A 120,112-nucleotide genomic window follows, 5' to 3' on the forward strand; every position below is an offset into this window, starting at 1 on the left:
GAATAATAAGATATTTCATAAGATATTTAGTGGATCACATTAGGGTTATGGGTACACTTCTTAATTCTATAACTTTAATTGTACATATAAACAGTAATATTGTGAAAGTATATTTTAAAATAATTGTTTTCTATTTTTTTTATATTTTTATATATATTTTTTTTAAATATAATGTATTTAAAACAGTTGTGTTGCTTATTATTTTTGTGGAAACCATTATTCATGATCACCCTTTTTTGGGGGGGATGAATGGAAATTAAAAAAAAAAAAAGAAAAAAAAAAGTAAGATCAAGAATTTATGATGTTGACAACATCTTAAAAATCACTATAGTATACTAGTAGTATACTACCATATATGGCCCTTCCCTATACCTAAACCTACTTATTGCGGGAACCTATCCCTAAACCTACCCGTCACAGGAACCTATCCCTAAACCTACCCATCACGGGAACCGAACCTGTCCCTAAACCTACCCGTCACAAGAACCTATACTAAACCTACCCGTCACAGGAACTTATCCCTAAACCTGCCCATCACAGGAATCTATCCATCACAAGAACCTATACTAAACCTACCCGTCACAAGAACCTATCCCTAAACCCATCACAGGAACCTATCCCTAAACCTGCCCGTCACAGGAACCTATCCATAAACCTACCTGTCACAACAACCTATAACTAAACCTGCCCATCACAGAAACCTATCCCTAAACCTACCCATCACAGGAACCTATCCATAAACCTACCCGTCACAGCAACCTATAACTAAACCTACCTGTCACAGAAGCCTATCCCTAAACCTACCCATCACAGAAACCTATAACTAAACCTGCCCATCACAGGAACCTATCCCTAAACCTACCCATCACAGGAACCTATCCATAAACCTACCCGTCACAGCAACCTATAACTAAACCTACCTGTCACAGAAACCTATCCCTAAACCTACCCATCAAAGGAACCTATCACTAAACCTACCCATCACAGAAACCTATAACTAAACCTGCCCATCACAGGAACCTATCCATAAACCTACCCGTCACAGCAACCTATAACTAAACCTACCTGTCACAGAAACCTATCCCTAAACCTACCCGTCACAGCAACCTATAACTAAACCTACCTGTCACAGAAACCTATCCCTAAACCTACCCGTCACAGCAACCTATAACTAAACCTACCTGTCACAGAAACCTATCCCTAAACCTACCCATCACAGGAACCTATCACTAAACCTACCTGTCACAGAAACCTATCCCTAAACCTACCCATCACAGGAACCTATCACTAAACCTACCCATCACAGAAACCTATACCTTAACCTATACCCATCACAAGAACCTATAACTACCCAGCACAGGAACCTAACGTAATTCAGTGTATGTATGAGCATATGTATAAGTTACAGCACTAGCCTCGAGTACCTTATTGTTTCTATAAAACAGTTACTACAAATATTAAAGCCAAAAAAATGTATCAATGCAACTTTCATGAAGTAATCTTTCACTAAAGCCTTCCTTCCGCTGGAAAAAAATAGTTCCTGACTGTGAACAGCAACAGAAGTTACATTATTACACCATTAGATGGTGGCAAAGTCTTTATGAGTGTGTCAGTCAGTAGCGAAGACTTTTACTTTAAGTCTTTTACTTAAACCCCTTAACTGTTAAAAGGACAGGATAATACATCGGACATTTTTTTTATTATGAACATAGGCCTGACCTGAAGGAAAATGCTAAATCTGAATGCAGGTAATAAACTCACTCATTCAATCTTTTTTCTCACAATACTCTTCTACATAATACAGTAAGCTTCAATGAACAATATCAATTGAGAACATACAGTTTATGTTGTTAATAGTGATTGCTAAAGGTGTTGTGTAGCGGTCATAGCTGTGTTTTATCGTGAATATCAACTATCAGAATCAAGGACAGGAACTATATATATATATATATATATATATATATATATATATATATATATATATATATATATATATATATATGGTAACACTTTACTTGAAGGGGTGTGCATAAGACTGACATGACACCTTCATAATCATGACATGACACATGTCATGAATATGAAGGAGGTTTTATGAATGTTTATGACAACTGTCATTAACACTCTGAGGTCTGAAGGTATCGCCGGCGATACCACCGTGGTTTTTTCTTATCAGTGTGAAAGAGACTCAAAATACTCCGTCAATGTTGCACATACAATTAAGAGTTATACACCATTTTAATCTGTGGAATATCTTCTTTCATTTGTGTACACTCAGAGTAAAAACAAAATGTTGTGCTCTTTGTAAAATAAAGAAAACTAACATGATGCGTGATCTCTCCTCTCCCTCTGAACGAAGTCCAATCTGAAACTTCTCCAGGGCCCCAAAAATCCTCAGACCCCTGAGGGTTAAGTGTCATTCGCTTTGTTATGTCATTTTTAATGCAAAGATGACATTGTTTGAGATGTCCGAGTTATGACAACTTGACATAAACTAATACATCATAACCTGTCAGTGTCTTTGTCATGACAACTTGACATTATTTAGCTTTATGGGTTAACATTACATTAAACTGTCATGTGGTTGGTTTTGACATTGGCTGTCATGAGGCCATTATAATAGTGTCATGAATATGTATCTTGAGCTCAAGTACAGTGGTACAAATTGAACTTGTCATTAAAATGTCATTAAGTGACAATACTCTGACAAATAATTTTATAACAGCGTCATGACTATTTTTCATTTTATTTTTTTTTTTTTTTTTTTTTTTTAAGTTTCCACCAACAGAAGGTCAGATAATAGACAATTTCAAATTTCTTAAAAAAGATGACACTCTTATAAAATAATGGTAACACTTTATTTTAGGGTCTTTTAACTAGTTGCTTATTGCTATTAGCATTCATATGGCTAAAATATTGGCTATTTATTAGTACTTATAAAGCACATATTAATGCCTTATTCTGCATGACCTTATTCTACATTCTTAATCCTACCCAATACCTAAACCTAACAATTAACTATAATAAGCAGTAAATTAAGAGTTTATTGAGGGAAAAGTCATAGTTAATCGTTTATATATGTGTTCCCTATACTATATATATATAAATATAAATATATATATATATATATATATATGGCATTTTTCTTTGTGAATTTGTTTTGCAATTATCTCTGTATACACACATTATATATATATATCGTATAAAAGCTCATAACTCCTTATATAATGTGACTTTTTGACACTGACAGTTGACATTTTCCCTAACCTTATATATTTGACCAAATGACATCACATTCAGAAAATATGCAAATTAAACAAGAAACCCCATCAATGGAGGTCACGACAGCATCATTTGTCTGTCATTAATCCTATCTGCACACTCCTGTTAACAAATGTCACTGATTCAAATATGCAAAATATTGTGCCCTGGAGGAAGACATTTTATTAAACACTGGAAATGTACTCAGTTTGATACAGTTGGGGAAACAAATGGAAGGAAACATATTGGCTGCTGTTCCTCTTTTGCTTATATAAAATAATTAATTAATGATAATGGCAGATAGAACCTGAACATGTATTTATTTATAGAGTTAGTTGGTTAGTTATGATAATTAAAATACATGGATATATGCAATGAAAATATAAAACCAATGGATATGCATTGAAAATAGCAAACCGTGACATTGCATATTTTGTGATGCAATGGAATACACACATCTTTAAGTGTGATTTTTGGACTAATTTTAAATTGCATGAGAATATATGCATGAGCAACTGCCCTACAAAACAACATTTTTTCCCTCTATAAACTGGACAAATATTAAACAGTCAGGAGTCGCTGCAGGGGGTCAGGAAATGCCAGAGCGATGTCACAATCTACCAAACAATGGCACCTCACAGAATATTTGTTTTGTTGAAAATGTGGCGGTCAAGAACATACAACAATAATAACTAAAGCAAATGTTTAAGTCTCTTATCATAGACAGATGATCAAAAGTTCTGATCATCAGTTTTGAATATTATGACCCATCTTTTATCATTGCATATTGCTATTTTCCCAATAAAGTGTATTTCATACATGTGAGATTTATGAACTAAGAGATTGAAGTCATAAGAATAAGATCAATTGTGCTGTATAGCATTTATAAAACAATTTATCCTTAGATTATTGTGCTTGATAAGTTAATGATTGCTCAGTACACTCATACACCTCGGATTTTCATTCTCTATTTTTCTGTCTCAGTATCAACAGTCACAATCTAACAATGTCGCCTTATCCATTTCCTCTTCCACTTAACATGGTGGCTCGTTGAAGGAATGTGGTGCTGTGCTCTGACAAACACAAAACAACTGAAAGCGCCTGTGGAATTCCTTCAGAAGCTCTCAGGAATGTACTGCTCTACTGCACTTTGACACCTTATATGCTCCATTAGACTTTCCTGACCAAAACTGGTCACTGGGAACAGAGAGAGAAAACAACAATGATGACATGCAAAATGTGTTAAACAACGCTACAGGATTAATGATGTCATTGTTGAAACTTAGCTTTGGGATTGTGAATCGTGATATTCCACATAGACCCATTTTAAGACATGCAACACAGTGTCAGTAACATATTAAAGGGATAGCTCACCTTTATATGAAAATCCGGTTATCGTTTTCTTCTATGGAACACTAAAGAAGATACTTTTTCTGTTCCCACCTAAAGTTAAACTAAAGTTAATGGACCCCGCTGACTTAAAAAAAAAAAAAAAAAAGACAAAATGTCTTCTTTTGTGCTCCACAAAAGAAAGGTTTGGAATGACCTGAAGGAGTAAATGATGACAGAATATTAATTTATGGGTGAACTATCCCTTGTGAAAAAGAAGTGTTCTATTGATTGTGCACTTGTAGTATACTTCAAATCTTAAAAGAATAAAAAATAAAAAAATAAAAAAATAAACTGCTCTTGCAGATAAAACTTAAGTACACTTTTAAAAAGTGCACTTTCAGGATGAGCAAAGTTATATTGCTTATGGTCACATCACTAACTCTCTGTGTATGAGTAATAGTTTATCTAATGATTATGCATCAATACCGTCAGCCATGACATTAGTTCAAGGTGTTTTGGAACACATGAGAAGGTGGGCACACCCTCAAAATTGCAAAATTCATCCTTATCACAGGTATAATCACTTTGATTTTTATGCCCCTAGTAACAGAGGTGTTTAAGGAATTCCAAACAATGAAAGGGATTCACTTTCATGGAATGTTGGATGAGATTATTCATTATCTTTGACAATATCTATGAAAGGCAATGACGGACACACACACGTCTATTTCCGTTTCCTGTACATTCCTCTGGTGTGAGCTATGACCTGCATCACAATCAAGAACGTAAACATTTCATGATCTGCGTCTGGGAATCAAGCACTATATGGGCTTGACTGAAAAACCCTCATTGTCTTATTGAAGCACCTACATATTCTAAATAAACATCAATAAACATATGCCAATGCCTACCCAAAACTCGTAACCAGTGGTTGCTATCTATCTATCTATCTATCTATCTATCTATCTATCTATCTATCTATCTATCTATCTATCTATCTATCTATCTATCTATCTATCTATCTATCTATCTATCTATCTATCGTGTGTGTGTGTGTGTGTGTGTGTTTGTGATTTATGAAGACATGAATTTGTATGATGACATGGGTATTACACTGGTATTATGACGCAAACAAGAAATATGAGGACACTTAGTGAGTCCTCATATTTAAAATAGCTTTAAAAACATACTAAACAATGTTTTATTAAAAATGTAAAAATGCAGAATGTTTTCTGTGATGGGTAGGTTTAGGGGTAGGGGTTGTGTAGGGGAATATAATGTACAGTTTGTACAGTATAAAAACCATTATGTCTATGGAATGTCCTCACTAAGATAGCAAAACAAACCTGTGTCTGTGGTTGGGGGTTGTTCTGTGTATGTAATATAATTTATATAGCATTATTTTTTAATTAATAATGGATAAGATTAGTTCGTTTATCTGGACTGTACTACGGTATGCATGTAGAGTCTAAACTAAAGTATCTTTTAGCCATTGACAACATTTGACGTTGACTTCCAGCATGATAACATGTCATTTAAGTTATCTATTTCAGCGCGTTTACAGCGCCATCTAGTGACGAACTGAGAGTAGACACTCCATTTATTACATCAGCATTCTCAGTTCTTCCAAAAATAAAAATTATAAATGTGTGTGAAAAAGGTAAAGACGTGTTATTAATAAAGTAGCCTGATGTTCTAATATAAATACAGAGAGGCTGGGGTAATGGTGAGGCATGATGTCACACTTTATGAGGTTAGTTGTCACTATGAAACCCTTTTCAGCATTTTTAAATACATATTTTTAAATAATATATAAATTCTATAAAACATATGTGACAATACAATTTGACTCCAACTTACCCCAACAAGACATTGATGAAAATATTTTATTCCTGCAAACAGTTCAGTCATTTCAGTGTGGTTTTAATTGTGTTCACTTGTTTTTCAACAGCTAGTAGTAACTATAAATATGATGATATTGTAATATAAGTTTGTTTGATTTATGATGAGAAAATACTGAACATCATTCTCTTCAATCAACTACAGAGCCATGAATCAAAGGATATTATTTAGAACTATGATCACGTGCCAGTAGGGGGCGATATCACCAAAGATCTATGGTCTCCTCTGAGCACATTCCTAAGGGCACACACTAATATGGCCTTCAAGTGGAGTCAAAAATATCGTTATTAAAGGATTAGTTCACTTTCAAATTAAAATTTCCTGATAATTTACTCACCCCCATGTCATCCAATATGTTCATGTCTTTTTTCTTCAGTCAAAAAGAAATTAAGGTTTTGGATGAAAACATTCCAGGATTTTTCTCCATATAGTGGACTTCAATGGAGCCCAAACGGTTGAAGGTAAAAATTACAGTTTCATTGCAGCTTCAAAACGTTCTACACAATCCCAGACGAGGAATAAGGGTCTTAGAGAAACCATCACTCATTTTAAAAAAAAAATAAAAAAAAAATGTTATACTTTTTAACCATAAATGCTCATCTTGAACTAGCTCTCTTCTTCTTCTCTATTTGAATTCCGGCAGTGTAGACACTTCTAAGTATATTACTGCCCTCCACAGGTCAAAGTTTGAACTAATTGTTATATACTTGCACTAGCATATTGTATATGACAATTTAGTTCAAAATTTGACCTGTGGAGGGCAGTAATACACCTAGCAGTGTCTACACTGCCAGAATTCAAATAGAGAAAAAGAAGAGAGCTAGTTCAAGATGAGCATTTATGGTTAAAATGTATAAATTTTTTACTTTTTTTTTTTAGAAAAAGAGCGTTGGTTTCTCTAGATAAGACCTGTCTTATTTCTTGTCTGGGATCGCTGTTAACTGTAATTTTGACCTTCAACCATTTGGGCTCCATTGAAGTCCACTATATGGAGAAAAATCCTGGAATGCATTCATCGAAAATCTTAATTTCTTTTCGACTGAAGAAAGAAAGATATGAACATCTTGGATGACATGGGGGTGAGTAAATTATCAGGAAATTTTAATTTGAAAGTGAACCAATCCTTTAAGGTTAAGCGCACATTAAGGTTTTGCTGGTTAGCCTGAAGCCTCTGCTGAAAAATGCTGGTGTTATATAATAACCTATGAACTTACCTTGAACACCAAGCCATGAAACTAGTCATGAAAGTGTTCTCTCTTTAAGTAACTTTTAACATTTGAAGTACACTACAAGTGTACATTCAATACAATTAAGTGCACTTCTTTTTCACAATGTGAAGTATTAAAGGTGCCCTAGAATCAAAAATTGAATTTACCTTGGCATAGTTGAATAAGAAGAGTTCAGCACATGGAAAAGACATACATTGAATTTCAAACTCCATTGCTTCCTCCTTATGTAAATCTCATTTGTTTAAAAGACCTCTGAAAAACAGGCGAATCTCAACATAACACCGACTGTTACGTAACAGTCGGGATCATTAATATGTATGACCCCAATATTTGCATATGCCAGCCCATGTTCAAGGCATTACACAAGGGCAGCCAGTATTAACGTCTGGAGCAGCACAGCCAAATCATCAGACTAGGTAAGCAAGCAAGAACAATAGCGAAAAATGGCAGATGGAGCAATAATAACTGACATGATCCATGATAACATGATATTTTTAGTGATATTTGTAAATTGTCTTTCTAAATGTTTCGTTAGCATGTTGCTAATGTACTGTTAAATGTGGTTAAAGTTACCATCGTTTATTACTGTATTCACGGAGACAAGAGCCGTTGCTATTTTCATTTTTAAACACTTGCAGTCTGTATAATTCATAAACACAACTTCATTCTTTATAAATCTCTCCAACAGTGTGTAATGTTAGCCTTAGCCACGGAGTACCATCAAACTCATTCAGAATCAAATGTAAACATCCAAATAAATACTATACTCACATGACCCGACGCATGCATGCAGTATGCATGACGAACATTTTGTAAAGATCCATTTGAGGGTTATATTAGCTGTGGGAACTTTGTTTATGCACTGTATTATAGTCGAGAGCTCGGGGGACAGGGAGCGCGTGATTTAAAGGGGCCGCAGCCTGAATCGGTGCATACTTAATGATGCCCCGAAATAGGCAGTTAAAAAAAATGAATTAAAAAAAATCTATGGGGTATTTTAAGCTGAAACTTCACAGACACATTCAGGGGACACCTTAGACTTATATTACATCTTGTGAAAGAACGTTCTAGGGCACCTTTAATCAAATATATAATTATTGTATATGAAAGGATATCAGATTATCCATCAGATTTAATATTTGCACAAACATTTAAACTTAAATGTAAAAATACTATTAATAGCATTAATTATTAGAATCCATACATTAACAATATCTTTGCATAGTTTAAAATACAATTATGACAGAACACAAAATCATTTTGTGCATAGTTTATCGAATAAATAACCATAGCCAAAGCAACAGCAGACTCTCGTAACATCTTTTAATTTAAATTCATGTTACTCTTATATTTCTGATAATACTTTGTCCTGTCTGTAAGATTACACAAGCGATCTCTGTCTATCTGGATACATCACAACGGGAGGAACACCATACTGACATCTTCCCACATCTAATCAACACCACAAGAACAACTGAACCATCAACCAGAGCTGTTCATCTTCAGGGTTTGACCACATTCTAGACTATTTACTGGAAATGCATAAGTGTGTAAATCACTGGCCAAAAAATATTCTACCGACCATCACATACAACAAAGAAAAACACATATACACTGCAATGCCATAGAATATAGTATAAATGCATATAAAAACATACATTTGTACAGTAGGATTTCTATTAAGATTTACAGTAGGATATAGATATATTTTAACGTAGTATTCATGATGAGAGGAAAAATGTTTCATTAAATGGTTTCATGCTGTAACACAATAAAACGTGAAAATGGGAGAAATTTTATTGGCAACTTATATAATTTTATTAAATATATGTAATAAAATTTTATCACACATACACACACATATGTGTGTGTGTTTGTTGTGTGTAAAATGTAGACTGCAGACAAGAAAATATACATAGATCAGGAACATATTGTATCTACATAACTAGGTTAAACAAAGCAAAAATTACTCCGGTTATTCAGCAAATCTTTAGTCCCAGTGACTTGAATCTGAGACATTTTCTGTGGTACACAGAAACTGACAGACCCTTAAAAAGACAGTTCACCCAAAAATTAAAGTTCTGTCATCATTTACTCACCCTCATATCCAAATGTGCATGTTAAGCAAAATGATCAAGCTACAAAAAAAACAAAAAAGCATCAATACCCTAAAGTGATTCATACAAAGCATGCCTGTCTATCCCTATAATACCCTATAAGTATTCTGAAACCATGCCATTGTCATGAACTGCATTTTTGAATTTTTACATCTAAAACTGTTAGAATTTAGAAATATAAGGCCATTTTCTACTCTGTTTTTAGCTATATAATTGGAACGCTCTGTTTAAAGGGCATGTCTCCCTTAAAACTTCAATGGAAACGGCCACTGCTGTGATTGGGTAATAACGTGAAATAACAAATAACAGTATCACTTTACAATAAGGTTCCATTTGTTCACTACATTAAATTGAACTAACAATGCAAAAAAAATACTTCTAAAGCATTTCTTAATCTTTTTTTATGTTAATTAAATTAAACGGGGTAATGAATTGAGAAATCATCTTTTCCTTGACCTTTTGATAATTAAGAGATCATCATACTATAAGAATATCCTGTAAGTTTCAGAACAGAAAACTTCCTTGTTAGTCCAATAAAAGCTTTAATTGACACCAGGCCCACTGAACGACTGATCCTGGAACGTGCCTATCTATGTCATAGATAGCTGAAATGCCGCCTCCGCAGAAGAAATCAACGGCTACTTCATCATTGCAACATTAAGGAAAGGAGAGAAGAGCAGTACAGGACAAAAATAACATGACCTTTCAAAGGATCCTAATGCTGGGAATATGGTTATTTATTTTCAACAATGTGAATGTCTCAGTTCAGCTTTATTTATTGTATTCACAATTTCACTGTGGATTCTTTGGTAAATCAATCGCATTTCGGCGCAGGCTTTGCAAACAGACTTTTACGATATGGACTCGACAGTAGACTGTTTGGGCTGCACAATTTGGGGGAAAATATAATTGCAATTTTTCTAATAAAATCAAAGTCCCTTTAAAGGCAGGAACACACCAAGCCAACGCCAACAAACTAGTGGCGATGAAAGCAGACTGCCGGGTTGGCTTACGTCGGCAGCGTCTGAGTCCAATTTGGCCTGACACATCAAACCGACGCTCGACAGCCGACAGCTAAGTAGCATGTCCATTCTGCGCAAAATGATATGCCTTTCCATACCAGCAGGTGGCAGTAGCTGAACTGCCAATCAGAATGATCAGATGGCCCGACGGACCTACGAGCTCCGACGCCGATTCAACATGCCAAATCGGCCGGAAAAAAGCCAACGAAGACCAACTTCAGTCGACGGTGTGGAACACACTGAGAAACAAACGAACAAAAACTGCCCGACGGCCGACCATCGGCTTGGTGACCATCTTTGAAACGCCTCTCGGGCATACAAGTGCAGCTCCTATCTCTTTGAATGGGGAAACATCAAATTCACCAAAGCTGTTTGCCAAGCTTTCAATTAAATTTCATATTTGAAACCACCAATGAAATCTGACAACAACTCTATCATAAATTTTGTTTCTCGAATCATGACAAAAAACTGTATTTTTCAGGTTGGATCAAGCTAATGCGCATGCGCAGTCTTAAATGTGTCTCTTGTGCCTCATTTCGGAGGCGAGCGTCTGACTGTTTCTATAAGAACCGGAGCTTCTAACGGCTGCAGTGACGTGATGACTTTACCAATCGGCGATTGGCTCTTATTTAGAAGGCGGGACTTATTCCGCCATATTGCGCATTGCACTTTCTCCCTTTCATAATAATATGAGTGACACGTCTTGTGTTATTTTATCGTCTTTGATAAAATGCATTTGAAATTTAAAATGCGATTTAAAAAAAAAATGTTTGTAGGGCTGCACAATTTGGCAAAAATGTTGTGATTATATAAATACTATACTATTATTATTACTCTTACTATTATTATTATTATCACTTTGAAACACGCAATGCATATATTTATTTAATTAAATCACAAAATTTGCAATTTGATAATCACACTGAGCCAAATCTTGATTTTTAGTTTAATTTTGATTAACTGTGCAGCCTTAACTGCCCTCATTATCTAACTGTGAAAAGTGTAAATTACAGCATTATATTTTTATCTACTCCAATTGCATAAAAGGTTGCAAGGCTGAGCATTGTAGACTATCACAGGCATGCTTGCTGAGCAAATAATCCTGTTTTATTATTTCTCCTGCCTGCATATCAAACACTCCAGAAGGTGGTGATAAAGATATAGGTGTTGATTTGTGCCTATGCAGGCAGTCTTGTGTATTTTGGTGGCACTTTTGCCCCATGCCCCTGTTAATTTCCGACACTTCTGGACAATACCAAATGCAAAACTGAACATTCTGTCTAACATGCAGGTTTGGAATGACATATGTTACGTATACCTAAATGATGACAGAATTTTCATTTTTGGCTGAACTTTTTCTTTAACACTTATTGTCCATGGATGTTCTTGAGCTGTCTACTGGCTGAGCTTTCTTGGGACTTCGAGAATGCTTTCTGTTATTTTTTTGAGAGATACTCTTCCAGGTTGTCATGGGAACACTGGGAACCTCCCTCTTTTTTGATGCAAGCTCTGACTGAATCACTCCCCGGATTTGCTCCTTGTCTTCATCGGAGGAAGTGTTACTTTTAGAGCTCATCTCCACCGTAGGCTCAGTGAACACTATCAGCTGATTTTTACGATGAGGAATTTCAACTGTAGGACTCCTATCAGCCCCTTTCTCCTTTGTCAGCACAGTGACAGTCATCTGGGCCACACTGTGGTTCAGAGATGCACTTCGGAAGAGCATATTGGAGCGTGGCTGCACCATCTGGATCCCGCCTATAGGAATTGTGAGGGTGAGATTGGGAATCATCACCTGGGGCTGGGAGTGCAGGGGCAGGTGACTTAACACACGCTGGCCTTCCCTCGGCTGCGTGTTCCTGGAGAGACGCCCATGTGGCAGAGGCCAAGACTGTGTCATGTTGGTCCTTCTCTGAGGACTGTGTGTTTTCTCCTTGAGGGGAGCCAGAAAGACATTTTTAGTGAAATCACCAAGTGGTCTGTTGGATATTGTAGAGTGACCACTAATTCAGTCATCTTTATTCTAGGCAAAGGACGTTATTTCTAAACAGTGTGGTTAAATAATTTTTTTGCGGCTACAGTCTTGACAGCTAAAGATAGTAGATGGTAAACAGATGAGTATATATATTCATCATTTCATGGGGTAGTATCTAAGGTTTTGGCTTTAATTGTATGTAAATAACAGTGGCCTGACTTCTATTTGTAATAAAGGTGCGACACTAAAATAACACATGGTGCGCTTTTAGAATCGGGATATTTGTTTTTGGATGTTTATGTTGGATATATTTGGGTGTCTTGTTTTCAGACGAATTGCTTTTTTGTGCACTAATAAAAAAATCTTTCTATAAGTGGAGTAAAACAAACTTAGACAAAGAAAGAAGCATCTACATATTTAGCTATCAAGACTAGAAACCCACAATTTACTCACTACTGAAACAAGGATGAATGGTTGTTAAAAGAAAGCATGGCTCATTCTAAAAAACTATGCATTTTCTGAGAAAATGTAAGAATAAAATCTAATTCAAAATAGTAGTAAATACAATAATAAATTATATGTTAAATATTATAAATGGTTATATATAAATAAATAACACTCAATGAAAAAAAAAGAAACTTTGGACCAACTTAGTCCACTTTCAAATAAAATTTTCCTGATAATTTACTCACCTCCCATGTCATCCAAGATGTTCATGTCTTTCTTTCTTCGGTCGAAAAGAAATTAAGGTTTTTAATGAAAACATTCCAGGATTATTCTCCTTATAGTGGACTTCAATGGCCTCCAAACAGTTTCAGTACAATTCAGTACAGTTTCAGTGCAGCTTCAAAGGGCTTTAAATGATACCAGACAAGGAATAAGAGTTTTATCTAGCGAAACGATCGGTCATTTTAGGGAAGGGTAGGACATACAGCGTAAGCTTTTTGACGAATACGCAAACCGGAAGCACGTGCAAGGCGATCATTTGTGTTTATAAAGCATATACAATTACATTTTTTTAGAAAATGGCCGATCGTTTTGCTAGATAAGACCCTTATTCCTTGTCTGGTATCGTTTAAAGCCCTTTGAAGCTGCACTGAAACTGTAATTTTGACCTTCAACCGTTTGGAGGCAATTGAAGTCCACTATAAGGAGAATAATCCTGGAATGTTTTCATCAAAAACCTTCATTTCTTTTCGACCGAAGAAAGAAAGACATGAACATCTTGGATGACATGGGGGTGAGTAAATTATCAGGAAAAATTTATTTGAAAGTGGACTAATCCTTTAAATACTCAACTTTACATTTTGATTTAATATTAATCAAAAATATTTCCTTTACCAAACATTATTATTATTATAAAGGCCATACAGTATATCAACATATTTTCTGTAGATAAAATGTTACTTAATGTAGGTCATTTTTTTATTCATTTATTTATATTTATTTATTTGACATTTTACAAATTTCACCATAAAAGCTAAATTAGCTATGATACGAAAGTAGAATTTTCACTTAAGATAAAGCAAAATCATTTTGTTAGCCAACGTGTAATTTAGTTTACTTACTTTAAATAAAGACAGCTTTGAAAGACCTGAATGTTTATTTTGATGTCTTTTAAAATATGGAAAATTAATAAAACCCACAATATATTCTGCAGTCAGTAAAGCTAACCAGTTCTGCACATCAACACGAAAATACTATTTTTTATCTTTTTTTTTAAATTTTTTTCTGGGGACTGATATTTGCTTTTAGACAAACTGAACAAAACAGGTTTAAATGGGAAACCTTTATTTTCAATCAGACCAATATAAAAATGCACTTTAAATAAATGGCATAAATGGCAAAATAAATGGTTGTTTCACTTTTTTAATGCTGGTTTAATCCAGTAAATTTCTCTTTCAGTCTTTTATCGGTATTATGGTTACATTCTGTAAGAAAGTGCTACATAAAGACACTCACCGGTTTGGTCTTGAGGTGTAATCTGTTGGGTGAGACTTCTGTAGAATCTCTGGGTCTATCAGCTTGGTACTGAACAGTCACACTGGCCCCAACAGTCAATGCAATTGGACAACTGTGAGGCGAAGGTTGTATGGGGGACAGGGCTCTAATGGGGGACATGCGTCTCTCTGGGAAGGATGAGGCTGGGCAGTTAGAAGGAGACAAAGAGGACAGGCAGGACGATGGAGAGAGACTATGTCTCGGAGAGGGACAGCGTAGAGGGGACATGTCTCGTTGAGGAGACTGCGGTAAAGCAGGGGACATTTGCAGGCCAGGAGACAGGCTGCGGATGGGGGACGAGCATTTCCCTGTGGTGGGTTTGAGGTGTGGAAGGGTTACTATAGACTTTGTGGTCTTTGGAGAGGCAGCTTCTCCATAGTGGCTTGGTTTTCGGGGGCTCATACTGACAGGTGGTTTGGGATTTTGTTCCCAGCCAGGGTTTGAAAGGCCTGAGATGTCACAGGAGCCAGAATTATCTCTAGAGAGAGACGTACTCTTAGACGATGAAGAGGAGCATGAAGCTTGCTCGTCACCCTCATCATTATCATCAGCCTCGTCCACATCTGTCTCCTCTGCATCTGAGAACTGGTGCTCCTCCACCAGATCCATCTCAAGGAAACGTTTATCATTGTCACCTACAGCACAAGAGAGTCGCTGTATCAGCTTTCATTTGGTACGATTAATTATACAAAAATAATAACATTTAAAAAAATAACAAAAAAATTTAACCAATGAAGTAATCATACTTAACCCCATGCCACACTAATCCATGGTATATGCAATTATTTTGAAATTATCAGATTAATCCATGTATCATTTAATTTGCTTTGATCTTATTTTAAAGCTGCAGTCCGTAGGTTTTGCCTCTTTGTCGCCATCTCTGTCTGAAACCTGCAATTGCAGGTATTTGCGGAATTATTATCTTTACGTTTGTTGTGTATCGGCACGGCTCCTCAGTGTGGATGAATTTGTTTGCTGTCAGTCACCACATCGGTGTGGATACTGTACTTCGAATCACAATGACCACAATGATAAGAATTTTCACCAGAAAATGTTATCTGAACAAATAAGTGTCTACCACTTTTGTTCTGACCAACTGAATAAATCGCGCTGCCAATGCTGATTAAATCTAATGATCCCTTAGCTCGGATCAAGTCAAACCGTGCAAGTTATTATCGTAATACTTCAATACTTCAATACATTCTCAAATTGTTAATGTTAACAACATCAGCATTGCGTGACTACGTGTATTCAATGTGTATTAGCATTACATGTAGATTTCAATTTCTGTAGCCACTCCGCAGTACGAAGTCTTTTGCTTTTGACTAGGGGTGAATCTCCAGTTGTCTCTGATGATTGTCATTTGGACCTTTCTGGATTTAGAACCCGCCATCAAAATGTTAAGTTTAATTATTGCAGCTGCTGTGAGAAAAGGCTATAAATGATGCAGCATCCTCCACATGCCATATAGCCTACTAGCTGGGACTCCTTCTTTATGTAAACAGACGTGATGTAATGACGCAAAGATGAACGGCTGCATGCTCACATTTCCCGCGGAAACCCACCAGAACCATTTGAATTAGAAAACATTATTACAAGCTTAGGCCGTGTGTCCACCAAAGCGTTTTTTTCAGCTGGTAGCGTACTTTTTCAATTGTTTTCAATGGGAATGCCGCGTTTTTTAAACGCCAGGAGCGTAACGAGGCACTGAGCGTCTTTTTCACGCTTAAGCGCTGAGAGCTGGGCATTTTTTACTGGTCGCCTCGAGTTGAAGAATGTTCAACTTTGAGTAAAACGCTGCACTCATCACTGTCACTTTTTAGCCAGCCATCCAATCAGAGTGGAGGAGGGGCGGGACAAATACAACACCGACCAACTGTCACAACATTCTTGCTGTACAGCGACATCAACAAACAGAGAACGAAACAAAATGGATGAGAAATTAATATTGCTGCTCTCCGAACATACATAGCAAGTAATTCCACATTGTGTCAACATTTTTAGTCTGAAACAAATTACCTGTAAAATCAGTTATAAGTAACAGTGCCGCGGATATTCCGTATCATAGCAACAAAGCGTCTCAACGAAAAAAAACAATGCGCTGCAGAAGCGCTCTCAAGCACTCACAGATAGGCGTTTTAAGCAGAGCGCCTAGCGTTTTCAGTTGGCTAAAAACACTTTGGTGGACACACGGCCTTACCGTTGTGAATCGGGCTAAGGTAAGGAGATAGTTTTGAACACTGACTGGTTATGTACTATTTACTCAAAAATTGAATTTAAATAATTTTTAACCAAAAAACATTACGGACTGCAGCTTTAAAGGGATAGTTCACCCAAAAATGAAAATTTGATGTTTATCTGGTTACCCCCAGATGTAGGTGACTTTGTTTCTTCAGTAGAAGATAGATTTTTAGTAGTAGATTTTTAACTCCAACCGTTGCGATCTGTCATGCGTCTAAATGGGAACTCCATCTATAAGAGTCAAAAAAAAAACATGACAGACAAATCCAAATTAAACCCTGCGGCTCGTTACGACACATTGATGTACTACGACACGAAACGATCAGTTTGTGCGAGAAACTGAACAGTATTTATATCATTTTTTACCTCTAAAACACCACTATGTCCAACTGCGTTCAGCATCTGGTTAGTGAGGTCAAAAAATGCGCTCTGCTGACGGAACTGATGTCTTACGCTTTGCTTCAATGAGTGCGAGACATCACTTCCGTTGTCAGAGCGCGTTCAGACCTCACTAACCGGATGTGGAGGGCAGTTGGACATAGAAGTGTTTTAGAGGTTAAAAAATGATATAAATACTGTTCGGTTTCTCACACAAACTGATCGTTTCGTGTCTTAGGACATCAATGTGTCGTCACAAGCCGCAGGGTTTAATCTGCATTTGTCTGTCGTGTTTTTTTGACTCTATAGATGGAGTTCCCATTTACACGCATTATTCGGCTGACAGACCGTGATGGTTGTAGTTAAAAATCATCATTTGTGTTCTACTGAAGAAACAAAGTCACCTACATCTTGGATGCCCTGGGGGTAAGCAGATAAACATCAAATTTTCATTTTTGGGTGAACTATCCCTTTAAGTCAAATTGACAGTCAAAGTTTTAATGTTTTCAGCAAACAGAACTATAAAAAGAAGTTAATGAGTAACTGATATTTCAGACAGAACATGTCTGAAATTAAATAAAGTATACATATGTACACGGCTGCTGAAAATTCAGCTTTGCCATAACAGAAATAAATTACATTTTAATACATATAAAAATAGAAAAGTTATTTTATATTGTATGAAATTTACTGTTTTACTGTAATTGTGATAAAATAGGCTAAACGTAGCCTTGTTTTGTTTCTCACCTCCCTCATCTGTCTCAAGCTCACAATGAACTGGTCCTGGAGCAGTTCCCTCTGGACACCTCTTCCCATGAGCCTTTGACTTCATATGTTTGGTTAAATTCCCTGAGGAAAGCAGTATTAGAGCTTCAACATGGGAACGAAAAAGAAAAGAAACTTATTTATATCAAGTGTGTCCTGTGAGAGTACAGGTGTAGACTTAGTTAACCATGTCCAAATAAACAACCTCTGATGTCATCAAACTAGTGATATAATAACATCTATTGTAAACCTCTATTTTTGTTGTGTTGACAATATTTCTAAGACAGGACAGGGCACATAATGATGTTCTTGTCCTTATAGTAAATTTGTTTAAATTTGCTTCTTGCTACTGCCAGTCAGGGGCAGGTGGAGTTAGGGAGAGTGACAATCTTATTCTACAGTACATTTTATTTGACCAAACATTTGCATTTGCCCTTGAGCAGGAAATGATGCCATCTATATTTTTGATAAATTTTCCTGAAAGTGAAAGACTCCATACAGATCATCCATTGTGAAGGCCTCATCGACACGACAGCCAGTAGCACAGTTCCTCAACAAACCATCCATACCGGTGTGATTAATGGATGGAACTGAAATAAATACTTTGATTGTTGCGATCCTATCAGACTTATGATAGCAACCTGATTCGTAACAAAGCACTGTTCGCCAGAGGAGAACTGGCCCCCCGACTAAGCCTGGTTTCTCCTAAGGTTTTTTTCTCCATTTTAACACCTATTTGCCCTTGTTTGCCACCTGATGTCACCTGTTGGAGTTTGGGTTCCTTGCCGCTGTCGCCTTTGGCTTACTTAGTTGGGGACACTTGACATTTGACTTGACATTTGATATTCAACAGTATTCTTGACATTTATTCAACAGTGCTTTGATCTGCCTGCATTGACACTATTCTTGAAGAGCTGCTGTGCAGCAAAAATTATGTACCAGTTATCAATGTAAAGCTGCTTTGACACAATCTGCACTGTAAAAAGCGCTATATAAATAAAGGTGACTTGACTCGACTGTAAATTTGAAATGTGTACATCTACTTAAAGTTAATTATGTCTTTTAGGTGTACACTAGCATATACAGTAAATGGGCTCAAAGTTAACATTAATATTATTATTAAATGTATTTTTAATTTTATTAATAATATTAATAAAATATAATATGGACAGACATGAACTTAAAGCCACAATTCTCGATTCATCAGTTGTGGAGCATACCTTTGGTTTTGAAGGCAAAGTTACAGTGCTGGCAGACATAAGGTCGAGCATCCGTGTGTAGTCGTATGTGTTTGCGTAGCATGCTGGGTTTCTTGCAGCGTATTCCACACTCTTCACATACATATCGTCCCCTCCCCCGGCCACGTACATACACGTATTCCTCACTTGACCTGTAGCTGGAAAACACAACATAAAAGCTGAAAGAATATATTGTGTGATCCTTCACTGGGCTTTTCCCATGATCAGGAGTCAACAAATTGACACTTATAAGATGAACTACTAAAGGGAAAGACTATAGATAACCCAAAAAGGTCTTTCTTTCTTTTCTTTTCCCCCCCTTTTTTTTTTTTTTTTGTGGAACAGATGAAAAATATTGGAAAGAAATACTGCAGAATGTCGAGAGTGCTCTTTACCATAATGGGGACTGTGACTTTCAAACTAAAGGCTCTCTGTCTGAAACAGAGTGTTTTTTCATTCATAGTGAAGTTGAAAGTGCTCGCTCTTCTCCGAGTGCTCCGCGCCAGTTTTTTGACCCGAGGGAGGGGTTCTAGCAGACCAATCACAGCGCTTGCGGTCCGTGTAGAATTGACGCGTTGTTACATTTTTGAAGAGGTGCACGTCAGGCTACGTCGTAGGCTACGCGTGCTACGCACAGCCTACGCCGTTGCTACGGCGTACACTCGACGCAGAAGTATAAATCAGCCTTAAAGGTAACAAAACAAGCACCAGAGAAATATCATTAAAAAAGTAGTTATGAGCCAAAAGTAAAACACATATTTTGAATTACATGCATGTTTAGAATAACTGAAGTTAAAAAAATTAAATAAAATCAAAAAAAAGTTTTTGCATCACATAACCTGTATGGACTAATTTTGACATTTCTTGGAGCTTGATAGTTCTCATTACCAAAAAAAAAAAAAACTCTCTGGAACCCTTCTGAACCCTTGTGAAAAAGTACTTCAAATTTATTATGGAAATAAAATATTGTAAAATACTATACATAAGTATGAACTGAATGTAATGTTTTCTGGCACTTAATTGCATGTTAATTGTAATTAAATGGAAATGTATTATAATTTAAACTTATATGTAGTTAGCCAGATTCTAGAGAGCTTTTAAGTAGGACTTAAGTACATGTTTATTTGCAATTTCATAACTAATTCTATTGTTTTTGAAATATGGTTAAAAGGTTGTGCTGACTGTATTGTAATAATGAAGACGCAATTTTGTACAATATATATAAAGTAATATATACAATATAACAACTTTAAGTTTAATATTGAATAATATGGTACAGTTAAAATTACAATCAAGTAATGTACAGGTGCTTTAGTATTTTAGTCAACACATCAAAATAAGTGTACTTCTTTAAAGCACGACAAAAGATTAACAAAATGATTGAAAATGCCCTTTAAAGTGAAACATTTAAATTTACATGATTAAAAAGCACACTTTTAAGTGTGTTAAATACATAAGTGGGTTAAGAAACTTGTGTTAAGTCATGAAAGAGCACTTAAGTAGTCATGAAAGAGCACTTATGTAATTATATATATGAAGACTTCAGATGCAAAAGCCTCTAAGTGCCATATGAAATTTTCTTATATAAGCTTGTATGTTTATGTTCAGTTATTTCACTTTAATGGCAATGAAAAGGAATTATTAATTGCCATAAAAAAAAAAAAAAAAAAAAAAAAAATATATATATATATATATATATATATATATATATATATATATAGTTGCACATTATTTTACTAAGTGCATTTCTTTTTCACAAGGGAATACATCTCATTTGGGTTTGGAGAAACATGTGGATGATTAAATAAAGACAAAATTATCAGTGTATGCCTGAACAAACCCTTTAGCTGGCTGAAATGCATCTAACGAAAAGGTGTATCATATCAGACTAGCAATATTTTTAATAAGTTAAACAAACAGAATGGAACAAAAAAGCAGCACATGTAGGTTGACATTGACACTGCAAGATCTCAACATCACCTTTAGGTAAATTAAAGCAAAGCCTCTGGGCTGGAATAAGCACATAAAGAGGCCTATACATTGATCTCACAGGTCTGTGTGGGAGATCTGATTTTCAATCTATAGCACCTGCATGGTATGCTTTTAAAGGTGCTCTTAAACAACTTGGTATGCTTGGCACAGACCCTCTTTCAGACACCACGCGTGCATATATATCCATACACACCCACTCCGCCTACCCACAGACACACACACGCGGGTAGTCTGGGTGGGTATCCACCCTGTTTGTGTCCAGAAAGTCCCAAAACGGGGCCTCCACTTGACCTCAAACAGAGCACCATTTATAATGTCAAGAACTAGGGCCCCCCTCCCTTCCGACCCCCTTCACCACCACCCCCGGCTCAAACATGGGGATCTTGCAATGCCGCTCTGTGCCCAGAGCCCGGGCTTCTGTGCCAATGCAAACAGCTGAGAGGGGGGGAACCCTGGACCCAACCAGCAGCTCATAACCAATAACATGAGTACAAATCGAGAACTGTGTGCCAGCTTTCTTAAAAATAACAGCCATAACAGAGTTCAATTTTGGGGAGAATAGTTTTTTTAGATTTAGGCCGTGCACCTATTTAATTTGTGGATGTGATGCGATACGTTTCCAAAGTAACACACTACTGTTCACCACACAGTAAAGACGGAATTAATATGATCCAATAACAAATGTCATATTACCAGAATCCCAAAATTTAAAATTAGAGTCCAAAAGGCACATTATACAATTAGGATTTCAATTTTCTGAAGAAAATATGTGACCCTGGACCACAAAACCAGTCATAATATATTTGTAGCAATAGCCAACAAAACATTGTATGGGTCAAAATTATCGATTTTTCTTTTATGCCAAAAAAAATTAGGATATTAAGTAAATGTATCAAAAACGTATTTTTGTGAGTGGATATGCATTGCTAAGGACTTCATTTGGACAACTTTAAAGGTGATTTTCTGAATATTTTGATTTTTTTTTGCACCCTCAGATTCCAGATATTCAAATATTTATATTTATATACCTATCCTAACAAACCACACACCAATGGAAAGCTTATTTATTCAGCTTTCAGATGATGTATAAATCTCAATTTAAAAAAAAATTGACTATGATTGGTTTTGTGGTCCAGGGTCACATATGAGTGATGCTTGGGCATGCAAAAATTGCATTTCTGAGCGGTTTTTAACATGTTGCTACATAAGCTATGTTTCAAATCAACTATTTTTGGGATATTTTAACTGCTGGATGGAAATGCCAAGCTGAGCATAAATTCTAAAAATGCGCATAAAAAACGTATGTGCTCGTTTGAGTCAGATAAGTTTTTTATCCGATAAGAAAACATGAGCATAAACTAAGATGGAAACACATTTGCCTAATAAATTCCTCGATGCTCTGAATAATTACCTCCCAAAACTTACATGACTATGATCCCAAACAGCAGGCATTCACCTCTGAAAGCAAGTGCGTTTATTGCTTTTGGTCTACACGCTCTATGACACAAGTAATTCATTATATATTAACATTATTATATACAATACAGTGGCTTCTCCTACTTTTCTTAGTGATATTTAGTGCCAGTTTATCAGAAATAGACGATTTTGTTGTCTTCGACTCACTGGATGGAAATGCTGCTTTAATTGCAAATGTTTTAAGCAATTCCAATTTTGAGCATAAATTCACAACTTTAGAGGGAAACACTCTGGTTGGTTCCTAAAACATTGCAAGGAGGTTGCTCAAGCAGCCAACCCTCAAGTCTTAGGCCATTTTTACACTTAAGATGCCTTTTCAATGATCCACAAGTGGTCAGTTGAGACGTTTACACATGGTCTTAAAGGTGCTAAAGAGAATGTTTTGTTTTATACATTTTTGCAATATTACTTGAAACTGTCTTTACTAACTGATAAAAGACTATTTATTAGGTGCACTGAAAGTAATAATATTAATATACATAATCTGTGCACGAGGTAGGGCCTTAAAAACATCAGCTAACCGCGTAAACGATTGGCCCTCTGGCTTGTCAATCACTGCCGTAACGTTCCTTGTGAGAGACGAGCGCGGCTGTGCTCTCCAGTAACTTTCCACACTCCACAGGCACCGCATGCAATGTTTTTTGTCAGGAGACAGGAATAACAACTGCAGATTATGAGTTACCTGCAGTGAGTCCGACATAATGAATCCAAAAAACACGACACAGCGAATGCCGGTGGTAAACACTCGTGTTCCAATACTCGTGCACGAGTTTTGGGAGGAGTTCCTTTGAAAACTCAGTAACAGTCTTTGGATTCTCAGTCGACGAAAAAATCCTCTCTATCACCTTTAACATGCGTTTCTAAATCTTTTGTGACCACTTGTGTTCAGACTTTGTCTAGACCCTCCCTTCTTATTCCCTTCTACATCACTTTTGTGGGAGCGCAGTATAAAGCCATTACGCTGCCATTTAAGCAGTGTAAATGAAGCCATTATGCTGCTTGCAAGCAAGCGGAAAGGAAGCAAATGGAAAGCATGGAATCAATTGTTTTGGTGCACTTTCTCAAAACATGTCCTATAACGGTCACATGTTAGGTCAGTGGGCAGTGAGTAGGCAGTTGTTTTGTGGCTGTTCAAACGCATTTAACCACACAAGCATCTACACTCCTAAAACAATCCGGTCTAATACGTTTTTTACTACCTCTATCTCTGGAAGTGGTACTAAACATGCACTAAACATTTTAGACCCTGTTTATATCTGTATTTAACTTTCAAATATATGTTTTTTTTTTTGCTGCCAGATCTAAGAAAATTCATGGTTTTATTTATAAATTAGATTTTTCAGTCTCATGTATGTCTGTTGCATGGTGTGGGATGAGTTATGCACTAAAGTTTAACAACTAAACCTAAGTATGAGCAATAGTAATAGTGACAACTAATTATTGAGAGGTTAGAAATGGCATCAATCATGTCACATAAACTCATATGTGAAAATTCATGACATATGCATTAAGCAAGGACGAATTGTGCAGAAACCACATAATTACCCTCACCTGAAATGCTGACTCAATCCATTTTTCAAACTTTCACGCAAAATCACTCCCCTCATACATCAACTAAAACCTCAGAGCTTCCATTTTAAGATGCACAAACCACCTTAACCACCCTTCAGTCTTTTCATTCTGAAGAGACAGAAATTTCTCCTAAACTCTGTTTCAGAGCTCCCCAAAGACCATACTTGAATGGTGAAACTGCACAGCCAAATTATGAGTCAATTTCATGGCTGCTGTGAAGAGTATGCTGTGTGTTAAAAGTGCTATCATTCTTCAGAAGCGCCACAGATGGTTGTTTCTAGGAAGACTTGTGTCTGTAAACTGAAGTCACGACAGACTAAGTTACAGACTACATGACCTTGAAGAATTACATTTTCTCCTTGTAGTAGTGTGTCTGACTTCATTTGTAGTTAACATAGGGCTTGAAGACTGATTCATAGTTTTAATTCATAACTCAAGATTTTTCAAATTACTATATAAACCTCCCTCTTTCATTAAAAATAACCACTCACTCTAATGAATGTCTCTTAGATCCCAATAGATGGCCGAGTTGGCAAGTGTTTGTGTGAGGGGGTTAAGAGACACATGCAACTCTAGTTTAAATGGGTACAAAGACATGTTTAATGGTCATAACCAGACACTAGACATGCGTTCGCCTCTATGCATACGTTAAAGGGTTAGTTCACCCAAAAATGAAAATTCTGTCATTTATGACTCGCTCTCATGTCGTTCCACACCCGTAAGACTTTTGTTCATCTTCAGAACACAAATTAAGATATTTTTGATAAAATTCGATGGCTCAGTGAGGCCTGCATTGACAGCAAGTTAATTTACACTTTCAATGCCCAGAAAGCTACTAAAGACATATTTAAAACAGTTCATGTGAGTACAGTGGTTCAACGTTAATGTTATGAAGTGACGAGAATATGTTTTGTGCACCAAAAAAACCAAAATAACGACTTTATTCAACAATATCTAGTGATGGGCGATTTCAAAACACTGCTTCATGAAGCTTCGAAGCTTTACAAATCTTATGTTACGAATCAGTGGTTCGGAGCGTGTGTCGAACTGTCAAAGTCACGTGAACCACTGAAATTCTGAAACCCTTATGACGTAACAAAGCCTCATTTACTGAAATCACATGACTTTCACACTCCAAACCACTGATTCGAAACAAAAGATTCGTAAAGCTTCGAAGCTTCATGAAGCAGTGTTTTGAAATCGCCCATCACTAGATATTGTTGGTTAAAGTTGTTGTTTTGTCTTTTTGGCACACAAAAAGTATTCTTATCACTTCATAACATTAAGGTTGAATCACTGTAGTCACATGAACTGTTTTAAATACAGGGTGCGATTTGTAGGGGGGGATGGGGGGGATTTCCCCCCTTCTGGTCTATGTATCCCTGCCTCTGCTGAATTATTTTTATTGTGATGCTACACCACAAACCACAAACAGAGCATTTTTTTTTAAAACATCGCCAAGTAAAAAGCTGCGTTTATATAGAACTGTCTCTTTATGACCACAACAAACGGGACACTTTTCAGACGCTCATTCCGACTTCGCCTCAGCACCAGGCGCAAGTCAAATGAGCGCGGAAAAGGTGCACGACGAGGGAGCTTCAGTTGAACAACAGTGAACTACGGTCAGATGAGATGTTGTCAGGCTATGTCGGTAAAACTAACATGACTGTCCAATCAGCCGTAATACTGTGCTCATGGCACACACTCAAGAATTGCATGTGCAAATGCGCCGGCGCGCACTTCATAATTACTTTATTATAGCTTGAATAAAGCGCGAGCAATGACCGTCGTTGTTCTGTTGTAAGTTGAAAAGTCATGAAATTACCAAACATGCGATTAAAGCTGCCTCAAAACTGTGCATGCATGTATTTGTTGACATGGTTTTAAAGCTATTGTTGGCCTTAAAACATATTAAAAATGCACATATGTACACTAAGGAAATCAAAATTTTCTTGGGGGAGCATGCCCCTGTACCCCCCTAGCAAACAACATTTTCTAACTCGGTAATTATGAAACCCTGCGTACGGCCCGACTTCTATTCTATCAATAGTATGTATTTCTACAAAAGATTTCTATTAAAAGTTTGTATGTGTATGCACTGTCATCAAAATATAAATGGGACTAAACACGATTGAATGTAGAGGGTTGTGTCTCATTATTCTATTAATAACTACCAATGATTTTGTATTTCTATCAGAAATTAAGAATTATTAGTGTCATTTGTAGTGTTGCAAATATCTAAACTATCTAATACTTAAAATCTTAAGGTTAAATCAGATTTTTTTTTGGTTTTGTTTTTGTAAAAGTGTTTTTACTGTAACAGCTGCCAAAAATAGTATATAGCTCCACTGTGGTTTTTAACAAATTTTAAAAACAAAAACAAAAAAACTTTTCAAAACATCCCCCCCTCTGTTTTTTTCCACAAATCGCACCCTCTTTAGTAACTTTCTGGGCGTTTGGAAGTGTAAATTAACTTGCTGTCAATGGAGGCCTCACTGAGCCACCGGATTTTATCAAAAATATCTTAATTTGTGTTCCGAAGACGAACAAAGGTCTTACAGGTGTGGAACGACATGAGGATGAGTAATTAATGACAGAATTTTCATTTTTGAGTGAACTAACCCTTTAAGCGCTCGAATTAAAATGGGCTTTGGGCTTTATACTAGTGGTTTTCAACTGGTTGGTCGATACCCAAAAATTGGTCACAGGTCTGTTTTGACAGGATTGAGAAATGCAAAATGCAAATAATAAAAAATAACTACTATATAATTACTATGCGCATAGTAAAAGAGAAAATAAATAGGCTTATTAATTGGTTGGAAAAAAAAAAAAAAAACACTATACATATCTTTTGTTGAATCCAATCAAACTGTGCCCAAATTATACATTAAATATGGGTTCAATTGCAACAAGGCTTAAAATGATTAAAGTGCCAGCCATACTTTACCTTCCCTTGTCTTTCATTCATAAGTATGCTAACATGGGAGACTCTATACACAACCTAATGCATTTTGGGTGAACTCTGACCTGCAAATGCATATGATATGACCAAAATTTATGACATAAATTACCTCTTCAGCTGTTCATGTTAACAATTGTGCATTTTCTTGGGCCTATGCAGTTTTCAATAAATATATTTTTTACTTATATACATCAAACAATTTTGGTACTGTGTTTGGTTGCCACTTATAATTTGGATAATTTGGGTATTAAAGCAAATCCAGCTGAAAACCACTTCCTTAAATCTCCTAGATGTTGGTTTTTCATTCATCTGAAAACACCTCAAAATGTGAGTCTACTGCCTCTTGGCCATCTCCATATGCCTTCAGCTCAATGACCAAAATCATTGATGCAGTATGGTGTAAATGGGACTCTGTGGGGTTCCACAGGAAGTGACCGCCAGGCTAGGTAGTTTCCTGGCTCGGGCTGTGTAACAGACGGTCCGTGTTGGCTCTGACAGCCAACCGATCTCCTGCAGCGGGGCAAGAACAACACTGCTCAAAATACTGACAAACTAGTGACAGAAAGCCACCACACATAGAGTATGAGCCGGGTGCACAGTGCAGGAACTACAAAGATTCTAGCTTTCAGATGGGAGTGGAGAAGAGGACATTCATAGCTGTTGTATCTATGTCAGTATTAAAAACTGTATTTGCATTTTAAAAAAGAAAACAGAGCTTGCAAGGCAGCAAAATAAATGTTATATGTTATTTTTGGTTCTAAATGAAATGGTATACCAGAGCCGCCCTTGATGTTTTCACGATGCTCACACACATCTGGTTTTCTTACAGCCGTGTACAAGAATCAACACCTAACATGACAACATCTTTGGAGTGTAAAGACAGATATAGATGGCAAAATAAATGCAAGACAGAAAATGCCAAACAGAAATGTAAGAAAAAAAGACAGATTACATTCAGTATGCAAATAAATGCAAAATAGAAGATGAATCACAAATAAGTGTGCAAATATTACCATGACATTATCACTCTGGGTTTAATTTTGAATAGCCAAATGCTAATGAGGTAAATCATTTTTTATTAACTTTTTACATTTTACAAGTATAATGCTTACAAAAGTAAAATATACAGCACATAGACAGTACACCTAAGAATAAAAGTATCTGCATAACAAAGTTAAATGAAGGTTTAAGCTGAATTGCTTGCAGAAAATTACGAAGCAACCAAAAATCTATTTCTATACAGCGCTGCCTTGCAAACAATGTAACAAAGATATACTGCAAATATACATTCATTACACTTTTGCACTTTCTTTTTGTTGCATTTGTACAAGAGTTATGTATAATAATGACTTACCCTCCCTCACAAATCTGTACCCGTGAGCTGTACTTGGAGGTAGATAGTTGATCCTCCTTCTCCTCCTCTGTTTTCTTTTCTACCTCTGTCAACTCAGCTTGCTGGGCTTCTTTCTGTTCTGTGGGATGAGTGGCATGTACCTACACTCGAGAGAGACACGGGCAAGTTCACCAACCCTATTCCGGGTGCCCAGGGAGACAGAGATGGGGGGGAAGTCTCGTTCAACATTTTAAGTTTATTTTTTATAAATAAAATTTACAAGTTTACTTTAATGTTGTCTTGTGAAGATTAAGTTTAATTACTTAAAAAAAGTGTGGGGACTGTGAAGCTAATTGTGAGATTTGTAAGTCACTTACCTTTTGTATTACTTAAACCTTCATATGCCTTTTAAAATATTGAGCAAAAAACATAATCCCCCATTTTAATAATATCAATGTCAGCTAGCATATCAGTTATTATCCCTACTGAAAAATTCAGCTTAAAGTGGTCAAGCTGTTTTAGGAACATGGTAGCTGGTTAACCAACTAATGACCAGCTTGGAGCAGCTAGAAACCAGCTACTATGTTCCAAAACACAGCTACAAGCTTACAGTTTTTTTCAACTGCTTACACACAAAATCCTTACTTGTCACACAATTTCTGAAACCTGACACTCAAACACCAGAACCACATCATACCAAATCTGCAAAACCATACACTAATTCTTGGCCTTCGACTCAGTTTTCAATTTCATAAAACACCTTTTGCAAAACACAACACACAATTGTCTATATAACACATAAAATCTAACATGAAGTATCTAAAAGGAAGTATATTGATTTCCTTTTTTAAACACAATATTTGTTTCTGTCCAACTACACATGGTTGATGTATTTCTTTTCTTTCGTACTGTGTAATACTGTATTCACAACCACAAATGCTTACAGTAAAAATAAATAGTATGGTTTCAATCTTGCTTTCGTGTTTACTGTGAATTTTTCAGCATCTCTCTGCCAATTACTTTCAATCTTGTACAGAAATGTACATAGAAGCTCATGAAAGATGAGCTTTAGGTTTTGAATAACTATCCAAAAATAGAATATTATGGCAAAGGTGTTTGCAACATAAGACAAATGTTTGCTTTTCAGATGTGTTTGTGATATTTTGAATGCAGTGCTTCATTTTGCAAGAGATGTGAGACATTTTGCATTTTGTGTGTGTTCTTTCTTGGATTTGTGTGGCAATTTAAAAAAAAAAAAAAAAGTGTGTAAGCAGTTGAAAAAACAAACAAACGGTAAGCTAAATTTCCAAACAGGGCAGAGATAATTGACTTGCAAATGCAAAAGTTGATACATTTACCTCAGTCACGTTAGGCTTTTGGGATTCAGGCGTCTCTTGTATCCTGTCCAGAGAGGGTGAAATGGCTGCCATGGTGTAGATGAGTGGTGTTTGTCTCTGCCTGCAGTGCAACAGGGCTAGCATTTCCTTGCTTGTCAGGCCAGGAGGATATGGATTGCGGGTACTTGTACACCATGAAGAATAGACTGAGTTTTGTTGTTCACTCTGTATGGATGGATTGGGCTTTGTGTAGTTTAGATAGCACCAGCTAAAAGTAAGGTTAGTGTTAAGAGTCAGAAATGGTGGTTCTTTGTGTTCTGTTGGGAAGATGACACTTTGCTCACCCAGTCTTTCATCCTTCTTGCATTTAATCAAAACTTCATCATTTCCCCTTTCATTTTCCTGGTTATCCTCCTCTTTTACCCGTTTTTGCTGTTGCTCACTTTCTGGGCTGAGCTCTTCACTGCTTGTGGGGGATAGCACGCGTTTAGTTGCTCCAGCACTTACTGATTTGGATCCATCAGATATTGGTTTTTGGTCCATAATTTCAAACTTTGAGGCAACTGCAACTGAACTGACTCCAGAGCAGCAAGGTTCCTGATGCCTTGAGGCAAATGTTTGTGAAACTGTAGTATAAATAGGGCCTGCATGGTGTGGAGGGTGTGAATTAAGACGGACTGGAATTCTCTGGGCTGGTAAAGGTCTCAGTAGTTCTGTGTTTGAAGTAACGTCAAAACCGAGATTCTGATGGTGGTGATAATTAGTGAGGTATGGTTGGTTCACCCTTGTATCAGAATTCAATAAGTCATTCTCCATTGGAATTTCAAGTTTGAGTCCTGTTGACACTGAAGAATAATGAGCTCTGGCAGCACCTGATGGACAAACCAGACTTCCCATTGTTGTAGGCTGTTCAGTATGAATCAATGTGGTCAACTGCAATGCATTCTGCTGGGTATTCTCTGATAAAACGTCCTGTGATTGCATGATCTGCTTCTCACTAAATGAGTGTACGGTATTGCTTAAAGACAGAGGATGGGTGGTGGTTGTACTGTAGGAGGTTGTACTGTAGGTTGTACTGTAGGTTGTACTGTAGCCTGGGCTATGGCTAGGTGATGTGCTAGTCCTTTGAGTTGGAGAATTGGTCTTGAAGACTTTACAAGATTGATCTTCCTCCTCAGGTTCCCTCACTGCACTATGCCTCATTAGAAGGCATTTCCGCCTTTCCCTCCATCCTGCAGGGGTCCGATCTGGAGACAAACTGCTGAAGTCAAATGACTTACTGCGAGTTTCCTTAATAAGGTTAACATGTTGAGGAACATGAGGTGCCTGCTCAGATGCAGAGCGCCTCATTTCTCTGTGAGAATTTGTGGGAATTGTCAAAGTATGAGTTGCTCTTGATCTCCTAGTTGGCATCATATCTGCATCAGCTTTGCAAGCCTCTTCAAATGAAGTTGATCGACTGGAGGTGTGAGACACACAACTGTCTTGACTTGGACTGTGAGGCAGGGACATTGATTCAAAGCTTGAGTCCCCTGATGACTGGGCAGCTTCTGCAAGGCGGAGACGTTTCTTTTTAGGTGGTAACTTTTCAATTGGAAGTTGGGCCAAAGTTGGACTTCTTTGGGGCCACTGGAACTCACTGACCTTTTCAGCATCCTTGATTTTAGGGACAGTTGGAGGGGGTGATACTGCCATGGTGTTGGTGTTTGAATCTTCAGTGACCAGAATCTCTGGCACTTGGACATTGTGTTGCCGTACAAGTTTACGGAAGTATGGTTTACTTGTCTGCTCCTTTGACTGAGAGCAAGGAGAACAATGGGATACATCATGAGAGTGAGAGACCTCATCTGGTCCAGGGGTTTTTAAAGTACTATCATGTTTCTCAAATGAACTAGTATGCTGTATGACAGATATTCCTTTCAAAGCACATTCTGAGCCATGTTCTTGACCTAATTCAATTGTCCCTTTAATAGGCTGTTCACAAGACGGTGTATATCCTTTGAGTGATATATAAGAAACCGAGGGTAAAGAAGGATCATCAAGTTCGATACTCTCTTCTTTTCTTCTTTTTCTAAATGCATAAGCACCAGAACGAGTTGTGAATGTTCTTGTGTGTTCTTCCACTTGATAGGCTGGAATTTCAGTTTGTTGAGAAATATGAACCGTGCAGTAGTTTTGTTTGTGTGTTTGATATCTCTCCCAGTCATTAAAAGCTATACCACATGCATCACACTCAAGTGACTTTTGTTTCTGGCTGGGATCAGGCACTGTAGGAACTGAGGGATGAGAGGATGAGCTGGAATAGGGTTGTTCGTCTATGGTAATTTCAGCACCGATGGGCAATTCAATGGCAGGCTGTCGTCTTAGCATACCATGACGCCGATTCTGAACTGGTTGCTGGTCATCAAAGGATTGGCTAAGGCGAAGGCTACGAGAAGTTTCAGACACATCACTAACGCTTGGATCTGAGGGCATGGAGTGACTTCTCAGAAGAGGAGCAGTTGATGTTGGGTCAGCTTGTTGCATACTGAGAGAATGGTGCTGAAATTTCTCACAAGGTACACCAAGAGTAATGGATCCACTACTCTTTGTATTCACATCTATTTCTTTTGGACTGTGAATAAAAGGCTCTTTAGAAGAGGCTGACTTCAGTTCTGTGCTGCTTCTCCTAGAGAGTGAGAACCTTCTTGGTTTGACACTGTCAATCTTACTGGTGTCTACCACAGCCTCATTGATAGTGATGAGTTTAGTTATGTGGTCAATTACTTGCTTTTTAGGCACAGAGAATGGAATTCTTTTACTTTCTTGCCCGGAAGGATGGGCATGTTGCTGATGAGCAGTCCTTTGTAATTGACCAAGGCGACCAAACTTTCCAAGGATGACCTCTGCATAGCTTTTGGCACTTGTGTTTGGTGGACTATCTTGAGAGACTTCTGTGCTCTCAGATCGAGAGAAATATCCTGACTCTGTGCTACCTTTGCTACTTAGACCAAATGAAGAGGATGTTTCATCAGATGATCCAATGGGTGTACGTCTTCCTCTGCTAAGTCTCATTGCAAGTCTCTTTTTAACTGCATGGGAATCCTCTGTACCTTGTAACTGTCCCTCAGAGCACTTGTCTGTGGTATTTTGCTTTTGAATGGATATACTTTGTTTTTCTAAAAAGGAAGATGGTTGGCTTTCTTCATCTGATTCTGTAAGTGGCTCCTCTGAACAACTTATACTTGGTCCCTCCCTGTCTGCAGTCAGACCAGCTTTCACCTTGTGAGTATGTGACTTTCTGTGTTTGTACAGGTTACTTTTAGTCTTGAAGGAGAACCCACAAGGTGCACACGGGTAAGGTCTCTCTCCAGTGTGGGAACGAATGTGTTTCTGAAGCACACTGGGCTTGGCACAAGCACGACCACAGTATGAGCACACATACTTTCCAGGCTTTTGAGGTTTACGCTCACGTTTTTGTCGAGGTGTACCTTCCAGGGCCTCATCCATGGAACAAGATGGTATAGCTGATACTGCTGAGGATGAAGCTCCAGATGGCATTTCACTAGGCTGCCTCATGTTATCATCAAGATATTCAGAACTACCAGATGCCCTCGGTGGCTTTCCCTCTTCAACAGTGTCTGTCTCCTGAGCAGTTTTCTTCTGTAATCTGAGACGCTTTCTCTCAATATTAATACGTTTTTGCTGTTGTGCATGATGCTGCTGGGTGACAACCTTGTTCTGTTCATGATACTGTGGGACTGAATGTGGCTGGGGGCTGTCCACTGGAGTCTCATTCTGATTTTCTAAACCTCCAGATTGCTCCCCTGTGGTCAACTGGCTATGCAAGGCCTCCATAAAATGGGATGAAAGCCTGAAGTACTGTTTATTTCAGACTATGAATGACCAATTAATTGAATTAATTCAGAGCATCACTTAATACTTTGTTTCATTCAACATATGCATGGATTGTGCATATTTGTCACAACTGGAACATTCTGTATACATTATTGCTTGATGTGAGAAGAGCTTCTCCAAATGAATTTTATGAAATACCACTACAACTTCTTTCAGTTACAGATAATTCTGCCTCCTCTTTTTCTTGTCCTTTCTTGTCCTTGGAAATCCATGTCAGCTATGTTTTTTCCATGAGTGCTCTGTCTGGTTCTCAAGTCTCTGTGTTCTGCAGATGCTTTATGTTCTGTCTTGTTCAGATGATGATCCACTTCAGAGATTGAAATTCTGCGAAAAACCAGAAGGCAACAGAATTAGTCAGACTGTCAATTCTACATTATAATTGCTGATAAAATATCATGCACAACACGCCCTGTATTCATGTATGTGGCAATGCTCAAATCCTCTGGTCTGTGGTCCACACAGAGCATGCACACAAAATAAATATGTGAGCATTTGAAAGCAGTTGCCTGTCAGTCAGATAGATTGAAGATCTGATATCTAGATATCGAAGTTTGTACTTGGTATTTCCAATACTGCAGAAAGACTTACATTTTTTTAGTCGGCTTGGTACCAAAGTACCAAAACTTCAGACATCACTAAATCACTTAATGAACTACATCTAATGGGATCATAGCTAAGCTTGTTCCTGCTTTTAACATACAGATGTTCACATTGACTGTTACACGTAAATTGGTTAAAAACAAAAAACAAAAAAAAAACTGTCTAACTGGACTAAAAGTAACACTAAAGTGTACATGAATGTGCATATAAAAAATAGAAAAAGAAATGTCTAAGTAGTATGCAACAAAGAGTGAAGACTACAGGTTTTTTGGTATTCTTAACAAAAGCACAATTTAAGACTGAACTCACTGACTCTGACACTGCTTTCACTAGAACACAATAAGGAATTAGGCATCCCACTCACTGACCAGCTGGTATTGGCACCCACGCTTTGCTTTAGGGGGCGGTTAGGTGTGGAATCACAGGAGATCCTGCTGGTATATCAAAATCCCTGCCAACTATACATTCCTGCACAATGCTTGTGTGAATCCAACTCTTAGTGATCACAGACTTCTAGTTACAGTAAAAACAGAACATATTGATGAGTGTATGATTTAAGAATGCTGTATTGTGCATACATATTGGGAGTAGAGGATCTGACAGGTGACAATCATATTCAGTTATCCAAAATAATTGATTAAAGGAAAATGAACTGATAGAATTTAGATACTTAATGAATCTTTGTTTTAACAAAAGGGCTCAGTGATTTGAAGACTTTAAAAATATGAAACAATAAGATCTGAACCTCATGTTTAAACAAAGTAAGATAAAACTGACTGGGTTGTATTCACATGTCATTCTGCGGCTCATGGTTTGTTAGGTTTGATGAGTATATGTAGGTCGGACGGATAGTGTAGGAGGCCTAAAACATGGTGGTTGTCTGGACTTGGATGTGAGTCAAGCAAGCATTCATCTCTCTAGAACCACCTGTTCTGTCCTCCCACTCAAAAAACACTGGCGACCTTGAATCACAGACTGCAGTGGCATATCATAATGACTCATTTTAGCTCAAACACAGTTCTATAACTGTTCCACAATTCTGTATTCAAACTACACATATTGCTTCTACAGAGAGACTGATCTGTCTTCTCTGAGCTGTTTTTCCAAACATGTTTTTGATTAAGAGACAAAATTAGAATTTAACTGGAAACACACAAGGAAGTCTTTTGGGGTGAAATCATAAAATCTCTGCAGGTAATCAATTCAAAACATAATGTTCTCCTAGACCACAGACAAAACGTATATGTAAAAGGACTGTGCCAGCAAAAGGGATGACCATGGGCAATGATTTTACTGAAATCATGAGAACATGAAAACATTCGATATGTGACAAAGAGAATCATCCAGCTGCACTATGTATGGTCACTGGGCACCTGTCAGCATTTTAAAATATTTTATAACAAGGTCAGTGACGAGTCTTACCAAACTACAGTGTAACCCTGCCAGACTCAAGATGGTTAGAAACTGGGAATAAAGCTTCGTCCACTCTGTTAAAATCACAAACACACAAAACAGAAGCTTTACACTGTACTTAACCAAATCTAAAATATGTTGTTTAATACGTTTAAGAAACCTTGCCAATTTTCCCTTTCGCTCACTAATGGGCACCCATGGTGGTTCCTATAGCAACGGCCCTAAACCATGCAATGGCAGATGGAAGCAAAGCTGGAGGGCTAAATTTATCTCCCAGCATCCTCCCTGACTACAGAGTGAGCGCCTGACAAGCCAAGGTGCCCCCCTTCCCTCCAAAAATCCTCATCTCTCTAGACAGGAGGTGATGGACAAGGAAAAACAACTTCAGAATCAAGTACTTACTTTCATTGTTTTCTTTAAAAAAATTAACAAAACAAATTTGCGATTCAATTTTAAAAGGTGAATGCAAATAAATAAATAAAAATAATTAGGTTTTTTAAAATTAAATACAAATTATCAGCCCAGGATTACCAAAGCACTATTACCTGCACTATTGTGGCTCATAATAAATAAATCATTAAAAAACACTCACATACATAGTCACTATAAATTAAGATCAAGACATATTTTAAGCATATTTTAACCATACTGGAGAAATTCTGAGACATCCGATTAACAATTGTTCTGTCCACAGTTATTGAAAGCTCATTACGAAACCTCTCTGTATAACTTCACATTACATAAACATTACTCATGCAGACAGAGATAAACTACACAAAGAATCTATACTCTGCAGTCATTCTGCATCTGTTGATGCACTAAACACCTGTGTCAAGCATTCTAGATAAGCAATCTTTTGCCTTTCCTATGCATCTATTTTTCCCAGTCTCTTCCTTACGCCTTACGCTTATCACATTAGCAAACCATCAACCCAATCCCAGTGACTTCATCTAAACTGTTCAACGTCCATCTCCCAGGATTTAAATTTCCCCTCCCTCCAGTGAAAAAGCCCTGGGCCACCCCCGGCATCCATCCGCCCCGAGTCTCATTCATACAGCAGCAGCGTAGAGGAGGACACATACGCAGTACAGTCAGTCCATTCATTCTCTCTTTGCTTGCCTTCTGTACTGGCAGCCATTTGAAACACACACACACGCACAGTACACTACAGACAGCACACAGCCTCCCAGACTCAACGTCAGTTGGTACATACTGTACGACCAGACATATATAACTCTCACAATTCAGCATAACACATAATACGAACCATACAGATAGCCGAGAGCCCTTTAAGATAAGCAGCATCAAGATTCTGTAAATGTGAGCTCTGCAGAAATGGATGTGTGTGTAATCTAGTAATCAAGCAGATTAGACTAGTAATCATCATTGTTTTTTTCTTTTTTTTGTTTTTATTACCTGGAAGCTGCAGGTCTCCTCTTCAGCCCTGCTAATATGTGAGAGCAGTCAGGCTTTGAGTGAAGTCTGCAAGGCTGAGAGCGAGTGAGTCATAGCAAGAGAGACAGTGAGAGAGAGAGGCTGAATGTATGAATGAGCTGCCGTAGTCTAGCGCGGTAACCGTAAGGCAAAGGGGAGGTGAGATTATGCTTCGTGTACGGTGGATAGACAGTAAAGATATTTTTATGAGTGGGGAGGCACAGATGCTGCTTAGCAATGCCAAAATGTGTCATATATTTTCAGGGACGGAGGGGCTGGGGGGGGGGTCAAAATTGACCATGTTTACTTTTTTTTTAAGACATCACCTGGTCTCGCAATCAGAACTGGCTTCATCCAAGAATGTACTTTCCCACTTTTCGCAATCCAGTCAATACCCAACAGAACATGCACGAAATCAAGTCTCAATCTACATTATTTTATCACTGAACATTTTGTTTTCACTCAGAAATACATTGCATCACACAAGTAAAAAGGATGGCAATTCAGTGTAATGAGCTGAATAGGCATAAAATGGAATGGATTAGCAAAAAGACTTTGACTAATCGCACACACTGACTTAATAATTGTGTTGTTAAATTTTAAAGGCTTTCATTACACAAAAATACAAAGATTAAAAGGTAAGACTTTCCAATAAACAATCAGATATTTGTTATCAATTGTTCTCATAGTCTCCCAGTGAAGCATGACATCCAGTTGGGACCCATAATGATGCTTCATCAAGAACATCAAGAAATAATTTCTTAATCAATATGTTAATCTTGTGTAGTAAAATATCTAAATGTTTACCTTGATTACCTTGTCTCTGTTTTCATGGACTCTTATTTTGATATTCTTTTGTCTTGTTGTGTCTATTTTTAGTTCCTGTGTTTTTAGTTAGTCCTGGGGCACTTTCAAGCTCAAACCGTTGTGCAACATTTTGCTACGTTTTCCGAGTTGATCGACATGTTTCCTGGAAACAGTGTGCAACGGTGTGAAATACATTTGCTCTTGTTTGGTGGGTGTGTCAAAAATGTCAGCCCAATCAGCAGCATGTATATAAACCACGCGGTATTAAAGGGTCATGAATCCCCCCTGTTTTACCCTGGTCGTTCACACCTCAAAGCTCAGAAAAGTCTGTTAAAATGGGCATGTAAAGCTCTGGAAAAGTGGGAGTGTAGAGGGGGAGAAAAGGGGAGAGAACAACCAATGAAGCACAGACATAGAACACACTCATTATACAGAATAAATAATATTAATATATGAGCACGGAGAAAATGACAACAAACTCTCAAGCACAAGGGAGAAATGCGAAAGAATATTTAATAGGGCTAATAATAGGCTACTTTAATTACGTTTACGAGCACTGCAGTCTCAAAATCAGTCTTTTGTCTATTAGAATAATCGTGTCGTCGCGTTCAGATAGGCTACACCACTGTATCAGTGTCCAGTTTGCACATATAATTCATTTGAAGAAGACTTGATGAAATATGTGTGCATAACTACACCATGCTGGTTAATGTATGGTGCAGGAGAATGTGTGAAATAAAAACTTTAAACACGGATACTTTATTCTGTATGAGCTATGTGCCACGTGTCTAGTGTTATTGAACTCATCGCGGAGCTCCGCGCTGAAACCGATCATGCGCGCTCCGTGTGTATATCATAATAACAATCGTATTTTTCATGTGTTCGTATTCAAACTCCAGCTCTGACCGCATCGCGAGCAAAATACAAACAACACGTGCTGCTGTGCTGAAGGAAACATGCACACGGCTCGCGTGTTTGAACGCAGCTAGAGCAGGCAGAGGAGAATGTACACGATGACATCAGATTTTGTGACATTGCTCCGACTCAGCTTTTCAAACCGGAAGACAGAAATCGCTCTGAAAAATGCAAAAATAACTATTTTTTGAATAACATTAATGAGTACCTTTAGTGTTTTCAATGATGTGCAGCCTATACATATCTGTTCACATCTCAAAAAAAGTGTTTTGGGGTTTCATGACCCTTTAAAGAGACAGCTAGCACAATGGGTCCAAGTAAAGTCGTTTACAAATGTGTCCGCTGCAGCTTGGTATACGCATCAATTGAAGATATTAGAAGACATGTTTGTCGTAAGAGTTTTATAGTAAAAATATAGCATATCAACATGATGATGTAGTTGTTTATATTTTTAGCTTAATTGCAAGGCAAGTTTATTTATATACCAAATTTCATACACAATGGTATTAAACACGTATTTATACCGATTTCATGAGGCTCAGAAAATTCTTCAAAAAGAACACAAAGTCACAATAATGAAGGAGAAGTATCCAGCCCCCAAGTATGCACAGGTTATGTGACTTGTGGGAGGGAACTTTCAGAGTATAAGTAACCATGGCAACTTACTCTCTGAACATAACCTGCTCAGGGGAGGATATGTTCCAGGGTTAGTTTGTTTCAGAGGCCTATGAATATATAGTTATATATTATAAGAATGTCTTTATGTGGTCACCATTAATTTTGAGTTACGTACTCCAGGTTAACTTAACTTACTCCAGACCGTAGTTTTGGAACCTGCATACCTCGAGTAAGCAAGGTTTAAATTAAACAACCGACCCCTGGTTTCACAGATAGGGCTTAAGGTAGTCCTAGATTAAAATGCATGTTTGAGATGTTTTAATTGAAAGTAACTTGCACTCTCATATCTTAAAATGTGTCAGTGCCGTCTGTGCAATCTGCGTACGTCTCTCACAAGGAATGTCACTGCAGTGATTGACAAGCCAGAGGGCCAATCGTTTACGCGATGATCGCGTAAGCGATTGGCTGATGTTTTTAAAGCCCTACCTCGTGCACAGATGATGTATATTAATATTATTCCTTTCAGTGCACCTGATAAATAGTCTTTTATCAGTTAGTAAAGACAGTTGGAAGTAATATTGCAAAAATGTATAAAACAAAACATCCTCTTTAGCACCTTTAAGTACACTTTTAAAAAGTGCACTTTGTTATAATATTAAATTAAACATTTTACTTTAAAGTACATTTCAAATCATTATGATAATCTTTTGTCATGCTTTAAAGAAGTACACTTATTTGATGTGTTGGCTAACATACTAAAGCCCATATAATTTCAACTGTAGTTTGTTACTCAATATTACAATATTACAATATTAGGTAATTAGGGCTGTAACGATATGCGATATGAAACCGAAATCGCGATACGCAGGTCCACGAACCTGTATCGCGATGTGAGAAGGCAGAATCGCGACACACCCCTTCCAACTCCCAGAGTTATCCTTCCTGTCCAGATCCAATGCTACCACATTTTTAAATTACTATAAGTATTAGGGGTGTAACGATTTATCGTAGATGGTGTGTCTCAATCAGCTCTCTAGTTCAGTAAGTGTTTCGGGCACACATTGAATCTTGCAAGCAGGTTTAAACGTTTCTCATGTCAGTCTCTTGCATGGTCGCGTGAGAAAAGTCGTGGCTTTCTTTCACCGCAGTGCACAGCAACAGCTGTGCTCACAGAAAAGCAAAAGACGCTTGCGATGCTTTGCTTTAAGTTAGGGGCCGTTCACATATTGCGTCTTTTCCGCGTGCAAGTCAGTTATTATTTTCAAATGTAGCCGGGCGGCAGGCGCGCTCATAATGGGATCAACGCGGTCGCGACGCGCATGCAATTCTCAACTTCTCAGAATGCCGCAAGCTCACCGCAGGTCGTGTGACAAGAATCAACCGATCAGCTATAGCCTTTCCGTAACAAAACATCAAAAGCTCAGCCGAACAGCTGATCATAGCTGATCATAGCTGTTCATGGTGGTTTTTATATCTTATCTCCATCAATATATCTCGTAGTAAAACTAATGCAAGGGCTAGAAATCATTTATCCTTTGCAGAAACATCCTGATCCTCTTGGAGAGCTCAGTTCATGGTTGCATAGCAACGACCGACGCCACAGGAGCGCAAGCGCTTTGGAAAGAAGGAGAAGCGGTGCGGCCGCGCCTTCCACGTGTTTTTAGACGCGATATGTGAACGGCCCCTATTCATAATTCTAAGTTCATGTTAAATTTAAATTTTTTTTCAGTGACAGACAGCCCTATTCAACTGTTAATTTGAATACAGAAGGTTTTTATTAAAATTTTATATTTATTTATTTTATTGAAATGTGATCTTGTATGTAGAACAAGGAAAATTATTGAAATTTGTTCATGTTTTTTTAATAAATCTTGTTTGAATTTCAGTTTCATTTTGTTCAAAATATCGTGATACGTATCGTATCGTGAACTCTGTATCGAGATACGTACCGTATCGTGACCTGAGCGTATCGTTACACCCCTATAGGTAATACAATTTTACATATAACAAATTACACATAATAACTTGTATGACATTAATGTATAACATGTATTTAAATACATGACAACTTTCAATAGAAATAACATTAAAGAATATTTACCATACCAAGTTTACCATACTGTAAATACATTCTGTAATTCGTATTGGTGGCTGTAATAATAGCATGATGAAGGAGAATAACACAGAAAATGTTTTATTTACAATTAAACTAGGAAACACGCTTAAACAAAACTAGGAAACAAATTAGACTGAACACAGAACCAAGGGAACTAAGGGCTTAAATACACATGAATAGATAATTAACAGAACTAACATAACAGAGACATGTGCATAAATCAACAACCATGGAAACAAAAACTAAACAGATCAAAGAAACAGGAACCAATGGAAATAGAACAAAATATCTAAATAAGAGTCCACAAAACTGAACATGACCATGACATTAGTTCCCCCTCCCAAAAGGCACATCCTCAGGGGGTTCCAGTGGAGGATGTGGTGCTGGAGAGGGACATGACCTTCTAGGGGCTGGCAGAAGGAAATGCCATGGCGGAGATTATGGCGGCAGAAACCGGGGCGACAAAGATTACGGGAGGAGCCAGGAAGGAGACAAAGGTAGGAGGAACCAGGCGGGAACACAGAGCATATCCAGGACGGAGGCCCATGCTGGAGGAGCCAGGGTAGAGTCAGCAGTCCAAACATGCTAGAAACAGAAAACTGTGAGTCAGGAGAGTTGCAGGGTCCCAGGTGGATCAAGACAGGGAGAAGCCAAGGTGGAGCCAACTGGTCAACAGACTGAGGCAAAGTGATGGGCTCAGCGGCCCAAAGGCGGAGACAGGAGATTCACATGCCAAGGCGGAGATGACAACCAGAAGACTCAAGGCGGATCCATGAAGCAGACTGGAGTCAACAGAGGGGGAGACATGGAGCTGGACATGGAACACCACAAGGAGTATCTTCTTCCACTTCCCTCCATAATAATTATGAAGCCACATTGGCAGGAGTATGGGTGGGGTTCCACTCCATCCCTTTGTACTCCACAAGGACACCCACTGGCACAGACTCTCACACCTGGTCAGACTCTATCTTGTGAGTGGGGTCTGGGACGAAGAGGGCCTTTGGCATTTGTTCAGGCTCAGGGTCTGTGGTGGGCTCAGGCAGTATGTCCGTGCTGGGCAGTGTGGACCGCTGACTGGGCTCTCTATTCTGGACTGGGGCTGGTGATGTCCTCCTCAGTGGGACAGATATTGAACGCCAGAGATCTATTCTTCAGTCTTCTGTAACACGTGTTGCTGGCAGTAATTATAGCACGATGAATGAGAATACCACAGTAAACTTTTGTTCACAATTAAACTAGGAAAAATGCTGGAGATTGCAGAGTAATAATAATAACACAACCACACAAACATAAACGAAACTGAACACAAAACCAAGGGAAATAAGGGCTTAAATACACAGGACTAGATAACTAACAGAACTAGAGACAGGTGCATAATTAAATCAACAACCATGGGAACAGAAACTAAACAGATCATGGAGCCAAAGAAAACAGAACAAATAAAACTAAACGTAAAACTGAACATGACCATGAAACATTCAGTAGTATATTCTTTTAAAATATATTATTTCAAATGCTCCAGGAGTGGCAATTATTATACAGTAGATTATTTTTAGTCATTGCTGTATTTTTGATGAAATTATAAGAGAAGCTGTATTTCAGATGAAGTCTTCAACAGCACTGGCTCAAAGGTAACATAGTATAATGCAAATATAGAGTCTGTTGGCACATAGAATCTTTTATAAGGATTCCCTCATTCATTCCGGACAGAACTGGACATTTCTGGTTATTTTTGAAATGCTGCTTTGTGTTTTCTTTTTCTAGTGTGGAGAGAGTGAGGTGACACACTTCAAGCACACTTTCCCATTGAGCTTTCAGCTGCTCCCATCAGCCCTGAATCTGCACAAGATGGAAAGAATCAGGCCGCAGGTGGAAAAAAGGGGGTCCAGTTAGAGTGGCTCTGGAGAATGTCCTCTGCTCCAGCTGAAATAGGACCAGGAAATCTGACATCACCACCGTTTTCTGTTTCTTTCCATTCAAATGCTTTAAAGCAATCTGAAGCTCAGTGTGCAGTACTTTGTGCAGTACTGAAGGTAATAAACTGCTGGAAGAGAAAGGGCAAACTTGAAACATATCCCTGCTAAAAAAGACCAGTATATAAACCAGAATGAGTTTCCATGCTGGTTCAGGGTGTTTTGGTCCTTTTCTATATGTCTCTTATTATTATTTTTGTATCTCTGAATACTTTGCATACATTTTGATGTTGATTTGAGTAGGTAACAGCTACAATTTTTCATATTGAGAATTTCAATGACTAGGACAAGTGAAAAATTAAGTGATGTAAATGGACAACACACTTTCATGTGCTTTCACATTTTCATATGGTTAGAAATTATGACCTCACAAAAGGTAAAAATACCCCCTAATATCATCAGAAAAAGTAAATATCATATACAAATATTTAGCCTATGTACAGAATATGAACAAGGAACCAATCAGAAAATGATGATTACAATTAGTGTGATACATGTATGATGATGGATGATCTTCTAGAATCAAGTGTTTTCAAAGCCAAAGTGACAAACTCTTGATGGCCGCCCAGCCAGTGGTCTTTGGTGACACATAAATTGCCTCAAGATGATTTCTAGCATTGAAACACTTCCTTCCACACCTGAGGGGCTATCATGTGTTACTCTGCACAGACAACACATCTGTAGTCTCTTACATAAATCGCCAGGCCAGAGCAGATCCTGCTCTGAGGACAGAGAAGCTCCTGTCTTTGAAAGCAGTTTATATTCCAGGACATGCAAACTTGGGGGCAGATATCTTGTCAAGGCAGGGGTTGAGGCCCATGAAAAGGGTGACTCTATCCACAAGTAGTGGAGTTGATATGGCAGGTATTGTCGACCAGAAGTGGACCGTTTTGACTCAGAGGAAACGTTCCACTGTCCTTTCTGGTTCACCCTCACAACTCCAGCTCCTCTAGGGGCTGGATGCCACGGTACAGACGTGACTTTGGCTGCTCTTCTCCCAGGGGTACTAGCAAGGGTTCACCAGGACTGAGTCTACCTTCTCATAATGGTATGGTTCTCGGACCTGGTATCTCTCCTAGATGGCATTCCATGGGAGATCCCAGTTCAGAGAGATCTTCCATCTCAAGTGCAGGGGACAATTTACCACCCCAAGCTGGAGATCTGGAAACTTTGGGTCTGGCCCCTGAGGGGTACAAGCTCATAGAATTGTTGAGACAGTTCTGAGTTCTAGAGCCCCTTCCACCAGGAAGCTGTATGCCCTAAAATGGCGACTCATTGTATCATGGTGCGAGCAGCGCCATCTGAACACAGTCAAGTGCCCTGTTGGTTAAGTGCTGTAATTGCTTCAAGAATGACTTTCAATGGGTTTGACCCCTGCTACACTAAAGGTCTATGTGGCCACCATTTCAGCTAGCCACATACCTTTCGCGAGAACTTCTGTTGGGAGGCATCCTCTGCTGTCTTAGTATCTGCCAGTCGCGAGTTCTCTCCTGGGAGCCTTAGCAGAAGCCCCATTTGAGCCCTTGGAGTCGGTCTCTGAAAAAAATTCTGACACTTAAAGTGGCTCTGTTATTAACATTGACTTTACTTAAGAGAGTAGGAAACTTGCAGGCCCTGTCAGTAGCCTCTTCCTGCTTAGACTTTGCTCCAAGTAATGTCAAAGCTATTCCCCAGACCAGACTATATTCCAAAAGTTCCTTCAAAGTCTGTACCTGCTATGTATAGTCCGTGCTCTGAGGATCTATGGCCACCATTTAGGCCAGTGGTGTAAATCCTCTCAGCTTCTGGTCTGCTTTGGTGGCCGCAATAAAAGGAACGCAGTAACCAGGCAATGGATCACTGAGACGATCACCCTCTCCTCTGAGGTGCACAGAATGGCTTCACTTTCTATGGGTTCCTCTAGGAGTGTTGCATCTTCCAAAGCTCTCGCTAGTGGTGCATTCTTACAAGATGTTTGTTCTGTGGTAGGATGGTCCTTTGCACACAGATTCATCAGGTTTTATAGTCTGGATTCAGATTCAACCCCAGGGTCTCAAGTCCTTGGAAGGATGATTTGGGACTCAGCCTGCGCTCAACAACTGTCTGTGCAAATACACATGTTGGGCAGGCACGATCCCGAGGCACTATCACTGAGACATTTTGTTTGCCATTTGGGGCAACCACACCAGCAGCAGCACACTATTGGTGGAAATAAGACATGGGGTACCTCAGGAATCTGTCCTGGGTCCCTTTCTTTTCTGTCCTAGGTCCTAATGCTATTTCATGCATTCTGACTTATTTACACTGTTAACCCTTAAATGCATACCTCGGGTCTTTATCGACCCGGGATGTCATTCACTAACCTCCCCCTCATTCATTTTTTTAAATTAGAAAACAAACTTCTAAGTATTCCTCAATCAGTTCATTATAAACAATATAACAAGAAAAAAAATCATAAAATTATAAAAGAATGCCTGTTTTCCCATTAATTTTTTGCTAAAATTGTACAGGGTCGCTAACGACCTGAGGTGTGTATCAGTGTACGTATATTTTTTTGTGCACAACAATAATTGAACCAAAGACTGTTAGTGAGTTTTTTCAAGGGAACGCCTCCCAAAACTCGTGCACGAGTATTGGAACACGAGTGTTTACCACCAGCATTCGCTGTGTCGTGTTAGTGGATTCATTATGTCGGACTCACCGCAGGTAACTCATGATCTGCAGTTGTTACTCCTGTCTCCTGACAAAAACATTGCATGCAGCGCCTGTGGAGTGCGGAAAGTTACTGGAGCGCGCAACCGCGCTCGTCTCTCACAAGGAACGTCATGGCAGTGATTGACAAGCCAGAGGGCCAATCCGCACACATCTCTCACAAGGAACGTCACGGCAGTGATTGACAAGCCAGAGGGCCAATCATTTACGCGATGATCGCGTAAATGATTGGCTGATGTTTTTAAGGCCCTACCTCGTGCACAGATGATGTATATTAATATTATTCCTTCCAGTGCACCTAATAAATAGTCTTTTATCAGTTAGTAAAGACAGTTTCAAGTAATATTGCAAAAATGTATAAAACAAAATATCCTATTTAGCACCTTTAATGATGGAATAAGTGCAATTCACCTTTATTCCACAAGGTCTGATACACAATGATGAAGTGAAATTTCATTCAGTCAGAAAATGAAAGAATAGGAAGTATGATCAGCAAAACGTGAAATGGCTCAGCGATTTACTGCAGAGCAAGTACTGAACGCAATCAAATATGACTGTCACTGTCACTTGATGGATCTGGTGAAGCTGTCAGCGATATATTGAAAATGATATAGTTTTTTGAGATCGCGAATTGACTCATATTCGCAACTTCAAACATATTTTCATATAACATATATTCATTAGCTGAATGTACTGGGAAATGAGCTCTGACGAGGACAGTGATGATGGCATAAAACATCTGCTCAAACTGAGCCCTTCTAAGCTCCAAAAGGTAACAAAATATGCTTTATTTTATTCTTCTGTAATTGTTACTCTAATATCAGAGCAGTTTTATATTATCACAACAGGTAGAGATCCATCCGTGTTAGGTAGCGGGTCGCTAAAGACCCGAACATGTAAGAATGATTGGCGAAACATTCATGCATTTAAGAGTTAAAGAGTTGCATTCTCATGCTAAACATAGCCAAAGTTTCAAAACACGAGACGGACGTATGACGGAGTATTTCTGTGCCAAATACACTCCTTCCAGATTTAGATAAGTTTCGGAAAGTTTTTTTTCGAGTATGGCCCTGTATTACATAATAAAGGGTGGAATTCCTTGTATGGGCACTTCTCCCTGATAAGCGTGTGCACACATCACCCAGAGCGAAAGCAAGAGCAGGCCCATCAACATGCTTCTTTTGGGTTATGGAAGCTGAGAGATTTTTCAACAACGTCACCAAAGAAGTGTGTTTTTGGTTATGAGGGATGTGTATTTTAGTTTTCAGCTCCCCAAAGAACCCAGCATTATGGGAACAATGGATGTAGTTTGTTTTTCTGGGGCAGCAACGGAGTTGTGCATATATGTTTGTTTGTTCGCGGTATTTCGGTGATGAATGTTTTGTAAACAAGTTCCAGTTCGACGCTGGATTTGCAGATCGCAGGCGGTGAGTAAAACTGCATCAAATGTCAGTGTTTTGGCAATCGGCACGCAAGTGCATATAATGTAAACAACACAAACGTTTTTGTTCCCTTTTTATTTATAATGATGTTGCAGCTTGAAGACGATCGCTATGCAAAAGCTGCGCATGCTCGTGACTCTTTAGCTCTGCCCACGGCAGATATCTTGTCGAGGCAGGGGATTTGGTGGAAACTGTGTGTTATGTACCCTTTCAAATTTCCTGATTCCGGTAAATACACCATATGCACTGTTTACACAAGCATTGGCTGTGAAAATTCCATTCACAAATCAGCAGCAAAAAACAAAACAAAAAAAAACTGTAAACTTTGTTGTGTAGTTTCTGTCTAATCTGACAATATCGTTTATAACTTACAAGTAGCAGGGATAAGGAGCTGTTTGCACAGAACATAGCCTTTAAAAATACAAAATGCAGAGCAACTGTATCTTTATTAAAGCAGGATCTCAAGACGTGTAATTAAAAAATGTGTGCTAATCCACGGGAGGTTGTGCAACGGTCAAATTTACTAGTAATTTTCCAGAAACAACAGTATATTTGAAAAGCCATAATGTAAAACCATAGTCCCTGCACATTACTAAAAAAAATATGAGATGTGTACCAGCTCTCTCCAAAGCAATGATAACACCACAGCAGATAACTATAGACAGAATACATGTACCCTGAGTTACTCAATAGCCCCACACATCCCCTAGATGTCCTTGTCATAGATCACATTCAACCCATCCTCGCCTGTCACGTCACATTAGACTAGATCATCATACACTAGGTGAGTCTCTGTCTTACCAGTGTACTCTAGGTGGGTCTGTCTGAAAATCCTGTTCTTTGCACCAAAGGAGAAAACTCTGGGCTCAATGTCACCTGCAAAAATAGAAACAATTACTCACTCACATACAGTGTAAACCAGGGGTTTCCAATTTTTAGATGTCACAGACAATATGAATCCTTGTAGGACCCCCAATTTATAAAGGGTTTATACACTGAAAATTTAATAAATGTAATCTATTTTAATCTATATTTTGATTTATATTAATCAATTCTTATTTTAATCATATTTCATATATTAAATCTATTTAATAGATTAGTAACATAATATTTATTTAATCACATTTTTATTAATTAATTAATTAATTATTTAATTTATTTATAATCTATTTTTTATTTACTTATTTATTGTATTATTATTATTATTATTATTATTATTATTATTATATATTTATTTATTTTACATTTTTAAACAGTTTTTCTCTAGATTTCATGAAACTCCAGTCACTCCCTTGCGGCCTTCAAGGAATCCCAAGACTCCAGTTTGAAATCCCTGGTCTAAACGAAAGGCTAAATACACAATAAATATGATACAATGTCTATTGATGGAGAGTTTGATAAATTATGTACAGTATATCACAATATTTTAAATACATCCACACAGTTCAGGACTGCTTAAACTTTTTAACATATTAGAGCAAAAAGAAACATAAATGAATGAGAAAATGTTAAGAGTGGTTAAGTTTAATAACGACTGTCATCTAATAGAAGAACTGATATTAATATTGATGCATATTGATTTATCATCTATTCATCTCCTCATTGCTTACTCGGGAGGAGCAATTCCTCGAGGATCACACCAAAGAGTTTTTCAATTTAGCTTTTCATACTCACTACCCTGACAGTGCACTAATCTCATTCTATTGGACTGGACTCAATAAGAAGGTAAAAGCCAAAATCCCATGATTTCTAAGTGATGGTTGAAGCCAGATCAAACACCAGAGGCTATCTTCGTCCTGGAGCCCGAGCCCATCTTGGAGTCTGACCAGGTGTGAAAGCCGGCACAAGCGTCCATCATTGAGGGTGTGTTAGTGGAGTTTGGAGGCATGGAGTGGAGTTCCGCCCATCCTCCTGACACTGAAGTGAGTATACTGAGCTTGGTCCCTCGACATATTTGACAAAATTGGAAAATGTCTGCTCCCAGAGTCTCCAATCACTTCTGATCCCATCCAGTCTCCTGTCTCCTTTGTAGCTCCTTCCTTGGCCCCATCACCGCCTGCTCCTTTCAGCCCTTCAACTCCATCAGTGGCTCCGCCCAGCTGCTCAGATCCATCTGAGCTTCCAGGTCTCCAGTGCTGCCCTGCTGTTTTGATCCCCTGGCTTCACCTCAAGCCTTCAAGCCCTGGACTCCACCTCAGCCCTCCGACCCATCGGCTCCACCTTGGCTTCAAGCTCACACAGATACAGGTCCATCATCCTTTTTTGTACTTCGCCAGACTCCCTCGTTCTTATGGCATCACCTTGGTCCATTGTTGCGCTGGCTTCACCTTGGACTTCTGGTTCTCCGGCTACACCTCGTCTCTCCACCCCTCTGGCCCCACCAAGCTCCTCCTTCCCTCCACAATGGTTCTGCCATTGTCCTCACTACTCTTTGATCAGTTGATTATGTTCACCTATTCCGTATCTAGTTCCCTTTGTTTGTATACTGTATTTATTAGGGCTGGGACGATACACCTATCTCCCGATTCGATACTATCACGCTACTTGGGTGCCAATACGATATGTATTGCGATTCAATATTGCAACGTATTGTGATAACACTAGACCATAGGTAAAAGTTGATTCATACACGTATAAAGACTGTACATGATGTATTATGAGTCATATTTACAAAAACAATTCATCACATATTTCAGTTTTATATCAGAGTTTTATTTCAGAAGCATCATATGTGATGCGATCTGGGAAAACTTGTTGGATGTCGCGATGGAACGTTTTCAGTAAAGTCAAAATAATAGGCTGAATGTCATTTTTTTGTCAAAATTGGGTTTTCATTAAATTATCATTCTATAACATCTTGTGTATCATCTCTGAAAATATCTTGGTAAAATTTGCCTGTTAAGTGCATAAAAATAGCAATTTATTGTGGCAAAGCTGTCTTTCTCTAACGTTACTGTTGAAGAACACACCCAGCAGAGGTAAAAAAAAAAAAAAAAAAACGGTCATAGCTTTCCTTCTCTTAACACTACAAAGACAGTACACCTATCAAAATAAACCTTTAAAGCTTTAATGCACACAATTGTTCTAATTACGAGTTTATTAGAGGTTGAATTCAAATCAAATACTGCCAAACTGCCTATACTACTTCTGAATAGGATGTCTACTTCATAAAATGTATTTAAATATGGAAATATATGGTTCAGATCACTCAAATAAATGGAGGTGCCCTTAAATGGTCAGATATGGAGCTTGGGTGTCACCGTTATTTAAACCTGTTTTTCTCAGAATTCCGTTCCTGAAAATCAGAGCGATCAGCCAACTTCAGATAACCATAACTTTTTCTATAGACAAGCTATGAAAGAAATAAAAACAGATTTGTAAAGGGCTCGAATCCAGCTGATCACATCACAAATGATTCAACGACAAACACATTTTTAACAGCCATTTGTCGCCACCTAGTGGCAAACAATGTAAACAATACAGTTGTTATTTGAAGTGCCGTTTTCAAAAGGTAATAAATTGATCACTACCGTAGACATCAGTGATTATATTTGAAATATACACGTTTATCCCAGTATTTCAGTGCATTCATTACTATATAATATTCATGAAGTGAGACATTGCTATTAAAGGATACAGCTTTTCTCCCACACATCCCACCAGAACCGTTTTCGGAACAGTTTAAATCTATTTGTGGCAGTCAATGCATTTTGATGTTGATGTTGGAACAAAAGTGGCTAACTTCTGTCCACCTTGTCTATAAGCAAGGACTAAAATAAAGCAATTTAATTTGAATTAATATCGATTGTGGAATAAAAAAAAAACAATTTTAAATTCATAAACAAAAAAATGCGATAGTTAGGTGAATTGATTTTTTCTCCCAGCCCTAAAACTCCTGTGTTTTCGTCACTCCTTGTCAGTTCTCATTTATGTATAGTGCGGTGTATGCTCGTGTGATAATTGTAGTGTTGTTCTGAGTGTTTAAGTTTAATAAAGACTGTTATGTATATCTTTATCTTCTTTGTGCACTGCAACCACCGCACATCTAACATAAAGTAAAAGCAGCCTAATATACCTGCTGCTGTCTTTGTCATTAATGTTAATCGATCAGCAAAAGACAACTGCTCTTGACTGAATAACTTTTGTATATTTAATTCAGTGAAGACAATGCAGTGTTATTTTTACATTTGATTATTCAGTTTCTTACTTGAATACCTAAAAAACATAAAGCACTGTTTATTTCATTTGTAACTTTCTTATATTATATTTGTTCTGTTGTTTGTCATTTGCATCTTTGAGTTTTCATGTATGCTTTACACTTGTTGGCAAAAATTACATTCATTGTCTTGTCCAAGATCTTGAGAAACACATGTAAATATGTTAGACATCTTTACTGGTAGCATCATAGCAGCTGACAATTTTAAAGTATACGTGTGTTTGTTTAACAGAGAACGTGTATGTGAATGTGCCATGTATTCACAAAAAATGAGGGTCTTTCATTTCCTTGTAAGCATCTACAGGGGCACCTGTGAGGGGTAAAAAAAAGACCTCGTCTGGGGTGTGAGCCAGTCACACCCCTTGTCCATAAACCCACATATACACATATACTAATACATAAAATATGTACCAACACGCATAAAAACAGCCTTAAACCTGGGGCTATGATTGCTTTCCCAGCTAATGTAACAAGAAAACCAGACTGGACCACTCCTTTAAAAAAACTGTGATCTGGAAAAAGAAAAAGAAAAAAATACAGAAGTACACACAGGGACCCCTGCACTTCAAACATATATTTGTAGCCACAACGTATGGTGGGGCTTTTCGGGAAGATGTGTTATTAACTGTAAAAACAGCACTGTTTACACGGTATGTAACACTGCCAATATTTGTTCAATAGTAATACAGTCTGTCTTGGAAAAGGTGGGCTCAGCATATTATTGTCACTGCTGTCACAGCACAGGATCACACGTTTGGACCTTGGCGGATTAAACCAAGACGGATAAAACCACTGTGTCCAACCAGAAGCATAGGAGAGCTCAAAGAAAATTCATCACATATGAGTCACCTTACTTCCAGTAAAGAGTCTCTGAGCACCCTAACAGTCTCATTCCTGACTTACCACTCGCTATTACTGTTTTCTTGTGTTGCTTACTGGAAATGCCCTCATTATTTTACCAAAAGATGCTCAGTATCTTTACAGCATATAAAGGTAAAGTGCAGCGACTTGTAGGATGGAAATCATTAAAATGTTATTGGAACAAGTTGTAAAACATTTTAAAACAAGTTGTAAAACATTTCACTGACTGAGACTAAGAGGTTTTGAACGAAAAAAGGGCAATCACTTATATCATTAAAAAAAGTGGGTGAGGATTAGAATGGAGCTTTTCCAACTGATTATAAATATAAAAAAAAAAAAAAAAAAAAAAATATATATATATATATATATATATATATATATATATATATACTTACAAAATGTTTTGACAAAAATTTAAAGAAAATCCATCTTCCACCAACAGCATACACAGAACATACAAAACCATACAGATAAATACAGTATTCAGAGGGTCGTTCTCATTTCAACCCCATCAAAGTACATTTGGAAATTATACTGTATAATTAATATATAATATATAATAACTAAATATACTAATATATAACTAAATACTAATATATAACTAAATACATCTAAATGATAACAGAGTTAATTCTGACAATGTTACACAGTTTTGCGTTGCCGAATAAATAAATAAATACATCAAAACATTTCTCATATGTCTAGTATGTGCTTGTGTTCATACTAAAAATTCCAATACGAAAAAGTGCGCTTAACCCTTTATGGTATTGCATTATGTTCTAACCATGATTTTTTTTTTTTTTTTTTTTTTTTCAAATAAGTTTTTATTACATGAAATAGCTTCAATCATGCAAATCAAAACGGGGTGCTGTACCACAATGGAAAATGGTCAAAAAGTAGTTTTTCTTTAAAATTACGATTTTCTTTTCTATTTAAATGCACTATTTTTTTATTTTTTTATTTATTTTTTTTTTTAAAATTGATATATTTATATACTTAGAACTCATGCAAACCAAAAATAAGTAAATCCCTATCATTTAACCCCTAACATTCAGGTTCGGTCCGAAGACAAACTAATGTCTTAGTGAGTATTTAATGACAGACTAACCCTTTAACCGAAAATGCAAAGTGTGGAATGTTGAACACTAAACACACTCAACTGTTGCAGCTTTCCTTACAAAGGGGAGGTGCTATCAGACTCTGATGTTTAATGACAAAATAACCTTCATACACTACACGGTTAAGTAGTGCATACTGCATAGTATTAGTGCATAGTGTATAGTGTGTCATTTGGGACACATCACTTATGAAAAATGACTGAGCTTGACAAGGAAGTAAATATAAACATAATGAAATACTAATAAAGTACTTCTGATAAAATATTATTACTGAGAAATTTACTTGTGTTTGTACCTTGTGGTTAAATGTTGTCAACCCATTAAATACGGTAAATGGTCACAGTATAACAGAGTTGAACAGAAAGAAAATGAAAAGTAAGGGAAATTCTGCATTTTCTTATAAATGCATAAAACATCTTAGGTGTGTTCACACTTGTAGTTCGGTTCTCTTGGTTCTTTTGGTCCGGACCTAAAAAAGAACCCCTTTTCAGGGGTCTCGGTCCATTTGTTTGGCGCACACCAGGGTTCGGATGGCAGCGTTCACACTTATTCTAATGAACAGCACTAACAGAGCAATCACAAGCCTGCCAAGTGTGAACACACCCTTAGGAAATAAGCACACAGTGAACGCATGATGTTTTCATTTCAATCAAAACAACAAAGTTTAGGTAGAACTAGCATTGGCATCTCTGGCTCTTGGTTTCTAGTAAGGTAAAATCAAAAAGATGCCATACAAACATCCCTATTTTCATATCAAGCAAAAATGCACTGAAACCGTCCACACCAATTGGCCTTATTATCTGACAACTCAGGTGAACTAAAAGTATAACAAATCTATTGTGATTAATGTGATTTAAAAGTGCAACACATTTGCAATATAGTTTTCATCTTAAAATCACAAGCTTATTGCTTCACACATCATATCAGACCTGCACACACTTTTAGTACACATAGAGAAATGATGGACATGTGTAGAATACCTACATATAGTGTAGTAGAAGTGTTGTCTTTAGATCAGCTACTGAGTAACTGGTTGGGATGAAATGAAAGCATGATGCAATTCATAAATGTGAAAAAAGTAGGAAACTGTTAATGCACTAGTTAACCACCACAAGGTAGTCATTTAAAACTGTCTGAACTTGCTTAGTGTATGTTGCTTTAGATGAGCCGTTGAATGGATCAATGCTAATAGTGTCAGGCATGATGCATTAACACTCAGCTAATGTTCATATAGACCCCACCTGAAACTTGACGTTCACTGCTTAATGTCCAACCCAGGCACATTGGAAAAATGTGGCAACATTTCATCATTTCAAAATGATATTACGTAACTTCTTGTAGTTGCGTTGGATCTCTATGGAGAGACAGAAACCTCTCAGACTTCATCAAAAAGATCTTAATTTGTGTTCCAAAGATGAATGAAGGTCTTATGGATGTGGAACGATATGAGGGTGAGTAATAAATGACAGAATTTTCATTTTTGGGTGAACTAACCCTTTACGTTTTATCCAAAACAGATCAAAATTAACCTGACAGCGTTGTATTATGTTTGTTGTTGTACATGTTGCAGCAGTTCAGAAATGAAATGTCCGGAAAGTGGCAATGAAAGGTTATATGCACTATGTTAAAAGTATTTTGAGGTCATAACATAGTATTGTGCAAGGAATAATCGATAATCTGCCCATGTAATTATGATGTGTGTAAAAAGTTGTTGGGGTTTTACTGCCACTAGTGTTCATTTCAGCTGGAGTGAAATGTATGCATATGTACGATTTTGCAAAAACATTTTCCAATGAACCTAGGTTGTTAATGCCACAACTGGTGTTATCAGCAACAGTTTAAAATGAAACAAAGCAGCTTAAAATCGGGAAAAAAAACAATTGATTTTGACTATTCTGGTTTTTGACAGCAAAGAAAATAGTGAGGGAGGGCAGGGTTTTATTATGAAAGGGACCACGGCTCCACCCCATGAGAGCAGCGCAGACAAACAGATCAGTTCTGATAGCAAGGTGATGTCATGCGGAGAGGGACCAGACATATGTTCTCTCATTTCACCCACATTGAATCAAGAGACAGGCTATGGCACACTTCCAAATCCCTCCTGCCCTGAAATCTATAGCATTCATAGTACAAGCGATAGATAGATAGAGCGATTAGGGTGGGTGATGGAGGTTTGATAAGTAGTCATGAATACTGTAATTGTTTGTTTTAATACTGTAATCTTTTTGTTTTAGAAATAGCACACTACTGACAATCTAACAGGCATGAGCATTTGTTTTTGATTAACCTATTTTGAAGCAACCATAAGACAATGAAGAAAATTCATTTTGGTATTTATAAATCCAGTGTGCTTCTTTTCTTTTGCATTTCCTTCTGCCAGTGCCTACCGGTCTGTTCTGTCCAAAGCAGAGAGAAAGACAGAAGAAAAGGGAAGATAAATATGCTGTGAATGCTTGACGATTACATATTGTCAGGTCAAGCCCCCTGTATAATTGTCAGCATTGTTCCGGGTTTCAAACAGGATGTGCTTCAGCACCGTGGACAGGGGCAAAGCATGCGGGCCAAGGACACAACATGCACATTAAACCACTCATCTCTAATCACAACAGGAAGTCAATGAGCACCAGGCATCCCACTTGAGTTTGAATTAAGTTGAGGGCATTTTGAATGAGATCCTCAGACCCTTATGATTCATCTTGCTTTAATCTTATACACAAAACTTCACCTACCACAACAATGCAGCAATAAGACAGATGGAGGGAGGGATCCAGCAGCAGATTTCCATGTATCTGGCTCACAATCTGGATGAATAATCTGCATTAAATGCCTCTTAACTTAAGGCAAAAGCAAGAAGATAAAGAGATACGCTTAAGGGTAAAAAAAGTTTGAAATATCCGAGCAGAGGTATACTGTTCACAAACGTCCTGAATAATTAATTTCAATAAGAAGTACAACTTCAGTTTCTAATGTTCATGTTTTTACTCGCATCTGACCTCGAAAAGAACCAGGGAATATTTCCACATCAAAAAAAAAAAAAGCTAAACCGCAGAGCACACCTAAATATTACGTAATCACCATGAACCAATGGTAGTTTGAAAGTGTTTACCAGTCTTTTTCTTAGTCTTTTAAATAGATCTGTCACATATTAAGACTTAGTTATTGGGTACAATGTTTTAAGAATGATTACTTTTTCAATTACCTATCAGAACTACATTTTCCTTCTCCTATATACCGGATTCCAGCCCATCCATATTGAAACTCTCAAATCTCTGATTCCAGTTGAGGGGTTAAAGGATGACAATGCATCTGCTCAGGTGGGCTGGACTCCAGTCTAAGTCCCAGTTCGTCAAAGGGTGCACCTGACTGACAGCTACTCAAAGTGTCTACATGTGACTAAAACAAGAATATCAATATAAACTGGGATTTTCCATTGACTGTACACTAAAACCTTTGAAATCATAGACAGCCTGTAGTCTTTCCATAATTCAGTGGCTTAGAATTGCTTTGATTTGAGGAGTAATTGTGGGGAATTTTACTGTACAGAGAAATTAATGCAACTAGGAATGCAAGAGCCAGTACTTCAGTACCAAGATGATGCTAAAATCATTGGTAGCATCGGTAGTACTGACACAGCCAAACCTAAAAAACTAAAATCGTTTGATGTTTACTCTTTCTCATGTCCTTCTCATGCTTTCAATCTTTGTTCTGCTGTTTATATTAGATCCAATATAATCCAAGAATTATTTTGCTTAATAAAATAATGATTTAAAGGAAATGGTGTGCTTTATTGAATACGGTTATGAATACATAACCAAGTTTGGTAGTATTTGAAGGCTAGATTCAGCTGTTTTAATTTAATTTATTAATATTTACACTGCAGTTCAATAGTGTTTTTGTTTTGTTTGGTATCAAAATTAGTACCAAGAAGAGTGAAATTTCACTGGTATCAGTATTGACTGCTGACATTTTGGTATCATACTAACCCTAAATTCAACATATTTGGCCAACTTGGATTTACTGTAATCTCCTCAAGTTTTAAACTTTGGCAGAGTCAATAACAAAGCCAGAGCTTCAGCATGGTGCACACCACCAAATATGAGTCATGTTGTCATCCCTCTCATACACTTATCAAACAGCTCAAGCACTAAAGCAGATTTGGCCCTTGCTTGGCTCTTGTCTGGATAGTATGGGTTTAATTCCTTCTGAACTGCGCCTGTATCAGGTATCAAGAAATCAAACTCCGTATTGGCTCTGATGACACACCTTCAGAGTGCCATTTGGGCTCTGGGCCTATCAGTTTCACAATCGAGGCTTTATTCCTCTGGACTATAACGGCTGAGACTTTAAGTATGATTACAGAGGGATTGTCTTAAATAACCTCAAAGAGAAAAGGCACTGTGAGCTAAACCTTATGCTGGCAGAACACATTTAGCAAAGAGGAGAGCTGAGTTACGGGAGTTACGGGAAGGACAGTTAAGCATCAGGTTTGAGTTGAAGGGAATACTTGGGATTATTTGAGGTAGCCATTGAGCAATGTAAGAAGTATCTTTATATTTGGTTACATAACCAGATACCATTCACTTTACACAATATAAGGCTGTCATTACGAAACCAGTTTCCTTTCCACATCGTCCTCTATTACTTTAATGCTGGACATTTAAAGTTTACCAGTCATTTATACACTTCGGCCACGACTCGGCTGGCATATGGCATGTGGATTCGAGCTGAGAACTGCAGGCCAACTGCACAAAAAGGAGCAGCTCAGTGCCGTAGACAGAAAGTAAGCTGTGTGCGGCAAGTTCTCGATAGTTCTTGAGCAACATTGCGCTTATGCCCTCTTGGGATATCTCTTAGAAAAAGAAGTGAGAGATATATATGGGTACAGGCTTTCCTGGGAGCCACTGGGGAGATTCCTTGAGAAGGTATGGCCGATGCAGTGCAACCTGAAAAATCCCCCTTTTCTTCATGAAAAGTCATTCAGACTGCCTTATCAGTATGTCAGCATGCCAGACCATCTGAAACACAAGGAAAGGTGCCTTTGTGGGCCCTGCAGGGAAGAACTGATTCCATCACACCACATTCCTGGCTAGTGGCTCATATTGGTGTACTGGGTTAATAACTGGGATTTATTGGATGGTCCATGAATGATTATTATTATTTACTTAAATAATTATTATATGCTATTCATTATTCATATATGAATTCCTAATTAATTGGGCAATTAAGCATTTATCTGTAGTGACAATAGCCAATGGCGTGTCTCATACACACAAATTTACTTTAAAGGAACAGTTCGAAAAAAAAAGAAAAGAAAATTTACTACTCACATCCATGTCACTCTGCACCTGTATGACATTAAGGGTGTACTCACACTAGGCACTCTGGACCGTGCCCGAGTGCCCAAAGCCCAGTTCGTTTGACTAGTGTGATCACTCCGTACCATGGCCGGGCACGGTTCGTTTAGCTGGCCCGCTTGGAAAAGGAGGGCCAGAGCACAGTTCAGTTGGGCTCGAGCGTGCAGTGTGATAGCCCTGGGTATACTTCGTTTTTTATACATACGCTAGTGGACGTGCACAGTAGAGTGCCTTGGAAAGTATGCTTCTTTTGACTCATACACATACACAGGTGTTCGTCGCATGCATAGTTTTGGGCACAGTTGCCACCTTGTGGATAAATTAATTACAGCCCAAAAAAATTAAATGTGCATGTGTGACCTGCACGTACAAGTAAGCACAGTTACAAAAATCTGGCGGTGCGCGTACAGTATGCGTGTACTCTTCTGATGATGAAATCTGCGCCACATGCACTGTACGCTGACCCTTGCGTATGCATAAAAAGTGAACTATACTTTGAGCTTAATCGTGCCGGAGTATGGAACAGCTACTACTTTTTTGTGCGCTACTGTCATCATTACAATGACAAACATCTTTATTACTTGGATGGTACACTTTTCAATTAATGTAATTAATTCAAGTGTATTTGGGTTTATAACGGGTCTGGTTCTCACCTTATTGATGAACAAGAATTGTAGTTTGCGAATAAAGCTAAAAATTCCTCAAATAACGTCAGCTGCCTTCATAATAATTCTCTGATATGTGCAAGTGAAAACTGCAGTGCAGCATAAATGATAAATCTATTAGGTAGTATCTTAGCGAAAGTGCTTCTCTCTTCCTGTTTTCTTCCATACAAAAAGTTGCATCGTATATGATGTACTGTAAGCATGCTCCGGCCTGGAATATTAAGTGTTCACACTGTCAGTCCTATTATTTGTGTATCCGATTGGAATCTGATCTAAAATTGTTGACGTCCACACTGTGTATCGCATCAGTTCAGATCCAATTTGTATGTCCATGCCGAGCTTTCGTTTTCCGGAATATCTGCATTGGTTTAAGCCACTAGTAAAAATATATCAAAAATGTCTGAATAATTTTTGATTTGACTGTATGAATGTAGCTCGAAACGGATTTGTAAAAATCGCATTTCATGTGATTTTTGGCCATTCACACTTACTAAATCTGATTTGATTTCAATCAGATATGCACAAAAATCGGATTTGGACTGACAATCTGAGTGTAGCCTTAGACCACAAAATATGGTATTAAATTTTGTTGTTGGTCCAATGTTGTTTTGAACCCCACTTAATTTAATTGTATATGCAGAAACAGTTCTAAAATTCTTTTATGTTGGGTGAGTAAATGAAGACAGAATTTTTACTTTTGGGTGAACCATTCTTTCAAGTCCTTATGGAAAAGAAGTACACCTACTGGCAAAACAGTGACAAAGCAAATCATGACTGAAACTAAACAAGAAAATGAAATTAAACATGACTGTGACAACTTGAGTAGAACTTAAAGGGTTAGTTCACCCAAAAATAAAAATAACGTAATTTATTACTCACCGCCATGTCGTTCTAGACCTTCGTTCATCTTCGGAACACAAATTAAGATATTGTTGATAAAATCCGATGGATCAGTGAGGCCTCCATTGCCAGCAATGTTACTGCACCCCTCAAGATCCAAAAAGGTACTAAAAACATATTTGAAACAGTCCAAGTGAGTTCTTTGGTTCTATCTTAATATTATAAAGCGACAAGAATATGTTTTGTGCACAAAAAAAACTAAATAACGACTTTTCAACAATATATAGTGATGGGCGATTTCAAAACACTGCTTCAGAGCTTTACGAATCGAATCAGTGAATCAGAGCGCCAAAGTCACGTGATTTCAGCAGTTTAGCTGTTTGATAGGTGATCCGAATCACTAATTCAAAACAAACGATTCATTAAGCTCAGAAGCTTCATGAAGCAGTGTTTTGAAATCGGCCCATATAGATATTGTTGAAAAGTCGTTATATATAATATATATATTGTTGTTTTTTTGGCGCACAAAAAGTATTCTTATATGTTTTTAGTACGGAGAGGTGCAGTAACATTGCTGGCAATAGAGGCCTCACTGAGCCATTGGATTTCATCAACAATATCTTAATTTGTGTTCCGAAGATGAACGAAGGTTTTACGGGTGTAGAACGACATGAGGGTGAGTAAGAAATCACATTATTTTCATTTTTGGGTGAACTAACCCTTTAAGTACGTATTTATATGTAATTGTATAATTAATTCTATTGTCCTTGAAAAATGGTTAAAGTGTACTGCTGGTAAAATAAAATAATACTTTGATGTAATTTCTATTGAAACTTGTATATCATGTATTTAAATATATTTATAATTACACATTCGTAATGATGAAGTTGATATTTAGTACATTTAAAATATATTAACTTTAAATGTAATATTGAATAAAACAGTAAAAATTATAATCAAGTGGCTTACATTTGATTTAGTATGTTAGTCAACACATATAACTGTACTTCTTTAAAGCACAATACAAGATTATTCAAACAAATATTTAAAATGTACTTAAAGTAAAACTTTTAATTTGACATTATTTGGACTTTTAAAAAGTGCACTTTATTGTGTTAAGAAACATTAAATATAAACTAAGTATAAACTAAACTTTATATATTAAGTATAAACTCTTTTTAAACAAAGTAAATAAACTCTTTTGAAGTACGCAAGTGGCATTTTTCGTTAATATTATCTACAAGTAATATAATATTAAGTTTTATATAGTATTTTATAATAGGAAGTTTTAAATATTTACTTTTAAGATTTGAAGTGAACTACAAATGCACATTCAATACAATTAAGCACACTTCTTTTTTTCACAAGAGACTAATCCATCTGTGAAGAGTATGCTAAATTTGTTCTAATAAAGGCTACAAAAATGTAACAACAATCCACGATTATGTGGCATGGTACATCATATTACTTATGTTTAGTTTGTTGCATGCTTTGGTCACATTTTAAATTACAGAAATATTTGTCTGTGTAACAATAGTAAACTGGTCCCACTTTATATTAAGTGGCCTTAACTACTATGTACTTACATTTAAATTAATAATTTGATACAATGCACTTATTGTGTACATACAAGTTTTTACGTTGTACTTATATTTTAAAAACACCTGCATGTAATTACTGTAATTTGTATCTGTAATTAATTTCTGTAATTACACTTATAATTACACTGTTAACCAATCCCTTACACCTTACCCCTACCCTTAAACCTACCCATACCACCAAAGCTTTCCCTAACCTTTCCTCCCACCTCAATAGCAGCAAAAGTGTTTTGCAATTCAATATGAAGCCAATAAGTACATTGTACTTATTTTTTGATGTAAGTACATAGTAGTTAAGGCCACTTAAAGGGTTAGTTCACCCAAAAATGAAAATTCTGTCATTTATTACTTACCCTCATGCCGTTCCACACCCGTAAGACCTTTGTTAATCTTCAGAACACAAATTAAGATATTTTAGTTGAAATCCGATAGCTCCGTGAGGCCTGCATAGGGAGCAATGGACACTTCCTCTTTCAAGATCCATAAAGGTACTAAAAACATATTTAAATCGGTTTATGTGAGTACAGTGGTTCATTATTAATATTATAAAGCGACGAGAATATTTTTGGAGCACCAAAAAAAAACAAAATAACGACTTATTTAATGATGGCCGATTTCAAAACACTGCTTCATGAAGCATCGGAGCATAAATGAATCAGTGTGTCGAATCATGATTCAGATCACGTGTCAAACTGCCAACGGCTGAAATCATGTGACTTTGGCGCTCCGAACAGCAGATTCGACACACTGATTCATCTGTGCTCCGATGCTTCCTGAAGCAGTGTTTTGAAATTGGCCATTACTAAATAAGTCGTTGTTTATTTATTTTTTGTCGCTCCAAAAATATTCTCGTCGCTTTATAATATTAATATTGAACCACTGTACTCACATGAACCGATTTAAATATGTTTTTAGTACCTTTATGGATCTTGAGAGAGGAAGTGTCCATTGCTCCCTATGGAGGCCTCACGGAGCTATCGGATTTCAACTAAAATATCTTAATTTGTGTTCTGAAGATTAACGAAGGTCTTACGGGTGTGGAACGGCATGAGGGTAAGTAATAAATGACAGAATTTTCATGTTTGTGTGAACTAACCCTTTAATATAAAGTGGGACCAGTAAACTCATAAACATTATATTATAATGTGTAAGTGAAGTTGTAAAATGTATCCAATTCCCTGTCAATTACTTACTAGTGAATGATTTGAGACTACATGTGTTCTTGTGGTATCATCAGCCAATCAGTGCTTTCATGACATCATTTTTCTAGACTCTAGACTTATTACTCACATGACACTTTATTAAAGCACAACATTTTTTAAATCTGATTTGTGTCTCTGAATATTTAAACATCTCTCAAACACAAAAATACTCCTGTACACTGTAGAGCATGGAAATGTCAACTAAGAGCCCATATTTAACAATTAGGTCAAAACCTCTAGATACAATATGGAGAAATACAGTGTATTTGTCCTGAAATGCTCTCTGTCTGACAGCCCAGACGTCTAGGTTTCTGGGTGATGTGTGTAATATCAGTTTTACAATAGGTAAACTCCAAACCCTTGGTTTCATTTTTCAATAATCTCCCATTTGCTCATATTGTATTTTATAACGCGCCTTTGGCTTATTCAGGCAGAATATGGCTGGAAATGACAAAAGGTGTACTATAATTAGGCCACATTAACATAAATCACATGAGCTACAGGCTAGGCGTCATCCCATCCACAGCGCGAGCGACGCGACAAAACGACAACGCTCCCTTAAAAGCAGCAACGCGTAGGCTATACTATTAGAGAGCTTTCACACAGAACGTTCCATTCAGAACAACTCGACAGAGCGCTGGGTTTTAAAATCTGAAATGTTAACAATACACCTCGTCTAAAACGTCACAAAACGCGACGCAACGGTGAAGGATATCCATGCGCCTGAGTACAGAGACCACTAGCGATGTGTGAACACTCCTTTGGCATTGAAGCTTTTGTCGCGTAGCGATTGTAGGCTACTGTTAGGGCGCTCGCCTCGAATTCTCGTGCAGTAAAGAAAAGCAGAAACACTCCAGGCTAATGTTGACTAATGTGTGCTGCACTACTGCGCGTATGTCGATGTAACAAAGGCGACGAACAAACGACGCGATGGACTGCTTGACTGATAGAATAATCGTCATTATGAGGTGACATTTCGCATCTTTCTTGGATCGACAGGCACGCAATGACCCCTGTTTAACCCAATCCCGCATTCTGCGATTATGTAACATTATTGATGATTTCATCGCGCTCTGGACAATGCCGGGAATTCTGTGTGTGCCTTCAATACTCCCAATAGTTCAGTCCGGCGTTGCGTTTTAACAACAAAACGACATGCGCTATATTAATTTTGTATATTACATTTGCTATAATCTGTATTTGCCCTTTATTATATATTTAATGCTTCTTAGTACTGGATTTCCCGATGACGCTATAAGCTGCACTTGAAATCATAAACGGTAAGAAAAGAGCGATGATGTCATTTTACTTCAGTTCCGCTATATTAACGTTTACTCCGGCTAACAAAGAGCTTGCATGTTAAAATGGCTATCAACAAGAGGGCAGCTGGGAAACACATGACTGTAGTCTTAGCGAAGCCACTGAACATGTTTAGTGACCCCCTTTACAACACTGACAATGCAACATATACCCACCCTGTGCCTTGGCACCTAGAGTGATGTACCCTACCTAATGAGCCCTACACGGCTCATGTGACTTCACTGCAAAGACGTTGGAATATAAATAATTGACGCACTGAACGTTTGCATTTGGCGTCGTTGTAAAATAAAGAATATTTACAGACCGCATGGGGCAGACTTTGGTTCTTCAGATGTAATGTTCTGTTACTGTACCCTGCAGGACAGATGTGTGTACACAATAAAGCAATGTCAGAAAAGACGTTTACCTGACAGCGTGGCCGTTCCTTCTCCATCTATTATTCCACGATGACTCGGTCAACCGATTTAGGTCCAGAGAGCCAGGTCTGTCAGATGCTGGCACATGTCTTTCCTCTCGTCCAGGCTGGCACAAGCAGAACTGCAATCTCGCGCAGAACACGCTGCTTCGATGAGCGCAAGCGCCGCGCGCCACACTATCCCGCACGAGACCATTGAGCGGCCCGCGCCACGCCCCCTTCAGTGAGCTGTCAGTGGCAGTGCAGCCGCACGCTTGTTTCGAATACAGTGAGTTTGTTTTCCATGCAGACCTACAGTTGCCCCAAAACGCGTTTGAATACTTAGAGCTCACTTAAAATGTCTGAATGTTAGGCTGTTTTCAATTCATTAGATGATAAAATATAATAGCAAGTGACATACAAACAAATGCTGCTAGAGCTTTAATCAGAACTAACTTCACTTTTCTGAGCCAAATTGACTTTTTGTTAGGGTTAGGTTTTAGTGTCCTATCAGAGCAACCATAGAATCACATTATTATAATTCAGACAAAAAAAAAAAAAAGTATAAAAGTATTTTTATGAGTCCAGGTTTAATTAAGTCCTACGGAAGATAACTTCTGGAGGTTCAAGGATTATTTTTATTTTCTCTAAAAATTAGAAAATGTGATTACCATCATTACTGACACACAATATCAAAGGTGTGTGTGTGTGTGTGTGTGTGTGTGTGTGAGTTTTGTGATTTATGAGGACACAAATTTGTATAATGATATGGGTATTACACTGGTATTATGATGTAAACATGAAATATGAGGACATTTCATGTGTCCTCATATTTAAAATAGCTTTAAAAACATACTAAACAATGTAAATTAAAATTTTAATTAAAACAAATTAAAAATGTCAATGCAGAATGTATGGGTAGGTTTAGGAGTAGGGGTAGTGTAGGGGGATAGAATGTACAGTTTGTGCAGTATAAACACCATTACGCCTATGGAATGTCCTTACTAAGATAGCAAAACAAACCTGTTTGTGTGTGTGTGTGTGTGTGTGTGTGTGTGTGTGTGTGTGTGTGTGTGTGTGTGTGTGTGTGTGTGTTTTTGTGACATATCAGGACACAATATTTGTATAATGACATGTGTATGTCATAGGTATTACAAGGAGAGGGTGACTTATAAGGATATTACCCCATGTCCCCATTTTTCAAAAGGCTTATAAATCATACAAAATGAGTTTTTGTGAGAAAGTAAAAATGTGCACAGTTTCCAGTGATGGGTAGGTTTAGGGGTAGGGGTAATGTAGGGCAATAGAAAATACGGTTTGTACAGTATAAAAACCATTATGCCTATGGAATGTCCCCACAATTCACAAAAACAAACGTGTGTGTGTGTCTCTCTCTCTCTCTCTCTCTCTCTCTCTCTCTCTCTCTCTTGCCCTCTATATATATGATATGTGGGCCAAATTAAAGGGTACTGGGTTGGCATCTCAGGTCTAGACCATCAAACATTATTCTGAAATTTCCTACCCGAAGTCTGTTTTGCAGAGATGGACTAAAAATGAACACTCAAAACTTACTGCCAGATTCTGGAAGATAGATTCTTCAAACAGCGGTACAAGAGAATGTGGTGTTGGTCCTTTAAGAGTCACTCTCAATCTGTCTGTCTACAAACCCTATAAAAAAACAGTCTTCAATCATGTATTTTACAACACTTCAGCTTGTGATTCTTATTAAGTCAGGGTCATTTTTTAGGATTCTAAATCTCTGAGATCCTGACACCTTGCACTTCAGGAGACTCCAGTTGGGTTGCAGTTTTGGAAAATGGTGGCACTGGAGACTAAAGGGTTCCTGATGGTTTCACACTCAATTCTTCACCTTAATTCTTATATTTTTTTTGCAGTTAACATGTGTCTTTTCTTCTCCATCTGTTTTTGTCTGACTCTGCTGACCCAATGAGCATTTTTCTGTCCATTGGTCATGCCTTAACTTTGCAATTTCTAGTATTGCATCTTTCGCATTTAATAATTTTTGACATTTCAGTCTGAATTAATTTTTTTTTTTTTTTTGGCTCATTTTGCCTGTAAAAGAAAACTTGCCTAATAATTATGTAAACCTCAATATAAAGCGTGTTTCATTCCCAGCCTTCAGGAACAATTATATATCGCTTATAAATTAAATACAAAATTAATAGTAGTTATTAAGATTGATGTGGTTTGGAATTGGTATAAAATGTGCCTGGAAAAAAAAATATGATCAGAAAATCGACTTGCATAATAATTATGCACGGAGTGTATATGTAACATCCTCATCCTGTAAAATGAATTTTATTGAACATTTTCTAAGATTATGTCATGTGTGTTTTCAGAGACTGGGGGCAGTTGTGGCCTAATGGATAGAGAGTCGGACTTGTAACCCAAAAGGTCATGGGTTCGAGTCTCAGGTCCGGCAGGGATTGTCGGTGAAGGGAGTGAATATCCAGCGTTCTCTCCACCCTCAATACCACGACTGACCACGACACTTCACTTCACTAATGAAAGACTAACAAAGTAATACATATAGCATCCTGTAAGCTCCACTGCACACTATTGTCTATATCTGGTGCCGCAAACTGCCCCATTATGTTTCTATTGTTCTCACTCGACAAACCTTCCACACCTCTGCCTAATCTTCATTATTCTTTTATCATTATTCTTTTTTATTCAGCCATTATTAGCCCTTAATCTATCATTACATGGCTTGCCCATCCACATCGCTTTGATCCCAATATACATTCATTCACATACAAAGTTTTTTCTAGAAAACAAAACAAAACACTTTCTTATGAACTTACGTGAATTCCGTTGACAAAATACGTCATGATGAAATATAACTGCACCTGTGCAGCAGGTGCATTAGAGCTACAATTACCATTAAGCTACATAATGTATACAATCAATACTACGCTTTTACTCAAAACTCACTTTAAACCACCACAGCAATAACTTCCAATTGCGATCTAATGTGGGTTTTGGTCATATGTTGTTGAAATATGTTATTTATATCCTTTTATAAGCAGCTAATCGCTGCACCTGCTTAGCATTTCACATGTACACGTTCTTCTGAAAATAACCAAAATCTTAATCGTGTGTTTATTAGCTTCATGTTTCATGAAACATTTCTCTTGTTGTGAAATGAAACACACAGCGGAAGTGTAACGAGTTCATCATCAAAAGAGCGTTTCATATAAAAGAGAGCCACTAAACGGCATTTCTAAAACATTTTTCATAATGGTTTTTTTTTTTTTTTTTTTTTGCCTTTTCCCTTGTGTAGTAACCACACTGTAGGTCCTAAAATGAGCTCCAATGGCCAACACAATGAACACCATTAGGAGCAATTACTGTTGTTATGGAGCAGGTGTAAACGGTTGCTGTTTTTCCAGCTACATAACCATGGCAGCCTCCCTACACACCACACTTGAGTCTCAGCGGCAGGGCAGCTGAACCTTTAATTACCCTGACAGCTAACACACAGATCAAGGGAGTGCAACAGGGTCCCTAGCCAGTGCATCATCCTCTATTTGAGTCAGTCCCTTAAGAGGGAGTTTGATATTGTGAAAAGCCTGTTTTGGGCCTTTAGCTTCCCATGCCGACATGATGGCAGCCACCTTACTCAAGCAGACAGACAGTCCCACTTTAGATTTTGTTGTGGTGTAGTTACTAGTTATATAACAGAATTAGATTTGCCTACTGCTCCCTGGAGTGTGTGTATGTGTGTGTGTGTGTGTGTGCACTGCTGTGCTGACATAAAACCATCAGGAATAATGACAAGATAGACAGGGAGATACCCGCAGTGGGACAGCCGGCGGGTGGAAAGTGAGAGAGAGCACAATTAGTGAGGTCACCACAAAGTGATGCGTAAAGGGAAACGGATTCCTTGGTGTAGCGCCCTCAGCCACGTCACACAATCCAGCGGTACACTTTAGGATCTCACTGTTACATCACTGGCAAATGACATTCTTCAAGGATAATGACGTATTGCAACTTTGAATAGATGCAAGTTAAAATTATGTTTGTTTGGTTGTCATTGATCCAACTTTTTTTTTTTTTTTCTTAATTTTAAATCTAAAATAATAATAATAAAAACACAAGTAACCATATGCCCATATTCAAAGAGGCAATAAATGTCATATAGTATATACAAATATGCATAACAATGACTGTCCAGTATAAATACTCAGTTCGTACAGCATATGTGACCATGGACCACAAAACCACTCATATGGGTCAAATTTTTGAAATTGAGATTTATACATCATCTGAAAGCTGAATAGATAGCTTTCCATTGATGTATGGTTTGTTAGGATAGGACAATATTTTTTTGAGATATAAGTATTTGAAAATCTGGAATCTGAGGGGGCAAAAAAATCGAAATATTGAGAAAATCGCTTTTAAAGTTGTCCAAATAATGTCCTTAGCAATGCATATCCACTCAAAAAAATATATTTACGATAGGAAATTTACAAAATATTTTCATGGAACATGATCTTTACTTAATATCCTAATGATTTTTGGCATAAAAGAAAAATCGATAATTTTGACCCATACAATGTTTTGTTGGTTATTGCTAGGAATATACCTGTGCAACTTATGATTGGTTTTGTGGTCCAGGGTCACATATATGCAGCAAGAGGTACATTCAGTGTCCAAATACTTTCGACCCGTATTGGTTGGGGTTCTGTTAATTGGTGCGATAATATTGCAGCGTTTTAACTTGTGGCAAATCAGTCTGTTATCTGTGCACTTGAAGATACACAACTTGGTTCTCATTAGCAGGGTCGTGTACCATATTCATAATTTCATTTTAGGTCACACTTTATTTTACAGTGTCCTTGTTACACATTACATGTGTTTACGATTGTATTAACAGTAATACATGCAACTAACCCTAATCCTAAACCCTACTGTGAGTACATTTTGTTAATTAATATTACTCAGTACTTGAACGTATAAATTACACTGTAACAAGGACACCTTACAGTAAAGTGTAACAGACTTTTATATTCTAATTTCTGAATGTGAATTGCAGTAGCAAAACAATACATAAATTAAAGCTGCAAACAGCGATGAAAGGGCCCTCGCACCGGTGGGCAATTTACATTTAAGTACATAATTATAGGAGGACTACATCAGTCATTTGTATTTTCCACACTTCCTGCTACCAGCTGGTGGCGCTATGACTATATCTACATTTTGGCATGTAGATGTCTTCACTTATCAAACATGTGAAATTTGAGGCAGATTGGACATTGTATGCTTGAGTTACAACAACTTCCTGTTTAGTGATGATAATAGCATGCTTTAGCACTCAGCTAAGTGTTGCTAGCATGTTTTAGAATGTTTCTAGCATGTTTAGCACTCAATTGCACATTTTAGTATGTTGCTAGTAGTGCATCAGTGTTAAAGGATTAGTCCACTTTTAAATACACTTTTCCTGATAAATTTGCTCACCCCCATGTCATCCAAGAAGTTCATGTCTTTCTCTCTTCAGTTGAAAAGAAATGAAGTTTTTTGAGGAAAACATTCCAGGATTATTCTCCTTACAGTAGATTTCAATGGCTAACAACAGGTTGAAGGTCAAAATTACAGTTTCAGTGCAGCTTCAAAGAGCTTTAAACGATACCAGATGAGTAATAAGGGTCTTATCTAGCGAATCGATTGGTCATTTTCAAAAAAAATATAACCGTTTATGCTTTATAAACAAAATATCGCCTATTTTGTTTATAAAGCATACACGGTTGTATTTTTTTTTAAATTACCTATTGATTCGCTAGATAAGACCCTTCTGACACCACTTCTGACACATGCAAAGTTTCATGGGTTTTCAAGCATGTTTAGGCCCTCAAAAATGCAATTCATTTCAGAGAAGAATAATTCACTGAGCAATTACAATAGGGTCCTCACACCATCGGTGCTCAGGCCCTAATAAACTGAAATTCAAATATATTTATGCAAGCATGATTTATAAACAAGCAAAAAATAGTCAAGATGAATTTTAGTTTTGAAAAAATGTTAAAATGCCTTTTAAGTCTGAAGGTTTTATAGGCCTTATGGACAGAGAGTACAATCTATCAGTACAATAGATGTAGTCTATAAAATTATTTTACTATTCACTATAAGAATTCACCCTTGAGTCTATATGATATTCTGATCAGGTTTTGTTCTTTTGATTTTGCCCATTTTATCATTTGCTAGATGAAAATTGCAAGTCTGATTGAAAAGTAATTGCAAAGCTCTCTTCATGATATGAAGCATCATTTATGGCTGTAGCACAAACAGTCTAGCTCTCTCCATAAGCTGAGTCTCATAGTCCTTATTATTATACAGGTTTGCCAAAATCCGTAACCCTTGACTGAGTACTAGTTAGTGACACTTGTTCAATAAAGAACCATTAAATAAACAAACACTTTCTTCAGATAAGGGAAGCATACTTTTATAAGAACAACACTTCCATCTAGAGGAAACAAGTTCCTGTATTACAGTAGCAGGCTAAGAATAACTGGATTGAAGAACCATAACTTCTTGTGTACATTTTTAATAATCAGTTTTATAAGAAAGAATAAAAGTACAAAACAGAACTAAGAACTTTTTGGTCAGGAGGAGTGTCATCATAAAGCTCATAAAATAAAGCTTTAAAACTGTAAATGGATTCAGTTCTTTAGAAAATGTATCATCAAAATGCTATGTATAAGGCAATCTTCATTTTCCACTGAATATTCATCTTTGATTTGATCAAACGTAGTGCAATTTGTAACAAAGTTGGACCCAAGACAGATATAAAGGACAATAAAATAAATGTGTGATGTCAGAATATGTGAAGAGATCTAGATCATTTCTAGATCATTTTTAAAACAGAAAGTGTTATACATAAAAGCACCCTATTTAACCATTACCTAGATCGAAAAATCATCTATGACAGGCTTTGAGGTGTATTGTGGGTACATTTGTAGAGGTTCAGTAAGGGTTTATGATTATGTAACAACAAAAATGTAAATGAAAAGTGTCTTGTGAAGGTTTACAAGTGTGCATAGTTCAAGAGCTTAGATCTTTTTTTTTTTTTTTTTTTTTTTACTGTAATTTACTGTATAAGTGATCTTAGCATATAGTATATTGCTTCTTTATAAGGCCACTTGTAGAATCTTATGGGCGTTTAGCTGAAGTCTCGGTCGGCCAGGATTAGAGGAGCCACAAGGGTCCAGAGGTACAGCGCCAGTCCCAGCCAACTCGAAGAAATCTTCACCCACACAGATGGCATAGTGGTTTTCATGGCTGCATAGTCTGTTTCAGGCCTGAGAAGGAAAAGTAAAAATGTAAAGGAATAATTATCGCTCAATCCCCTTTTTTTTTTTCATATTAACACTCAAGTCAAAAATACCATGGCAATTTAGAGTGGAACAGTTGGTTTTAAAAAGTAAAAACCCAATTTAATTTCTACAGAGAAACTTTTTATTGAGGATTGTTTTGAAATGCCTATGGACAATAATGAAAGGATAAGATACTGGGCAGTCACAGTTGTGCTGTTTTAGGATAATCTAGACACTCACTGATACCAGTTGGTCAAGGTCATCATGATGTAGAGTGAGGCAAGGAACAGAGAGAAATGGAAGAACGAGTAGCTGTATGTGACGCTGTCTTCTTCGTTATCCACAGCTCGTCTCACGCCATCCTCAGAGACGCCCTCGCTGGTATCAGTGCTCGCAAGCCTCTGAACCTCCTCTGTCTGCATTAGCTTATTTACCTGGGTGTTGTTTGAGGAACGAATGCTAGAAAAAGAGAAGAAAACGTGTAAAATGTGGCCTAGTTATACATTTTACCCAACAACAAAAAAAAAAAAAATCAAAATAAATCCAACTTAAATTTTAAATATGGCTGGCCGATATACTGAACATTTACAATATACTGAATATGATTTGATGCTGATATACACTGCCATTCAAAAGTTTGGGTCTGACATTTATTTTTATTTTTTTATTCAGCAAGGATGCATTAAATTGATCAAAAGTAGTAAAGATATTTATACCGTTACAAAAGATTTCTATTTCAAATAAATACTATTCTTTTGAACTTTCTATTCATTAAAGAATCCTGAAAAAAAGTTTCAGTTTCCACAGAAATATTAAGCAGCACATCAGTTTTCAACATTGGTAAAAAAAATAAAAATAAGAATGTTGCTTTTGTACCAACTCAGCTTATTTAAATGATTTCTGAAGGATCATGTGACATTTAAGACTGGAGTAATGGCTGCTGAAAATTCAGGCATAAACTACATTTTAAATTATATTAAAAATTAAAATAATATTTCAGAATATTACTGTAATTTTGGTCAAATAAATGCAGCCTTGGTAAGCATAAGCTTCTTTCAAATACATAAAAAAATCGTAACGATCCCCAACTTTAAGCGGTAATGTAAAATAAACAAACAGCACGAATATAGCAATGATTTTATTGTGCCTTTTATTTGGTCATTGTGTTTCCTACAAATCCTGTCAGTAGACATGTAATGACCATGAAGATGAAGGCATTAAGATGAAGATGTTTTCATTTCATGTTATAATTTATTTGTAATCATTTATAAGCCATTTAAAAGCAAATACATCAATACAGATATTTATTTGAATACAATCAAAAGATTAAAAATATTGAAATATTTTATATTAGATGTACTGCTCAGCATTACTGGTATTCATTTAACTAATTGTATTAAATAGTCCTTGTCTGTTGCTAGCAGTGGTAAGAAAGATGGTTATAAGCTCACCTGGCATACAGTGTGCACAGGAGGAAGATGACCAAACCCACAATGCTCTGAGCATCCCACCACTGTGTATGGATACCGGGGGCACTGGTCGGAGTGGGTGCTGTCGGCCCGCCATTGACTAGACTCAACAGACTGGGGTTGCACTTACGATCTGTGCACAGAGAGAAAAAGAGATGTGTCATACAGGATTATTTATGAGGAAACAATAGCATACAGTAATGCACTCAAAAATAGATACTGAGTCTGTTAGTAGTTTTACACATGCTAACTGGGCTACAACGCAATGATTCAGAGTTAATGATTGAGGGCCAAAATAAATGGACATTTATGGGAATTTTTATACTGTGCTCCACAGTAAAAATGCTCCTTTAAAGTTTAATTGCATTAAACCCTATTACATTTGGCCTGGAGGTTGCTGAGGCATGTCATTTTTTCCATTCAAGCAGCTCCATGTGTTTGTGTATGTCTTATTTCCCAGCATTCACTTATGTAAACAAACAACTGGTGTCTGGAATTTTCAGATGTCTTTCCGAGAATTCCTTTGTTCTGGTATAGCTTAATCAAGCATGCAAATTCTTTCTTTGGTAATGGAAACATGTAGCGTGAGACAATTTTCATTGCAAACCAGCCAACTTTTTTTTATTATTATTGCTTGAAATTATTGCTTTCATTTAGCAAGTAAGCATTTAGTTGATCAAAACCGTTATACTGATATAATAGATTACCATTTCAAATAAATGCAGTTCCCTTGAACTTTAAGAATCAAAGAATCCTGAAAAAAATAATGCATTACAGTTGCCACAAACATATTACGCAGAACAACTATTTTTAAGATTGATAATAAGTAATGTTTCTTGAGCAGCAAAGCAGCATATTAGAATGATTTCTGAAGGACCATGTGACACTGAAGACAGAAAATCTTTTTGAAATTGTAATAGTATTTCACAATATTAGTCTTTATTGCATTTCTGATCAAACAAATGCAGCTTTGCCAACTAAGAGACTTTTCAAAAAACAAAAAAAAAATTCTTACCAACCCCAACCTTTTGAATGGAAATGTCTATAAAATGAGTTTCTGCAAACCATCACTGAAATAGGTGTCTCTGAGATGGCCTACTAGACTCTCTCTCTTTGCTTGTCATTCATTTTGCACATTTTGGAGGGTGATGTTTTAAAGAGAGTGGTGGAAATTGACAAAACAGCAGAAATATATTACGAAAATATACAAAATATATAAGACAGGTCAGTTGGCTGCTTTTCTCTCCCCCACATTGCTTCCTGACGACTCTATCTGTTTAAAAGTCATGGACTGATTACAATTTCCAGGCCAAAGCCTCCACTAGTCATTCTGATTACACATTTGAAGGTAAGCTTTTATAAACTCATGGTGCACAATACAATCACTGGACACCAGTATTTTAACAATTTATAAAATATGGATCACTGTCTGGCCATCTTAGGAACATGACTTTTCAGTTCAGTTCAGTTCAGTTCATGTTTCACAGCACAGCATAAGTGTATATTAGTACGTTTTTTTTGTTTGGTTTAGGCATCTGATTAAGCGTTTGAAACCGGAAACATTGACAGGTGACATCAGGCTTAACAAGCGGATAAAACAAACAAACAAAAATTGATAGATGCTGAATGTCGAAACTAATTAAACATCATTTACTTTAACTTATGTAACCACCATAGATCATTGTTCTGTTAAACGTTTATACAAAACCTTATAAATCAAATCTAAATTTTACTCTGATTTCACTTTTTTTTATGTAAATCACATCAAATTTATCAGCTTTTTATTGTACATGTAAACACCTGAGTGTTTTCTTCTGATACTTTATTTAAAAAAAGAATGGTCAACATTCAGTAGGAACTAAGTTAATAATTCAGTCCAAACATCTATTAAAATCAACAAAAGTGAAAGAGAATTAAAGAGATTAATGTCAGTATGGACATTTGATCTGGTTGTGACACTTACTGGGGTTGTTGCTCATAGCAGACCATGTGAGATACATGGTGTAGAGAGAGATGAGAGACGGCTGGAGCAGACCAGAGCTCGGCTGAACTTCCTGTAACATACACAATGCAAAATGTTCACTTTTTGACAGACTAATCTAGTAACACATTTGGTCCCACTTTATATTAAGTGGCCTTAACCTCTATGTACTTACATCAAAAAATAAGTACTTATTGGGTTCATATTGAATTGCAAAACATTTGTGCTGCTATTGAGGTGGGATATGGGTAAGGTTAGGGAAAGCTTGGTGGTATGGGTAGGTTTAAGGGTGGGGGTAAAGTGTAAGGGATCGGTTAACAGTGTAATTATAAGTGTAATTACAGAAATTAATTACAGATGTAATTACATGCAGGTGTTTTTAAAATATAAGTACAATGTAAAAACATGTATGTACACAATAAGTGCATTGTATCAAATGATTAATTTAAATGTAAGTACATAGTAGTTAAGGCCACTTAATATAAAGTGGGACCACACATTTTACTTTGTTTAAAACACATTCAGACAATGTTTTGTTGCTTGCACATAAAAACATGTGTCCACTGACGTGGATAGAGTGCAGCAGAGTGGGCATTTTCAATTAATTCCTATAGAAGCCAAGCTTTATGTTTAATCACAGTGGATTGAGAAATTAACAGCGGACTGGAGAAAGTGTTGAGAATGGTTGAGAGAGGGCGAGAGCAGCGAAAAGTTGAGAAATACTCTCAACTTGATGCAAATAAGGAGCACAAAATGCCAGGTGGCAGCAAATATCTTTGAGGTTCAGGAAGTGATGTCTGTTTTAAACAATTAAAAATATGCAGACTGTGCTGGAGTTGATGCTGTATTTAGTACATAAACCACATTTTTTTTACACGTTGTATGCTTTGCAGTTGTTATATATAAGTTAAATATTGCAGTTTGGATGCTTTTTTGTGATTAAAATTACACCGTATCTTAACTTTGGGCGTTCTGAAAAAAATTGCATCTAGCTATCAGTTATCAAGTGTATGAGTGATCATTATATTGTCTGTGTGTTAGGAAAAACAGGTTTAGCGTTCTGAACGTAGTCTTGATGCTGCAGCTGATACGCAACTTTAGAGTGATAAAGAAACAGATAAAAGCAAGAAAACAAGTGAGCACAAATGGATAAAATGAGCGTGGGAATGACCTGTACTTTTGGAAGAATAGCCACCACAGATACAACGATACAAAAGATGAGGTTGAGGCTGATGAAGACTTTGTGTTCTGTGCAGTCATCTGGCTGTGTGTAGAATACATAGAACAAAACCACAGCAGCAAAGGCACAGATATACTGTACCAATGTGAAAGAGAGCAGGGCTGTGGAAAAAAACACACATCTTGTCAATATTTTTTTCTCAATATTCAGACTTCCAGGGTTCACTGAAGCGGAAGTCGTCATAGTTTGGTAAACTTCAATAGTGGTGAACTTAAATTACAACAAATATAATATCTGCGTTCCCATTTGCTCCAATTCCAAAAGACATAAACGATGATAGCATTTATATGACTTAACAAAAGAGATAAATAAAAAGCGAGATTGATTATGCTGGTTAGAATAAAGAGGTCAAATTTGCTGTCATTCCCTCAGCTGTTGTATTAGAAACACTCACGCTGCAGTGTTAACTAGTGTTGAGTTATTTAATGACAAGATAATATAACACTAAGTATAGTGCTAAAAATCACACTAATTAAAAAAAACAAAAACAAAGAAAATATAAAATCCTAGATTTATGATGTTGATGACTGCTGAAATGTGTCATTGGTCATTAAAAAAGTCCATTGCTTCTCATTGCTTTAGCTGGTTAGGACACAAGCTTAGATTAAATGCTTGTAACTATCATTTCACCTGCTGTCAGGTTTTACCTTTGTCATTTTTAAAGCTTAGTCATGCAGAAACAATGTTGCTGAACATACCTGCATACCAGCATTTACTGTTCCCATTCTCTGCATTCTCCACCCAGTTTTGGTTCCAGGTGTGAGCAAAATCCACAAGCAGAATAAGCTGAATCAGAATGAAGATGAAGGACCCAATCACACCAAAGTAGTACCACACTGCAATAGACAAAAGTTTGGTTTTACATCCATTCCTTTTAACCAACTGAACTGGCATGATTTTACCAGCCATTCACAACAACTGAAAGTGACTTATCATTTTATGAAGATTGCACTCACAAAGAGCAATTTTTATTTAAAGAGATATTTTACAGCTAAGCATAACTAGAAGACTTTTTAAAAAGGTAATGAATTGAGAAATAAAATTTTCCTTTTGACAAATAAGAGGTCATTGTACTATAAATACATCCTGTAAGTTTCAGAACTTCCTTGTTAGTCCAAAAAACCAAGTATTGAAACCTAGCTGCCAAAACGACTTGTTTTGGATTTTGTCACGTACTAGTGTGACGAAAGACCGCCTCTGCAGAAGATCAAAGCCTATGTAACGACTGGATCGATCAAACACACAATTGTAAAAGTTAATCTTCACAACTCCTGACCCATGCAGACTCCTTGATGTCTGAGTTCCCCACTGAGAACTATCACCATTTGCTCCCCTCATACATTTCAAAGACGCTTGGTAGATAGTGCCCGCTCATGAAAGTACAGGCCACAAGAATCAGAAATGCAGTTCATAAAAAAAAAAATGGAATCCTTTCCACCAATTCATTGACAAATTTACTTAAAGGGGCTATATGTAAGATTTTTACTTTAATAAAGTATAAAAATACCCCAGTATGTTTGCAGATATTTAGGAAACATGCTAAGTTCACCTACTTGTTTCTCAGAAAAACAATGCTACAGCCAGATATTCTTTGAAATGTGCGTTCCGTGTCGGAATGTCTGTCTTTGTTTTGGTCTGCGAAACCGCGTGCTGCCAGTTTATCCAATAGTATTTCGACATCACAGGTTGTCAGTTGGTGGAAAACACTGCGTATTGAAGTCATGGAAACCAGCAAACAAACTGGGTCAGAGAATCGCAGATTCTACCTGACCTAAAAAGCCTCTGCATCCATCTAAAAATCTCTATGAACGACAGCATATTAAAACACAGATAAATCAACTCATCAGCTTACAGTGTGTAAGTCTCCTCAGCGTTCATTGTCAATTGCGCTCCCTCTTGTTGTGTGCCAAGCTGGCCACCCGTGTCTTTGAAAGAGGGGGCGGGGCAAACAATATTTTGAATTTGAACTGCAGTACCTATTTCGACCACTGGGTGTCATTCCTATATAGAGCCCCTTTAATGAACATGCATTTCCCCAATACATTTTGTGTATTATTATTGTTTGTATAATGTTCTTGTGTATATTGTATAGTGTTATGCAGGCCTGATGATAGAAATACTAGATAATGTAGCCATGGTGTGACCTTTGTGGAACTTAAAAGTCAACACAAAGTTCCCTCCTATTTCTAGCTGCTTCTACTGATTGCCGTTCACGTGAGACCTCAACTGGCCACAGAGTCAAATTAACAGCACAAGTTCACCGTCATTTCTTCATTCAACGCGGAAGATATTGATAACAACTTCAAAACCTCTGGACCGGACCATCAAAAATGTCTCCCAAGACTGCATATCCGGACGCTCTCCAACAGCTAAGGCATTTGCAAGTGTCATACATTTGACCACTAAACGGCGATTTAGTATTAAGTCGTGAACCCCTTTGTTAACAAAGGTGCTTTACAGTGAGAAACTGATGGTTCTTCCAGCTCGTTAAATTACTCTTTTCATAGCTCCATTCCTCTGTTATGCTATGGTTTAATTCACTCCCACTTTCTCATTTCCTATGTATGTGTGATTTGTGTGTATGCATGTTTAGTTTAGTTATGTGTTTTTGATTTATTTAAAACTTTTGTGCACATTCTCGCAAGTTTATTCTGATCTGCTTATCAACCAATGTCAATTTAACTGATCACAGCTACATGCTAAGAAAGCATTATTTATCTGTGGCCACAGAAAATATCCTTTCTGAATAGTTAATAGACGATCAATACTGAGTGTTCACTGGCCGAACAGATTAATTGATTGTAATATCAATTCAGCTACATGAAGTTAATTTGATTAATTGATCCAAATATTTAGAATTAATTATAACGAGTTATGATTATTCATATTTCCCTTTTGAGCATATTTTCTACACCTACTTCTACGTCATTGCTTCTTTAGCCCCATCCACCAATTTGCACGTCATGTACTAGTAGGATTACTCCAGCAACAAAATGATAGAGATGCCTCTGAGGATTACAAGATGCTTTGAAGTGCCAAGTTGTGGAAATACACAGTATTTGCATTGCAATCCTTGTGATCTTAACATTAAGAAAGCGTGAATGAACTTTATTTTTAACAAAGTTCCAGGTCATGTAAGTAAGACACTGTTCATCTGTTTATTTCGCTTCATTTTTCGGCATATTTGTTTTTAAACAATGACAAACTATGGTACATTCGTTCATAATTCCGTTAACACATAATACCGCAAGTTATCCCGTCAGCTATAACTGTGGTAACTCCAATTACACCAGGACTTATAAAGCATATGTAATATACATACAATGTTTAAACTATGTAATGAGATATTTTCAAAATCTGAAGTTCCACAAGTTTAATGGTAGGAACGTTGAAAATTATTTTTGTACAAAACAGTTACCCAATCTTAGCAGTGGCCGTTTTCTTTCAAGTCTATCGGCACTCCTATCAAAACGGAGTGTTTGAAATAGAGGATTAAAAACAGGATAAAAAAATAGATTATTACTTTTAAATTAGGAAGCTTTTTATGTAAAAATCTTGATAACATTAAAGTGGACCTCAAGAGAACATATATATATATATATATATATATATATATATATAATTTTTTTTTTTTTTTTTTTTTTTTTTTTTCATGACCCCTTTAAGATTTTTAATCATAAAGATTTATGATTATGATTACTTATAAACACTGACTTTTTTGGAGTATGGAAATTAAGGTTATAATATTCCCTGAAATTTTCCTGGTATATGTATGGGATTCTACAAATATTTTAAATGTTCACGTAAACAAAAGTGCAACATTAGATACGAAGGTGGTCATTCACTGTAGTCTGTGACCAGGAAGCATTAGTGTTTACTCTGTAAATGTGATGTGGTCACATGGGTATCTATCAGGCGTAAATATTGAATTCTTAGATTCCCATCTGTTTTATATGCAACACCGTTATTCCCCCTGGAAACTATGGAGCGCTGAAAAAAACCTAGGTAGCTGTGAATGTCAATAAAGAGTGATTGATCCTTAATAGAATCACACTGGCCATTTACCATAACATGTAATGAGTGGGAAAATGTTTGTGAAAATTACCATAACACAAGAAATATTCGAAACAGAAAAAACTTTTTTCATGTAATTACTGAACTATTACTAGTCTTTATTTTCTTATTTATTAGCTTACGTACCCGTGTTGAATCCTCCATCTGGAATGAAGAAAGCTCCCACAGTAAGAGCAACCAGAATCAAGAACTTGAAGAACCAGAAACTGGAGAAAACACAGTCACATTGGCATGGGACATTATGCAAGACTTCCTAGACAAAGTAAAACTATTGTGCAAAAAAGGAATTTTCCATATATCAAAGAAACCCAGCTTTCAACAGCAGAGGGCAACACTTGTAAGAAAGATTTTATGAGAATGCCAGCTGGAACAGCAAATAATAAAAATATACCCGTTTTGAATTGCAGCTCGTGGATCCTTGCTGCTTCTTACACGGATCATGATGATGGAGAAGAGGAAGAAGAAACAGGCCATGGCAAAGCACATCCTGTAGACTGACTTGTAGCCAACAATGATCTCACAGTTCACTTTCCCTTCAATTCCGGGTATAGAAGAGCCTCCTTCACAAAAACCAGGAATCTGTTGACAAATTCATACCAAAATGTCTGCAATTTTACACAGGGATCAAAGAATATAATATTTTAATCACATCCTGAATGCCTTTTTATCATCTTACTAACATACTGTGGGTGTTTGTACATTCTCAAAAAAAAAAAAAAAAAAAGTTAATGAACAGTACAAAAATTTCACATTTAAGATAATGAATAATGTATAACCCACATACTGCCAACAGAATGTCTCAGCTGCCTCTCATAAGCTTGGTGTGTTTTTATAAAGCTACTAAAGTAAAGTAAACTAGTGTTACCATATCTCTCTCTCTCTCTCTCTCTCTCTCTCTCTCTCTATCTATCTATCTATCTATCTATATCTATCTATCTATCTATATATATATATATATATATATATATATATATATATATATATATATATATATATATACACACACACACACACACACACACACACACTGCCCTCCAAAAGTTTGGAAACACCCCTGGCAAAGTGTGGTTTTGGATGATATCAGCATAAATCCTTATCTTGACCTAATCCTTACAATAATAATTTTCATTTTGATTGCATAATAATGGCAATATATACATGTCAAAGTCAGACATGCCCCTTTGCCAGCTGTGATGCCTGGTTACTGGTTTAAATGTGGCCGAGGTTTGTAAAAGATTTTTGGGTCAGCACTCCTTAATAGCTTCAACAATTGATTGCCAATTAAGTTTAGAATACAATGAACCAATCAGAACCCAGTTTAGGTCAGATAGCTGCTAATGGTGGATATTTTGATGAATCGAAAAGTTTTTCCTATGTATAAACTGTTTATGTAATAAAATATGTTTTTGTACTTTGTGTTGTCCCTTATCAGTGCAAAATTATAACAAATTAAAAAAGGATTCATGTCAATATTGTCCAAAACCCCACTTTTCTAGGGCGTTTCCAAACTTTTGGAGGGCAGCATATATATATATATATATATATATATATATATATATATATATATATATAGTAACACTATAGTAAGATTTCATTTGTAAAGCTTAATGTATTAACTAACATGAACTAACAATGAGCAATACGTTTGTTACATTATTTATTAATCTTTGTTAACGGTAGTGCATTAACTTATGTTAACAAATACGAAATGTGATTTTTATGTATTTGTAAATGATAAAATTAACATTAACTAAAAGTATTGTTCATTCTTAGTTCATGTTAACAAAAAAGGTTAACTAATGTTTACCTTACCTTTCCTAAGTGTATATATATATATATATATATATATATATATATATATATATATATATAATTTTACATCGTAGATTTGTGTTTATTTCTGTGCTTAAATGAAAATGTATTCAATGTGGTCTTAGATTAAAATGCCCCCAAATTTGAACTTCATGGGGCAAATATTGCCCTTTACTAAAACAATTTCTGACACTGGTCTATATCTTTTCATTGTTTTTTAAAGACTGGAATGCAGAGAGAGGAAATGGGGTCAGAACAGGACACAGGCCAGATTCAAACTGGCATCCTCGTGAGCTCACCAGCTATGCTGTGAGCCCATGCACTACCTGTACAACGACACCAAGCGGTCTGTGTACCTTCTTTAGCTGTGTCTCCATGCCTGGCAGGATCATGATGATGGACACTATTGTGCCCAGCAGCAGGAAAAAGGAGAAGGCCAGGCGGGTCACAGTGGAGTTGTATGTAGAAGGGCAACATCCTGATAAAAGACATGGCGCGGAGCCGCATAGACAGGACGCCTACAGGACAAGAAAACCCACTTAACACAGCAAATACACGCATTTCCCAGTCATTCGGAGGGGAACAACGTAATATGTCAACTATATGAGTAGCATTGGACTGTATGGATACATTTTTTCAGTTGTATTGGTAAAATGGAAATGTTTGATCTGAAAAGGAACGAGCAAAATCAAACGCGCGTGAAAAGCTGGCGACGAAAAGTTAAACATGATTTTTAAAGTTTTGAGAAAACAAATAGAAATGGCTGGATAGGTAGATGTCGTTAGTGATATCCACCTATCCAGCCATTTCATTATGTTTTCTCAAAACCTTATAGGTTATATATGTAAACAAAACAAGGAAATAGCCTCCAACATCCCTCTATGAACAAGACGGTTTTTTTTTTTGTTTTGTTTTTTGTAAAATGCGTTGCTGTCTTTACCCGTCGACGTTTGACAACATAAAGTGAGAAAAATACTCCAGTTTAAAACAATTTTTTGGACTTACGCAGCTCGCCAGCGAACACAAGGCCATACACGCACCCATGATGACGGAGAAAAAAAACGAAACTAAAGCAAAAACACGGAAGTCAATCTTTCCTCCTCATTCTGGTTACTTATAAATAACTCTAAAAAGTGAGCAGTGATTGGCTGGGAGACACATCGCAAAACTATTGGACCAATCAGACGACAGTACATAATAATCGATGAAGTAACAAATAAATCAGATGTAACTAAGCGTAGTAACTGTGCGATGCGGTGGGTTTGAAAAGACTCAGCTCAGTTTATAGAATTGCATTATATTCATATGATGTATTTATTAAAGCAACCTATGAGATTAGTACAGGTCTCTGACTTATGATGTACTCTAGATGGCGCAAAATCCCATAATATGTATTGTGATGCAAAGGTTTTGTAATTGCAATACTATTCAAACTAAACACAAACCTTCACAATGCATAGGGGGAAATTTGGGGAGGATCCCCTTAAGAACAGTGTATTACTGTTATTGTACCATATAGCCTACATGTACGTTTACAGGATGTAACATTTATTGTTTATAGAGCACAAGATTTATAAAAAAAAAAAAATCATACTTAATCTACTTAAAGGGATCGTTCACCCAAAAATGAAAATTCTGTCATAATTTACTCACCCTCAGGCTGTTCCAAACCTGTATAAATTTCTTTGTTCCGTTGAACATAAAAAAAAAAAAGATATTACATTTGACCTACATTTGTATTGAAAAATACAGCTGAATAATTTAATAATGACAGGCAAATCAAAATATCACCCCAGTCAAGTATACTCTAATAAGCATGTTCTGCTCACTTAACCTATAGGTTATCAATAATGTTGAATATGAAATGAATATGCCTGCAGCAAAAATAGAAGATATCAAAACGTAAACTCTCAAAACTTAGCCAGATTTGTTAAGATAACTTATGGTATAAATAAATAAATAAAAATCTTAAAAGTTTCATTCTTTTGCTTTACCACTTAAAATTTAAAGTCGAATTTTACAGGCCCTTTATTATTATTATTATTAATATTATTATAAAAATGCATGTACATATCCCAGTATGTTTAGATACAAAAGAACCAAACTATACAGTTAAGTAGGTCATTTACAAAACGTACATTGGTAGGGGGATTTACATTCATCTGAATAAGTTTAAAAATGAAAGCGATGTCTGCCGCCCTCATGTGGCTCTGAAAGGAAACCCACCACCACTTCATGTGAATGAAATCACCATCTAATGGCAGTGAGCAAAGTTTCAATCAGCCAAAAAAGAGAGAGAATAATGAATAGGGAAATTTAAAGCTGAAATATGATCACATACTTCTGAAGATTGTTAGAAACATTAAATTTGTATTATTATCAAGTCTAGATGTGTTAATTTGTGAAGTTGTCACAAATTATTGTTTTCTTTAATGGAGGTTTTATATGTTGGTTTCAGACACTTAAATTAGATGATTTTTTATGAATTCGGACCTCCAAACAAATATCCCAAATATGATCATATATATATATATATATATATATATATATATATATATATATATATATATATATATATATATATATATATATATATATATTAATAGCTGTTGAGTAAAATAAGTGATTGTGATAAAATCAATAAAAAGCCATAAAACTCCACTTTTAACCAACTTGTGAATGTGTAAAGTTAAGATCACACATGTGTCCTAGCAGAACAAACACAGTATCACATTACATACAAAAAAGTAATAAATACAATAGGTGGGAGATATATATATATATATATATATATATATATATATATATATATATATATAATAAAATATAGTAATATAACATTTTAATATCTAAATATTTTACACACACACCCACATGAATGAGATAACCTACTATGTTTAAACAATGTTTAATGTTTGTGAGAATCTCCTTTTCTCTATAGGCCTAGCTGCATGTGCCCTTGTGACGTAACAGATGAATTCCAAACGTTTCAGAACGTGACGCGGCACTTTATAAATTCGTGAAACTCACCTGCTCACTCTGTGGCAAGTAAGGAGTAACGTTATCAACAGTGCAGTTTGTTATGGCATTTTATCGTGTGTATATTATGGGACAGCGACTATCTCCTAGCGAGAAAATGAGATGAGGAGGTGAGTGTGTGCACGGGGTCAATATCCGTACATCACTAATGCCCATCGACCACAAGGCGGAGATCCCATCCTTGTCCTGACAAGACGCCTGTGAGAATTCGGTGAGGGAAAAAAGCAGAGAGTGGGAGAGGAAACGTTTATGGTTTCTCATGTAACCCTGGTTCCCTGAGAGCGCGTTTTGAACCGAGCATAGGGAGTACCCGTATCGGCACTTTTATTTTTCCACTTCAAGCACTGATGAAATCCGAGAGGTTTCTGAACCACACATAGGCAGCTATGTCATTGCACCTTCAAGGCCCAGAAAGGTAGTAAAGACATTGTTAAATGTGACAACAGTGGTTCAACTTATTGCTTATAGCTTTGTTCATCTTTGGAACATGACAACACGTCTACAGCGTAGGAGACTGAAAGGGAAGAGAATAAATTGTTGAATAAAGTCGTTATTTTTGTTTTGTTTTTGCACACAAAAAGGATTCTCGTCGCTTCATAACATTAAAGGATTTATTTACTTTTGAATGAAAACTACCCCAAGCTTTACTCACCCTCAAGCCATCCTAGGTGTATATGACTTTCTTCTTTCTGATGAACACAATCGGAGAAATATTAATAAATATCCTGACGCATTCAAGCTTTATAATGGCAGTGAGCGAGACCAATGAGTATAAGCTGAAGAAAGTGCCTCCATTCACATCCATCCATAATAAACGTACTCCGCGCAGCTCCGGGGGGTTAATAAAGGCCTTTGGAAGTGAAGAGATGCGTTTGTGTAAAAAAAAAAAAAAAAAAAAATCCATATTAACAAGTTATGAAGTAAAATAGGGAATAGGGAAGGCATAAGTACGTAGCGTAAGCTTTTTGAACTGCGAGAGTTTTACACTTTCTTCGTAAGGTGAATACGGAAGGCTTGAGGGTGAGTAAAGCTTGGGTTAACTTTCATTTGAAAGTGAACTAATACTTTAATGTTATGGCGTGAGCAGAATACTTTTTGTGTGCAAAAACAAAACAAAAATAACAACTTTATTTAACAATTTCTCAGTCTCCTATGCTGTAGACGTCTCCTATCCTGTAGAAGCTCCACCCCAACACTGTTCTGGTACTGCAGTTCTGAAGTTGGTTATTATTGGAATAAATAGGGAGCTAACAAGGCAAGTAACAAAGGAGGACAGGTGGGGCAAATTAACCAATAATCAGATAACAAAAAGGGCGGGGTTAGACAATAGACATGAGAGCACATGGTACAAAGATACAAACATGACAAGCCAGCTAACTGGGGCCTGTTTCAATAAGGAGGTTCAACCAACTCTGAGTTAAAACTTGAACTCTGAGTTGACTTACTCTGAGATGGGAAACTCTGAGTTTTCAGTTTCAGAACAGCTGAATTGAGTTAGTTCAATCGACTCTGAGTAGGTTGACAAAGGTGAAAACTGGTAGAATGGTAAGTTATTGAATTAATATTAATTTTCATGGTATCCTACATGCAAAAAAAGAAGAAGAAGAAAAATAATAATTTAACTGGATACAATAATAATAGTGTAAATTATTTTATCATTATTAAACACTCGTTAGGTAATTTACTTCCACTTTTAGAATATTTTCTTCATTTTTATTGAAAATGCCTTTTAAAGATCATGCCTTTCTGATGTGACATTTGATGTGAAAAGGGAGAATAGTGAGCTTGGCAGAAGGCGGATCCGAGCCCTGTTCATCGCATTACAATTTGATTCTCCGGACCCAACACGCAACTGCCTACACTACAGCAGCCACAATAATGCATGAATTTTAACCTGTTCTGACATTGGTGGGCGGAGCTACTGTAAATTTGCACTTAGTAATAGACTCCGAATAATCTTGTTTTCCATTTGCATTAAGATTATTTTTATTACCACACTGGCAGATATTGATAATTTTACTTAGGTCCCCCCAGGAAACAAGACTAAATATCTTATATAATTTTCTTATATGCAAAATCCATTTTGATTTAAGAATTTTTAGATATTTGTACTTGAAATAGGACAAAAAATACTAAGCATTTTTGCAGCGTGAATGAATTAGTTAACTATTTAAACATGACTATCACTTTAAAAAGGGGGAGGAGACTGGAGGAAACTGGGATGACTGAAGAAAACCTGCTCCTGACCAGGTTAGGTTCACAGAGTAAGATACCATGGTAACTGACTCTGAGTATAAGTTACCTCTCTTTCAGAAACAGGCTTGACTTAACCTGCTTTCTCGGGTTTGACATACCTCCCATTCTGAAATGGAAAACCCAGAGTTTCCCTCATTTCAGGGTTAACATACTCAGAGTTCTCACTTAACCTCCTTTCTGAAACGGGCCTCAGATCACAAGCTATGTGTTGAAACAAAACAAGACACAAACATGCAACCAATGAGAGCACTCACTGACTGCGTATCCACACAAAACATGACAACATGAAAGCACGTGGCCGAAGAAAAACTTGAGCCGCATGCTACAAAACAAAAGACAACAAGAAAGCAAATGGCTGAAGTAAACATGAACTGCGTGCTACACAGAACACAACAGCAAACGAGGACAGAAGAGCGTACGGCGAAAGCAAACTTGAAACCGCACACACATACAACAAGACCAGAGGAGAGCTCTGAGAACAAGCAAATGCTCATCCCATGTGCTCACAACAGAAGACAAACACGGATCATGAATGTCCGAACCCCGACACAGAGCCAAGACCAAACTAGACTGCAGTTCCGTGATCCAAAGATCACACTCCACACACAAAACAACTCAGACAGCCAGAAGAGTGTACAGCCCAAACAAACTCGGAACCGCACTCTCACCATGAAAAGACAAGACAATAGGAGTGTCAGAGCTTTGTCACCAAACCGAGAATAAACAGACCAAAGTGACAGAAGCCTGACATAAAGGGCCTGTTTACACCTGGTCACTTCATGCGTTTTATCTGATCGGATCGCTATCAGTCGTGAAAAGACCAGTGGACTGTTGAGAGATACAGGGGGAGGTGCTTTATTGCATTAGATACTTGTCACTCACAGCTGATTGGTCCAGTTTGGGTTTGCGATCTCTAACCCAGAATAAAACCTGCTCCAGTGCAGGTTAGCCGTGTAGTATAAATTACCATGGCAATGAACACAGCTAAAAACCAATCCACTTTCTTGAGTCTTCTCAAACTAATCTCAAACTTACCTGGGTAGAAACCAGCTTTGTGCAACAGGCCACAGGTATAAATGCCCTCCAGAATGCTTATGAGACAAATTCCAATCCAATCGCTCAAACAACTTCTGAAGGTGGTCTGGTAAGCATTCCAGATGAAGCTGGACAAATGTAGGCCTAAATGCATCTGGTTGTTGAAACCATATATGCAAATTTTACTTAAATTTGTGAGAGCATGTTATAGGCTATAACTTTCTATATACAACACGCATCACCGTAGATGAGTAGCTGAGTATCTCTTCAGCAAGCCGGTATGCAAACTATTGCAAAAGGAACTGAAAGTAAGTCGCAGAAGCTCAACACACAATAATCTTCATTAAAAGTAGTGAAACTAAATTATCATGCAGTGCTAATGGTGATGTCTCTCTCCTATTGTGGTCTTTGATCTTAAAAAATTGGTGATAAATAAAATGCAGCTCTTATCTGTTGCCTTTTTTTATGTTAAATTTGCATATAGCGGAGAAATTGAAGATCGGATTTATATTTGGTGGCTTCACATTTCATTATGTCGACATACGGCTTTTCTGATAGTGAACTTGCTTGGTAGCTCACTGTGATGAGCAGGGCGGGCAAGAGCCGTGAGGGAACGGCGCGAGGCCGGTGACGCAAGTGATTATGAGCATCACCTGCGAGGCGCGCCGGCCTCGAGTCTCTCACGGAGGAGTTCTGGAGGCATAAAAGGAGGAGTGACGACAGTGAAGGACGAGAGAGGACCAGGCCTGGATGTTATTTTATGTTTTATTATGTCTGTGTGGCCGGCAGACGTCCGCGAGGGTCTGCCGGCATTACTTTCGTTTTGTATTTGTTTATTTTGGAATTAAAGTTATGTTTAACGTTCGCCGGTTCCCGCCTCCTTCTTCCCGTATCTACAAACTGTGTTACATTCACCTGGTACAGAATTGCACTTGCAATAATAAGTCGCGACAAAAACATGTTGAAACAAAGTAAAATAGAATGTATTTTTATCTCGTTTACTTTTGATAATGATAATGTTTACTGATAATGATAACTGATAACTGATCATGTTAAACCTAACATTATCAGTTAGGTTCAAAGTAGAGTTTAGTGTAGTTGGTAGGTTATTTTAAACATGAAATAGCATCAGAGTCAGGCAGCTCAAGAATGACCTTCGTGGTCATATCCGGACAGACAGGAAACTCAGGGACGACCTTAGAGGTCACATCAGGGCAGACAGGAAACTCAGGGATGACCTCTGTGGTCATGTCAGGACAGGCAGATGGTTCTAGGGCAACCACTGTGGTTGTATCAAGACAGACAGGTAATTCACAGGCTGGAACCAAGCAGGAGCTCTGGGGCAGGAGTGGGCTCTGAAGCGGTGTCATGGGCTAAAGCGGGCTCTGGAGTAGACTCATGGACTGGAGTGGGCTCTGGAGTGGACTCATGGGCTAGAGAGCAATGTGCAGCCCGAACACAAAGAATGGCTACGACTATAACAGGCAGCACTGAAGATAATGGTATAGCCTCAGAAACAGGCATTGCTGTGGTAGACAGGTTTAAGGGTGCATGCCTTGGAATGCCAGCTGCTCCTGCCAAAATCAGCTGTGGGTCCGCCAAGTTGGAGATCAGCCTCTGATGGCCTTGAAATGCCTGGATGTCTTCAAATGCAATATTTATGACAACCGGGAACACTGTTGTGGCAACCATGTTAACTGAAGACTCTGGCATGGCGGCCATGACGGCTGGAAACTCTGGCGTGGTGGGCATAATGGGATGAGGCTCTGGAGTTAGGGCTACTGCAGGAGTGTAGCGTTCCTCCTACGTGACTCCCACAGTAAATGCAGAGCCGCTTAACTGCAGTGCAAGATCGATGTAATATTCCAGCATCCAGTCAGGGTGCCACAATGGCATACATGAACTGAGCGGCTCTGATAATCTGATAAAGGTGGATGTAATCACACAATACTGAGTCCAGGCAAAGGTTTATGGGAAACGTAGTTCTTGATGCAATGGTAAAGGACTAGGGAGAAGTGCTCTCTGGTGGAGATTAAAGGCACTCCAGCATGTGGATGTGACAAATATGAAGACATTAACACACTGAAAAAAGGCTAGATATACACAAGGAAAAAAGGGAAACTAAAGAAGATACAGAGTTTAAGCCCATGTAAATATATTTGTATTCTTTCATTGTCTTCGAACAATCTGTTGTCTATATAGGCCTCCATTGTCACTGTAGCTTGCATGCGTTCTGGTCTGTTCTGTTTATGCAGGTTTCATTTGACTATCTTGTGAATTGACTCCCCCAGGGAATGGTTGCCATCTTGTGGATAAACTAATTACTAATGCGCATGTGCGACCTGTGCATACAAGTACGCATGGTTACAAAAATCCAGCTGTGCGCATACTCTTCTGATGACGAAATTCACGTCACACTCACTGTACGCTGACCCTCGCTTACCTGTAAAAAGTGAACTATACTTTGGGCTTTAAGGTTGCCGTTGCAGGCTTGCCTTTCAGTGGCTTTGGTCCCGTCCACACTCCCGCAGAATCATTTAGTACAGTTTACTGCAGAACAATGCATTATGTCTGTGTGAAATAAAAAGTTACAGAAATGTAAAAATTAAAGTTAAAGCTCCAATCTCCTCCCGAAAATCCAGAAAAAAGTCAGTTGGTGCCTCAGTGACTACTTCGCTCAGAGAAGCTGTCAATCACAGCTGTCAATCATGACGTCACACCCTCTTTTTATAGCATCAAATAACTAACTAAAACCAAGCTTATTTAAAAAAAACAAACACTAGAACTTACATCAGCATGACAAAAACTACATAAAATGACAGAAACCATCTTTGGAAAAAAATGATTTGAAGTGTAATTTAATTGTTTTGTTTGTCTCACATCCCATTAAATTACATGAAAAGGGAAGAGTTTATGACCTATACTGGGACCAACCACCTGGGGGCAATCGAAACGCTTGAGCTGTGTACCAATTCAGGGGCAGCGTCCTCTGGAGGTCGCATTTGAAGGCTGCATATGTCATCGAGTTAGTCTCATTTAAGAAAAGTAACAGATTGCAAAGTAATATGGAAATTACAGTATTTTACACCTCACGAGGAATAACAGTAAATTTTATTAAGGTTACTTTTCCTAAATGATACCAACTCCATGACGGATGCAGCCTTTAAATGCGACCTCCGGAGGATGCACCCTATGAATTGGGACACAGCTGGTGGCTTCACCTTTCAGGACTTGATAAGTTACTCTGGTCTTTGGCATTTTCTGATCATCTTCACATAGCTTCCACCAGAGGGCAGTCAAGCCAGTCACCTGCACTTGTGGAATGAACTGGGACAAATACTCACACTTTATGTAAGAAGAACAGATGTACAATTGTAAGTTAAAATGCTAAAAACAAATCTCATCGGCAATTTCTCTGATGGAATTTAACTCTTTATGTTTTATTATACCCAGCTCCCCCAAGAAATACTGATCTTTCTTATCCTGATTAATACGGTTATGAATTCATTGTCATTACACTATTATTTGACTTATTAAATATATACCTAAAGAATAAATTTAACTCTTTGTAACCCAGCCTGGCATTTTTGGCCTTGATTATTTTATCAGAATGTTCTAGAATATTTGAAGAATCATGTCTAATCTTCATGCATCAATATTTTTATTGGTTCACTTAGCAGAAACTTTTATCCAAAGCGACTTACAAGAGAAAAGTACTACAGCACAAGCCCTTATTAAATCATTGTGTAAGTAGGCTAGTATAGCGCGCAATTCCTGATTGAATCCTCATATTGAATCGAGGATTGTATAAGTCAATTTGGATAAAAGTTTCTGCTAAGTGAACCAAAAAAATTATATCAGAAGTGCAGTTGTGCATTTTATTGTCATAAATATACTCTCAGGTTAAAGAATTATTACATCTACAATGCCATGTCTTGTCTAGTCTGGTGGTTGGTGCTTTAGAGATTTTAGCTGCAATACACAAGACATTTACAAACGTACAGTAAGTTTCAGAAAAGCGTAATATAGAGCTGTCCAGGGTGCTGAAACTGGAAACCACTGTACTTCATGTTTTGTCTCTGATATATAGCTAATATTTAGTCTGCATACACTAACAAAATGTTTTCACTAAGACATGTTCTGATAATGCAAAAGAAAGAGGCGAAAATGACAGATACAGAAACGAGAACTATTGAAATGATAGAGGAAAGAAAAAAAAACAATCAACCGTTGAACTGCATTGCTCAGTTCTCCAGTTTCTGATGTTGAGTCAGAGGATAAGTCTCATTCTTCACTGTCATGACTCACAGCCCAAGAAGATCACTGAAATCAGATCCTAGATGTGACTGGCCATTCCACTGTTTCACACTTGTTTTGCGGGTATTGATTATCCACCGATTCCCTAAGGTCTTTGAGAAAGAACTGAACTGACATCCTTCCCATTGGGATATGACCCTGTTTCTCAATAGTGTGGCCCAAGCTTTCCATGCATATAATTGCAAATGTGGCAACATTAGACAAATGAACTGTTTTTAAAAATACATGTAATCTCTTTAAATTTCTCAAATATTCCAAAAAAGGTCATTATAGTATGGTATAGTGCATCATATCTAATTAGGCAAACACATTGCTGAAGATCTTCAAATAAAACATCTGTAAATAAACATCTAGATATATAATGTACTGAATTCATCTTTCATTGTATATTGAGGAGAGAGAAAGAGTGGTAGTTTGAGGGGTGTTGCAAGCACGTGCCAGATCCATTGTCCTCAGTCCGCTCTTCTTGACATGGGTCACCTCCAGGATACCCCTCTGGTGCAGAGACTGAGTCAAGGCCATTGGTTACTAAGGAGGTCTCCATAGTAATCCTTTAGTCTTCATTATCTTGCTAAGGGAGGAATAAATGCAGCTAGCTGCTTTATCGTGATGTTTTATGTTGCCTTTAGGAAAATGCAACAATGTTATAGCACAATGACTTTGACTGCAGTCAATCTCAAAACAAGACAGTGTGGGTATTTGTATGCCTTGTGTTTAATACATTTTAGAGTTTGATGAGGAGAAAGGCTTTCTACCATACAATATCCTGACATACGTCGTTTTAGGCTTTACTATTTTGCATTTTGGATCCAAATTTGTTTGAAAACATCTTATATGATCATTCTTGGTATTTTAGTTCATACATCACACTGGAAATCACTAACTCTTTGCATTTTGGGATATAGTACTGCACTGGTAATCAGACAATTTGCTAATATATTAAAGCATTCAGTAGCTATTTACACTGTTCATATTAGCCTATATGAATTATTTGCCAAAACAATCGAAGCACACAGGAGTACTGTATCCGATAATGCAATGTGCTTGACCTTCGATTTTTGGTGTGAGCAATGAAAATATTTGTTTGTTGGTTTCTTCTTTTTTCTATTTTTCCTCACTACGGTGGCCAACACAGGACGAATTTGCCGTCGTCTGAGACAACAGTCAAGCAAATGCACTCTGTAGAGTGTTTGTCCGTTTAGGGCTACTGTAGAAACATGCCGGCGCAAAATGGTGACTTAACGTGTAAGGGGACCTGCGGTCTGTGTACATAGAAATGGCTCATTCTAAGGTAATAAAAACATAACGGTTCATTATGTAAGGTCTTTATACACCACTGAAAACATAGTTATGTATATTATATTGCATTTCTGTCAATAGATCCTCCTAAAATTTACAAATTGCACCTTTAAAGGCACAATATGTCCTTTTTCGCTGCTAGAGGTTGCGTATTCAAAACAAAGGTGTAGCTTGATGATGCAGAGATTAAACGCAGAATCATGGGAGATGTCGTCTTCACCTCACAGCCAGGGGAAAAGAATCCGACAGGACTCACTCAGGCAGAAATCATGTTCATGGTTTAATGTTACTGTAGTATGAAGCAGAACAAGGCCGAGTTGAATCGCTGGAGCGATTGCTAATGAGAGACGAGCTTGACATGCGGCTCGAGAGCAGTGGAACTTTTATTATGCCACAATCGCCGCTTCCACTTCTTCCAGTCAAGCGGATGTGTGGTAATGCAGCTCTGTTTTATCATATTAGATACATTTGAGTGTGTTGAAAATGATGTTATAAAGTTACTCTGTGCGTACACTTCAGTAAGCTAGACTGATATTAGAATATCATATTAATATAATCAAGAAAACGAGATTCAGACAATTAGACTAAACATGTTGAGCTATATAACAATTAGTTTTCTGTCTATAAATGTATCCAAACAGTTGTTCCCTTGTCTGATAAAAGATATAATAAAGTATCTTTGGTATTTCCATGGTTTCTACAAAATAAGGGTACATTTACACAACAACATGTTTAAAATGGAGAAGTTTTCCGCCTACAGATGACACCATTTTCAAAACAATCACCATTCACACAAATTTGTGAAAACGACTAAAAACGCTGTATTCTGCTGGCAGGCCATTAGATGGTGATGAAATACTATAGACTGAACATATGCATCATCGTTTTCATAGATTCGCGTTTTTGTTGTTTACACGGAGACATTTTCAAAACCTTGCTGTTTGAAACCCGTTTTCAAAAGTTTGCATTTCCAGGACACAAAAACGCGGTTGTCGTGTAAATGAACGGACAAAACGCATAAAAAGTTTTACGTTTTTAGTTGAAAATGGTGTTGTGTAAACAGCCCCTAAAACCAGAAATCGAGGGTAACACAGGTATGATGTCATTGATAGGTGACGCACAAACATGGTTAAAATTTCCCTGGATTTAAACATTCTTGGAAACATCTGGGATAATCACACAAGTCAACAAAATATATAACACTCTTCTAGAGGTTTTTGGATATTTTATTCCAAAAATCTTACGTATTGTGCCTTTTAATGGAAATCTAACGCAGTTTTTACAAAAAGTGAATACGTGAAAAAATTAGACAACCAGACACCATTTACTTACTGAAACATGTGACTTAAAAAGGTCATGTGGCTGTTTGATACGCATGCTGCATCCTTTTTTCACCCATATTTTGTTGCTTTTAATAATGCGCGGTAAGCAGTTTGCTAGAAGGCTATTACATTTCGTACAGAGATCCAGCTGCACGTTTGAATGACATTTAATGAGTGCGTCATGTGACCCACAGAAGCATATGCCAATTATCACATGAAGAGCGTCCTGGTTCTGTTCGGAATGTTTCATTGGGTAAAGCTTCATGACTAACGCATCTAACAGGTGCGGCACTGTTTCCTTTGACATGAGTCAGCAACCTGTGCTCATGTTGAGAGTGCGTTTTGGGAAGCTGATGAACGGCATCCAAGAATCCTGCATGAATATTTAATTGGAAAGTGGATGCGACTTTAATTGTGTTTGTGGGTGACGGGCCGCCTGACAATCCAAATACAGTCATCAGAGCGAACCACAGCAGGAGCCCTGACTGACTCACTGCTCTTCATTCATTCACACACACTCGGCCTAGTATAAAATGCCTTCGAGGAGGGGGATAGTTGGACTGAGGCTTTTAGGTTTTCGCAAGGCTGGAGTCCAATCCACATTAGTTGATTAAGCAACAGAGGGAAAATAACGATTTTTTAAAAAGTATTTCTGTCAAGATGCCCCCGGCGAATCCGCATCTGAATCACACAGGTGAGGAATTTATGAGATATATATATATTATAACAGACCATATATGCTTAATATTGTATGCAATATAATTTAATAAAATGTATATGGAGCATATATTTGTAATTTACGCATTTTGTCATTTGTGATGATATAAATTGTGCTTTATGAAAAAAGAAAGCTTTTAATCTTATAAAATATATTTCCCTCAATGCTTAAGGAATTATGCAGATGCATGTAATTGTAAATTGCTGTGTGTGAATGCTGTTTAAAACGCTTGATGCAATTCACATTCATTATGCGCTGGCGTCAGAGATCAATTAAATGTCATTTACACGGCTCAGAGTCTCATTGTTCTCTTTTGTGGTCTGCTTGAGGTGTGAGAACAATAAGACACTGCGGACATGTGCGCTTCATGAAGCTCAAACTAGAACTTCTGTCATCTTTGAACATAGTCTGTCAACATCATTAGCTATAGAGACAGTCATTGATGAGTTTATTTCTGGCATGTTAATACAAAAAATGTTTAAATGAAAATTTGCACAGATTGCACCTATGCATTTTGATTTTTTTTTTAATTATTTTTTTATCAAAAGAAATGCACTTTATAAAGTGTATTTAAAGAAAAATACACTTTGTTATTTGAGAAGAACCCGCTTTTGCTGCACACAAACGCCTGATGTAATTTTGGAAATAAAACAGATTATGGCGTTTCTGAATAAAAGTCCAATAACCGCCTTCAGATTTCCCTCCACACATTAATTCTTGCATTTAATAACTGGCCTCTTGGAGAATTTACAGAATAGACCCTACTTATGTAGTTTTGTAGTGATAATTATCATAACATAGTTTGCTATATATAAAAATAACACCATATTATTAATGTTTTCGAAGAGCACGTATATTTTTTTTAAGATGGATGTGATGATAAATGCCTTAAGATGCAACAAATAAGTGCTGGTCAAGCTTTATGCTGTCCCAATGTCTATCCACTATGTGGTGTGTGTCAGCATGCTGAGGGTCATATAGATTTAAGAGGGGAGGCCACTTCCTATTCCCCAAGCTTACTTGTTCTCAATCTGTGATTGGCCCATTGGCGAATTCGGACCCTCGCTGCAGAAATGTGCAATTCATCAGCTCAAGTTGAGCATCACGTAGACTTGACCTAAACCTGATGGAGGTAGCCTAAAAGAGGAGATGCTACAGTGACCCGTGTCCTATGATTCACCCAGGAATAAACACTGACCACTGTTTTATTATCTTTTTTCGTGTTGTGAACCAAGAAGAGGTTGAAGACATCCTGGAGACATGGCTGAAGGTGAGGTCGTGGGTGATCTTCTAGTGGGGGGTCAGTGAAGAGAGAGAGGAATAAAGAAGAGGGGGTGGGACGGATCTCCTGCATTGTCTTTCAGATTTGGGGATCTTTACAAAGGGCTCTTCCCAGAAGCCCTGGAATTTTCGCGTCGTTACCGCTAAAATGTACCCCAAATCTTTTGTTTTTTCGTTTCTTCTGGCATCGGTAAAGTAGTGTTATTTGTTTTAGCTGGAGTTTTGAAATGTGGAGGAAAGTCTGAAGCTTTTTCAGTACGCGGGATTTATTTGGAAATTGATGGGCGAGATGGGTGAAATGGGCTCGGTTTATGAGCAATATTATACAGGTGAGCGGGTGCACATTTGTGCTTATATGATTAATTAGCTAATGAGAGTGCACGAGAACGCGCATTGAATGAACTTTCCATTTTTTGTATAGTATATAATTTAAAGATGAAATAGAGTTGCCTACTTTAAGGGAGCTTGATGATTTTTTTTTTTTTTTTTTTTTTTTTTTTATGGATATCGTTTGATAATCTTTGTCGATGTGTGACGAGTTTATACGGCTAAATATGACACAGTGGGGAAAAATAGGCCTATTCAGGTTTCTCATGGCCTGACTAATATTCCCTATTTTGGAATTTGCATTTCCCAGCTATTAATGATTGTAATAAATGTATAGCCTATATTTCTTGAGGCAAAGTGAATGAATTATTGTGTTTTCGCTTTCAATGCTTTTAACAAAATCTGTGAAGAAATAAACTAAGAAAATTGTTTGTTACCTGTTGAAGTATTGATATAGGCTACCCTCATTACAACATAAGGAAATATGCTATTTATTTGCCTTACAAACAAACATTTTATATTAGTTTTAAAGCATGGTTTTAAATGGTGTAAAATAAGTAGGCCTACTGAAATAGAAAGTAGTTATATATTCGCAAGGAAAATACATTTCGAGACGCATTTCATTCAATAGCGTTACGCACGTGTATTCTGGCATTTTCACACCAAGCGTGATGAATTCACTACATGTCGAAACAGCAACGTAAGAGCTCACTGATTTATTTTATTTATTTAGGCCTGTTTTATATTTTTGTCCACTTTCGATAGCGAGATATTTGTTTTTGTAAAGTTATAGGCCTATACTTGTTTTTGTGCTTTTATTAAGGGGGCTGTGCGAAGACAGAGGAGGAGGAAGCCGCGAGCTCCGAGGAAGACTCGGGCTCGTTCCGTGGCACTGGGGTCTGCAAATGGTTTAACGTGCGGATGGGCTTCGGCTTCCTGTCCATGACCCATCGGGAGGACATCTGTCTGGACTCACCCGTGGATGTGTTCGTCCATCAGGTGAGAGCAAATGAATCCTGCCGTTTTTAATGGACCGGACCTGTATAAGGCCTTCCTCTGTCCCTTGTCATTTCATAGCTTTATTTTCTCATGGTTTAAACGACATAAACACTGGTTACTATGATAAACTAAATATTTTCAGTAATAGTTATCTTGTACCATTTATAAAGCTATAATTTACTAGTGTTTGGTGTTAATGCACACGAACGAACATTAACGCCTAAATTTTCGATAGGCTTTAAAAACCTGCATTCTTAAAAAAAGGTTCTTCATTCGTTCAGCAAAGAAACCTCTTTTATCAGCAACAATTTTTCGCTTAATAGGGATGTTCAGCTGGCTGTATGGTGATTTGTTACGTTTTAGATTGTTCGTTTCTGGTCTGTTTTTTGTGTAGTGGACAATTGTTATTAGAGTTATTAGAAAAAAATGAATCTTTTATTTGACAAAGGACTTTAAAGCTTTAGTTTCTTAATTGGGACCTTTATTTTTTAACATATAAAGATGTTGTAGTTTTTATTTTGAACAATTTCTATATTTAATTTATTTGGATAGGGTATCTGGTGGCACAGGTTTAGACTGTGATGTGTAACGTCTTTTTTATGAGAATTGAAGGGGTCAGATTGCACTTTCTGATTTTTTTTTTTTTTTTTTTTAATAGCATGCCAAATTAAGCCATTATTTTTAAATGGCTAAAAATATCTTCACTATACAGATATATAATTTATAAACATATTATATAAATAAGTGCATTTTAGTACAAAATAAGTGCAAACTTTACTAGTGGGCCCACTACCCTCTTTATTTACTCAGTTTAGATATCCTTGGATTTAATTTTACATGCAGGCCTGTGCTTTTACATTCCTTCCAAAGATTGGGCTGAAATGTTTGGCAAAACTAAAGTGATTGTTTTAGCTCTGGTAGAGTTGAGGGTGAATTCCTGTTGATCAAATTGGCAAAAATATGCTATGTCTTGTCATTCATGTCTGAGCTGTCGCTCATGCTCACAGGGACACAGGTTCAAGTCCGGTCTGCAGCATGTCCTTGTTCCATGTCTTCTCACTAATTCCAACTTTCCTTCCATACCATCTTATAAATAGACAAACAGCCCAAAAATAAAACCACAATGAATATGTTAAATCTAAAATAACCCAGATTGGCTATACAGTGATTCACACAAAGTGCTATATTAAAAATCCTGTTGAGTTTATTGTCTCCAGCCCTGAACACTTAGGCTACCTTCTCACTCAGCAATAATTTAACAAGCTATTGCCACAGAACAACCATCAAGACGGCAAACAGTGGATCACCTATCACCCCGAGCCAAATGAGCTGCTGCCTCATGACTTGAGGTCATTGTGTAAAATTACCCAGAGATTAGAGCATCTTATGGGCAAGCAGCCCTACACATAGTGTCAAGTGATCTCTCTGTCTCTCTGGTCTTCTGTTACCTCCAGATTGGCTGTCTGGGAGGCTGAACAGAGGGTGTTAGGGCTTAGCATACATCACCTGTAAGTCTGATTGACTGCACATTATGATGTAAAACTGAGAAGGGAACATCAGAGTAGCAGGGTGTGTTATAGTTCCCTTCATCAACACCCTGAACTGATGCCTCACTGCAGTAAAAGTTCAACAACAAAATAAAAATTGTCATCATTTACTCACCCACATGTCATTCCAAACCTGTACGACTTTCGGGTGAATTATTAGGAAAAAAAAAAAAAGCCCAAAAGTATAACTATAAATGCATTAATTTATGTTAATTTATAATGAAGTGATTTGAATGCAGGGAACATTTAAGACATCATACTGAAAAAAAAGTGTGTTAGATTTACATGATTTAATCATGTACATCAGTTCGACATGAATCAGTTAACACAAAAAATAATTTGTACATGTAAAACATGCTGTTTCAGTTACATCAACTCACACAAAAAAAATCATTTTTGAGCACTTGATTGGTTCACATTCGGCTTACTTGAATGTAAAAAAAAAATTCATGTGTTACCTTGTGAATAAAATGTTACCTTGCACATTTTAAAGAATTACGTTAATTATAAGCAAATAAATACTTTTGTTTTTGTAGATCATAAATAATGGTTAAATCAGACTTTTTTTGTGGTTATAAACCTCACATCAAGGTTTTGTTTATAAACCAGCCAAATGGGCATAGTTATCACTTGTTGCTTATTTAAAAAAATTGCCAGATATCAGCCAATGAACCGGCTGATAAATCAATGCATGCATTTAGCAATACTTAAAATATACTTAAAGAAAGTAAGTGTAGTTAAAGAACTCAATAGTTCTCCCAAATAATGTCATAATTTAATTATCCTCATTTCATTCATTAAATGTAAAACTTCCTTTCTTCTGCAGAACACAGAAAAAAAGTGATACTTTTGAGAATCTTTTAAATGTTTTATTTATACAATGAAAGTCAGGTGGATCCAGAATATTGGATATCTGTTTTCTATGGAAGAAAAAAGTCACACATATTTTTAACAACATGAGCATGAGTAAATGACAGAATTTTCACTGTCCCTTTAAGATCTGTTCAATAGTTAACTGTGGCCAACCCTTTGGAACAACATTTATAGCAAAGCAGTGGGAATTTGACCTTGGTTGTTTGGAGAAAGATTTCTGGACATTCTTAGGTGGTTTGGTTTTGATAATCTGGAGGAAATCAGCACTCAAACCTACCTGTGTCTCTTTCTGTGGATATATTGATAATACTCAGTGTAGAGAGACTGCCACGGGACCTGCCAGGTTAAAAAGACAATGGGTGTCATTGTCAAACCCACAGATGGAAATCCTGCCTTCTTTAAATCTCCGAATCACTGAATGAATGGTGTTTGTGTGTGAGGATGACCAAAAAGAGGGGTCAGTGGAGAGAGATTTCATAATTAATGGTGAAAAATAGTTGAAAGACATGCTGAGAGAGAATGTTGGGAGTGGAGATCAAGAAGATTGGAAAAAGGGGGGAAGGGAGGGAGTATTTTGGGGGAGGGGGGTTGTTAGCTGAATTCATTGATAAAAAAAAAAACTGTAGTAAAAGAGGAGGGTGAGTGGTAGAGGTCAAAGGATGGAGCCGTGGATGGCTTCAGGAAGCTATGGCGGGGGTTGGGAGGCACTTGGGCCTGATTCCTGTCCCAGCGACCCCCCCCCCCTCCTCTGTGAGATGGGTGTCAGAGTCAAGACTGACATCATGTGAGAGCCAAAGTGTGGAGCACTGCAGACGTCTTACCTGGTGTAGCTAGCAGTGTTGGGAATTGCTACTTTGATATGATCAGCCTTTTAACAAACTACAGTTTATAGAGGTTAAACAGTCCAGCTCCCCCCCAACCTAAGATCATTGGAAAGATGTGCCTCTACCTCCTATTTTTTTTTTGCAAAGATCCAAAAACACACCGGTACAAACTATTCACTGCAGTTTTCAGTTAAAGTCAACACTAGTCACTGTAAAAACAGTAAAAACTTTTATTCCTTTTCACACAAATTGCTGGGGCAGATTATCAATTAATAAAGACTTATTTTCACTTGGTTCCTTGCACAATACTATGTTGTGATCTCAAAACGCTTATGATTTGTAGACTAATCACATAACAGTCTCCAATGTACAGCTTTTCTGACATTGTAAACTTGCTCAGTAGCTCACCAGTCCCATGAGACTCAAGTCGTGACACGATAAAAGAGCTCAAAGACTTGTAGAATCCAGCATGGTTACTTCATCAAATGTGTTTTTATTCACTTGTTTGCTTTTGTTAAAGGGGTGGTTCAATGGTTTTTTTTCTAGGCTTGATTTGTGTTTTTGGGGCACAGTTTAACATGTCTTAATGCTTCGTTTTTTTGAAAACGCTGTATTTTTCATATATTTTACCTTTATTCTACACCTCTGTTTCTATTGTCATTCGAACGGCTCGTTTGACTTCCTGCTTCTATAAAGCCACTCCCTCCGAAATACGCAATGTGCTCAGATTGGTTAGCTGGCTCAGTGTATCCAGAGCCATCGTGATTCGCTGAAGCGTCCGGAAACGCCATGCCCCTTACTATTTGTTACCGGTTACGTGCGGTTTGGTTATATTGTATGCTCAATTTGATTATATTGCTGTATCAAATTGAGCCCGAATCAGACCCAGATGAACAGCAATCGCTGCTTTTAAAGGACGTTTATGAATGGTATTTCATTTAGTATTTGTGTCAAAGTGTTTAGATATGCTGTCACTGCTGTTTGTTAGCTTTCAATATACAGTTTTATCCTGAATAAAGCTTTACTGTAGCCGAATACATGACTGAGTAGTAGCATTTTTGTAAAGGTAGCGTTTAATTTACAGCATGAACAACTGTTTGTCTACGAACATAGACGTTTGTTGGAGAAGTATGCACTATAATACAGCTAACTGGCTAGCGAAGCAAAAACAAGTTGCTCTTTGTATATGTCCTTGATGCATCCAAAAATAGCAACAGAACTATACGTTTAAAAGACATGTACAAACAATAAAACCTACTTACAGTTTGGGGCGATAAACGGCAGCTTTTAAAGTGTGAACTGCTTCTTTCAATAATAGCCTTTGTGCATTCAGTAATAGCCATCCAGCATTGAACTCGTGTAGATTCTGGAAGCTGTCTTCAGCGCCGCATCCAGTGTAGAAAATATCACAGATTATAATGGGTTCTATTATCTTTTGACGCGTCACGTCGCACCGCTCGCGTTCGGTGTACACAACTCTTCCACTTTCATTATGCTGCGCCACATGGGCTCGCCCACTTTGTTGCGTGTTCCCGGGGGCGTGCTTTGCAGGGTTTATGATGTCACCAACCCGGGAAGAAGCTAGTTGTAGTCCAAACTGGTCGTTTTTGTAACTGCCATAACGTTAAAAGACAATATCTCCATTTGCATTGAACTTTCAGCGCTGTAACTTTGCAGATACTGTTTATGCTCAAGCAGCAACATTACACACTAACTAAAGTTACAAAAGTGAAATCGCATTGAACCACTCCTTTAACACTATTGGTTAGGTTTAGGTTGGGTTTAGTGTAGGTGGTACCTTATTTTTAAATGCGATAGAGCATTAATCTTTTAGCGCCACTCACCGGACATTTCATTTCCGAACTGCTGCTATGCAACAACTAACAAAATAAAACGTTTCCAAATTAAACGTAAAATAAACAAGAAGAGCAGCCTGGTGTTTTGCTCTTAGAAAGAATGTGTGGAATTTATTACAGACCATTAAGAGTTTAATGTGTAAAAGACTAAAAGCATTCTTCTAAAGCATGTCCTCGTGAGAAGATAAGCAATTTTACTACAAAGGCACCAACAAAGTAAATTATTTGGTACTTTTTTGTCTTTAACTACTATGTACTAACATTTAAATTAATCATTTGATATACAATATTCTTAAATACATGTTTTTACATTGTACTTATATTAAAAAAAAAACCTGTATTTAATTACATCTGTAATTAATTTCTGTATTTACATCTATAATTACACTGTTGAGCCTTCCCCTACCTCTTAACCCACCCTTAAACCTATCCATACCACCAAACCTGTCCCTAAACGTACCTGTATCCCACCTCAGCATCAAAAGTTATTTGCAATACCACATGAACACAATATGTACACTGTACTTATTTTTTGATCTAAGTACATAGTAGTAAAAGACACCTAATATAAAGTGTGACCATTTATTCTCTACACCATGGCTGGAGTCAACTTCATACTATGCTCTCACACATATATCAACTAGTCTGATATTTGGTCTCCAAGTTGTTGTTTGTTAAGAGTACAAGCAGAAGGTTGTTTTTAAAGGTAGATCCTTTCTCAAGCCCCATTTCCATGCGTCTGTAGAGCAAGTATCTCAGGAATGTGAGCTTCCCCCCACCTTTTCCCACAGCAAACCCACTGCTTGATGGCCAGGGTGAGATTTAACCAGATGGCGTTATTTTGGGGAAGTTCATCTGCCCATCCCAGTCTTAATCCGCATTTTCATTGCTTTTTCTTGAGAAACAATAAAGGTACATACATGTGATGTTTAAGTAACATCCAGTCTGCTAAGATGCCACTGTCTTGTTGAATTTTGAAAGAATCGATACATCCTTTGCTGCCTATGATATCTTAACATATTCTGCATGTAGGCTGATGGTTTGAGCCTTCAGTTTTGGATACAGCCATTGATGGACACAGATCTTCAGTTAATTGGTAGAGAGACCAGATGAGGAAGCTGTTTTGATTTGAGTGTTATGTGAAGAGGTGGTTGTGATGGTGGCAGAGTGAAGGGGATGTAGCAACATTGTTGGGGGCAGGGAGGTGGTGTTTTTACTGGTTCTTACAGAATTGCGCAGCTCTGAGAGAAAGGTTAATGCTGAAATGTATTGACGATTCAGTGTGGTGCTTAATTAAAGTTATTTTGTGGAGATGGCATGCACAAAATGGGAATTTTGCTAAAATGTGCAGTATACAACAGAGAAGAATGCTCTAGTAGATAATGTATCCCACTGCATTAAGCTACAATGTGACAAATCAGAAGTAATTATCGTGTTTATCTTTCAATTTATTATTTGAATGTACTTCTTAAAGTTTTAACACAAAATTAAATTAATAAATGCTAAATAATCTTTTTTTATTGCTCGGAACTGGATGGCACTCAAATGCAACAACAAAGTAATATACTGCATTTAGCAGATTAGAGCTGGGTGATCGTTTACAAGATGCAAGCAATCAAGCAGTTGAGATTTGCTATATAGTATATCACCCTGAGAGTTCATAATAAATGATTTATTACATAGCATAAAAATGATCTTTAACAGCTGCATATTTGCATGAATATATTTTATTTTGTATTAAATTTTTATTATTATTATTATTTTTTTGGCAAGAGGAACGGGATGGTAATTATAAAAATGTGTATATCGTGTAAATAAATTATATGTGTGTATGTTTATAAATACAGTGCACAGCGTAAATGAGTACACCCCCTCTGAACAAATATGTATTTTCTTAATGATCACTAATACAATTCATGGAAAGAAGGCAAAACTCAAATGTATTAAACATATACTTGATAAATATACATGTCCACAGAAGGTTTTTCACCTTGGGAGATTGCATATCATCATTGTCATGTTGGAAAAAATGCCCAACAATGCAGGGAATTAGGAGATGGTAGCATCTTCTGTTTCAAGTTTTTGTATTGCATCACACAGTGGTGTGTGAATTCATGACAGCATTGATAAAGCACATGTCCCTCACTCATACATCCCTATATAAGGGAATCCCTACCACTGAACTTCACTGTGGGAACCAGGCACTTCTCACTGTACTCCTCCTCTAGCAATACCATAACATTTTGGATGCTGTTAGATCCAAAATGATTGACTTGGTCTCATGAGACCAGAGTATGGATTCCCAGAAGTCTATATTTTGTAAATATGGGCCTTGGAAAAGGCTAACTGACTTTGTGCTTTGGCTACAGTAGGTAGTTCCAGTGAGAACAACAACCACGCATGTCATTTCTGCAAGCTGCATCTTACTCTGTGAGAGAAACGGTCACACTTTTCATAGCTTTTGCTGGCTCTCAGACACTTGTTTGGTGTTACTCCTGCTCTTTGTCTAGCAAAAAATCCCTCATCACTAAATGAAAGCTTAAAATGAAGGCCTGATTATTTCAGGGGCCTTATCACAAGTCCATTGTTTTTGAACTTGTTACTTTTGCTATATTTTCACACTTAAAACAATGATTTGGTAATCCTCGTGTGCCACTGACCTCTTTTGTGCTAAGAAATAAGTCCTCTCCCAAGTGGTTCCATTGTTGTCAGCATTAAGTCTGAGAATGATTCAGTGGGCTATATAACACTTTTAATTGTCAAGAAATTACTACTCTTTAAATATTTTGGTTCAACATACATACATGCAGATAAAATAATCGCCTTAAAAGTTTTATTTAGTAACTTTCAGGAGGGTATATTCATTTTTGCAATAACATTTTATCACTTTGATAAGAATCTTATTTTCTTAAATTTTGACATGCTTCTTTGGTAATTGATCAAGCAGACTTGCTGGAACATTATATCTCTAAAGAACCCTAATATGTCTTTAAGCAATTGAGTAATTGCTGACTTTAAGTTTCAGAGGGCACTCATTTATGCTGTTACACACATGATTAACAACCCTTTTAAAATATAAGTATTTAAATTTTCAATAAATGTTAAATATTTATTTATTTATTAAGCATTTGTTTAAAAGGAAAAAAAAGATCAAGTTAGCATCATAATGTATATGAGCAAGCATCTACAGCAGTGTTTCTACCATATCTCTGCAGAGCAAGCTTCATATGGAGGGCTTCCGCAGTCTGAAGGAAGGAGAAGCTGTGGAGTTCACCTTCAAAAGATCCTCTAAGGGTCTGGAGTCCTTATGGGTGACGGGTCCAGGTGGGGCACCATGCGTAGGCAGCGAGAAAAAACCCAAGGGTGCCCAAAAGCGCCGTTCAAAAGGAGATCGGTGAGTGCTATTCTGTACTACATTTTCACTTACACTATATGATGAATGTTTTATGAAGTTATACAGATTTCATCAATCTGATAATTGACTTTTATTTACATTCATGCTTTTACCCATCCTCCTCTTACAGTAGGCAATATGGTCAATGCTATTCTCAAATATGATATAATTAGTAAGGGTTAGTTCACCCAAAAATGAAAATTCTGTCATTAATTACTCACCCTCATGTCGTTCCACACCTGTAAGACCTTCATTCATCTTCAGAGTACAAATTAAGATATTTTTGTAGAAATCTGAGAGGTATATAACTCGTCCATAGACAGCAATTTATCCGACACTTTCATGGTCCAGAAAGGTACTAAAGACATCGTTAAAACAGTCGACGTAACTGCAGTGGTTCATCCTTAATTTTATGAAGTGACAAGAATACTTTTTGTGCACAAATTCAAAATAAAAATAGCGACTTCATTCAATAATCTTTTCTCTTCCCTGTCATTATCCTTACGTAGTTGCCGCAGTAAGCACATTGAAGGCTTCCGTGTTTACGTCCGAATGCGTGCATAGCACAACGTATGCGTGTGATGATGACGCAGAAGCTGGCCAATAACGTGTCGGCATTCTGACATAGAACCTGGAAGCGATGGACGTAAACAATGTATGAGAATGACACCGAAGAGAAGATATTGTTAAATAAAGATGTTATTTTTGTTTTGTTTTTTGCACGCCAAAAATATTCTTGTCACAAATTTAAGATTGAACCACTGTGGTCACATGGACTATTTTAAAGGGGACGTCGGATGCAAAATTCACTTTTACATGGTGTTTGGACATAAATGTGTATTGGCAGTGTTGTCTACACAACCACCCTATAATGATAAAAATCCACCCAGTGATTTTTTTTTTTTTTTTTTTTTTTTTTTTTTTTTTTTTTTTTAAATCCCCACAAATCATAAGCACTTTGTCAGATCAAGCCATTCACAGATTCTTGGCAAAGTGACGTAAATTTGCACAGGCCCCTCCCACGACTGTTGACAGACACTGCCGTTTTAGCATAGACCCGCCCTGAAAGAGAGCTGTAAATAGTCCTCCATTGTTTCGATGCCACGCAGGTGTAGACAAGAATGTGGACAAGATGCAGCCACTGAAATGAGACGCAGCTAGTGTGATACACCTGTGAGTTTGTTTTCACCCGACTGAACATGTTTAATCGGTCGTTTGTTTGTTGGGTCGGGGAACGTCTGAGCAATGTGGTATGATTTTCCAACAAACAACAAGAAACTCTGACATAATCCGAACCTGGACACGAACCTTTGCCATGACGATGAGGCAAGCCCCTTGCTAAGACTGCTGTTTGATCGCGCCGGCGCCTCGCGCACACACAAAGCACCAATTGTTCATTATCAAAATAATATAGGCGAACAAACATGTCGTCATTTCTATTTAGAACCTTCTCACTGTAATTCATAACTTCATGTTTATAATGAACAATGCATTAAGGTGATTTGTCTTATTACAAACTGTGTACATTTTATGTAAAGATAACATGGTAACACTAACATAAGGTTTATAAAGGTGTTAGTTAATTACTAACAAGTAATTTTCAAATGTATTTTAATTGTTTTTGAGCATTTATAACTGCATAAATAAGAATTGTGAGTTCAGTGCCAAATAATGTTTACAGCCCACCCATGGAGGATAGGGGTGGGGTGAACAGTAGCTCATTATGATTTAAAGGGACATGCACTGAAATGGCTTGCTGTGAACAGAGCTGTTTTTGACAAGGTAAAAAGGGTGTTTTTTTTATACAACCATTCAGAAATTGTAATCAAAGTATGTTATAGATTTTCATGAAGATCCTAAAGAATCATACTAACTTGTGGAAAATTGGCATCCGATGTCCCCTTTAACAATGTCTTTAGTACCTTTCTGGACCTTGAAAGTGTTGGTTAAATTGCTGTCTATGGATGAAAATATACCTCTTGGATTTCATCAACAATATCTTAATTTGTGTTCTGAAGATGAATGAAGGTCTTACGGGTGTGAAACGACATGAAGGTGAGTATTTAATGACAGAATTTTCATTTTTGGGAGAACTAACACTTTAAGTACATTACCCTCGCTTTAAAAAAAAATCAAATAGGGTAAAATATGTTCTGATCAGGTTCTTGACAGGTGAGATTCACTGATTCACCTGTTAGGATGTTGGTTTTGCTTTCTTTGAGGTTACTACCCTCACTCTTACTAGCTACTGATATTTTTGGGTATAAATGTTCAGGATGTTGCTTTTGAATTGCTTTGACACAGTATCTCGAAGAGCATTTCCTTCCCCCACCCTGTGCATTGGTGACTTGACCTGCTGAATCAATAGGTTGTTTAAAATCTCATAGCTCAGAAATTAGGCACACAGTCACCCACCCCCCACAGTAGAACTGCAGGTTATTGATAAGCACCTCCCACAATCCTCAGCTGTATCTAATCATAGTGGTTGGTTGAGTGTGCATTTGAACAGATCAAAGCGATTGCAGTTTTGGCAATTGTGCACAAGTGACTGTGTCATAAGCACAGATACACAGCAGTGTTTTGTTGCACTAGTGACAGTCCTGTAATGTCTGCGAGAGCAGCTGCCATAATCAGCAAACGCAACGTGTTCAACATGACAATTTTCCATTTAGTAAAATGTACTTTCTCCTGCTGCTTATCATTGCTACTCCATCTTTCTCTCTGTCTGTACCTCTTGATGGAGGATCAGATCCTGTTCATTTAATTAATAACAGATGTAGGTGCCTGAGAAAGGTCAGAGGTGAATGCTGCCATAGCAACCCTGAGGTGTGATGTATGTGAACTGGGTGGGGGTGGGCAGGAAAGAGCAGGGATCAAAGTGCAAAGGTCATGCTGCATATTGAAACAAAGGGCCAAAGAGATGCCCCACCTCCTCGAAAGCACACCTCCTTCCTCTGGCCGATCAATAACTCCCCCCTCAGTTCTGCTGCAGGGAGACAATGTAGTAGAGAGCTCATGGGCTTAAATGCACAGGAAGTTTTCATTTAAATGAATAGCCAGGCAAAAAAATATTTTTTTTTTTTGTTTTTTTTAAAGTGACACTGAAGTATTGTACTAAATCTGAATTGTAAATAAGTTGTGAATAAGTTATCATACTAAACTCATATTTTATTTATTTATTTCTTAAGTTGTGAATAAGTTACCATGCTAAACTCATATACATATACATATACATACAATACATATTTACATTCAAATAAATAAATAAATAAATATGAGTTTACTATGATAACTTAATCATAACTTATTGTTAACTTATGTTATCATACTAAACTCATATTCACATTATTTATTTATTTATTTATTTATTTGAATAGTAAATAAGTCATAAGTTATCATACTAAACTCTATTTATTTATTTATGTGAATCGTAAATAAGTTGTAAACATTTATTTATTTGTTTGTGTTTGTTTATTAATTTATTCATTCATTAAGTCACTTATCATGACTTGTAAATAAGTCATGACTCACGAGTAAGCTATCATACTAAAATTTATTTTTATATATTTTTAGGTAAACCATATAATACTCAATTTATTAATTTATTTATTTTATTAAATGACTCAATTAAGTCATGATGAATAAGTTATCATACTAAACGTATTTGGTTGTTTGTTTATGAGTCATGAACAAGTTATCATTGTAAACGTTTGTTTATTTGTTTATTAGTTCATTAAGTCACTTGTAAATAAGTCATGAATAACCTATCATACTAAATAATTTTTTTTATATACATATGTAAATCATGAATAAGTTATACTAAAGTTATTTATTTATTTATTATTGTCCATATGAATAATTAATTAATTAATTAATTAATTAATTAATTAATTAATTAAATACATCATAATTCTTTTTGGAGCTCAGTTGTTTCAGTCCTCATTCAATGTCACTGTTCACCCTGCTCTTTTTTGTTTGTTTGTTTGTTTGTCATTTCTGCTGAACATTATAAGGGTTAATACATTTGTCTTGGATTCTCTGGTGCTGTAGATGTACACAAAATATTATCATTCTCCTTTTAAATCATTATCTAAATAAATACAGGATAATAATGCCATGTAAAACATCTCACATACTAGCATCTCAAACTTTTTTTTTTTTTTTTTTTTTTATGTTTTAAGAAAGCTGTGCATACTAGTCATATTGTAGTTCCATTTGGTTAAGCAACACAATGTCTGCCTCATAAACATAAACACTTCACATGTTAAATTGGCTAATTGGCTCTCATTTTTCTTTTCCAACCCAGGAATGATAATTCATCCACAGTGGCCCTTGATTTCAAACGTTTGACCTCCCCCTAGTGGCCTTTCTTGCAAATAACACCTTTGTTTTCCTGCACCATTTACAGATGCTTCAACTGTGGAGGGCCAAATCATCATGCCAAAGAATGCCAACTGCCACCTCAGCCAAAAAAGTGCCATTTTTGCCAAAGCATCTCGCACATGGTGGCCAACTGTCCAATCAAAGCACAGCAGTTGTCACCAGGATCTCAGGGAAAATCAACAACCTCAACAGGAGAAGAAGAGGACATGAGTCACACCCCCTTACCTCCAGAGAGCTCCGATTAGTTTGGAGATATTGTCAGGGAAACACAAGCACCAATCAAAAAATGTCAGTGGAAAGCTGCTTTTGGAACTAACTCAGGTTTTTCTTTTGCAAACAGCAGAAATGAATGTTCCCTCTTACTTTTGTACTTTAGTCAGGAAATTAAAAACCAGATTAAATTAATATAGAAAGTTATACTAAGAAAATACGATCACTATCCTATCCATCTTTATTGTTAGCCATCATGTTCGTAAAAATATCTGTAACTCAGCTTTGTTATAGGACTTTCTGTCTATTCACAGAACTGATTTGGGAGATTCCAGATATTTCACAATGCATGTATTCAGAGGGCAAATCTCACAAAAACATGTCCAAGTCAGAAGCTTATTTTGAATTTTAGAAACATTTAAGTTTTTTTTTTTTTTTTTTTTTCGTGACAATTAATCATGTTTACTTCCCATATTCTAAATATTATCCAAAGTTAATCCATATGTATATGTTGCGATATATTCATATTTTAAAGTAATGCATTTTTTTTTAAATCAGTTGTCGCATTGCAAAAAAAATAAATAAATTATATATTTCTTAATCAATAATCCCATTTTTTCTTTTGATTATAGGGTAAAATGTTGTATGTAGTACAGAACTACTTGACAAGTTTTGTGAGATCTGCCCTAAAAGTGTGAAGCAAGTGTGAGAGAAATATTTTTATTTTCTGCCTTAGCTAGCAAAGTGTCTTAGATTTGTACCGAAACAATCAAAATGCATCATATTGACAAATTGCAAAAAGCCTGGATATTACACTGGTGAAATGCATATCTGTCTTTGTGCTTAGGTACAAATGATCTCTTGCTTTCTGATAACAAAATTAGCAATCATAGAAATCATAATTCTTTTCTTGTCTGAGACGCTTTGATTGTTCTAATCCACAGGCCAAATGAATGTTAAAAGTTTGTATTCGTGCAGATTATACATCAGTCTCTTTGTATCACCAGTGGAAATATTTTGACTGCACTGTCACTAGTTGGTTACTATGCGAAAGACACTGTGACTTTCTTAGATTATTAATGCTGTGTAACTGGCTCGCTCTCATCTAAAAATCTGGGAAATTATAGGAAATGTCCTGAAGACATTTGAAAACAAGAGCCAAGACAATAGCACATTTTTTTTAATGATAATCTTTTTCTTTCTAAGCGTTAAATGAGACTCAAAAGATGTGCCAGGTTTGTCAAAGCTTATTCCAAGAAGAGATCCTGACTTGATCTCATTTTATTGTAAATATCAATTGTAAACTTTTTTTTTTAAACGACTGTTATTTATTTGTAGCAACACAAACTGACCTCAAACTCTGTGATGTTGCGATGGACTCAGTTTGCTCTCAGTCACAGCAAAAGCTACTATTTTTTTCTAGTTATTTCATAGTCTAATAATGTTTTTTAACTGTATTAATGAGTTGATTGATAAGTATTCACAGTGTTTAAAATGTGCTGTTTTATGTATGGCCTTTCTTAAAAACAAAACAAACAACAACAACAACAACAAAAAAACACTTTTTATGATAAACTTATGATTTATCCCCATGACTGCATGAAGTTTATGTTTGTTCTCTTTTTGACAGGGAGCAACTGAGCTATCAAGCTTCACTGTGTTTGAGGAAAGCATCTAGTCTTTGCCAAATGAAAGCATTATGAATTGTGTATTCTTTTAGCCTTTTTGTATATTTGACAGTCCACAAACTTTCAAAAACTCAGTGGGGGGGAAAAAAAAAAAAACTAAACACTTGTAATAGTACTACTATTACTTTAAAGGGATAGTTCACTCAAAAATGAAATTTTATGTTTATCTGCTTAACCCTAGAGCATCTAAGATGTAGGTGACTTTGTTTCTTCATTAAAACACAAATGATGATTTTTTAACTCCAGCCGTTGCGGTCTGTCAGTCATATAATGCATGGCAATGGGAACTTCGTCTATAAGATTAAAAAAAAAACATGTGCAGACAAATCCAAATTAAACCCTGCGGCTCATGACGACACATTGATGTCCTAAGACACGAAACGATCGGTTTATGTGAGAAACCGAACAGTATTTATATTGTTTTTTACCTCTAATACACCACTATGTCCAACTGCCTTGAGTATCCGGTGTGTGAGGTCTGAAAAATGATATAAATGTTGTTCAGTTTCTTGCACAAACCAATCGTTTTGTGTCTTAGGACATCAATGTGTCGTCATGAGCCGCAGGGTTTAATGACAGACCGCAACGGTTGGAGTTAAAAATCATCATTTGTGTTCTACTGAGGAAAACAAAGTCACCTACATCTTGGATGCCCTGTGGGTAAGCAAATAAACATCAAATTTTCATTTTTGAGTGAACTATCCCTTTAATAATGCTTGCAGCAAAGCACAAACCAGTTTGGTTTCAACTTATGCAAACTGATTTGGGAAAATGTTCAATCTCAAACAAGACAGGAATGGTCATTTAAAATAATCACTGCATGTGCTGAACACGGGTAAGGGTTAGTAACCTCAAAACTAACAGCACATCTCCACAAGTTATCGGTTTTAGTATTTTATTGCATGGAAGTAGGTGTTAGAGTAGTTTAATATAGGGTTGGGTGGATGGGTCTTGCCTCGAACAACCTGTTGAAAACTTGAAGTTTTCAGTTCAAGGGATGTAAAGGTTTCTTTCTGATTGTATCTTAGTTCATGCCATTATTGTATATTACATTATCATTTCAATATTTTTATTGTATTGTTTTTTTAATCTTTATTTAAAGTGAGAACAAGATACTTAACTTGTTTTGAATCTATACAAATCTACCTCAGGGTGTGTTGAAATGTATTAAATGGACGTTGTTACCATAACACTGTCCATTTAAGTGTGTATGTGATGTGTGTGTGTGTGTGTGTGTGTGTGTGTGTGTGTGATTTTTAGTTTTATTTTTCTAGGTTTAATGTATTTAATTTGGGAGTTGTGATCATTTGAAATGTAGCTGCACTGTTTAAACTCAAAAAGTTTGAATTTTTGGTTTACATTTAGACCAACTCACAAGTGCAAATTGCTCCAGTTGTCTTTTTTAAAAAATCTTTTTTTACTGTAATGTACTCTGAGATTGTCAACTCAGGAATATGTGTTAATTATTTCTTGTTTGTTTCTAATGAAGAGGATAATCAGTGTTGGTGACCTTGATTGTTTTATTGTTATTATAATTATACTTATTGCTTCTCTGATTTTTGCTCACTGATGCTCAGGGTTCCAAATGCTGCACAAATATGAAGCCCTGCTCATGTTTAGTTAGTATTTCCTTTGGTCTTCTTGCATTCTTATTGCAGGTTGTAGACTGTGGTCAAGACTGTGTGTTTCATGTGTGTTTGAATTATGTTTTGTGTTCCAGTGACCAAAGAATGTAGCCACACTGAATATGGCAAACAAATAGCGTGGAGCTCGGTTTATGGAGTGTCCTCTGCATTGATCCATGTTAATTGGTTTCAGAAAGAACTATTTCATTTTCAGTTTATCGTGACAAAGCATGCAAAGAATGTTGTGCCCAAAAATGTGCTTTAGTGTTGACAACTGCTAGTGCATAAATATCTTTTTTATGATTATGCTGGCATTTTATTACTTTTTCAAGTGGTGTTGGGTGTGTGTGGTGTGGCATTGGTTAACAGAGGGAGGTGATTCTTTTAAAAGAGTTTTGTTGGTTTATAGCAAGTATTGGAAACTTGCCTCTTCGCTTTTATTTTCTTTCTTTTTCTTTTAATTCTCAATATCTTATATTCCTGCTATGAACTTCATTTTCTTCAGTGAAACTAAAAAGGCACAATAAAAATATTGTGTTCACAAGTGGTGTCGTCTTGATTTTTCATGCACACATGACATTTCATATCAAGCATATTTTTCACTAACAATGAACATAAATATATACAGATAATATGTAATGTAAGATCTGAAATCGGTAGATAAAGCTTTAAAAATTAGCGCATGTGAGCTTACGAGTCTCTGTATACCTATTTCTAGGTATACTATATAAACTAACTTCACTTTCACATCTGCATGGAGTAAACACCAGAGCAGACAGTGAGCCTGAGCCTGCCGCAATGCACGAGCCAATAAAGAGGACTTAGCATACCATCGCCCTGGAGCCTGAGCCCCACAGAGAGTCTGACTTGGGGCCTGTACTATGAAGCAGGATTAGTTGGCTAGCCAGGTAAGTTTCAGATTAGTTTGCCCCAATCCTGGGTTTTAGGTACTATGAAAGTGATTGGACTTTAAGCTGTGTTCATCACCATAGTAACTTTTACCCAGAACAAAACCTGCCCAGGAGCAGGTTAGCCATGGAGTGTGAGATCTCAAACCAAAATTGGACCAATCAGATGTGAGCAAAGTGACACTCACATATCCAATGCAATAAAATCACTCCCCCAGTTTCTCTTCCTCCAAATTAAAGGTCGCTATATAGTAAAAACAAATATTTAACGATAAAATTATCTGGCTTTGATGATAATTAGAATATGATTTTTATAAATATTATATGATCTAGCTATATTATTAATCCATTACACACAAGCAATTTTAGTTTAACAGTTATTATAAAGCATTTAGTTTAAATGAAAATATATACAGATCATATGTAATTTAAATAAGCTCAATAAGCTGGAATAAATAGATAACTCTTTAAAAATGACTACGTTACCTTACATGTTTGAGTCTCTATCGCTATATATTATCCACTATATAAATTAACTTCACAAGTTTTACTTGCACTGATAGAGCAAGATAATTTCTTTTATTTGTCCTCTTTCATGGACAAGTATTTTCGTTAGTGTAAATGCGTTTAAATTCTTCACATTCTTCAATCTCTTAACCTTCAGCAAAAGAGTTCTGAATTGCGCTGACTCTCTCACAAGAAGTGAATCACAGTTTCACTCTGTTGCAAGGCATGTGATTGGCTGCTTGCCACTGATGTCATGCATTCATGTACACGCGCTCCACAAACTCATGATCAAAGCCTGAGATGACAGAGAAAGTTGATGATCAGCATCATGGTACCAACAAAGCCGAATTGGATTGGTTTGGTTTGGTTTTGTCAACTCGAAACTAATCCCATAAACTTGAGCTTGTTCAATTACAATCATGGTACAGGCCCCAGGTGCCTGAGCCAGCAACAGTGTGCATTGCTGTGGGACTGCTCGTGGAGTACAAGTGGGAAAGCCACGCCCATACTCCCACAGCTGAGAGTGAACTGCAGATGGCCTCTGCAATGTTTGTGGAAATGGAAGAGGATGTTTCCCTGGTTCTCCCATCCCCGCTGGTCCCACCCAGGTCTAATGGCGCTTTTCCACTGCATGGTACGGTTCAGTACGGCTTGGTACGGATCAGTTTTTTTGGTGCTTTTGCACTGCATGAGATGGCACGGTACGTAACGGTGTGGCTCGCTTAAATAGTACCATCTCGGTTGAGGTTCCAAGCGTGCTGAACCAATACTAAATGTGACATGTGTACACTGCAGATCACTGATTGGTCAGAGAGATTTGTCACTACCAGCATCATTGGATTTGAAACACGAGACACCAAACCCACTAGATTTAAATAGTCAGTAACAGCCAGTATCATTTGTTTGCACGACTTGTTTTAAACGACCGTCGCACGAACTTGAAAAAAGAAATGGCTGTATCGTGATCAGTAGATAAGGTGCAGACTCGTTGGTAGCCAAGGAGCGATCCACGGCAGTAAAGGCGGCGCAACTATAACGATCAGTCTACAATCCCACCCACTTTGAAGCACTACTAAACTGCAGTGGAAAAGCAATTCGAAAGTAAGCGAGCCGAGCCGTGCCGAACCGAGCCAAGCCGAGTCGTTCCACACAGTGGAAAAGTGCCATAAGTCTCCTGTGTCTCTGCTGGTCCCGCCAAACTCTAACTCTCCTCCTGTGTCTCCAGAGTTACTACCCAGCCTTCCTCTCCCGCCTCCTCTTCAAAGTCAGCCAGTCCTTTGACCCTGCTTCCGCTGGTTCCCTTCAGCTCCTCAGTTCCTCCATTATTAACTCCACTATGCTGTATGGATGCACCTCCTTCTTGGAAAGAGGATCCCCTGGCTCTGCCTCCAGACATTGAGTCCATTGCTCCATCTCGGCTTGTCAACCTGTCGGCTCCACCTTGGCTCCTCCCTACCTTGGTTCCACCTGGGACCATCGTCCTTATGGCTCTCCAGTCCCTCTGGCTCCGCCTTGGTCAGCCGTCGCTCTGCTTGTGCCACAGACTTACAGGCCTTCAGCAGCACTTTGTCCCTCCACCCCCTTTGGCTGTCTTCCTTCTGGCTCCTCTTTGGTCCTCAGTCACACCGGTTCAGCCTCAGTCCTCTAACACCCTGACTCTACCTCGGATGATCATCACTGTGGCTCCACATCGGTCTCCAGAGCCATCAATGTTGCATGGGCTCATCAGCTCTTCAGCTGTACCTCGGTCTCCACCTTCATTGGCTTTGTCTCCAGCAGTCATCCACCTGGTGTCGTCAGCCAAGACTCCACCATGGCTCCTCCCTCCCTCGAGTCCTCTGTGGGCCATCATCCTGGCTGTGGTCTGGGTCCCCACCTTGCTCCTCCTGCTCCTGGCTCTTCCCACCGTCATCAGAACCCTGGTCTCTCCCACTGCCTGCGCCTCTCAGTTCCTGCTTTTCGCATGCTGCACGTCCTCCTCCAGAGCCCCCACCCTCCCTCCTCAGTTGGACTGTTACGGCGTAAGGACGCACCTTCCCGGGGGGAGGAGAATTGTAACATATATATATATATATATATATATATATATATATATATATATATATATATATATATATATATATATTGTTAAGGTCTGTTTTGTTTTAGTTTTCTCTGTGTTTCCTGTGTTTTGATTTAGTTCCCAGT

The 120,112-nt window shown here is 37.2% G+C and overlaps 3 protein-coding genes across 7 annotated transcripts; 1 reads left to right on the forward strand and 2 right to left on the reverse strand.

Annotated features, from left to right (window-relative positions):
• Positions 1-11,634: 11,634 nt before the first annotated feature.
• hivep3a (HIVEP zinc finger 3a) lies at positions 11,635-65,832 on the reverse strand. 2 transcript variants are annotated; one of them, XM_048202008.1, is made up of 8 exons: positions 65,620-65,832; positions 48,841-48,915; positions 30,155-34,354; positions 28,818-28,957; positions 19,444-19,619; positions 18,206-18,307; positions 14,801-15,474; positions 11,635-12,796 (listed from the first exon to the last, which is right to left on the reverse strand). In XM_048202008.1, the coding sequence occupies exons 3-8, from the start codon at positions 33,968-33,970 to the stop codon at positions 12,224-12,226; spliced, it is 5,481 nt and encodes a 1,826-aa protein (XP_048057965.1). In that variant the 5' UTR covers positions 33,971-34,354; positions 48,841-48,915; positions 65,620-65,832; the 3' UTR covers positions 11,635-12,223. The 2 variants fall into 2 exon arrangements, with proteins under 2 accessions (XP_048057965.1, XP_048057966.1); XM_048202009.1 differs by lacking the exons at positions 48,841-48,915; positions 65,620-65,832 and adding an exon at positions 37,460-37,895.
• Positions 65,833-72,048: 6,216 nt separating this feature from the next.
• serinc2 (serine incorporator 2) lies at positions 72,049-84,675 on the reverse strand. Of its 2 annotated transcripts, none has more exons than XM_048202012.1 (10): positions 84,523-84,675; positions 83,874-84,035; positions 82,097-82,284; positions 81,861-81,911; positions 78,330-78,439; positions 77,563-77,732; positions 76,374-76,464; positions 74,393-74,543; positions 73,182-73,400; positions 72,049-72,926 (listed from the first exon to the last, which is right to left on the reverse strand). In XM_048202012.1, exons 1-10 carry the CDS (start codon positions 84,559-84,561, stop codon positions 72,788-72,790), a joined length of 1,320 nt encoding a protein of 439 aa, XP_048057969.1. In that variant the 5' UTR covers positions 84,562-84,675; the 3' UTR covers positions 72,049-72,787. The 2 variants fall into 2 exon arrangements, with proteins under 2 accessions (XP_048057969.1, XP_048057968.1); XM_048202011.1 differs by having other exon boundaries at positions 78,330-78,467; positions 81,832-81,911.
• Positions 84,676-96,921: 12,246 nt separating this feature from the next.
• lin28ab (lin-28 homolog Ab) lies at positions 96,922-114,989 on the forward strand. 3 transcript variants are annotated; one of them, XM_048202014.1, is made up of 4 exons: positions 96,922-97,479; positions 99,935-100,110; positions 108,426-108,604; positions 113,013-114,989. In XM_048202014.1, the coding sequence occupies exons 1-4, from the start codon at positions 97,446-97,448 to the stop codon at positions 113,230-113,232; spliced, it is 609 nt and encodes a 202-aa protein (XP_048057971.1). In that variant the 5' UTR covers positions 96,922-97,445; the 3' UTR covers positions 113,233-114,989. The 3 variants fall into 3 exon arrangements, with proteins under 3 accessions (XP_048057971.1, XP_048057972.1, XP_048057970.1); XM_048202015.1 differs by lacking the exon at positions 96,922-97,479 and adding an exon at positions 98,379-98,773; XM_048202013.1 differs by lacking the exon at positions 96,922-97,479 and adding an exon at positions 98,839-99,113.
• The last annotated feature ends 5,123 nt before the right edge of the window (positions 114,990-120,112 follow it).

Source organism: Megalobrama amblycephala, linkage group LG9 (assembly GCF_018812025.1).
Source record: "Megalobrama amblycephala isolate DHTTF-2021 linkage group LG9, ASM1881202v1, whole genome shotgun sequence".
Lineage (NCBI taxonomy): Eukaryota > Metazoa > Chordata > Actinopteri > Cypriniformes > Xenocyprididae > Megalobrama > Megalobrama amblycephala.

Bases quoted from the DNA above. Each gene is read 5' to 3' on its own strand.
- serinc2 (XM_048202011.1), bottom strand. From the start codon at position 84,561: ATGGGTGCGTGTATGGCCTTGTGTTCGCTGGCGAGCTGC. The intron at 84,036-84,522 runs GTAAGTCCAAAA...CTTGTCCTGTAG, and splicing joins TGTGTTCGCTGGCGAGCTGC to GCGTCCTGTCTATGCGGCTC. The intron at 74,544-76,373 runs GTAAGTGTCACA...CTCTGTGCACAG, and splicing joins TGCTATGAGCAACAACCCCA to ATCGTAAGTGCAACCCCAGT.
- lin28ab (XM_048202013.1), top strand. From the start codon at position 99,065: ATGGGCGAGATGGGTGAAATGGGCTCGGTTTATGAGCAATATTATACA. The intron at 100,111-108,425 runs GTGAGAGCAAAT...ATATCTCTGCAG, and splicing joins TGGATGTGTTCGTCCATCAG to AGCAAGCTTCATATGGAGGG. The intron at 108,605-113,012 runs GTGAGTGCTATT...CACCATTTACAG, and splicing joins CGCCGTTCAAAAGGAGATCG to ATGCTTCAACTGTGGAGGGC.
- hivep3a (XM_048202008.1), bottom strand. From the start codon at position 33,970: ATGGAGGCCTTGCATAGCCAGTTGACCACAGGGGAGCAATCTGGAGGT. The intron at 28,958-30,154 runs GTAAATGTATCA...TCTCGAGTGTAG, and splicing joins AAAAGCCTAACGTGACTGAG to GTACATGCCACTCATCCCAC. The intron at 18,308-19,443 runs GTATGCTCCACA...TGCTTTCCTCAG, and splicing joins CTTTGCCTTCAAAACCAAAG to GGAATTTAACCAAACATATG.